This window comes from Lates calcarifer, unplaced genomic scaffold, assembly GCF_001640805.2.
Source record: "Lates calcarifer isolate ASB-BC8 unplaced genomic scaffold, TLL_Latcal_v3 _unitig_5489_quiver_634, whole genome shotgun sequence".
NCBI lineage: Eukaryota > Metazoa > Chordata > Actinopteri > Centropomidae > Lates > Lates calcarifer.
Genome location: NW_026117558.1, coordinates 1,698 through 105,588, shown reverse-complemented (window position 1 = coordinate 105,588; position 103,891 = coordinate 1,698). Strand labels below are relative to the sequence as shown.

Below are 103,891 nucleotides of genomic sequence, written 5' to 3'. Positions count from 1 at the left end.
CATGATATCGGAGAGTTTAAAACGGTGCCATTCATATGCCAAACAACAACTTGCGGATATTGATGACTCTCCAAGCGCGAGCCCGCAGAAAAAAATCATCCCGCTCTGAGCCGGAGCCCTCCAACGCTGTCCTGCTGGCGGCAATTAACAAGCTCATTGAGTCCCAGCTCGGTTTCAGGGAGAAGCTGGAATCCATAGAGAAGTCCATTGAGAATAATTTCAAGAGTTTTCAGACACTGTTTTCCTCAGTTCACGTAGCAGAAAAGAATGTAGGAGAGTTGGCGTCCAGAGTGGATCCCCTGGAGCTCCAGATTACAACCCTGACTGCTGAAAATAAGAAGCTGATGGACAGAGTGAACGACATGGATGCGTACTCCAGGCGCTGGAACTTAAAGATCTCCGGGATCCCCGAGTCCGAAGGCGAAAACGTGAAAATGACGGTGATTGACATCTTTTCTCGGGTCTCACCGGGTCCCGCCAACTCTCTTAAAAAACGGTGGATATCGCCCACAGACTGGGACCACGACCGAAGAAGGAAGATCAGCATCCACCACGCCGCATTATAGTTCGCTTTTCACAACGGGAACACCGTGACCAAGTCTGGGCGGACGCTAAAACCTCCCAGGTCCTCAAGCAGAAGAACGTGAAGATATCGGAGGACTTAACTCAGCAGGTGAGGGATGCAAGAGCGAAGCTGTGGCCGCTGGTAGAGGAGGAGGCAGAACAAGAGAGCAGACTTCAGCGGCCCTTTTGCTATCATTGCTGGTAAGAAGATATATGCCGAGGACTTGACATGAAGTATCTAATTGTGCAAAATGTGATTTTGATGTCGCCTTTGGCAGCTATACAATATGCTATTTTTAATTTTTTTTATAGTGCTAATTTCCCCTAGCCTTTTCTTCTAAATAGACAAGAGGGTATATGGAAACTGTTGGGTTTTTTTATTTGTTCTTTAGAGGATAGCTCCTGTCCTGAACTTGTTGGGATACTTGTTACATGGGTCATTTTCTAATTTGCTCACTCAATGTAAAGGTTTTGGTTTTTGAATTAAAGTTTTGAACATTTCTCAACTTCTTGCATACCGTAACTACTACTTCTACTGTTCAAGTAGTTTTGTTATTCTGTGTTTTGTGTACACGTTTGATATTCATTTGTCATGTTTTTCTCTAAATGTACGGGGAGTACGAGATTTAACTAAAAGAAAAGCTTTATTTTTATTTTGTAGTCATCAAAATAAGGATGTCTATTTTTTTCAGGAGACTCATTTCACTTCAAAAGATGAAGCATTTTGGCGCAATCAGTGGGGAGGGAAAGCTATTTTTTCTCATGGTACTAATTTCTCAAGAGGTGTTTTAGTTTTACTCCATCCTAAATTTAATGGTGAGATGATATATACAGAGGTTTCAGAAACTGGTAGATGGATTCTGTTAGTAATTCAATGTGGAGATAATATATTTATTTTGGTAAATGTTTATGGCTTTAATGCTAGGAATTTTAACATCACACTCCTTAACTTTTTGTCAGATAAAATTCTCCAAGAAATGAACAAATTTCCCTCAGCATCTGTGATTGTTGGCGGTGACTTTAATGAGGCTTCAAACTTATGTACAGAAAGATACCCTGCAAGAGGTAATCAAGACAATTTTAACCCTGTTATATCTGATTTCTGTGGTAGACTCTCATTATTAGACGCTATGAGAACTTTACACCCTCTGGAAACAAACCTCTTTACCTGGTTTAAAGCAGACCTATCACAAAAGTCTCGTATAGATTTGTGGCTTATCTCTGATAATTTGGCTCCCTGGGTCCGAACGTGTAATATTACTGCTGCTCCCTTAACTGATCATGCTGGAATAGATATTTCTTTATCAAATTTAAGTTCTACTCACCGCAACAAACCTGGATACTGGAAGTTAAACTCTTCCTTTCTACAACAATCAGCTTATTGTTTGGGTATTAAACAAATTATCACTAAATTCAACTCAATGTCTGAAATTACACCTATGCTAAAATGGGAGCTACTCAAATTTAAATGTCAAAGTTTTTCAATAGCAACAATCAAGAGATCAAGATAAGGCTTATGCTAATAATTTAAAAGAGTTGAATGATTTATTAAAAATACCTGTTCCAAGTAATGAAGATAAAGTGTATGTGCACTCATTAAGGGAAAAATTAGACCTTTTTTTCCAGACAAAAGCAAGGGGAGCATTCATAAGGTCTCGATGGTTGGAACATGGAGAAAAAAACTCATCCTTCTTTTTTAATCTGGAGAAGAAAACGTGGTGAGGCAAGAAAAATATCTGCCTTATATATCGATAACAGTCTCTCTGAAAATGATAAAGAAAGCTCTTCATTCATCTCTAACTTTTATCAGAAGTTATACTCTTCCTCATTTGCCCCTCAGGCTTGTTGTGTCTTTTTTGATAAAGTATCCCCATTCATTCCTAAAATTTCCAGGGAGAATTGTGAAAGTCCAATTACGCTAGAAGAATTGAAGAAGACTATTACAAAAATGCTAATAAAAAAGCTAATAAAAGTCCTGGTCCAGATGGATTGCCTTATGAATTTTATGTAACTTTTTGGGATGATTTAAAACATATGTTGTTGGAAGTGTTTGTGGATTGTGCCAAAAATAAGGAACGGTCTGTTTCTATGAAGCAAGGTTTAATATCACTAATCCCTAAACCTGGTAAAGATCTTCTTTATCTGGATAATTGGCGTCCTATAACGTTGCTAAATTCAGACTGCAAAATACTTGCAGCACTGTACACTAACAGATTAAAATTTTGCTTAGAGGTAATTATTTCTGTAACACAGTCAGGTTTTATGAAAGGTTGGCACATTGCTAATAATATTCGGCTTGTCCTAGCTATTTTAGATTATAGAGACCTGTTTGATCAAAAGTCACTGATTTAGTTTTTGGACTTTTACAAAGCTTTTGATACTGTGGAACACTCATTTATTTTTGAGGCTTTGCAACATTTTGGGTTCAAAGAAAACTTCAGGAACATCATAAGTACACTCTATACCAATATTAGCTGTGTATCCCTGGCACATGGTACTTCTCCTCGTTTTCATATAAACAGTGGGATAAGACAAGGGTGTCCAATTTCACCTTTCTTATTTTTGGTAGCTGCTGAACTTCTTAATCTGTTCATTGTTAACTGTGTGAATATAGAGGGTATTAAGATAGGTGACAATGTTCTAACCATTAGTCAGCTGGCTGATGACACCTGTCTGTTTCTCCAAAATGAACTCCAAGTCCCTGTTGTTTTAAAGGCCTTAAATATGTTTTCAAGTGCCTCTGGCCTCGTTGTTAATAAGAGTAAATGTGAAATAATGGCTGTACATGATTCTGACATTGTATCAATAGATGATATAAAGGTGAAAAAAAGAGGTAAAATACTTGGGTATCACAATAAGCAAATCTACTAGTAAGAGGATCTCTCAAAACTTTCTGCCAAAAATTGTAAAATCTAAATCTATCTTTAACTGCTGGTTACAGAGAGATCTTACTATTATAGGTTGAATTTTACTTTCTAAGGCAGAAGGTTTATCTAGATTAGTGTACCCAGCTTTACCTTTATATGTAGATCGCAAAACCTGTGCAGCTATTGATTCACTCTTATTTAAATTTATTTGGAAACACAAAAATGAGAATATAAAGAGGAAAACACTTATCAGACAATATTCAGAGGGTGGCCTTAATGTCTTAGATTTCCACACTATCAACAGTATATTCAAAATCAACTGGATAAAACATTGTCTAGCACATACTATTGCGCCATGGTTTTTTTATTCCCAATTTTTTGTTTAATAAATGTGGTGGTTTAAAGTTTTTGCTGTCATGTAACTTTACCTCAAGTAAATTGCCTGTTAAGCTTGCCGACTTCCATAAACAAGCCCTGGACACATGGAAAATTGCTTTTAAACATAACTTCTCTCCTCACACATGTATCTTATGGAATAATCAACATGTTGTTTACAAGAATAAGACCTTATTTTTTAAAGATTGCTACGATCAGGGGGTTATGTTTGTCTTTGATCTTGTGAATGATAAGGGGGACCTAGCTACATATGAAGAATTCACCCAACGAAAAGGATTAGACTTATCTCGCTCTTTGCACTCCAGAGTACTCAAAAGTATACCTACTAGTTTGTTGTCTCTTATTAGAGCATCTGTTCTGTACACACCTCTCTCAGGAATGGTTCCTGCTCTGTGGCTGGGTGGAAAGGTTCTTGAGGAACGTTCATGTAACAATGCTCATATTAGATCAGTTTTTACTTCTGTTCATAGTCAGTATCCAAACTCATTTCATCGTTGGAGATTGATGTTTCCTGGAATCAGTAACAACATCTGGACTGAATTTAATAGATTTTTTTGTCTCCAATAAAGTTAAAGAAATACATATTAAGATCTTACATAGATATTATCCCTGTAATGAATTCATTAACAGATTTAGACCTGATGTGTCCCCTTTATGTTCCTTCTAAAATTGCTGTGTCTCTTGGGTAAATTTCACATCCATAAGGCTAGATTTCTCCAGGCCAAGCCAAATGTAACTTTGTTTTATATGGAGTGCAATCTTTTAATGACTCTATATGTAAAATTGGTAAGAACAAGAAAGCTTTCAAGACATCCAATCTTTTGGAAAGTATTATAATAATTTTTAATTTTTTTTTCTCTGCTTTTTTGTGTGATATTCATTATGTACTCCTTGTGTCTCCCTGTATGTTTGTATGATGTCATGTTTGTTTGTTAGTGTTTTTAATATGATAATAAAGTTTGTTAAAAAAAAAAAAAAAAAAGATAATCGACATAGATCAATGAAGGTTCCAGTTTGGCTCCGTGACTCTGAGGTAACCGCCTCCTCACTGACCAATCAGTTTCTTCAAACGACGGAGTTGTTCACGGAGTGAAGGGAGACGCACCTGACAGACAAACATCAGGGCACAGTCACAGCCTCACGTTTACCGTGACGCAGGACGCCCTGATGTCACTTCCGCAAACAGAACATGGCGGCGGCCTTGCGGGGTGTGCGCAGCGGAGTCATCTGCAGGTTTTTACATTTCTTCTTGTTTTTACTGAAAGTTTTACAGCGAACAGTTCGGCGTGAGTAGGTCACGTGTTTCCTTTGCGGCTGCGTGGCTGAAACGTAACGACAGTGTAACGTATTTGTCGTGTTTGTGACGCTGTGGCGAGGAAACAGTTTGACCTGGGATCCACCAGACTGTGTTTATATTCATTCAAAGTTTATATTCATTTAATATTTAATGATGTCGACAGTCCAAACGTTGTGATACATGTGACGTCAGACAGGTAATGAGTGCGTGAGTCAGACCGATGAAAGATTCGGCTCTGGTAACTGAGCCAGGTGTGTGAGATGAACGCGTTATCACGGTGTGAACAGGTGAATGTTACCTATCTGTCAGGTTCAGAGATGATGACGAATGAGGAAGTGACGGAAGTCATCAGCTGATTCTGTTTACAGCTGATCAGTTGTTGATACTCTAACAACAACAACAATATCAGCAGTTACTTATCGTTGTTGTGTGAGTTAAAGACAGAAACAACGGCTAACCTGCTCCAGGTTCACTTCAGAGGATCAGATCAAACTACTGACCAATCAGATGACTGGAAAACTGTGGTCATCATTTCTGCAGGATCCTGACAGGAACAGAGTTTCCAATAAAGATCAATAGATGTTTTTATAGATCAGTGAATGGTTTTGTTCCAGTCTTTGTCCACAACAGAGCTTCTAACAAACAGAGAGTTTCTCCCACTGAATGATCACAGACTGACTGTTAGATCTTCATGTTGGATTTTCTCTTCACACTGTTGAAGATTTCTGCTGATTCTAAATGAACATTTCAGTCAGATGGAGCTCAGACATGAACTCTCTCCTCTCCTCTCTGCTTTGGCAGCAGAAACACTCTGACATTACTGTCACTGTTTATCTGCATCACATATTCACATTAACTCACAATAAACCACCATCACACTAAGGAGCACAAACACTCACTCACTGAAAACACTTGATGGAGTTATTTACAATAAATCCTCAGCCTGACTTTGATCACTGCTGATTATTTCTACTGTTTCTATTCTAGTCATGTGATCATATTGTTCACATTTCACCTTGTTAAATGTCATGTTAGGACGTGGCTGGAACTGAAACCACCTGCAGCTCTCAGCCTGACTTCTCATAGAATATTAGGTTCCTTAATCATGGTTCTGACAACGCTGCTTCAACTAACAACTCCACCTCTTTACCATGAACCATCAGGAAATCCTGGGTCACTGAACCCAGTGATAACCAGCTGATAACCAGCGTCTGACGCTCAGTCACTCTGTGGTTGTTAGATTTACTGAAGCCAGATAAAGATCCTGGATCAGTTCAACCTGCTTCATAGAACAGAGCTCAGGAGTTTAAAGATTTCCTGACTCACTGATAAACTCTGATTCTCTTCACTGTCAAACTGTGATAAATATAATCACACACTTTAATGTCTTAATAATAATGATAATAAATATAATCTCTTTTTTTTTTTTTCCTTTTCCTGTCGTTTGCAGAGTTTTTCCTCTGAGCTGCAGCTTCCAGCGAAGCCTCAACACAGGTCAGTCTCCTCTTCTTCCTCCTCCTCCTCTTCCTTCTCCTCCTCCTCCTCCTGATGACAGGTGGTGACAGGTGATCACTGATGACAGGTGTTGTCAGATCTCTGGATCAATCATCTCTCTCCCTTCAGGTCGTGGCCTCCTGCCCCGGCCCCGGCCCCTCCCCCTCTTGTTGTTGACAGGTGGTGGTTACCTTGGTTACCAACACTACAGAAAGAGGGGACAGGAGGATGGAGCTCCACCCCCTCTGGCCACGCCCACACAGGTAGGAGACAACATACCTGCTGTTTTCTCTCCTTTGTTTTTACCTCCTCTCCATCTCTCTGTTTTCTCCTCATTTAAAAAATCACACTGGTCTGCTGGGTGTGTTTTAGCATGACAAGGTCTGTAACACACCTGGTAACACACCTGGTAACAGGTAATGTACCTGGTAACACAGAGACAGAGCTGGACAATGTTATCTCGGTGTCTTTCACTCATTTGTCTCTTTCACTGATGCAACCACAGTGACAGCTGTTGGCAGGTGACCTGAACATCTGTGTGAACACCTGTGTGCTCAGGTACACCGCTGTCCCCAAGGTTTGTGTGGAGCAGCAAGGAGGCGATCTTAGTCCTGGATCAGTACAGCTCAGCTGGAGCAGAGATTCAGGACTGAGGTGGTCTGAGGTTTGCTCAGTGACATCACTCAGGTGTAAAACCTACTGATCAAATCAGGTGAAGCAGATTGTGACTGGTTAACTGGGTGAAAGGTGACAGTGATGTCACTCTGCCCGGTCATTCTGCTGTTCTGACACATCATCACTTCGCTCTGGCTCATTGGTCAATCAGTAACTGGCAGAGCAGAGGAAGGCTCTGATTGGACAGAAATAAATAAATAAACAAAACTTTGTTTATCAGTAAATAAAGTTTTATACATCTGAAGATGATTTATTATAAATAAAACTGTAAGAGATCAGTTTTATGTTATTGATTGAATTAAATTCACATTAATGTGATTTTCACGTTAAACTATTTCCTCATGTTAACGAGTTATTAGTTAAAAAAGTCAAACATTCAGATGTTTGTTGATATGAACATGTAGACGCTGATAGGAAAAGATAAATAATCAATAATCTGATCAGAATGAAACGTTTCTATTTCATCTTCTCTCTCTCTCTCTCTCTCTCTGTGTGTGTGTGTGTGTGTGTGTGTGTGTGTGTGTGTTTGTGTGGAGGGGGCGGGGCGGAGCTCCTCAGTATTAACTCCTCGCGCTCTCTCCTCCTCCCTCCTCCGTCACTTCTCCTCCTCTCCTCTCAGTGATCTCTCTCTCTGTTCTTCTTCTTCTTCTTCTCCTTCTCCTCCTCCTCCTCCTTCTTCGGGATTTAACGTTAAACCGTCCGGATGTGTCGGCGACCCTCTCCCGCTCCAGCGGCGGCGGACACGCGCTCATGGTGAGGTTCTTCTCTCGTCGCCGCGGCGGCGGCGGCGAGTGTCGGGAGCGCGACCTGCTGCGGCAGGTGAGGCGGCGGCGTCGCGCGACCGACGGAGAGAGAGAGAGCGAGAGAGATGGAGGAGGAAAGGGGGTGAGGACGAGAACGACAGCACGATTCAGGTGTGGGGGGGGGAGACATCTGAAGCAGAAAAATAATAATAGAGTAAATAAACAACAGAGGATTAGTGTGTGCGTGCGTGTGCGTGTACGTGCGCGCGTGTGCGTGCGTGCGTGTGTGTGTGGTCTCCATGACAACAGCTAGTTCAGCAGGTCAGCTATTTTAGCTTTAGCCTAGCTTAGCCTGCTTCCAGCTGATCCTGTGCTAACCTGCTAACCCAGTTAGCTGCTGGTCAGATTAACCTCTGAACCCCCCCCCCCCAATATCACAGTAACTCGTCCTCAGGTTTTCAGTCTCTTCATCACCCTTACACACACAACTCATCGATCCATCGATTGATTATCTGTCCTGTGACTCAGTTTGTTTCTGAAATGTTTTCAGGTCTTAGCATGTTACCATTACTAGCTAGCTTTACTGTAGCTTAGCTATGTTAGCATCTACGTGCTGTGTTAGAGTTCGCTCCTCCTCCTCCTCCACACACACATACACGTTTGTATTGCTACCTTTTGTGAGGACTGTGTGTTCTCTGCTCCAGAATGTCCTCACAGTGCATATGTGTCCTCAGTGAACTGGGTTAAACCTGAACTGAGTCCTCCAAAAAAAGTCCTCCTCACAAGCCCCACCCCCTTTAACACCTGTCCAGGTTTATAACTCCTCTCTGTTTTTATTTTTGTCCATAGAACTCAGGTCACATTCAGGTTCTGACTTCAGACTTTGATTTGAACGTTGATTCCTGATGTTTTGACTTTTGACGTGAAATTATGTCATAATAAAGTTTACAGCAGCAGGTAAACTGTGACTTAGTCTGACAGCAGCCAATCAGGTTACCGATCCAGATCCCAGCCAATCACAGCTCGTCTGTGACATGTTTTAATGTTGAGTTCTGAGCTGCAGGACCCGATGTGTCCAGCAGGGGGCCACAGTGAACACTGATGTTACAGATGTTAGCATCATTTTAACTTTACTGAACTGTGTTAAAATGTTTGTATTAAAATATCAAAATATTAAATTGATATGAAAATGACTGTGACTCGACTTCAAACTTTTATTTTCTTTGTTTTTTCGTTGTTTATTTTCGTTTCTTTTCACAGATTTTTATCCGTTTTTCTTTTGTTTTTCTTTTAGATTTCCTTCGTCCGTCTTTATTCCTCTTCTCTCTGTCTCATTAAATCTCGTTATGATCAGGCTTCAGGTGCCTCGTTTGGCTCTTCGTCAGCGTCTGAGCGTGCTCAGTGGCGGCGTATGTCGTCCTGCCCATTGGCGCCGTCGGCCAATCGCTTTCCTCTGCTACGTCCTGTCCGTCAGCACTCTGCGGCCACTGGCCAATCGGGTAAGAGCGGCTGCTGAATGGCTTCTGATTGGATGAAGGGAAATGGGGAGGAGGGGGAACACCCAAATATGTACATCTTCATGTAGTCTTTTCTTTTTCTTTCTCCTGTTTCACTCCTTCACCTCCTCTTTAAACCAGTGTCTTCAGAATAAAAGCTTTAAAATTGTTGTTGAACCAGGTGTTGATCCAGGTGTTGTGGTGGTTGTGTTGCTGTCAGGTCAAGTGACCTCTACATACAGGTGTGTTTTTCTGTCAGATGGTCAAACACATCTCTAAACCTTTTCTTTTATTCCTCATATCTCTCCTCTTCCTTTCTGCATTTCTCTTCCTCTTTAAACCCAGACAGGAAGCGTTAAACTTAGTTTCCTGTTTCCTCCTGCAGGTGGCATTGTACCGGTCTTTCCCGACTCGCCTCCTCTCTCGGGCCTGGGGTCGTCTGAACGGTGTGGAGCTCCCCACCTGGCTCCGAAAACCTGTCTACTCCCTCTACATCTGGACCTTTGGAGTCAACATGCAGGTGAGGATCAACCTGAGAAACGTCAGCTGTTCGCAGCCGTTACTACATTATTGTTATTTATTTTTCATATGTTATTGTTATTTATGGTTTATACATTATTGTTATATTTAATGTTTTGCAGCATTTGTGAATCACTCTGACTCTGAGTCTCTGTCTCTGTCCATCAGGAGGCGGCGGTGGAGGATTTACATCACTACAGGAATCTGGGAGAATTTTTCCGTCGACGTCTCAAACCTGCGGTCAGACCGATCTGTGCCTCCTCCTGCCTGGTAATGCTCCTCCTCCTCCCCCTCTTCCTCCTTTACCAGTTTTTACAGGGTAGTTTTACAGTGTAGTTTTATCATCAGATCTCTCCGGCCGATGGGAGAATCCTTCACTTCGGTCGGGTGAAGAACTCCGAGGTGGAGCAGGTGAAGGGGGTCACCTACAGTCTGGAGAACTTCCTGGGACCACAGAAGAGGCGGGGCAGCGGTAAGACCACGCCCACTCAGCCTCATGTCATGTGACCTGATGAACCAATCAAAAGTGTGTCAGACATGGAGGCATTCAAAACCCAAAACCCACGAGGATTATTCAACATTAAATATGATAATGACCTCACCTGTGTCTCTCTCTCTTTAGACTCCTCCTCCTCCTTCAGGGACCTCCTCCTGTCGTCTCCTGATAATGACCTGTTCCACGCCGTGGTCTACCTGGCTCCAGGTGACTATCACTGTTTCCATTCTCCCACAGACTGGAGGGTGGAGCTTCGACGTCACTTCCCAGGTGAGAGTCTGTTCACCTGTTCACCTGTGTGCTCTCTGCCGCCCACCCGGTCCTCACCTCACTCTCTGTGTTCAGGCTCATTAATGTCCGTTAACCCGGGTGTGGCTCGTTGGGTCAAAGAGCTCTTCTGTCTTAACGAGCGTGTGGTTCTAACCGGCCAATGGCAGCACGGCTTCTTCTCGTTAACGGCAGTCGGAGCCACAAACGTCGGATCCATCAGAGTTTACTTTGACCAGGTGAGAAGCAGCAGAGGAGTTTTTATTCTGTGGTTTAGTTTCTGGATCAGTTTATGTTTTTATTGTTGAATTTCTCCTTTATGATGTTTTATTTAAAACTCACGGGGTTTGGGTTCGATTCATTCATAGTCAGATTCATGTTGCTTTAGTATTAAATATACAACTTATAATTAATAAGTATACAATGTTTATGTAATATATTAAATATATGACTATATATTATATATATATTATTTTTTATATAGATCATGTGAATAATTCTGATGAGTTTTTTTTAAGTTATTTTTTTGGGGCTTTTTCGCCTTTATTGAACAGGACAGTGGAGATGAGATAGGAAACAGGGAGAGAGTGTGGGGGAATGACACACAGTGAGGGTGTCGATCCAGGGACCAGCTGCTCAGGGCACTTAGGCCCATGTGGTATGCGCCCCAGCCATTCGGCTATGGGGGCGCCCCAATATTTCTGATGAGTTTTAACAGTTTGTTTTCGTTGTCAGGAGCTTCAGACCAATGCCCCTCACTACAGTAAAGGCTCCTTCCATGACCGCAACTATGTTGCTGCCGACGACCAGGTGTTGAGAGTGGCAGGTGAAGGGGGGGCGGTGCCTGTAGATGGAGAGGGCGTGGCCTTACACAGGGGGGAGGCGGTGGGTGAGTTTAACCTCGGTTCCACCATTGTTCTGCTGTTCGAGGCTCCCAAAGACTTCAACTTCCACCTGCAGCCGGGACAGCGAATCAGAGTGGGGGAGGGGCTCGGCAGCTTCTGATTGGCTGAGCAGACTCAGAGGGAGGGGCCTAATGACAACACTGATTTTAGAGTTGAAAGCATTGTAGCTAATTTCCTGTGTAAGGACTACGCTGGAGGACGTGAAGAGGACATTTTGTTTTGTTATGACTCAAACTCCCAGAATGCCTTGTGCCTCATGACGGGGAAGATGCCAAACTTCTCTCTCTCTCTGTCTGTTTCTATTCTGTCTCTGTGTCACTCACCCAGAAACAACTAACTGTTCCTACAGACATTAATTTGTATTATTATTATTCTGTAACATGAAGCTAAAAGTCATCAAACATTCAGGTTCAAATTTACTCAAAGTGAAATAAAACCTCCATCCGTTGACACAATTGGAATGTTTGAAACTTTATTGTTCACCTGTTGTTAAGCAGCTGATTGGTGGAGCTCCATCAGGATTCTTAGGATTGGTCAAAAAGAAACAATATCAGTTAATTTCTGCTTTAATATTATTTTCTTCTTGTTTCCTCTGTGTTGTCAGAAATGTAATTATGAATAAATATTTTTTCTCAGATTTTACTCTTTGTGTTTGACACTGAATGATGAGTGTTTCACCTCTGATAATATCTGCGATATTAATCTACACAGATCAGCCACAGCATCATATATGTGTGTGTGTGTGTGTCCATCACATTACAGTTCATATTTCATATTTAGCTCTTCTGTCTTAACGAGCGTGTGGTTCTAACCGGCCAATGGCAGCACGGCTTCTTCTCGTTAACGGCAGTTGGAGCCACAAACGTCGGATCCATCAGAGTTTACTTTGACCAGGTGAGAAGCAGCAGAGGAGTTTTTATTCTGTGGTTTAGTTTCTGGATCAGTTTATGTTTTTATTGTTGAATTTCTCCTTTATGATGTTTTATTTAAAACTCACGGGGTTTGGGTTCGATTCATTCATAGTCAGATTCATGTTGCTTTAGTATTAAATATATGACTTATAATTAATAAATATGCAATGTTTATGTAATATATTAAATATATGACTATATATTATCTATATAATTTTTGTATTAAAAATTCTGCTGAGTTTTTTTTAAAGTATTTTTTTGGGCTTTTTCGCCTTATTGATTGGACAGTGAGAGAGACAGGAAACAGGGACATGCAGTGAAGGTCCAGCTGGATCGGGAGTCGAACCAGGGGTCCACCTCCTCGGACCACTAGGGCCCACATGGTACGTGCCCTTTTTGTTTTTAAGTCATAAAAGCTTTGTTAACTTCAGTGACGAGTTTATTAGATTTAAATCCTGTGATGTTTTTACATCAGTTAAAATCACATGAACAGAGAGCTAAAGCAACACACTCACTGGTCAGTCTTAGCCCTGCCCCCAGCAGCAGAACCAGCAGCACAGCCAATAGGACGGCGGTGGGCAGCAGTTGGCATAGCGGTGGAAACGTGGCTCGGCCAGGCCTCCGTGCGACCAGCCATCGTCTGCAACCTCCTTCCCCAGCCATGGCTTCCCGTCCGGGGCTGTATCTCTGGCCACCGTGCCCTCCTTGCGGCTGGAGCTCCAGGAGGAGGAGGAGGTGCAGGTCTGCTGGGCCTTCACTCCCAGGAAGGAGGCCAGGTCCAGGTCCAGACCTGCTGCTCCTCCTCTGGGCCGAGGCGTGTTCTGTCGACACTGAGGACACGGGATCCACACCTGGAGGAGAGTTACATGTCATCATGGTGATATAAGCCCCCGCCCCCTCAGCCAGGTTTAGTTGAACCAACTACACCACAGTCACATGACGTCAACGTCTCCACCACTAAGCTTCCAACTGGTCATTTCATTTAGCTCTGAGCTCTTCTACAAAAGCCTTTCTTCTTAGAAAGTTAGTGAGAGTTTGAAAGAGCGTGAGTAGAAACACAACGAGGCTGTAAAGGTGGACTGGTGAGTAGATGGGTTTTCATGTTAACGTCCCCGACAACCTCTGTAGTCTCATTTAGACACTCGTTAGCAACCGCCTTTTTTAAGACACGGAAAAGCTTCAAACATCAGGAGTGGGGGATTTACTGACCCATTTTATGTTGGAGAATAAAACCTGAAAATGTCTTGGAGGAAACAGGAAGTGATGTCGTTCCACCTGACTGAGAACATTCAGTTTGACCAGTTTCTTAATTAAAAACAGATGTAACTGATAACGACCTGTTCACCTGCAGGAGCTGAGCATAGGTGAGTTACCTGATGATGTCATTACTCACCTGTTCGTTGATGACCGTGTCCAGCCTCTTCAGACACGCCTGGCAGAAGGCGTGGCCGCAGTGCAGTCGCCGTGGCAACCGTGTCCCCAGGTCATAGCTGCCGAAACACACGATACACACCAGGTCCTGCCTCCTCAGTGACATCGTCGTCTCCATGGCAACAGAGGAGGGAGGAGGGGGGAGGGGCTGACAGGTCACTTCCTCCTCCTCCTCTTCTTTGTTTCTGTGGTCGGACATCTTGTTCTGATGAGAAGAAAAGAAAGAAGTAACTGACCAGGACCAGGACCAGACCAGGACCAGGACCAAACCAGACCAGGACCAGGACCAGGTCCAGAGCAGACCAGACCAGAACAGGACCAGGACCAGTCTACGTTCAGGACTCACCTGGTCTAGATCAGACTTCAGAGTTCACTGAAGGTAATGCTAAGCTAATGTTAGCTGCAGGAGTTTGTATTGATCAGCTGCTTAGTTTTCTCCTGTGTGATCAGAGATGTGTTTACAGTACACAGTTACCATGGTAATGTGTAAATTATAAAATAATAACAGCTGATCACACCTGCTGTGCTCTGATTGGTCGACACAGACTCACCTAGATTTTTTTCTTCTTCCTGTTTCTTTCTTTTCCTTCACATTTTCTTTTTGTTCTTGTTTATTCCTTCTCTCTGTTTGTTGTTGTTGTTTACTCCTCGTCTTTCTGTTTTATCCTCTGTTGTTTTTCCTCCTCTTCTCCTCTTCGTTCTCCTTTGGTTTTCTTCTTTTATTCCTCTCTTCTCTCTTTCTTTTTCTTCTCTCAGTCTTTTTGTTGTTTTTTTGCTTCCTCTCTCTCCGTCTTGTCGTTCTCTCTCTGTCTCTCTTCTTCTCTGTTCGTTCGTCTGCCTCAGAGAGAAAGAGAGTTACCTTCATCAATAATTCAGCCTCTCTCGCCCAACACTCTGTCTGAATCATTTTATCATTTAACAGTTCAATCAATCAATAATCAATCAGTCATCAAACTGATTCATTAGAATCTGCAAAAGAAACACTTTCATATGAATCCAATGTCTGTAGAAAACTGCAGTACAAATACTACAAATATACAAATACTACAAACAAAAATCAACAAATGTGAAGCTTTTCCTCTAAAATAAATAAAAAACATTAAATTCAGTTTTAAAATAAACACTAAAGTTAAATCAATAACTTATCAATAACTGATCAATAATCAGATTGAGAATAACAGAACCAATATTTAAAACAGTTTATTTGTATTTGATCAGAGAAACTTGACTTCAGGTGAACTGATCAATAATCTGACCTGTAACCTGATCAGCCAATAGAAAGTGGAGCTGTTCTCAGGTTTCTATTGGCTGTTGGAGTCGACCTATCAGGTTACAGCTCAGTGTGGCGAGAGGTCACCATGGCAACAACAGAGAGAGAGAGAGAGAGAGAGAGAGAGAGAGAGAGAGAGAGAGAGAGTTGCCTGTATACAAATAAAAATATCACATAAATGAATGTTGTTGTTGTCAGCCCCGAGTCACGTCTGCAGGCGTCAGGCGTTTTATCTCAGGTGTTTGAGTTCAGACATTAAAACCAGGTCAGTTTCCATCAAAGACTCAGATCAATTCTTTTACCTTCATGTTTTTATTTCAGGTTCATGAATCAGAAAAACTTTGAACATATAAACAATGATTCTGTAAAAACTCTTTCAACATGTTCTGAGAAAATATAAATACTTTATGGACATTTCAACACTTCTGACAGAAAAAAACTAAATCATAATCATTTCCTCTGACGAAGGAAAAACTGCAGAAAATTTCAAATTTATAGAAAAAACATCAAGTTGTTCGTTGGTAGAGTAAATAAAATAAGATTAATTTGCAGTTCACAGGTTTTTAATTTCATCCTGAACGGGAAAAATCAATGATCAATAAACATCAGTAATAATCTGTTTTTTTCCAGATGAAACTGGGATTTATTCTTAAAAAAAACAAAAACAGACTGGGACCAGGAGCGGGTCTGAGTCTCATGTTGTTTTTCAGTGAATTCATGTTTTATGTCTCGTTAACAATAAAATAAAAAACCAGTGAAACAAAGAATTTAATATGAATGGCGGCCATTTTGTGTCTTATTTGCTCCGATATCAGTAAATAAACATGTAAATGATTGTTTTCATATTGGATCTTCATCATCTTCATCATGGTCTTCATCATGGTCTTCCTCAGTGAGGAAGCAGCTGAATATTTTAGGAAGTGACTCTGATTGATTGTTTTTTAACGTTAGTTTAAGTTTACACAGTTTTTACTTGTTAGTTTAACTGACACAAAATGGCCGCCACAGAGGAAACAACTTCCTCAAGTTCAAGACCCTTCCCTCCTTCCTTCCCTCCTTCTTCTCCTCCTCAATTGTTTCCTTGTTTCCTTTCCTTCCTTCCTTCAACGGCTCCTCAGAGGAGAGATGGAAACATTGACCGGAGTATAAATAAATCTGAACCAATCACAATCCTCCTGGTGCTGTGACATTATGTCCTGTCGCTGTGACATCACATCCTGTCACAGTGACATCACTTCCTCCTCCTGCAGCGGTAGCAGCAGGCACGGCACCTCCCCCCCTCTTCATCCCCACCTCCATCCTCCTTCACCATGTACGGCGGTGGGGGGGCGGAGCTCGCAGTGCTGTACGGGTTCCCATCGCTCCCATTCAGAGCCACTGGATTGGCTATCACCATGGCGACATTATCGGAGGAGTGGAGCTTAGCCCGGGGGATGGTGACCTCACTGTACGGGTTGTCCAGGTTCACACTGAGCTTTGATGTCATGATGACACGTCAAAGGAAGGGGGCGGGGCTAAAACTGACCAAACAGACAGTCGTCCAATCAGAAGCCTCGAGGGAGTCAGGGGCGAGAGAGCTCTGTGGAGAGAAGAGAGAGAGAGAGAGAGGTGAGGAGGAGAGAGGAGAGGAGGAGGAAGAGAGAGGAGGAAGAGAGAGGAGGAGGAGGAGAGAGAGGAGGAGAGGAGGAGAGGAGAGGAGGAGGAGAGGAACAGGAGGAGAGAGGAGGAGAGGAGGAGAGGAGAGGAAGAGGAGGAGAGAGGAGGAGAGGAAGAGGAGGAGAGGAGAGGAAGAGGAGGAGAGAGGAGGAGGAGAGGAAGAGGAGGAGAGGAAGAGGAGGAGAGGAAGAGGAGGAGAGAGGAGGAGGAGAAGGTGTTCTCTCTGTTTCTTTATTTAGACTGAAGCTGGAATGTTTCTGATGAATTTGAATAAAGTTTCATCTTCAATAAAATCCTGTTTCACTGGACCAGTACATCAGAGTAACTGAGTACATTAAAGTAACTGAGTACATTAAATTTCTGGTTTCTTGAACATGTGAAGATGTTTTTATTAAAGATGAAAACAGAACAGAAATAAAACCAATCAATCAATGAATCGATGATTAGTGATTGGTTTTGTATTTTCTCTGTTTTATTGTGAAGTTTGTCTCATTGTGTCTTTATTCTTTCTGTTTCCTGTTTTATTTTGAAGGAATTGTTTCCTTCTGTGATCTGAACAGAGTTAATCAGCTGATTGATCAATAAGCAATAATCAGTAATCAGGAGGCGGAATCTTCATCTGTGACACTTTAAACTCAGGTTACTGCGGTTTTTACTGTATGAGTACTTTTACTCTGATTCCTCACAGTACTCATGTACTTTTACTTCAAAGTTTACCTAATACTACCCCTACGATACTGCAGTACTTCACTGTTGATACCTGAAGTACAGCTAGTGAACTTTTACTAGTAACAGAGTATTTTCACAGTAAAGGATGTGGGTAATACTGTAGTACTGTGACACAGTGTCAGAGTGGTATTTATACTTGTACTGCAGTAGTGATGTAGTACTGCGTTAGTAATGTAGTTTAGCAGAGTACTTGCACACTGTGGTACACTGTGGTAGTTTTACATGGTTTATAACAGGAGTACTTTTACTCTCGGTACTGTGTATTTTTGATACTGTGTGTGTACCTGTAGTATAGTATTAGTACCTCTAGTGTAGTACATTTGTAGTAGTACTTCAGAACAGTAACCTGCTGACAGAGGCAGAGATTCACTCACCTGTTCACAGGCCGCAGGTGTTTCCTCTTCTTCTTCTTCTTCTCTGTGAATCTGTTGTTTCTCTGAAGAAACAAACTTCTTTCTCCTCCTCTCTCTGTTTTTCTCCTCCCTCTGTTTTTCTCGTTTTTCTCCTCTCTCTGTTTTTCCTCTCTCTGTTTTTCTCCTCTCTCTGTTTTTCTCCTCCTCACTGAGACAGACTGACTCTCTCTCTCTCTCTCCTTTTCACTGAGTGAAGCTCTCTTGACCTGCCTCGCCCAAACTTGTTCTACCTGATGACACTCCCTCTCCCTCTCCTCTCTCTCTCTCTCTCTCTGTTTATTCTCTATGGAGCTCGACCTCTCTCTCCTCAGACGCCCCCCCCCATGTCTCAGTCTTTATTTTTCTTTCACTTGTTTTTCTTTTTGGTTTCAATCATTTTCTTTCAGTCATTTTTCTGTTTTTATTTCCGCAGGTGTTTTACCTGTAGTTTGTTTAATGTGACTCACCTGGAGGAGGAGGAGGAGGTGTGTAGTGTTGGGGGAAGGGGGGTGGGATGAACCGGTCTGACAGAAACTGGTTTTTCTCTCTGCTTCATTCCAGCACTAAGCCCCGCCCACCCTCTGCTCCTATTGGCTGTAGTTTGGTAGTTTGGCTGTAGTTTTTTTTTTAACAGATGACGTCATACATTCACCACGTTCACAAGGTAAATGTTATTTAAGTGACGTCACTAAAACATCAACCTATCATCAATAACTTCATGATACAGTTTCATTAATGCAGTCAAAGGTTAAAGGTTAAAATCAAAGTCTCCGATTCCTGGGTTTTGTCTCTCACCCAGGGAAAAAAAACTGCGTGAGGGTCTGACTGCTGCAGGTAAAGTTCACCTGTGAGCTCGGGATCAGTCCTGGTCCTGGATCAAGTCCTGTTGTTAATGTGCAGTTTTTGAGACCAGCAGGAACCAGGTCTACAGGTCTACAGAGTTCTGGACCTGAACCCACATGAAGGAGCCGTTCACATTTCAAGTCAGTGAAACATCTGGACCCAGAAAACCAGAGACCAGCTCCGGATAGGTGGTTCAAAACCGTTAGATCACCTGTGAACGTCAGGAGAGAGGTTGACGTCAGGTGAGGTGTGTACTGTTCATCTGTTTTCATTTTTTAATTAACATTAATGTTTTTCTCTTTAATGTGTTTTATTCTTGTCTAATGAAAACACAATAAGCCCCCCGCGCCACCCCCCCTTTCCGTTTCCCGCGGAAGCCCCTCCCTGTTAGCCGTTAGCCGCCTAGCTGTATTCCCGGACGACAGGAGGAGAAGCCGGGGAAGCGGAGGAGAAAAACTCGGACAGCAGGAGGAGATGGTCCCGGCGGAGGACGGCAGAGGACCGCGGTGACCGGACAGCGAGCCCGCCGAAGGAAACAGCAGCTTCCCGGTGAGTTAGAGCGGCTGAAAACGGCCGAGGAGAAGTGGAAAAACAGCGAGCCCCCTCCCGACTCTCCCACTCCTCCTCCTCCTCCTCCTCTTTCTTCATCTTTCATCCCTTCTTTATTTACCGGGAGAAACGAGTAGAAAACGACAGAAACGGAGAAGCGGGATTTTTCTGTTGCTGTGTAGTTGTTCGTTTGTGTTTAAACTGTTGTTAATAAAGTTTTACAGCCCGTTAGCCTGTTAGCCTGCTAGCTTCAGCTTCCCATTGGATTTAATGAGGAGTAGCGGCTAGCGTTAGCTTAGCTTCAGCTTCAGGAATGTGAAGTTTTTCAGTTTATAAACTGATAAAAACTAAACTTCAAACGGTTAAATGGTTAAAGGAGACTGTGAGCGAGTTGTTCTGTCAGTTTAAATAAAGTTGTTAAACGGTTTATTGGTTTTATTATTGATTTATTTTGATGTAAGAAGCGGTTTGAGTTAAAGCTGCAGGTTAAAGGCTGAACTCAGCTAAAGTTTCAGCAGATTTAAAACACATTTGTTTTAATGTAAAGTTAATATTATAACATGGAGGAGACTGAGGGTTCATTAAAAATCAGTTTGATCTGAGGCTAGAAAAGAAAAATCTGATTAATAATTATACGGTTACGTTTCAGACGGGCGGTAAGTATTGATCGACCATGTATTAATTATTGAAATGTAAAGAACTTTAACTGAAATACACACTGTGTATTAATACTCAATACTCCTCCTCTACACTATGTATTAATACACTAGTAGTAGTACAGTGTGTAGTACAGTGCAGTGTGTAGTGCAGTGTGTAGTACAGTGTGTAGTAGTACTGCAGTACAGAGTTGTGTTTTAATGTGACATGTTTTATTCTCTTTCTGCACAGACAACCATGAAATCACTCCTCGCTCGCTCTCGCCTTTAGTGTGTGTGTGTGTGTGTGTGTGTGTGTGTGTGTGTGTGTGAGAGATCCAGGATGGGGTTCGGTCGGGATCTGAGGAACTCCCACGAGGGATTACTGAAGCTGCAGGACTGGGAGTTAAAGGTAAAATCTGCTCAACACGGCCAGTCTCTGAAGAGAACCTGAGTCCTGGACCCTGAGTCCTGGAGGTCTGATCCAGTCTGAGCTGAGGTGTGAAGCTGTGGTTTCTGTTCTCAGCCTGAAAAACCACTTCACATCTCTAATGTGAGAATTAAACAAACACTGATCAGATATATTGATCAGATGTATTGATCGCTGTCATAGTCTGGAGAGAACTCGTCTGTTTCCAAACACAGAACAGTTTCTGTCAGTCAGACTGGACTCTGGACTCTGACAGTCTGGACTCTGGACTCTCAGTGAGAGGAAACAGTGAAGAATAAAAATGAGACTCTGTCTTTACTGTCTGACCTCTGACCTCTGACCCCCCAGCTGTTGGAGACGGTGAAGCGTTTCATGACTCTGCGGGTGAAGAGTGATAAGGAGTACGCTGCTCTGCTGCTCAGCATGACTCAGCAGACTGAGAAACAGGAAGCAGCCGATTACGTCAGCACTGTCAGTAAGGTGAGCTGACCCTCTGCCCGCTGCCTCCCCACGGCTCAGCCGGTCTCAGTCTGGGACCTGGTCTCAGTCTGGGACCTGGTCTGAGCCCGTCTCTCTGTGTGTCAGTCGTGGTCTCAGGTGATCCGTCAGACGGAGGCGTTGGGTCGAGTGATGAGGAGTCACGCGGATGACCTGAACTCGGGTCCCCTGCACCGCCTCGCCACGCTGATCCGAGACAAACAGCAGGTGAAGAAGAGCTACCAGAGTCTTCATCAGCAGCTGGAGAGCCACAACCACAAGGTCTGCTGGGAAATAAATTACCCGGGGGTGGGGGGGAGCAGTAGGTAGTAAATGAGTTTCTGTTTCTGCCAGTAAACGTGTAGTTGTTGTTTTTATCTTTTTATTTAAACATTTTACAAAACATTTCCTGACATAGTAAATAAGTAATAAAATGAATAGATAAATTAAAAGGGGAGAGAAGGAGGGGGGAAATTAAAATAAGAATAAATAATAAGAGTAGAAATGGATAAAAAAAATAAATTAATAAAATGATTAACTAGATTAAAAAAAAAAAGGTAATAAGACACACATACATCATCCTATACATTCATGTATACACATACCTTCAAACACATGTATACACATATGTATACTTAGATTAAGGTAAAGAGGTATATTAATGCGTAAAAATAATATATTAAAACAGGATAAGTAAATATAGCTCATACTAGCAGACAAAAATGTACACAGTTATGATATCAACAATAGTAAAAGCACTGACAATGACAGGTAGAAGAGCAAATATCTATAGATGGTAGCTGAGCAGAATTTTCCAAACAACAGTACTCCATCACATCGTCCCATCTATTGTACACCCAGGTACCTTGAAATACAAGTCCATCTTTGCATGAAAGTGTCCATTGCACACTGCACAGCTGCACACTAACCGTCATTTGTTCCATCATATATACATTTTTCAGTCTCTAGATCCATTGACCTATAGTTGGTGGTTTTACCTCTCTCCAGTTCACAGTAATCATTTTCTTCGCTACTAGTAAGAGAATCTTCAGTGCATATTGTTGATCTGTATTATATATATCTTTGGGTACTCCCAACAAAAACAACATTGATGATGATTAATATCATCCCAGAATCTTTGCAGTACTGGACAGTCCCAGAAGATGTGTGTGGTGTCGCCAATACCTCTGCATTTTCGCCAACATAGTGCCACATTGGGGTTTTTCACATATGAAGAGATAATAAAGGGAGTACTAAAAAATCTGATCTTTACCTTCCAGTCAAACTCTTTCCACAGTTGACTACTTATTCCCTTATGGCAGCCTGTCCATATGTCCTTCCATGTAGAGTCTTCAATTATAACATTCATTTCTAATTCCCATTTTGCAACCAGGACCATGTACTCTGTGTTTTGTGAAGTGCCCATTGCTAACGATTTATATATATTAGATAATAGATAGATAGATTTGTCATTAGTTTGTTGTATGATTCTTTTGTTTATTATATATTGTACAGTGTCCTTGGGTGTCAGAAAGGCGCTTATAAATAAAATGTATTATTATTATTATTATTATTATTATTATTATTATAAACACGTTATTGTTGTTTGTTGTCAGGTGACCAGGAGCGACCTGGAGAAGTTGAAGGCGACATATCGTCAGTTGAGCCGTGACGCAAACAACGCCAAAGAGAAATACAGAGAGGCTCTGGCTAAAGGTTTCCACTGGTTTCTACTGCTCAGTCTGTTTCAGGATGAAGAACAAACTTCTGAAGTTAAATCTTCTCCTACTCTGTGGAGAGTTTGACATGTCTTGAAATTAAATAGATTTAAATATGTATTTTAGGCCGGGAGGCGGAGCGTGCACGAGAACGTTACGACAAAGCAACAGCAAAGCTCCACAACCTTCACAACCAGTACGTATTGGCGTTGTGTGGCGCCCGAACGCAGCAGGACGAACACCGACGCCGTGCGGCACCAGCGCTGCTCGACGCCCTGCAGAGGATGCAGGAGGACATGACGCTCGCACTGTGAGTGACTGACAAGCTAACTGAGACTTACAGGGCCACACTCAGCCGTCTGATTGATGTGTATCTCTGTGTATTTTGGTGTGTATTACTGCAGTAGGAGTATCCTGGAGGAGTACTGTGAGATCAGCAGTCTGCTGACCGAGGAGATCGTTAAAGTTCATCAGGAGATCTCAGCGGCGGTTCAGCAGATCGACCCTCTGGCAGAGTACCAACACTTCATCGACGCCTACAGGTCTGAGGACCGCACCCGCCGTGATCGCCATGGTGACAGTGTCTTAGTCCTGGTTACCATGGTAACAGTGTGACTCTCTCTCAGGTCACCGGAGGCTCCGGAGCCGAGCGTGGAGTTTGACACATCGCTGTTGGAGGAGACAGATAACCTGCCGGCCAATGAGATCCTGTGGAACACGCTGACGGCCGACAGCCTGCAGGCCATGTGAGCTTCTTCAAAATAAAACTCTCTGTTTCCTGTTTTAAATCTGTTTTCCTGTGGTTGGTGGCGTTTCCTCCTCATCTGCTTTATTTGTTTATAATTCTGTTTGTTTGTTTGTCAGGTTGTCGTCTGCAACTGAGGAGCTATCGCTGACTCAGCAGAACCTGAGGACGAAGGAGGCGCTGGCCGACGACCTGGACTCTAAGATCCAGACGAGTCAGCAGAGCGCCGAGAGGAGGAGCGAGTGAGTCGAGTGTCTGATGATTCCTCTCTCTCTCTCTCTCTCTCTCTCTCTGTGCTGAGTCTGTGTCTCTCGCCCTCAGCTGCGTCCTGCTGCTGAGTCAGAAACTCTCTCTCCTCGAGCTGCGTCACGCTGTCCAATCGCTGCGCGGCTCCGAGGCCCGCCTCGCCTCCCAGAAGGCCCTGCTTGATGCCAAGATGGCCGCCGCCGCCTCCTCCCCTCCCCCACCACCGCCTCCCCCTGCGCTGCCGTATGAGGACGACGCCCGCTCTGTCGGATCTACTGTAAATATTCAGTTACTTTTTTATTTATTTATTTATTTATTCGGTTCCGTTTCCTTTTTAAACAGAAAGAAACAATTAAAAAAGAAAACATAATTTCCATTTCCAAAGCAAAACGGAAAGGGTGTAGGCTGAAGCTGAAGCTTTTTAAACACCTTCCCCTCTTACCTTACTGATTAATGATTCATCAGTGATCAGATCTGCACAGGAAGTACTCTGTGGACTTTCAAAATAATGTGTGTGTGTGTTCAGGATAAGATGAAGGAGAGGAGCTCTCGGTTCGACACTCTGCGTCACTCTCTGGCCGGGATGATTCGATCTCCTAAAGCCATGCTGGGCTCCTCCACCTCGGTGAGACTCACCTGGTGAAACACCTGAGTCTGTTCTGCTCTTTGTTTCTCATCAATAAAGTTTATTCAATCCAAACCGATTCAGTCAATGCCGCTCTCCTCCTCCCTCCTCCTCCCCCTGCAGCAGTTCTTTGATGTGATCCCGACGTCGGAGCGCCCCCTGGCGGACCAGGAGTGGTATCACGGCGCCATCCCTCGCACCGAGGCTCAGGAGTTACTACGGCAACAGGGGGACTTCCTGGTGAGGGAGAGTCATGGTAAACCGGGGGAGTACGTCCTGTCGGTGTTTTCAGACGAGCAGAGACGGCACTTCATCATCCAGTACGCCGACGTACGTAACACCCCCCCCCCCGACCACAGCTGCCACCCCCCCACCACCCACCTGCTGTACAGTAGATAACTGAACACCCCCCCCCTTCCCCTCTCTCTCTGCGGCAGAGTCAGTACCGGTTTGAAGGCACCGGCTTCTCCACCATCCCTCAGCTCATCGAGCATCATTTCTCCACCAAGCAAGTCATCACCAAGAAGTCTGGAGTCGTGCTGCTCAACCCCGTCGTCAAGGCAACAAATGCACACACCTGACCGTACGTCATTGAGCTCCGGTTCAGCGACACAAGTTTAATGAGTCTGTTTTTCTGTCCAGGATAAGAAGTGGATCCTGAACCACGAGGATGTGACGCTGGGAGACCTGCTGGGAAAGGTGACGACCTCACACTTCACTGAGTTTCCTCTGTTGTCTGTTGCCTGTCTAACCTCTGTCTGCCTCCTCCTCCCATCATGCCTCGCTGTCTGCGGGTCTCCAGGGCAACTTCGGCGAGGTGTTCAAAGGAACGCTGCAGCGCGACAAAACGCCGGTCGCCGTCAAAACCTGTAAAGAAGATTTACCTCCAGAGCTGAAGATCCGGTTCCTGTCTGAGGCCAGGTCCGCAGCTCACAGTACAACAACGACAACATTAACAACAACAATTAATGTTAAAAAATAAAGTGAATCAACAACAGGAAGTTCGGGTCACACACACACACACACACACACACACACATATATATATATATATATATATATATATATATATATATATTAGTAAATAATAAACAAGTAAATTTATATAAAATTAATTAAAAATTTGATTGATAAACAATAAAACAACAGACAGGAAATGCATTTGCTAAATCAAGTGAAATACAAAATCAGAACACACAAGTATTATTGTGAAATTATTAAAGTTCTATGTTTCAGATGAATAATTATATTTTATAACTGAACTGTTCTCACATCAGCTCCTTTTGCACAGAGATAAAGTTATTTTACCCTCGTCACTCCTGTTTACTCTGAACCAATCACAGCCAATGTTACCTCTCTGTGATTGGCTGGTGTTTAATGCTGCCTCTCTGTGATTGGCTGCAGGATACTGAAGCAGTACGATCATCCGAACATTGTGAAGCTGATCGGTGTTTGTACGCAGCGACAGCCGATCTACATCGTCATGGAGCTGGTTCCTGGTGGGTAGAGCTTCACTTACCCTCTGCTGTTTCCTGATTGGTCAGTCTGTAACAACTGTGTTTGTGTGACCTTTCGCTGTGTCTGTCAGGTGGAGACTTCCTGTCTTTTCTGAGGAAGAAGAAGGACGAGTTGAAGACGAAGCAGCTCGTTCGCTTCGCAGTCGATGCTGCTGCTGGTATGGCGTACCTAGAGAGCAAAAACTGCATCCACAGGTAAACACCTCATACCTGACAGCTGGAGCGCTGTGGTTTCCTACAGACTGTGAACACATCTTCTGTTCAGGTTTCAGCAGCTGAAAAATGTCGTTCACACATTGTTAATGTCTCATATTGACTGCTTCAGGTCAGAGAGTCAAGACTAACCTGTCTGTCTGTCTCCACCTGTCTGTCTCTCAGGGACCTGGCGGCGAGGAACTGTCTGGTGGGGGAGGGCAGTGTGTTGAAGATCAGTGATTTTGGGATGAGTCGTCAGGAAGACGACGGAGTTTATTCTTCATCTGGACTGAAACAGATTCCAATCAAATGGACCGCACCTGAGGCCCTCAACTATGGTAGCACCTGACAAACACCTGACACACACCTGAGGCCCTCAGTGCCACTGTACCCAGTGACTGTGTCCTGCTCTGTGATTGGTCTCTGACTGTGTCCTGCTCTGCGATTGGCTTCTGCAGGTCGTTACAGCTCAGAGAGTGACGTGTGGAGTTACGGGATCCTGTTGTGGGAAACCTTCAGTCTGGGGGTGTGTCCTTATCCTGGGATGACCAATCAGCAGGCCCGAGAGCAGGTGGAGAAAGGTAACGGTCCGGAGAGGGAGCAGCTCAGACATGTAGAGACATGACTGTTTCTTATTCACGTGAATGTAAACATAGTTCAGTCAGTTTCCATAGAAACCCCCTTCTTCTCCTCCTGATTGCTAGGTTATAGGATGGCATGTCCTCAGCGTTGCCCTGACGACGTGTACAAAGTGATGCAGCGTTGTTGGCAGTACAACCCTGAAGACCGACCCAAGTTCTCCGAGCTGCAGCGAGACCTCGCCGCCATCAAGAAGAAATGATGACATCATCAGTGACAGGAGGAAAACACAGTCCCATCATCAAGACAAGTCACTTTTTAATCAACGGCGAGTGGGCGTGGTCAGGAGGTGGAGGTGGTTCAGTCTTTTCAGAATCACAAGATGTAAAAAACAGTTTTGTAAAAACACTAAAAACGACAGTTGAACTTTGTCCGTTAGCAAAACACTACGTTTAAACTCAGTCTGTTAGCATTTAGCATTTAGCTGATGTCTGAACACACATTAAACTAGTCAGGTGGTGATGCCGAGAGGTTAGTATGGATGTAGCTAGCTGTTTTAGCACGTTAAACACGCTAAAATCAGACCTGAGTCTTGATGGATTTGATGATCAGCTGATCAGAATCATTAAGTTTAGCCTGGAGCTAATGGAGCTAACAGCTTAGCATGAATGTAGCTACACAGGAAGATGTTTTCTGATGATACTGAATTCAGTTTGAATCTAGATTATCTAGATTATCCGATCTAGATTATTACGATTTCCACTGTGACCTCTTTATTTGAAAAACACTCGCTGCCCTGACACACGTTTTAATGTTTACATCAGCCGGTCACGGCTCTCAGGTCACATGACTCTGAGCTTTAACATGGACTGAAAAATAAATGAAAATAACCAAAACCTGAAGCCGCTGCTAAAACCTCTGATGATTTTATTTATTGTGAAAAACATGTTTCCAACGTGTTGAAAAACCAAAAAACTTTCAATAAGCTACAGATGTGTGATCAAACAGGTGACAGTCACACGTTAAGCCATGCCCCCATCACTACTGTAACCATGGAAACAGATTGAACATTAAACACATTCCACTGCTGAGGACCAATCAGCTGTCAGCACTAACATAAACATCTTCACTGTTTCTATTTTTATTTATTGTTTTTATTAATTTTATTTCTTTAAATGTCTCGTGTTTTATTTTGACAACAGTTTCACTGAAAAAACTATTTACAGTCAGACGTTTATTCTGAAAAACCTGCAGTCTTCACACAGACCACGCCCACCCCGACTTCATTTTTTTCTTCTTTTTTTTTCAGGTTTTCTTCAAAGTGTGATTCCAGGAAATGTTTCTGACCAATCAGTGATTTCCAGCTTCTTGTTGTCAAGTGATAAATACCAAAAATTCCATAAGCTAAAAAATTGATTTATTTGCTTTTGTCTTATTTTGAGAAAATCAGGAAAAATTTTACTGAAAATTTTTTTTAACATTTCTCCAAGTAAGATTTTATCCAAATTCTAAAAGTTCTTTTAGTTTAAATCTATTTATAAAAATGTCAATCAAATTAAAAACTTCTCGTTATAAAGTCGTCAGCACTTACTCAGTGTATTTCCTGGTTGCCATGGCAACTAAAATCAGTTACAATTATGTGTCAGTTACAATAAAAGATAATTGTATGAGGAAATTAATCGAGAGTCCTGATTGGTCGGCATCATTTCCTGGACTGCGTGAGGGCGGAGCCTAAATATTGTGATGTCAGAGCTACTGACTGTTAATGTAAATAAATTACAAATGTTTTTACAGTTTTTTTCTTTGAGTTTTTATTTTCCAACACTAATCAGTTTGTCTTTTATATTTGTTTAAACTCTCTATAAAAAATATTATTGTAGCATTTATTATGAAAATAAAACAAATATGAACACAGTTGATGTCTGATGTCGTTCCTAACAAACACCTCAGATATTAAATATAAAAATATCTCATTTCTGCTTGGTTTTTGTTTTCCTGTTCTCCGAGCTGAAACAAACAAACATGATTTTTTCCTGTTTAAACATTCTTTTTTATTGTTTTTATTAAAACTGTAAACTTCCAAATAAGGTCGGCAGCGTGGCCGGTTTGGGGTGGGGCTTGTAGCCAATTCGCTCGTTGATGAGCTCCGCCCTCGACGCCACCGTAGACGAAGATGCTGAGGCTCCACTCCCGATGATATCAACACTGATCACAGAGGCCCCGCCCACTCCGCCTCCTGACTCCGCCTCCTCACGCTGACGCTTCCTGGCCTACCAAAAAAAAAAAAAAAAAAAAAAACATCAGCTGGCTGTATTGATTGGTATTGATAGTACTGATTGGTATCAGTGATCTAAACCTCAAGCTCCTTCTTGACGCTCTCGAACTCCTCGGTGTCGTCGATCTTCAGCTCCAGACGAGTCGGTTTCCTCCTCAACATCTTCTGAGTCTGAGACAAACACACAAACATCATCATCATCATCATCTCCATCATCAAAAATCACCTGGTTTAATCTCTTAAACCAGCGGCTGCTAACAGGCTAAGATGCTACGCTAACAGTCTGAACAGAAACCAAACAACAACAACAACAACATCTGTCTGAACTGGATCTGGTTCCACTGTACTGCAGTACACACAGTACTGTAGTACACGCACACGGTGTCTGATCAGGTGTGTGTGACGCACAGTACTGCAGTACATCTGATGAATGACAGTGTGATTTGCCTGATTCTGAATTCTCAGGAGAAAACGTGGATCTGGATCCGAGGATCTGAGTCTGAACAGGTTGAACCTGAACATTAAACTACGGCAATAAAACAGGTTCAGATTCTGCATCAGGATCGACCTTAGACATGAATCTTTATTCACAATGGTCACGTGACTGAACAAAGAGCTCAGGTCGTTACAATCTAGTTAGTAACGTGAGTAGTAAACAGGAGCTAAGCTAAGAAGCTAACAGGCTAACGTCTGTGTAAAAGTCTAAAGACGGCGAATCAAACCGGAAACAGATGAACGATCCTCGCGCGCCTTTACAGCGCGGTTTCTACACCTATGACAAAACTGTGTAAGGTTACCTGACAGGTGAGCTGTTGTCTTCCCGGGTTTTCTCCTTCTTACTGTTTGTTTGCTGCCACTGTACCCATCAGAAGAACAACCTTTGACCCGGAAGCAGATGAGGTGTTTACATCCGGGGCACTGCGCTGGAAGACGCCGTCGTTGCTTCGTTTGTCTTCAGCTGTAAGTTCACAAAAATCAAAGTATCTGGGCTTTAACTTCATGAACGGACCGTTTTACACCTGTCGGTCACACCTGCCGTGTGTCTGATCAGGTGTGTGTGACGCAGTGTGACGCTGGATAAGTTGCTGTTTGAATGCTAATCGCTAATGCTAACATTGTCGGCCCCATTTTCTCCAATGTTAAATGATTTTTCTCCTTTCTCTCTTCTTTCTCTCTTTCCTCTCCTCCTCAGGAGGAACATCCTAATCGGACTCCATTGATAAATCATGTCATTTTAGTCTGTTGGAAATGTCAGAAATATAAACCAGATATAAAACTTTGAGATGAATGATTCTAGTTTTTATCGTCTCTGTTGGTTTTCACTGATTTACAGTTTATTAATCAGTAAACGTTGAAGCTTGAAAGTGTTTTATTTGCCAGGTAAACACGATCACTTGTCGTTCTTCTGCTCAGAAACTTTCACTGTTCTATTTTCTTCTTCATGTTATTTCCTGTGGTGTAGTTTTCCCATTAGCCTCTGGGGCCTCAGCAGCAGCAGCAGTAAAAGAAGAAGAAGACGACGTGAGTTAAAATGTCCGACGAGGAGGACATGGCTCCGGCCGTGAAGAAGAGTCGTGTTTTCTACGGAAGCCTGGAGGAGAAAGAGCGGGAACGTCTGAGCTCAGAGATGTTGAGTGGTGCCACGACAGGAAGTGATGGGGTGAAGGCGGGCATTGAGGCAGGAAACATCAACATCTCCTCAGGTGGGTCCTGTGTCGTAAACTACAGGTCTGTTTTTAATGTGTGCGGTGAAACTAAGACTCTGCTTCCCATGATGCCGCGCAGGAGAGACTCTGGAGATGGAGGAGCGGGTCAGCGAGCGCCAGCAGGAAGCGCTCGCCGAGTTTGAACGGCGGAGGCGAGCGCGACAGATCACCGTCTCCACCGACGACGCCGAGGTGAAGGCTGGCCTCCGGGCGCTCGGAGAACCAATCACGTTGTTTGGAGAGGGACCAGCTGATCGCCGAGAGAGGTGGGAAAAAAACCTTCCTTCAATTTAAACTTTATTTAAATCACTAAAGAACCTGAACAGGTAGTGACACCTGAACAGGTACAATAAACTTCTGCAGCTGCTTCAGACAGAAACATGAGCCTCTGAAGGTTTTATCTGAAATCCTGAACCTGTTCCCTCTGGTCCTCAGAACCTGTCAGGGTTCTGATCCAGTCCGGTTTCACTCTGTTGAAGTTTTATTCTAAAGCTTTTCCGTTGCGTGTTTGTGTTCAGACTGCGCAGTGTTCTGTCTGTGGTCGGTCCAGATGCTCTGAAGAAGTCCAGGAAGGACGAGGAGAGAGCCAAGAGGTCCCAGGACGAGGTCAGTACACGCAAGTACACACATGTACACACAGAAGTACACAGTGAATTAAATTAAAAACAGTTTGTGTTGAATAAAACTGTTAAAGTGCACAGTTTCTCTCTGACCAATCACAGTGCCAGCAGACGTGGTACCATGAAGGCTCTGCCTCCCTGAGGGACGCTCGGCTCTGGTTGGCTAAATACTCTCTGCCACGGTGAGTCAGCAACAAACAGACCAATCAGAGACAGAAGAGCTCTCAGCTCTTTTAACAAACATCATCAGTTACAAAACTGTTCAGCTCACCTGCTCACCTGGTGAGTCCAGCGCCACCTGCAGGTGTAGACAGGTAAATACTCCACCAAGCAGTGAGTCTGGTCTTTCTGTCCAGACCAGGTGAACGTGGACTCTGCTGTTCACTAACAATCCCACAATGCACTGCTCCACATTTGAGTGTTGATGACCAGGAACTGTGACTGAAAGCTGAACTGACTGATGAGTGAATGAGTGAAGGAGTCAATAGATGTAGAAGAACTCCAACATTTGTTTGAAACATCAGAGGGATCCAATTGGCTGTCAGTCTAAAGCTCCTGCTGTGATTGGTCCGTCAGGGCGATGAGGCGTCTGGAAGCTGCTCGTGCTCAGAAGGACGTTGCTGAGGCAACCAGGACGATCCGACAACAAGAGCTGCACAAGAGCCTGAGGGTGAGTCTGAGTACTAATATATCCCCTGAGTACTAGTACACACATCTGAGTACTAATACACACCCCGAGTACTAAAGTGGTGATGTGGTCAAATTTCCTTCTTCAGAATCTGAACAACTTCTGCAGTCAGATTGGAGATGATCGACCAATCAGCTTCTGCCACTTCAGCCCCGACTCCAAGATGCTCGCCACTGCCTCATGGTAACGTGCCCCGCCCACAGCTGAATCAGCAGAGCACTAGCATTAGCAGAGAATTGTGTTAGTATTTTTACTACTGAACCTCTAACCATTGAACCACAAATGATGTCATGATGACACTGTGACACTGATGCTAACCTGCCAACGCCCCCCCCCCCCAGGAGCGGTCTGTGTAAGCTGTGGTCCGTCCCCGACTGTAACCTGATCCGAACACTCAGAGGTGGGCAGAGCTGTTTGTGTTTACCTCAGTTTATTAGGAACACTGATCAATAACAAACTCACAGGTTTCATTTTTGATTCCACTGAATCAATCAGCTGTTACATTTTTATAATGACCTGTATATCTGAGGCTCCGCCCCGTCTGTGCTTGCTCTCTGATTGGCTGAAGGACACAACACCAATGTGGGCGCCGTCGTCTTCCGCCCGCAGGCCGGAGTCTCTCTTGACCAATCAGACGTCAGCTTGGCTTCGTGTGCTGCCGACGGGTCAGTGAAGCTGTGGAACCTGGAGAGGTGAGTGGGGGGGGGCACAAGAGGGGAGGGGGGAGAGCAGAACTTCCTGGTCCTTATATGGTCATTGGTTCCTGTGTGTGTGTGTTGTTGCTGTAGCGATGAGCCGGTGGCTGACATCGAGGGTCACAGTGAGCGAGTGTCTCGAGTTTCCTGGCACCCGTCAGGAAGATTCCTGGGAACGACCTGGTAAATACACACACAAATAAACACACTCTGTGTACTAATACACACTCCGAGTACTAATACACACACCTGAGTACTAATACACACACTCTCTCTCTCTGTCTCTCTCTCTCTTTCTCTCTGCCTCTCTCTCTCTGCCTCTCTGTAGTTATGATAACTCGTGGCGTCTCTGGGATCTGGAGGTTCAGGAGGAAATCCTCCATCAGGAAGGTCACAGCAAAGGAGTCCACGACCTCCACTTCCACCCTGACGGATCACTGGCTGCTACTGGGTAAAATACTACACTCTACTATTCACGGTACTACACTGTACTACACAGTAGTACACAGTATAGCTCACAGACACTTTCTATATGAAGACGTAGAGAAATGTGTCCTCTCTCACCCAGTGTGACTCCCATTGTCACATGACTCACAGTTTGTGAATAAATCTCCTCCAAACACAGAGAGCGCTGACCCACAGTCCCATAGACTGCCATGTTAAACTGAGCTCTGAAGCTCTGTTTTAAAACTGTGACGGAGCCTAAACCGTAAACAGTACGTCCACATATAAAACATCAAAGTCTTCACTGAAGCTCCCATCAGCAAAAATAACAAAAATACAGAAAAGTAACACAAAAAGTCCAAGTCCCATCAGCAGAGTGAAGACACTCTGCTGATGGGACTTGGACTTTTTGAGCTATGAGGGTTTGTTTGATGGAAAGTTTTAGTTTATGAGCTGGTCCACCTTTGGGGGCCCCAGTCACCATAGCAACCAGTTACTCAGCAGTTTCTTGGCGGAGCTGGAATAAGCTGACTCTGATTGGCTGATTAGACTGATTAACTCTCACCAAGCAGCAGGAACATTCAACATTTCTACAGGGATCAACTACTATAGTATTTCTCTTCTGTGATCAAGCTTTAATCAAATTAAAATGACTCTGTCTGTGGCCCCACCCCCTCTGCTGTCGTCCAATCAGAGGGCTGGATGCATTTGGCCGTGTCTGGGACCTTCGGACCGGCCGCTGCGTTGTCTTCCTGGAGGGACACCTGAAGGAGATCTACAGCCTGCACTTCTCCCCCAACGGGTCAGCCAATCAGAGGAGAGAGATTTAATCAAATAGCCAATCAGTGACGAGCAGAGTGAAAGAACAAAAATTAAAAACAGATCAGCTGTATTCATGTGAACATTTTTACAGTGAATATGAGTGTTTATTTATATATGTATTTTTGTCTGTTCTCTCAGGTATCACCTTGCGACAGGAAGTGGTGATAACACCTGTAAAGTTTGGGACCTGAGAAACAGGAAGTGTCTGTACACTGTCCCTGCCCACCAGAACCTGCTCTCAGCTGTTCGCTTCCAGCGTAAAAACTCTCCCCTTTTCATTCATTCATTCTGTTTTATTGTTGTTTTGTTAAGTTTGGTTCTGTTTGCTACATTTTGTATTTTATTTTATTCTATTGGTTTTATTTGATCTTATTTACTTATTATTATGAATGTATTTTTGTTTAATCTTTTCTCTGTTTTAATAATTTGGTTGTCTGTCTTCCTGTTTGTGTGTTTTTTTTGTAGCTACAGATGGTCACTTCCTGTTGACAGGAGCATATGACAATACGGCAAAGGTTTGGAGTCACCCCGGCTGGACGCCACTGAAGACGCTTGCTGGACATGAGGGGAAGGTACAAAGTCACTCTGACTGTTGCATTCAGACGCTGCTGCTGATTGGTGGAGACGACTCAGATGTGTTAACGAGTCACACCTGTTTGTGTTTTCAGGTGATGGGCGTTGATGTGTCACCTGACGGGAAACTGATCGCAACTAGTTCCTATGATCGAACCTTCAAACTCTGGCTGTCTGAGTGATGTCACCAGTGATGTCATGATGATGTCACAGCAGTTAAACACAAGAATGGATTTTTTTCTGGAAAATGAATTTTTGTTGTTGTTGTTGTTTTTTCAATAAAAATTAAAGTTTACATTTCTGAATTTTGTTTCAAAAAATGTATTTTATTTAATGTTTATGATTTAACGTTAAAATCTTTATTGATCATTGTAATAACTGACTCAGGGGAAGCTTCGGCCATATTTAAGTTAAGAAGCTGCCCAGTGGAGTGGACGAGATTTGCCCTGAGATGCTAAATCTGTGGGGCTGTCGTGGCTGACACGCTTCTGCAATGTCACATGGAGGTCGGAGACAGTACCTGGGGAGTGGCAGACAGGGGTGGTGGTCCCCATTTTTAAAAAGGGGGACCAGAGGGTGTGCTCCTAATTATCAGGGCATCACACTACTCAGCCTCCCTGGGAATGTTTATTCCAGGGGTCTGGAAAGGAGGCTCACACTGATTGTTGAACCTTGGATTCAAGAGGAACAATGTGGATTTCGTCCTGGCCGTGGAACAGCGGACAAGCTTTTTCACTCTTGCATGATTGTTGAGGGAGTCACGGGAATTTGACCAGCCAGTCTATATGTGTTTTGTAGACTTGGAAAAGGCCTATGACCGTGTCCCCTAAGGGATCCTGTGGAGGGTACTGCGGGAGTATGGGGTACCAGGGCCGCTAATGCGAGCCATCCAGTCCTTGTACAACCAAAGTAAGAGCTGTGTACGCATTCTCGGCACAAAGTCGAACACGTTTCCGATGGGTGTTGGACTGCGCCAAGGCTGTCCCTTGTCTCCGGTCCTGTTCGTGGTATTCATGGACAGGATCTCAAGGCGCAGCCGAGGTGACGACTGTGTCCAGTTTGGGAACCTCAGAATGGCGCCTCTGCTTTTTGCAGATGATGTGGTTTTGTTGGCCTCAGACTGTGGTGGTTTGCAGCTAAGTGTGAAGCAGTGGAGATGAGGGTCAGCACCTCCAAATCTGAGGCCATGGTTCTTAGCCGGAAAATGGTGGATTGTTCCCTCTGGGTGGGGGGAGAGTTGCTGCCTCAAGCAAAGGAGTTTAAGTATCTTGGGGTCTGCTTCACGAAGTGGTGGGAGGACGGAGCGTGAGATTGACAGACGGATTGGTGTGGTGTCAGCAGTAATGCGGTCACTATACTGGACCATTGTGGTGAAGAGGGAGCTGAATCAAAAGGCAAAGCTTTCAATTTACCAGTCGATCTACATTCCGACTCTCACCTATGGTCACGAGAACTGGGTAGAAACTGAAAGAATGAGATCGTGGATACAGGCGTCTGAAATTAGTTTCCTCTGGAGGGTGTCTGGGCTCAGCCTTAGAGAGAGGGTGAGAAGTCTGGACATCCGGAGGGAGCTCGGAGTAGAGCCCCTGCTCCTTCACGTTGAAAAGAGTCAGTTGAGGTGGTCTGGGCATCTGGTTAGGATGCCTCCTAGGAGATTCCCTTTGGAGATCTTCCGGGCACAACCAACTGGGAGGAGACCCTGGGGTAGACCCAGGACGCTTTGGAGAGATTATGTGTCTCTTCTGCTGGACGCCTTGGAATCCCCCAGGAGGAGCTGGAAAACGTTGCCGGGGAGAGGGACGTCTGGAATGCCCCGATTCCGGAATAAGCGGGAGATACTGAACTGAACTGAACAATACAAATAGAAAAATAGATTAAATAGAAACATTTAAATAAAAATAAAAAAAACTCACATTTAAATAGACAAAAAAAAAAAAAACCAAAAACAAAAAAAACACAACACACATGATGTTTACTCTCCATCACAGTTCACAGGTTCATAGATCAATTAAGATTTCTTCAGTCTGCTCACACCTTCATCTTTTTGTTTTAACTCCGCCCTCTCTAACACTGCAGGTGGAGTTCAGTCTGCAACTCAGGAGGTGTTCAGGGACACCCACTGCAGCAGAAGCTGTGATTATATTCAAATTCTTCAAAGGAATTATTTAATTTGGGAAGAAGTCATTTGACAGTGTGAAAAGAAATTTAAGAGTTTGTTTTTCTGATGGATGGAGAAAACAGGCTAACAGCAGCTAGCTAACAGCAGCCAGCTGAGGACAGATCGGTCCATTCGCAGTGAGTCAGTTATGTGTTGTAAGTTAATGTCTCTAAACTCATCATCACACATTATATTTTTCTTTGATCGGTTTTACTGTTTACTACTTTGGAATTTTCAACTTAAAACAAAAACAATAAAATCACATTAATGTTTATTATTCAGAATATTTTTATCTTGTTTTTACTTTGACTGCAGTAAACAGTGACGTCAGATTAATAAATACGTTTTTAATGTTTTTAATTGTTTGTTTATAAACAACAGTCCTGCAGCGTCTCACGAAAAGTTTGTAAGGTTTTGTTTTGAAAATCCTGTACAGGAAGTAGATCGTATTGACTCGGAGCAGCCTCTGTGCGGTGTCATACCGGAAGTCCACGTCAGTCCTGAGACCAGAACTACACACAAACTGAAACCCGGACTGAACCAGTCTGGATTAAAACCCGTGTTCAGACACAACTTTTATTTTGTTTTCGACGCAATATGGCGGACGAGGCCACGCGCAGGGCTGTGTCGCAGATCCCGCTGCTGAAGACGCACGCGGGTCCGCGAGACCGCGCGCTGTGGCCACAGCGGCTAAAGGAGGAGTACCAGGCGCTGATCCGGTTCGTGGAGCAGAACAAGGCCGCGGACAACGACTGGTTCCGCCTGGAGTCTAACGCGGACGGCACCCGATGGACCGGCACGTGCTGGTTCATCCACGAACTGCTGCGCTATGAGTTCCGGCTGGAGTTCGACATCCCAGTGACGTACCCCGACACCGCGCCCGAGGTGGCGGTCCCGGAGCTGGACGGGAAGACCGCCAAGATGTATCGCGGCGGGAAGATCTGCCTGACCGAACACTTCGCGCCGCTTTGGGCCCGGAACGCGCCGCGCTTCGGCCTCGCGCACCTGATGGCGCTGGGACTCGGACCGTGGCTCGCCGTGGAGATACCGGACCTGATCGGAAAGGGGCTCGTGATCCACAAGGAGCGGCAGCGTGATGCGGCTGCGGAGTAACGTTAAATAAAAAAAGAAACTGAGCGAGAAGAAAAATCTGTCAGAAAGTGATGATTGATGAGTTTCTTGATAAAAACGAGGTGAAGATGAATGAAATGTTGATGATGAGGAGGTCACTGAGACCTGACTGAGGTTCTCAGTTTGGATCAGAATAAAAATGGTGTAAATATGAACAAAGTTTGGTGGAGACTGAGACGCAGACCGACGGTTCACCTGCTGTTTGTGATGCTCTGACTTCAGATTTCTCAGGTGTGTTTGTTCCTGTTTGATATTCAGGTGAGGTCAGTTAAATTCATCACTCATTAAAAGATACATTTTGAGATAAAAACCTGACTTTTTTTCTGCCATTAAAAAAAAAAAAAAAAAAAAAAAAAATTTAAAAACACCGAGTTGATTTATTCTGACTTTAACTAGAGAGATTCATCATCATTAAATATTTTAAATCTAATACAACTTTAATGAAGTCGTACAGTTTGAAATCTGTAACAATAAAATTATATGTAAGGAAATTATTAAAGTTAAATGGAACACTGCAGAAAACATCATTATTATCATCATTATTATTATTATTATTATTATTAGTAAATAAGGTCATCTGAACTTTCCAAATTCTAACATGGGAAAAAAATCTGTTTAATTTGTTTCACTTTGTGTTTATTTGTAGTTTCACTGTCGACTTTATTTTCTGTTTCCTCTCAGTAAACTTGGATAAGCGCCGCCCACTCCGCCACAGGCCACGCCCCGTTTTCCTGCACGTTGCTCGGCGATGACTTCCAGTCCCAGGTCCTCACCGGGACGCTCCAGGAGGTTCCGTAATTTGCCGTCACATAGTCGAGCGTTTCGCATGGAACGCGAACTTTGAGCTCGAGAAGCTCCGCCCAGCAGAGCGAGAAACGAGGGAAGACGTACCTGACGAAAAAAAAAAAACCACAAAAACGACAAAATCAGAGGTCAGGTCATCAGCTGTTAGTAACAAAATCTGTATTTTTATACACTGACGAGTTTGTACAAACATTAAATTTAAGCAAAAAAAGAATTTACTTGAACTTCTTGCCGCTTTTAGCCTGAGTTCCTCCGTTCCAGACGACGTCTCCGTCTTCGTAGAAAAAGAAAATGTCCAGTTTGACATCGTCACTCAAAAACGACAGCTCCAGACTGTCCTCCACCTGCACTTCAAAATAAAAGACAAGGTTTCATAATAAAATACATACCAGTCTCAGCAGAAAGTGAACCGCGTAGTTTCAAAATAAAATTCACCTGTCACAGACTCAAATACTAACAACCCTTCAAAATAAAACTCACCTGTTTCACTAAAAATACAGTTTTCAAAACATTTGACAAACTAAATAAAATAAAGTTTTGACCTTTCCAAACTTGTGTTTAAGCGACAGGCCAGCATCTCTGAACGCTGTGATGATGTCCGACCTGAAGTCTACAATGTAAATTCCGATGTCGACGTCACGGCTGTACGAGATAATACTGCACTGCCTGAACCAACCTGCAGGGGGCGACAGATATTCACAGACACAGAGAGAGACAAATGTTACTATACTGTGATGTCAGTGTGTTAGCATGTTAGCGTGTTAGCATATTACCCAGACAGGTGCCGCTGCTGAGCCAGAAGGGGATGTCAAGGTGAGCGAGCGTTTGAGCAGCTAAATGAAGCAACGACTTCGCTTTCCTGCGAAAATCGATGGCGGCCGGAGACGAGTCGTCAGGGTAGAGCTACATTCACACACAGTGAGGAGAGAGAGAACAGATCTGTGTTGTTTCTCTAACTTTAAAACCTTTATTATTTTATTAACCTATTAAACTTATTGAAATTTCTCAGAAATTTATGTTATGATAAAACCTTTTTCTCCTTAATTATAAATGTAAAATGTAACAATTTCAGAGTTGCTTTTTTTCCCAACATCATTTTCACTTTATTTAAAAAATATATTTTTCTTCCTCTTCACGTTCACTTCCTGTTTCCTGTCCATCCTTTCCCCTGACCTGCAGGAAGTTGCGGGCGTCACGGTAACGGCACTCCAGGAAGCGAGCATGTCGCTGCTCAGTCAGGAAGCGGGAAACGTTTCTTGGAACTAGAATGTCGATGCCGTCGAGGACAGTCAGGACCAGCTCCGGCCTGCAGGGGCCAACCACACCCACACACACACACACACACACAGGAAGTTCATTAACGTGTCATCATGACGACCACATGTCCGTCAGAAACACCACGCTGGCGACTGACATTGCTCTGCACAATGATGATTAGTTGGATGATGTTTTATTGAAGCTGAGAGCTGTCGCTCCCTCAGTGATGTCGTTCTGACTCCTGTTCTCAGGTGTCAGCAGAGCGTCATCGTACCTGTCATAAGCTCCGGCGTGGCGTCCGTAGTCGAGCAGTTTAAACTGGAGCGAAACTTTGGTCCATGTTTGCTCTGAGACGCAGCACTCCGTGCCACAGGTAGTTCCCGCTGCGCTCGTACAGGAACACCACCTGGGACAAAATTAATCAACTGTCAGATTCTGATCTGTGGTTGCTACATGTCACCACGCGATGTGGCCCCACCCACCTGGATGATGTAACCGTGGAGATGGAACAGCAAGTGCAGCGGGATCTGCTCCCCTGAGAGTGTGTCCAGACTGGCCAATCGTGGGTCTTCTCCTCGCAGCTCCAGCAGCTCGAAGCCTTTCTGCTCAGCAGCCAATAGGAAGCCAGGCTGATGCAGAGAAACACAAACTTTTTACTGAAGCTAATTTAAAACATGTGACATCACAGACTTTATACAAAGATAAAAGGATTGAAGATAATTAATAGAATGAGAACACATCATATAAATATAAAGTTTTTTAATGACATTGCTTCTGTTATTTCCCATCGTCTCTCTGGGCCATAAACACATCATACTCACATCATACTTCCACAGGTTGGCGTGCAGCGCAAATGACGTGATTGGGCGGCCAGTGCATAGGAAGCTGCAGTGTGGCTCACGCATTTGCCGATCGCGCTGCTGCAAAGCATCCTGGGAGAGCAACGCAAGCGCTGAGGTGTCAACGAGAAAAATAGGCAGCCTGAAATGCTGCGCTAACGCCACAAACTTCTTCACCGTCTGCTGCAGGGACAAACCTCAAAACGGTTACCATGGAAACAACGACCACGTCAGGACAGTGACGGAGATGTAAACATGTAAACATTATAAAACAGTGAAGCTAACAGCTAACTATGAGGCTAACAGCTAACTGTGGGGCTAACAGCTAACTATGAGGCTAATAGCTAACTGTGATGAGAACAGTGGTGCTGATTTACCCATTGGACGTCACTGGCGGTCAGGTGACCCGTTCGGCTCAGGATGTGAAGACCAGACTGCAAAAGAAGGGCATGATGGGTAATAAAAGGAAAACTACAGTGTACATGATATTGTCATTAGTTGTTTACAGTATGTCGTTGTTGTTTACAGTCCTGAGTTTTTTGTCTGCCGTGACGCCGCGTCTCACCTTGCTGACGTACTTCCGGTAGTAATATAGCTGGAAGAGCAGGAACACGGAGCTGCTGACAATGAGCAGCAATAACACGGCCGTCCGGTTTACACGAGGCATCCGGTAACACTGCACGGTGACCCGATCCTCATGACTTAAGCACCGGAGCTTTCCGTCCGGGTTTAAAGCCGGCAAAACCTCACAAAAAACACCGAGCTAGCCGCGGCGTTAAGAACCGCCGCCATCTTTAAAGAAAAACGGAGGAGAGCGACCGCTTCCTGATGAGACCTTCACAATAAAAGCCCAAAGCAGTCGTTAACTGACCGTTTGTTGAAACTTTAGTTTGGAATCCAAAGCAGCACACATACAAGACAACCGCGCCACCGAGCGATGATGAGAGGAAATTTAAACAGGCAGGAATAAGTAAATGACAGAAATAAATAGCTGAAAGAATAAAACTGAATAAAAATGTGGTTGACAATGACTGAATGATGTTGGCTATTGTTTTCAGTAGGATCATTTTGTGTCATTATAATATTGAAATTCCTTTAATTACACATCGAAACAAGTTTTATTAGTCAATGAAAATTCTCAGCACATTCGTCAGTAAGTGCGTTTATTTTGTTAATCTAATTTTACTTGTCTGTTTTCCTGCTTTCTTCTGCTTGTTGTGCTAACATGTTTTTATAAACTTTAAGATGCTACTTGTTTAAATGACCTGTGCTTTAATTCTCAGAGCACAGTCCTTCTTTACTTCATCATGTCTGTGAAAAACTAATCATGTTGAGAGAAATCAATTATTATGTCTTTGAATAAAATCGTTTTAATTATACATGCCATCACATTATTATGAATTTTAAACCATAAACTCTCACAGGGTAAAAATCATGAATTTCTTTTCAGAATGAAACCTGCGCAGAGATGTACACAGAAAAAAACAGGTTTATATAGTCTCTGTGTGTTTTTCATGTTTTATTTCATAATATAACAGAAACACATTCACCTGAGATCACCTGTGTACTATTACTGCAGAAAACTACATAAATCTGATAATACTTTAAATACGTGACCCTTATTTGTAATGAAGTACGGTACATGGTGGTATTTTTACTTCTGTACTTCTACACGCAGTAACTGTAATAGAGTACTTTCCATTGTGGTACATTTACTTCTACACGCAGTGACACACAGAAACAAGATGGCGGACCGCAGCGGCAGTTTGTCCACAACAAAAAGACTGAGCTAAAACTTATCCCGGACTTTGTTAAACTCCACTTTTCCCGTTTTAACCGGAGACATGAGAAGCACTCGCCGCCTCTAACGGCTCGTTTACCGGCGATGTGCGTTTCCCCGGTGATGTTCCCGTGAAGCTGCCGCTGTCTCAAGCGGACTTTGGTCGTTTTCTCCAAACCGGGAAGGTAAGAACGGCCGCGCTATTAGCTTAGCTCCGCGCTAACCATTTGTTTTGGTCGGATGTTGGTGTTTAGACGGGTCTTTGGACAAACTGGTGACGGTTACCGGGTTCAACGGGGCCGGGCAAAAGAAGGGGGGGTGAAACAAGTTGAGGTAAAGCGGGTGTTCTGGATTTATTCCCGGGAAAGAAACAGTAAAGCAGCGGGTCACTGGAAACCGGGCTGTTCAGCTAACTGTTAGCTTAGCTAACAGCAGCTACTACTACTACTGCAGTACTGCTGCTTCTCTTTATTATCATAATACTGCTGATCAGCACTGGTTACTGGTACTGCAGTTGTAGTAGTGGTCCTTTAGATTTACTACCTGTACTGTGTCGGATTAAACAATACCTGCTGGTACTGTACGAGTACAGATATGTCCTGTTCTTGTAGTAGTACCTAATGTTACTGCAATTGATGATAGTAGTATTGCTGGGTGTTACCACCAGCACTACAGAGACTTGGTGAAACACTTGTGGTACTACAGAGTGTTTGTGTTGGAAGTACTGCAGTGTCAGTGGTACTCCTCAGTTCAGATCTGAAACACGACCAGGTCAGCAGAGATGCCAAAGGTCAAAGTTCAGAGCGCCCCTGAGACTGTGACAGGTCAATACGACTCAATACTGCAGTTCCTTAGGAGTGGACCGTACTAGTAGTAGTTAGTCCTTTGTACTGTGTGTGTGTATAATGATGGAAGTTGATGTTTCAGATTTAAAACACGTAAAATAATTTGATGAATGATCAATGAACAGACAAATAATTTCAGCTCTGACATTAAATCACCAGTTTACACATCTGTCATCCAGGTGAGGTCACCTGACAGATTCAGTCTCAGACTCAGTCTGAGTCTAGTTTTTATTTTAAACAGGATCAGAACTAAACTCAGTTTCTGCTGCAGAGTCAAAACAAACTGAAAGTCTCAGTGAAATAAATAGTCTGACCTCTGACCTCTGCTGCTGTCTGTTATTGTGTGTGTGTGTGTGTGTGTGTGTGTGTGTGTGTGCGCGCGCGTGCTGGTATCTCAGTAACCCGGTCAGTCTGCCTGCAGCAGCGGCTGCAAAGCATGCTGGGAGCAGGGGAAGGGGGGCACCCCTCCCTCCTGTCTCCCCCTCCCCCCTCTGTGTGTGTCTGGCTCCTGATTGGCCGCTTGCTCGCCCAGCTGACTGTGCTGTGTCAGACAGAGAGAGAGAGAGAGGGAGGGAGATGGAGGCGACAGCGATGGGGTGAGCTGCCATTTTCTCTTTATCCAACATCTATCCATCCTTCATCCATTCATCTGCTCGCTGCTCTCACTCTGTGATGGACAGATCAGAGAGGAGAGAGGAGGAGAGGGGGAGGAGGAGAGGGAGGATTTTCTCCCCTTATTGTTCTCTGCATGTTCTTCTTCTTTGGATTTAATTTATTCTGTTTTCTGTGATGGAGGGAGAGAAAGAGAGAGGGAGAGGAGGAGGGGGGAGAAAAAGGGAGAGAGGGATAGAGGAAGGATGCATGGATGGAGAGACGGGGAGGTGGGGGAGGCAGGGATGATGGAGGGAGGAGAGAAGAGGGACAGAAAATGGCCGACCGGTGATGGAGGAGGAGGAGGAGGAGGAGGAGGAGGAGAGGCTGATTCTGCTCTTGCTCTGTTTATCTGTTTATCTTTGTGTATTGTTTGCTGTTTGTTGTTTGTTGGACAGACGGTGCACTTTGAGCTGACCCAGGATCAGACTGTTATCATTGATCAGAATGTAATTAATTATTGATGAAGCAAAAACTGAGTCAACATCTGACATCTGCAGTATTACTACAGTGTAGTAGTACTGCAGTACAGTGTGTACTGTGTCACAGTGATGTCATCAGGGTACTCTGTGATTGGGCGATGTACGTTTTTACCCAGAAGGCTGTACGTTGTGTTTTCCTTGATCCATTTTGTAAAACGTCAGGAGACTGAGTCCTGAGGTCTGACCTACAAAGAGAGTCGAACCTCCTCAGGTTCAACTCAGGTTCTCCAGGTAAAGTCGGGGTTGACAAACCCTGACTGCCTGGATCTGTGTTAAACGGTACGATGGTGGTTCAGATGTGGGTAAGTTGAGTCGGTGTTAACTTAATCAGAATTAGTGTGTGTTCATTAAAGGGGCGTGCACCGTATCTCTCAGATGAAGAACGCACGTTAATTCTGTGGGTTTAGAGGAATTTAAAGAGACTCTAACGACACAATGTCAAACCAACAAAGACAGAGAGACTGGTCACATGTTCTCTGGATTCTTCATCTGTAATATGAGATGTAAGGACATGGAACATATGTGATCATTTCTCAGATACTTGGATTGCCTGGAACACTCAGGCTGTATATGTATGAATGTAATGCTGTTATGTTCAGTATGAACTTCATGTTAACAGTATTTCAGCCTCAGTGGAAACTGAACCTGGAATAAATAGAAACATCCTATAAAGTGGTTCACATTCATATTTCCATCATTAATGCTGCATGTTTTGGTCTGTAGTCTACAATTACAACAGCCTGTCGCATTATATTGTCTTTCAATGAGGCTGAGGCTGACTCTCGTCCTGCAGAGTCAGAGTCCGCCTCTCTCAGTCGTCGTGCCAATATCGATTGAGCTTAGGTAGAAGTAACACTGGTAACACCGAGTTAATCACCAGCATAAACTGCTCGGAGCAGTTTAGACTCTCTACTAGTTCACCTTTCATAGTACAGGTTAATCAGGAAGTTACACCTGATGTCACCAAGTTACTCCTAAAGTTACTCTGATAAGACAGTTTCCGTACTTCATAGTACTGTGGTAGTATTGTACTGCAGTATTACACTGTAGTATTACACTGTGTTATTACACTGCAGTATTACCCTAGTTTTGTTCTGTAGTATTGTACTGTAGTACTGTAGTTAATAAACTATCTTTACACACAGATAAAAAGGTATAATATTTGGAAACCGGGCACCAAACGCACATAGGAAGATTAAAATAGATGAAGTTGAAATCGACACAGTGCTTGAAACTAAATTTTTAGGTGTAATAATTGACAGTAAATAAAGCTGGAAATCACACATAAATCACATCAAAGCAAAAATGTCAAAATCTATTGCAATACTGAATAAAGCACAAGATCTTGAAAGTAAAATATCATTCTACACACTATACTATTCACTCATAGTCCCATACATGACTTATTGTGTAGAGGTATGGGGGAATACATATAAAACCAATACAGATGCTATTTTTCTACTGCAAAAAAGGCCATATGAGTTGTAAGCAAAAAACCCTATCAAGAACCAACACATCCACTTTTTATTCAACTAAATATACTGAACTTTAGAGACTTAGTAGATTACAACACAATGCAAATCATGTACAAACCTAAAAATGGACAGTTACCACAAATTATTCAGAAGCAGTTTAAAATGAGAAATGGCAAATATAATCTGAGAGGAACATTCATATTCAAAAAACCTAAGACACGAACAACTGTAAAAAATCATTGTCTGTCTGTCAGGGGTGTGAAACTATGGAATGATTGCTCTGAAGAAATTAAAACATGTAGTACTCCCAGTAGATTCAAAAAACTTTATAAGAATAGTTTAATCACGAAATAATATTATGAAAATATAGACAGTACTAATGATGATATTAAAAACTTGTGCCTATGGATGTCTTTAACCTGATGAGTGACTTATCTAACTGTAAGGGAAGAGGGGTAGGTATTTTTAAAAAAAGCTTCAGCTTCAGCCTACACCCTTTCGGTTTTGTTTTGGAAATTGAAATTACACACACACACACACACACACACACAGACTAATGTATCAGAGCTGTATCATTCACAGTTTTATCAATAATTTGACCTCAGTTTTATTCAAAAATAAATCTATACTTGCTCTGATTACTCTGCAGTACTACAGTACTAAGTACCATAGTATAAAAGTATTACAGTACATTACTAAAGTATCACAGTATTAGAATATATGTTGTGTGTTGCAGGTCAGCCGTGAGGCGTCCATCATGGCGGCAGCGTCGTACGATCAGCTGCTGAGACAGGTGGAGGTTTTAAAGATGGAGAACTCCAACCTGAGACAGGAGCTGCAGGACAACTCCAACCACCTGACCAAGCTGGAGACCGAGGCCTCCAACATGAAGGTCAGTACTACTACCAACACTACTGCTGCTGCTACTGCTGCTCAGATACTACTACTACTACTGTCAGTGCTACAAACATTACTACTATAAACTAAATATAAACTCAGTGTCTCTCCCTCTCTCTCTCTCTCCCTCCCTCTCTCTCCTCTCTCTCCTCTCTCTCTCTCTCTCTCTCTCTCTCCTCTCTCTCTCTCTCTCCTCTCTCTCTCTCTCTTTCTCCCCCCCCCCCCCTCTCTCTCTCCCCTTCTCTCCTTCGCTTTATTGTCATGACATTTGACATAAAACATGTTGCCAAAGCATAAAATGACATATGAACATTAGAACATCAGTAAATACAACGATAAGTATATACAATAAGATAATAATAAAGAATGAGATAAGAAATAATGAAATAAAACAAAACAAAACAACACATCACATTTACAATGTGAACAAATTCTGTTTGATCTTTGGAGCCATTGTCTTTTTTGGCGTCCGGTTTCAATTGTGAGTTTATGGTCACTAAGTCTATATTTAGTTATTGTTTGTCTTTTTATAGGATGTTTTATTTGGCTTAAATATTGGGCTAATTGGAATTCTCTGTCTAGTAAATTATAGCATTCTAATTTATTAATTGATTGGATTTCTGTTTTCCACTGTTTGGAATATCGAAGTTTATTATCTTTATCTATTTTTACTTTCTAGTTTTACTTGTGAATTTGGAGTTCTTCTCATAGTGTCACCTTTATATAGAAATGTTATTTTCTCATTTGTTCCATTCCAGGTAATGTGATCTGGGTTCATACAGCTTTGTTGTTCTAAGAATGATCTGTGATGATATGAATCTGTGTCTGATTCTATCAGATGGTTCCCAAATGTGATTGTTCTTTTTTTAATTTTAATTAAGAGGGGGAACTGGCCCAGCTCTGCTCTGTAGCCGTGGTTAGGACAGTTTCTGTGGACTCTCAGTATGTTTCTACAGAACTCAAGATGAACCTTTTCAACTGGGTTTGAGTCCCATTGCTCCTGTTTGATCAGTGAGCCCCAAACTTCACTTCCATATAGAAGAATTGGCTCAATAACACTTTGGAAAATTTTCAGCCAAATGATTATTGGGAGCTTTAGTTTGAATAGGGATTTCCTTATGCTGTAATAAGCTCTACGAGCTTTATCTGCCAGGGCACTTACAGCCTTAACAAAATGTCCTGAAGCAGTGATCAGCAGGCCGAGGTCAGTATATTCTGTTGTGTGACTCAATGTTGTCTCTCCCAAAAAAATTGATGTTTTTTTAGATTGTAATCTTGCCTTTTTTTAAATATCATAATTTTATCTAGATTTTATCTAGATTTACTCTGATTTCCCAGTTTTCACAGTAATCATGGAGTATGTTCAAATAGTATTGCATTCCTTGTTCTGTTTGTGATAACAGTAAAAGGTCATCTGCGTAAAGTAAACACTTTTAAGTCCAGTCCTGGGGCTGTGGAGTTTTCAAGTAGTTTTGATAATTGGTCAATGTATATGTTGAAGAGAGTTGGGGATATGGTGCAACCTTGATGGACCCCGCGACATTGTTTGAAAAATTCTGTTCTTTTTTTCTTTTCTTTTTTGGTCTCTCTCTCTCTCATATAAACTCAGTGTCTCTCTCTCTCTGTCATATAAACTCAGTCTCTCTCTCTCTCTCTCTCTCTCTCTCTCTCTCTCTCATAAACTCAGTCTCTCTCTCTGTCATATAAACGCAGTGTCTCTCTCTCTTCAGCTCAGAATAGCTCTGGTATTTTCGACCAATCATGCGCTGTTCTGCTCTGAGCCTCAGAATTGGTTCTTTGTTGTTGTTTAGAGTGAGACCTCTGTCTGTGTGAGGATCTTTGAGGACTCAGGAAACTTGTCAGAGTGAGCAGTCTGTCATCTCTCATCGTCTCTGCTCACTCCTTCTCTGTCTTTCTTTTCTCTCCTGTTTCTATTGTTGTTAATTTTCTTCTTGTTTTTTCATCTCCTGTTTTCCTCCTGATTTTATTGTAAATATTTTCCTTTGTTTTTATCTTAAATTCCTCCTGTCATTGTTTTTATTTATCTCTCTTCAGTTTTTCTCTGTTTTTACTTTAATGTCGTCGTGTTTTTCAGTTGTAGTTTTGTTTTCCTTTGTTGTCCCGTCCTTCCTCTCCAAACACACACTCACTTCCCATTTCCTGTTTCCTGTTTCCTGTTTTCTGTGGATGAACAGCAAACAGTCTGAGTGTTGTTAGTTTCATCATGTCGCTGTTTGAACGCTGCCGTTTCATCGTGGTGAGTGCTCTGATTTTATTCTGAAAAACTGGGCGAGAGACAGAGAGAGAGAGCGCGAGAGAGAGAGTGTTTAATGTTTTTATTAATGACTCTTTGTCTGAATCTGACTCACATGCTCTGTGGTCACATGAGGAAATACAGCAGTGCACTGTGATGTCATTGTGATGTCACTCTGTACAACTTTTATTTTGTCTTTCTTTAAACAGGAAGTGCTGAAGCAGTTGCAGGGCACCATTGAAGAAGAGTCTGGAGAGGCATCTGGATCTCAGCTGGAGCTCATCGAAAGACTGAAAGGTGAACGAAACAAACACGCTTCAGGGCGTACATGTAGTACACATACTGTGCTACTCATATGTGTAGTACATATATTGTATACTTTACACATATTCATAGTATTCATCATGTAGTACTCGTAGATGTAGTAACAATATTCGGTGTGTTTCTGTCTCCTCCAGAGATGAGCTTGGACTCTGGAGGTTTTAAGCCCAGATTGAGGCCTCCTCTGCCCCCTTCCTCCTCCTCCAGCTCGGCCTCCTCTGGCTCTGGAGCTCCTGGAGGAGCAGCAGGAGGCCCCGGAGCTCCTGGCACCTCTGCATCCACCGCCTTCCCCAGGAGAGGACTGCCGTCAGCGGGCAGAGATGGCCACGACCGCTGCCTGGAGGAGCTGGAGAAGGAGAGGTACTGTACACAGTACTGAGAGTACTACCACTACTGTACAAGTACTGCTACATATACTGTTACTGTGTAGTACTGTTACATGTAGAATACCTGAGAGAGGTACTATTGGTACTACTCTGCTGACACTTTAGATACTGCTGTTCCTCATACAGCTGGTACTGCTACTAATACTGGTACTACAGTTAGAACTTCCCCTGCTACAAATAATACTAGTACTGTAATTCAACAAATACTACAATAAATACTGTGAGTTTGGTCAAATTACTTCTCCGTCTGTGTGCTGCTCTGTGATTGGCTGATTGTCTCTGACAGGTCTCTTCTATTGGCTGAGCTGGAGAAGGAGGAGAAGGAGAAGGACTGGTACTACGCTCAGCTACAGGATCTGACCAAGAGGATCGACAGTCTGCCGCTCACTGAGAACGTAAGACAATCACACCCATCATTACCCATGATAGATAGATAGATGACTTTATTCATCCCCGAAGGGAAATTTGGTTGTCATAGTAGTCCGTATGTGGATGCAATAAAAATACAATAGTATAAAATAAATACTAAGGTAGGAAATAGAACAAAAATAAAAATAGAATAAAAATACAGTATGAGACAATGATCCTCTGCTCCTGTCTGTGACTCCCAGGATGCATTTCACTGACACACTGTCTGTGGTTGTAGTTTACTCTGCAGACGGACATGAGCCGCCGTCAGCTGGAGTTTGAGGCTCGTCACATCCGGTCGGCGATGGAGGAGCAGCTGGGCTCCTGTCAGGAGATGGAGAGGAGAGCTCAGGTAGGAGCACACCTGGAGGTCACCTGGAGGTAACTCGTCAGCAGGTTGAGATGAACATGGACTGTGTGTGTGTGTGTGTGTGTTTTCAGGCTCGTGTGTCTCGTATCCAGCAGATAGAGAAGGACATCCTGAGGCTGGGAGCTCGGCTGCAGGTAACCTCACCTGTTCCCTCCCAGAGGAGAAGTCTGTCTCACCTGGAGTGTCAGTAACATGCGTTCTCTCTCTCTCTCTGTAGGTGGAGGGAGCGCAGGGGGTGAGCGACAGCAGCGGATTGGCCGGAGCTCAGGTGAGCATCCTCGTTTTATTCTCCTTCGTCGTCTTTGATGTGAATAAAGTTTTGATCTTTGAATTGTGTTTTTTCCTCCAGACCTCCAGCAGCCGATTGGACCACGAACCGACCAATGAGACGAGCTATTCTGTGCCTCGACGAATCACCAGCCACTTGGGAACCAAGGTCAGTGATTCTGTCCGGCAACAGTCAGCCAGTGAGTCAGTGAGTGTAGAGCTGACGGCCTGTGTCGCTGCCTGCAGGTGGAGATGGTGTACAGCCTTCTGTCCATGCTGGGGACTCACGACAAAGACGACATGTCGCGGACACTCCTTGCCATGTCGAGCTCGCAGGACTCCTGCATCGCCATGCGTCAGTCTGGCTGTCTGCCGCTGCTCATCCAGCTGCTGCACGGCAACGACAAGGACTCTTTGTTGCTAGGTAACCACGTTGTTTTTCTCTCACAGGTAACTTCCTTATCTCTTTATGTAACAATAAGTCATATTTACACAAGTCTTCCTGTCGGCTAGGTAACTCCCGCGGCAGTAAAGAGGCTCGTGCTCGGGCATCAGCGGCGCTGCACAACATCGTCCACAGTCAGCCAGACGACAAGCGAGGGCGGCGTGAGATCAGAGTGCTCCACCTACTGGAGCAGGTGCGTCATTACTGCGAGGCCTGCTGGAGCTGGCAGGAAAACCACGAGAGGGGCGTTGACCAGGAGGACAACCCCAGTGAGTGATGTCACACACCCATCAGCCAATCAGAGGAGGTCACGTGATCCAAACTTTTCTGACGTCAAATCAAATGAGAGGAAACAAAAAAACATTTTCTTCTTTATTTAAAAAACAGACAAAGATTTATTCATTTGTATCAGACGTGTTGTGAGTGTTAGTACTGCAGGCTGATACTAATACTGTGTATACATATTACTATTGTGTACACATACTAATACTGTGTGCAGTGTGTAACAGAGTGTAGTAGTTAATACTCAGTGTTGTGTGTTCAGTGCCGTCTCCAGTTGAACATCAGATCTGTCCGGCCGTCTGTGTCCTCATGAAACTTTCCTTTGATGAAGAACATCGACACGCCATGAACGAACTGGGTTAGTCTCACACCAGCTGTTTACTGACTGTTTATTGTTTGATTATTGACTGTTCACCGGTTACTGACTGTTTGTTTGTTTACTGACTGTTTATGGTTTACTGTGTTCACTGACTGTTTGCTGCCTGTTTCCTAACCCTGTTGTTGACTGTCGTGGGTTATTTCGCCCCGCAGGTGGTCTGCAGGCGGTGGCCGAGCTGCTGCAGGTCGACTGTGAGATGTTCGGTCTCAGCAGCGATCATTACAGCGTCACTCTGCGGCGATACGCCGGCATGGCGCTCACCAACCTCACCTTCGGAGACGTGGCCAATAAGGTAAAGACAGACTGTGTTTCTGAGTGGTTCGTATAAACACAGGTGTTCAGATCAGCAGATCACAGCATTATGTTGTCACATTTTTCCCATCAGGCCACGCTGTGCTCCATGAAGGGCTGCATGAGGGCAATGGTCGCTCAGCTAAAATCAGAGAGCGAGGACCTACAGCAGGTATGTTGGCCTGTTACCACAGCAACCATTGCTCTGTCCCACGCCTCCCTCTGCGTTTCCTCCTCTGAACGTTGTTTGTGTTTTCAGGTAATCGCCAGCGTTCTCAGGAACCTGTCGTGGCGCGCTGATGTCAACAGTAAGAAGACGCTGCGTGAGGTCGGCAGCGTGCGAGCGCTGATGGGCTGCGCCCTCGAGGTCCAGAAGGTAAATAAAGCTGTTTGTTTGTTGATTTTGACGTAAACGTCAGACATGTTTAATGTGAGCTCAGGGTTAAACACACAGAGACCCTACTGAGTTCTACTTGTTTCTGTTGGTCGTGGACACTGAATCTCCTCCCTGTGTTTCTCCCTCGTCAGGAGTCTACTCTGAAGTCCGTACTGAGCGCACTCTGGAACCTGTCAGCTCACTGCACAGAGAACAAGGCCGACATCTGTGCTGTTGATGGCGCTCTTGCCTTTCTTGTGGGAACTCTGACTCATCGCAGCCACACCAACACGCTCGCCATCATCGAGAGTGGTGGTGGCATCCTGCGCAACGTGTCCAGCCTCATCGCCACCAACGAGGCGCACAGGTAAACAACTGCGATAAATTACCTTCATTACCCAGAATCCCCGCCGCAGACTTGTCATCCTCTCTGCTCCCTCTGTGTTGTCTTACAGGCAGATCCTGCGTGAACACGGCTGCCTGCCGACGCTTCTGCAGCACCTGAAGTCTCACAGTCTGACTATCGTGTCCAACGCCTGCGGGACGCTCTGGAACCTCTCGGCTCGAGACGCCAAGGACCAGGAGGCATTATGGGAGCTGGGTGCTGTGGGCATGCTGCGTAACCTCATCCACTCCCGCCACAAGATGATCGCCATGGGCAGTGCCGCGGCCCTGCGCAACCTGATGGCCAACCGCCCAGCACGCTACAAGGACACGAGCGTGGTGTCGCCGGGTGCTGGTGCCCCGTCGCTGCACGCCCGCAAACAGAAGGCGTTATTTGAGGAGCTGGATGCGCAGCAGCTGTCAGAGACTTTCGACAACATTGACAACCTTAGCCCTAAGGCGGCACACAGGAAGGGGCGGGGCTGTAACGGCACTGGGGGAGGAGGGAGCACGACACGCTCCTATGCCAACACGCCAGTGCTGTCGAGTCCAAAGAATGGAGATGGATCAAAGAGGACGGGGGAGGAAGCGACATACCCTCGGCCAGTGTTCCCGCCCAGTGTCCGAGCATCCAGCGACAGCCTCAACAGCGTGACGAGCGCCGACGGTTACGGCAACCGCGGCAAGAACAAACCATCATCGGAGCCGTTTTATTCGTCAGATGAGAGTGGAGCGAACAAGTGCTGTGTCTACAGGAAATACCCGGCCGACCTGGCTCATAAGATCCGCAGCGCCAACCACATGGCGGACGACGACGGCGCGGAGCTGGATACGCCCATCAACTACAGCCTGAAGTACTCTGATGAACAGCTGAACTCTGGGAGACAGAGCCCGAGTCACCGCGGCGGCATCGAGAGCGATGACGATGACGGACAGGATGCCAGGCTCAGGAGGAGGAACGATGGCGGCGAATCAACAACGAGCAGCAGCCGCATGACATCTGTCCCCCCGTCACGCTATGTTGTCGTCACAGCAACGTCAAACTACGGCAGCGACTCAACAAACGAACAGCCAATAGACTACAGCCTAAAGTACGGCGCTGATGCTGCCCGCAAACCGCTGTTCAAGCCAGAAGAGGCCGCTGCCCCCTCCCTTCCCCCTCCTCCGTCCACCTCCACCAGTAAGCTCCGCCCCCCTCCACAAGCCAATCGTGCGCCAAAGAGCAACCAAGAGTCGACACAGACATACTGCGTGGAGGACACGCCCATCTGCTTCTCCAGAGGCAGCTCGCTGTCGTCGCTGTCATCAGAGGAGGAGGAGGAGGACAGTGATGTCATTGGGAGAAAGAGGAGGGGCGGGAGCGTTATCAGCGGCGGCGACAGCAACGATTATCCGACACTTCCTGTCAGTGAGAAAGACTCACATGAGCAGCAGCAGCGGCAGCAGAAAGAAGCAGAGAGTCAGACCGCCACCGCTCCCTCCACACGGGGTCGACGAGGTCACCACCACCACCACGGCCACGCCCACCACCACCATCACCACCACCACGTGACAACATCATCTGGCGCCAGGACTCCTAAAAGTCCACCAGAGCAGCCATACGCTCAGGAGACGCCACTGATGTTCAGCCGCTGCACCTCCGTCAGCTCCCTGGACAGCTTCTCCACCTCCTCTATCGCCAGCTCTGTGCGCTCCAGTGAGCCATGCAGCGGCGTGCCAAGTGGTGTGGTCAGCCCAAGCGACCTGCCTGACAGTCCGGGGCAGACCATGCCACCGAGCCGTGCTAAGACCCCGCCACTGCCCCCGCCAACTCAGACGACCAAGGAGGAGGTAACAGCCAAGAAGAAAGATGAGGAGGAGAGCAGCGCCGACGTCCTGCTGCACTTCGCCACTGAGAGCACGCCGCACGGCTTCTCCCGAGCCTCGAGTCTGAGCGCGCTCAGTCTGGACGAGCCATACATCGCAGCAGAGATGAAGAAGAAGGAGGAGAAGGAGGAGGGAGGGAATGAGGAGAGGAAGGAGGAGGCGGCGGCAAAACCGATCCTCGATGAATCAGACGATGACGACGACATCGAGATCTTGGAGGCCTGCATCAACATGGCTATGCCCAAGTCATCACGGAAACCAAAGAAACAGCAACAAGTGGCACCACGGAAACCTAGCCAGCTTCCTGTCTACAAGCTCCTCCCACCTCAAAGCCGCACTCAGTCACAGCAGAGAAAGGATGTGCTGCCTCCACCGCCACCAGAGGAGGTGCCAAGAGTTTACTGCGTGGAGGGAACGCCACTCAACTTCTCCACAGCCACCTCGCTCAGTGACCTCACCATCGACTCTCCACCCAATGAGGAGGCAGCAGTAGCCGTCATACCTGTGCTTCCACCCCCCTCCACCCAGAGGAGGCGAGCTGGACTTCCTGAGGGCGAGAACGGTGATGACATCCTTGCCGAGTGCATCAGTGCCGCCATGCCCAAAGCCAAACCCAGGAAACCAATCAGAGCGTCAGCAAATGGCGAGCACCTCCAAGCCCCGCCTCTCCCTCCTCCTCTTCCTCCCCCAGCCCCGCCTCCTCTCGGCCCTCAACAGCAGAAGAAGAAGCCGACATCTCCAGTGAAGCCAATGCCTCAGCGCCCGGCATATGGCGTCCGCCACGGCAACAGCCACCAAAGCTAAACCAGGGTTTGCCTTTGACTCGCCACGACACTACACGCCCATCGAGGGAACGCCGTGCTGCTTCTCTCGCAATGACTCGCTGAGCTCGCTCGACTTTGACGAAGAAGATGGCGGTGGTGAGAAGGATGATGAGGAAAAGAAAACGAAAGAAGAAGAAGGCAAAAAGAAGAAGCAGCAGACGGCGGCTATTTTCCCTCGAACCAAACCTGCGACCAATCAGACGGCAACGGATGAGAAGCAGAAGTTTGCCATTGAGGACACGCCCGTCTGCTTCTCCAGGAACTCGTCGCTGAGCTCGCTCAGCGACATCGACCAGGAGAACAACAACAAAGAGTTCGCCCCACCGCCGCCAGAGCAACAAGGTGGAGCCAAACCGGGAACAAAGTCTCCTCCTCCTGCACAGGTGGAGTCCAAGCCCCGCCCCCCAGCAGCAAGCGGCTATGCCCCCAAAGCGTTTCATGTGGAGGACACACCTGTCTGCTTCTCGAGGAACTCGTCTCTCAGCTCGCTCAGCATCGACTCTGAGGATGACCTGCTGCAGGAGTGCATCAGCTCCGCCATGCCCAAGAAAAAGAAGAAGGCCGCTGCTGCTGCTGCTTCCGTCACCACGCAGCTTTCTGTTCCCAAAGCTGACGACAGCTTTCTGGCCGAGGAGGAGCCTTCAGAGGCGCCGAGAAGCCCCGCCTCCCCTGACTCAGAGTCATTCGACTGGAAGGCAATCCAAGAAGGCGCCAACTCTGTGGTGAGCAGCCTGAATGCTGCCGCTGCCACGTCGCTGTCCCGCCAGCCATCATCAGACTCAGACTCTGTCCTCTCTCTGAAGTCCGTTGGCTCACCGTTCCATCTCCCGACATCCAATAACAACGCAGAAGAGGAAGAGGAGGTGGAGGAGAAGGAGGAGGTGAAGCAAAGAGCTAGGATCCTGAAGCCGGGAGAGTGCAGCACATTGGAGGCCAAGAAGAAGAAGGAGGAGGAAGAGGAGGAGGAGGCGAAGGCAGTGAGAGGCGGGAAGAAGGTGTACAGAAGTCTGATCACAGGTAAGCCGAGGGCAGAACCATCAGCCAAGGGGGCGGAGCAAACCTAGAGCAGCACCTGTGGCCAAAGCTCCAGGTAGCAGCGATGACAGAGGAGGTGGGTCATCCCGGGACTCCACACCGTCTCGCTCGTCCATGGCGGCCAGCCAGAAAGGAGGGAAGCTGTCGCAGCTGCCGCGCACTGCCTCTCCAGGAAGTGTGTCATCGTCGGTCTCCAAGTCAGGCAAACAGAGCGTGGTGGCGAGGAGTGGTGGCGGGATCCCTAGGAGTGAATCGGCATCAAGAGTTGGTGGCTCCACGACAGCAAAGAAGCAAAGGGCGGAGCCTGAAAAGCCGACGCTTGTCCGCCAGTCGACCTTCATCAAAGAAACTCCGAGTCCGACCCTGAAGAGGAAGCTGGAGGAGTCCGCTGCTGCTGCCGCTATGGTGGCATTGGAGTCACCGTCTAGCCCTGACACACCGCTACCACCAACAACCAGGAGACATGATGTCAACCGCTCCCACTCTGAGAGCCCCTCAAGGCCACAGGAAGTGACATCATCACGCTTTAGCCGCGCTGGCACTTGGAAGAGGGAAAATGGCAGTGGTGGAGGTGGAGGGGGTGGCGGGAAACACTCAACATCGTTGCCACGCGTGGGGACGTGGAAACGGACAGGAAGCTCATCATCTGTTTTGTCAGCATCATCAGAGTCCAGTGAGAAGGGGCGGAGCGAGGAGGACAGCGCCGTGAGGTCAAAGGGAACTTGGAGGAAGGCGAAGAGTGGTGGTGGCTCATTGACCGGCCGCAGCTTTGCCGACCAATCGGAAGACGTGTGGGTTCGTCTGGAGGACTGTCCCGTCAACAACCCACGCTCCTCCTCTTCCTGTTCGGCCCGCTCTCCCACCGCGGCCAACGCCCCGCCAGTCATCGACAGCCCCTGTCCCCTCCAAAATCCCATCCTCCTCCTCTTCCTCCTCCTCCAATCTCAACCTGCGCCGCAGCTGCGAAAGCCTCGACTGAGAAGCCGCCGCCGCCCGACCGCCAACAACCGCAGCAGCGAGGTCAACAGCGCAGTGGCGCCGTGGCGGCTCGAGTCAGCCCCTTCAACTACACCCCGAGCCCAAGGAAGAGCAATGCTGATGTCACCACTGCTACCACAGCAACCACCACGACATCATCATCATCAACGACCCCCACACGACCTTCACTCATCCCCACCCCTGTCACCAAAAAACGAGAGCCGAAGGGCGGGGAGGGAAGTGGTGGCAGCGGCGGTGGTGAGCGCGGCTCATACATCGTGACTTCAGTTTGAAGAGTCTGGACAAAAAATGGCTGCCACAGTTGGGACAGCTGACAAAATGGAGAGTGTAAATATGGAGAGAGAAAAGTGTTGTGAACTGTACAGGAAGTGAGTCTGTATATAAGTGCTAGCCCCGCCCCTCACCTTCCTCCTTTCCCCTTATTGGCTCCTTTCACCTGTCAGTCAAGCTTGTTAATTCAATGAGAGAAACTTTAAAAATGAACTTTTTATGTTTTTATACCACTAAAATGATGTGTAGCGCTTAGCTCCGCCCCCTCTGCCTGTGTCCCTGCATGGCCCCGCCCCCACCCTTAACAATAGCAATTACCATGGTGACATAATGGTGATGATAACGATGTGTCTGCTAGCTGTAGCGTCTGAGCTGATTCTGGTCTTTAGAAAGTTTTCATGTTTTTTTGAACAGAGTTTGGTTCTGAAAAAAAAAGTTTTTTCTTGGGTGGAGAAAAGGTCAAAGGTCAAAGTCTGAAACTGACGAGTTGAAGTTAAATTCAGTTTGTTCAGAAAAAAAACAAACCAGAGTTTTTAGCTTCAGTTTCTGACCTTCAGTAGTTTAATGGACGTTTTCAGGACAGAAGTTGTTTTTGAAAACTTTCAGATTAAAAGTTGTTTTTTTTTTTTTTCAGAACTTCACTCTTCACTCACACAAACTGCTTTTATTCCAGAGAGGGAAGTTTGCTGCCGACCGAACTGTAAATGCTCTGAAAAGCTCAGCAGCTCGTCTGATTCCTGTATTTCCTGCTGATTTTGTTTCCTGAGAAATCGTTTGTCGGCTGAAAACTTCCTGTTCTGTGTCGCCTTGGAAACAAATAATACTGTAAAACGTAAGTTATTGCTGTAAAACCTTTTAACTTTGAAGCACATAATGTAAAACTAAATGATTTTTGCCAAAAAGTTGCCACAGTTTTATTCATGGCTGTAAGTTGATTTTCACTGTTTTTATGTTGCTGGAGAAAAAAGGCAGAAACCTTTTGGCGAAATGTTCAATCGATAACGAAATAAAACATTTTAGGTGCAAATAGAGCTTGTTGGTTGTTTCGTGTTTGTGATGAACTAACAAGGTTTGTTTGTACAGAGGCCCCGAGAAAAAAAAAAACTGTTCCCACAGGGCCTCCGATCAATTGACTGGTTAATTGATTGATTGATTGATTGATTGATTGATTGATTAGTTGGTCAGTGTGGTAAGACAGTCATCGTCCTGTCAACAGTTTCAAGGTTTGATCCATTATCTTCGGCAGTGGGATGAATAGATTTGACGGAGACTGTCATCTACTGAAGGTTTACCAAATGCTTACCAAATGTTTAATTGTAGTTGGTTCCAAACTGATCAACCATGAGAAAGAAGTGGTTGTACTTTGTTAAAATGAACCAATCAATAGTTTAAACAACATGAACTTGTCTGTTGACTCGTCCTGAGTTTCTGAAAGTGAACAAATCAGAACTGGTCGATTTGAATCTGAGTGTGGTTTTTTTTTGGTATGTATTTATTTTTCTTTTCGGCTTCTCAGCACTCTCTGGCCAACTCAGTTTATCAAGCAACAACATGCAGATTTTATTTCTCCAAGCCAATCGATAGTAGAAACTGATTTCAGTTTCATTTTCTTTGGTCGTCTGCAGAACAATAACAACAACTTTTGACATTTAATATTTTCATATTACAACAATTATTTTGAAAATGTCTTTATTTAAGGTTTCTTGTGAATCATTTTATTTTTAAAAGTTCTCCTTCCTTCCTCACTGGCTTTTGATGACACCAAAGGAAATATATTCCCTCATTAATTAGAATTTATTTTGAAAATCCCTCTGGAAGGTCCAGGACGTCGTTATTCGTTACATTTTCCAGCTCTTTGATCTTTTATTATCATCACCTGAACATCACCCGTGACATGTAAAGCAATAAAGCTGCTTTTCTTTTAATCAACTTCATGGACACTCTTACTCCTCCCATATCCCAGGATTCTTTGCAGTTTAATATTTGACTTTACTGAGTGTCAGAGTTTGTGATGAAAATAAATGTTTTATTTACGTCTTCAGTAAAAATCTAAATGTTCAGTTAAACAGATTGTTGAATATTTACTGTAAAAACATTAATTGTTTTAACCTGATAGCTTCAGTGTTTTTTCTGCAGGGCATCTTCAGACTCTTATTTTGACAGTGCAGACAGGACGTGAGGCCGTGATGTGTGTGACTTCACTTCCTTTCAGTGCCCTGTCCTCCCCCTCTCCTCTCTCTCTCTCTCTCTCTGTCTCTCTCTGTCTTTCTCTCTCTCCCCCTGTCTCTCTCAGGTAATGGACACTCAGAAGGTAAGAATTTAATTGATCAGTGATCAGTAACATTGATAATTTTGCAGTGGGTGAGTTAGACAACACATGGACAGGGAGAGAGGGAGAGAGAGGATTAGCTAGCTGTTAGCTGTTAGCTCTCTCTCCCATTCAGTCTCCCGACCTCACACACACACACACACACACACACACACACACACACACACACACACACCCCCGGTTGAGTGAGCATTGCTCTGAATGAGAGATTTACAGATCAGACTCTCTCTCTGGTCGAGTCAGTATCAGATTGAATGTATTGATTAGCAGGTTATTGATAATTTTTTTCTCTTCAGGTGTTTGTTTTTCTCCTCAGGTAACTACACCTCCTTTACTCCAGGTGTAACTCAACCTCCCCACCTCCCCACCCCCATAACTGTACTCTGACCTCCAGCTGTTTCATTTGTTCATAGAGAACAGTAGAGAGCAGTAAAGCTTCTTCACATTAAATAGTTAAATACAGTGACAACAGTTCTGAAACAAAAAATAAACCAAACTAAAAACTGAATTACAAAAAATGAAATGTATCAAGAAGAAAACCATGATCAGTCGAATCAAAAGCTCTGGTTAAATTAATAAAAACTAAAAGCTGTTCTAGTAAACTGACAAATGTAAATTTACATTAAACAGAAGAAAAAACACTGAGATCAATAAGTGATAACTGGTTAAAACTGAAACTAATTTATTTCCTCTGTAATCGATCAGTAATCAATAAAGGGGTCAGCTGATTGTCAGAAAACACTTCTGAAACTTCTTTTTGTTTGTCTGGAAACAGGAAGCTCTGCGCAGGATCATCACCACATTAACCAATAAAAACGAAGAGCTCCAAAACTTCCTGGAGACGGTCGACAACACGCTGACGGGACTGCAGGTCAGCAGTTGATTGGCTGAGAGGGAGGGGTTTAGATAGGCAGAAACCAACTTAAGTAAAACATAGTAAAAACTATTGAAAGTGAACTTTGTCCAATCAGGAGGAGTCATGTAAGGTGATGTCAGACCTGGAGGCGGAGCTTGGTCAGCTAAGCTCCACCCTGGAGGAGAAGGGTGCGGAGCTCCGTGGCATCATCAAAGAGGAGAAATGCAGGAAGGAAGCGGAGCTTCAGGTGGAGAATTTGTTTTTTCTTTCTCTTGAGCGTGACTTCATCAGTGAAATCATCTGTCACGTCTCAATTCAAAAGAAAAAATGGTTACCATGGTGACAGCATTCTCCGATTGTCAGCAACACCGCCGACATGTTTGAAGAGAATCTGATCAAACGACAGGAAAACCTTTAACAATTTCAAACTCAGTGTTTATTTTTTTAACATTGATGATTTTAAAATGAAATATATTTTCTTACTTTGTTTGGTGAAATCTTTTTTTTTTTTTTTTTTAACATTTTATTTGTTTCACCAAACATTGAAATTGTGTCTGACAAAAACATTTTTTACTTCCAAATACTTTTTGTCTCCATTCTTTACCTCAGTTTGATTAAAATGTTGATTTTTTAAAATATTATATATATTTTTGCAAAGTTTGTATAAAAATGTTCTCATTTTGTCTGATGTTTTTAATTTTCTCTTTGCTGTTGTTTCCTCACAGAGTTTGTTTGTGGTTTTTCAGAAACAGTTGTCAGATGGAAAATTTGCGCTGCTTTCATGTGAAGAACTCCTTGAGTTTGCAAATCAAACACTGACCATCACCAGCGAAGAAGAATTCCTGAAGGTAGGATGGGAGGAAGAAATAAAATCTTTAAAGAAACATTGTGAAATCATCTGGAAGTTCTTTTTTCCTCATGAATTAAAACAGCTGTGATAATACATATTTAAAATTTGTTTTTTCTGTTTTATTTACAGGCTGCAAAACAAATCAAAGAAAGGTTTGTTCAGATTCATTTTAATATGAATATGAAATCATGTTTACATTTTATTTTGATGAAATTTTGTCATTTTTTCTGTTTGTTGAGTTGTCATCATGTTTTAATGGTTTCAACCATAATTCTTTTGTTTCCTCTCATTGTCTTCCATCTTGTCTTGGCTTCCATCACTTGTTTTTGTTTATAACATCTTTCATTTATTTTTCTCACATTCTTTTGGTTTCATTTCTTCTTAAACATTAACATTTACACTAATAGATAAAAGTTTAATCTTAGAAATAAATCTCAGCTCCACAATCACTCATACTCAACCTACTAACCACCCTCCAACTATTAACCCCACTCCGCCCCCTGGAACCCTGCCCCTTCCTGTTCCCAGGGTAACGATGGCTCCGGCATTTCGGCTGACGACTCGTCCGGTGGTGTCGGAGAACATGTCCCAGTTCACTGCTGACTTCAGCGCAGAGAGAGTGGTGCTTCAACGACTTCACTTCCTGCCAGGTGAGTCATCAGGTCCCTGTTTCTTCAGGTAAAAACAGTTTTGCCCGTTTACAGGAAATTAACTCTCCAGGGTTTTTTCTTGTTTCTGTTTGTGCATTAAAATTGCGGTCAAACTCCACACGTTTTGAAACTGTTTACAACATTACATGGTCTCAGTTAAGACAACTGAGAAAACGGTGTCTGCTGAAGTGCAGATTTTGATTCAGAGCTGTTTTCAGTTTTATTTACATTCAAACATCAGTAGTTTCCATGACAACGGAGCAAATTTCATCTGCTGAAGACTGAGACAGTTGAAAGCTCCAGAACAAGCCAAGAGATTTTAACATTTTGTTTTGACTATGTATTTTTTACAGTGCCCAAAGCTCCAGAGATCAACATCTCCCGCTGCATTGTCCACGACAACAACATCACGGTCACCTGGCGACCAGCCAGTGAGGTTGACGGTGAGGGCGGACCAACTGAACACTACGAACTTGAATACAGAAAAACGAACCGCGACAGCTCGCTGAGAGCTGCTGGGGATGCATGCTGGGAAAAAATCTGTGATATCACAGAGACTCAGGTCACAATCTCAGGTGAGAGGTCAGAGGTCAGAGCAGACAGGTGACAGGTGTCAGGATCAGTCTGACGGTCATGGTCCCCTCAGGATGAACTTAAATAACCCCGACGATCCTCAGACTCTGTCAGCAGCTTTCCTGCATGCTGTATTTACTGCTAACTAGCTAATGTTAGCATGCTAACATGCTAAACGTAAAACCTGCTGAACGCTAATATGTTGCATTGTTGTTGTTGGCATGTTAGCATGGTAAGTAAGTAAAGTTTATTTGTATAGCACTATTCAAGACAGGGCAGCCACAATTTACAGTATGATGTTAGCATTAGCATGGTGGTAGACTCTGACTCTGTTCATTTTAAATTGAATGAACTTAATATAAAATGTAAAATGTTAACTGACAAGATGAAGCTAAAACTATGCTAAGCTACGCTAACTCAGTTAATTGTAGTTTTGTTTTCATGTTTCAGGTCTAAAGTTTGATTCCCGCTTCATCGTCAGTTCGAGTTCGAGCAAAAAACAAAACTGCTGCAGGAGAGTTCTCTGAGTCCGTTACCATAGAGACCAGAGGTGAACACATGAATGGATCGATGAATGAACTGTGCACTGTAAAAAATGTGAAGTTGAATTATTACTGAAATGTTCTTTGTCTTCCTCTTCGATCGCAGCGTATAACTTTGGCTTCGATGCGTCTACGGCTCACGCTGAGCTGAAGGTTCAAGGCGACACGGTGACCTGGGAGCCTCAGGGGGTCAAAGGTCACGACCTTCGACTCCGAGGCAAAGAGAGTAAAAGCAGGTGAGGAAACGTGTCTCTAATGATGTCATCAGGTGTTATTTCTTCAAACTTTATTTATATATGTGTGTAGACAGAGTTTACTGCAGGTCACACTGAACTGATCAATACTGAAATCAATCAGGCTCATTGTTATCCCTAGTTTATTGATCAGCCACAGCGTAATCAGTGTTTTATACATTTATTGAGATTTATTTCAAAGTTACAGAATAAACTTTTCACCAACACAAACAGGAAATAAACTTCATGTTGTTGTTTTCTGTCCAAACTAAATAATGTTTCTGTTTTTATTTTGAAACAAACTTTGTTTACAGCTAATATAAAAACATTCTGCTCTGTGACGTATCAATGTTTTAATCTTCAATATTTTCTCTGCTGCTCTGTTTGTGTTTAACATTTTTGTCCTTCTTCAGTCTCCGTACTGTGTCCTCTCCGACCTTCTCAGGTAGAAACTGTCAACGCTGACTGGTTGCTTAGCAACCATTGTGTCACCAATCACCTTCTTCATTTGCCATTTCTCCTTTCATGCAGCAAATCACTTCACTGCTGACATCACTGCTGACATCACATCAGCATTTATTTTACAATTTTTAATAAAATCTTTCTGTTTGTGTTTTTAATCTCTGTCATGGTTTTAAATCTGTTTTTGTATATTTTGTTTTAATTTTTTAGAAAAAAGTTCAACCACAATTTTATAAATTTACTAATGAGTGAAGTGCTAATGATATTTTACTAATTTAGAAAAATTACATTAAAAATGTAATTAATTTATAATAATATTTTTAATTTATGAATTTAAAATGAAACTGTTTTGAGTAAAAGTTTTATTGCTTTAACCACATTTCATTGTATTTAATGAAAATTATCTTGTGTACTTAATTTTTAAATAGAATATTAATGTAAAACTTATATATTTTGTCAAATTAGTCCAAGTTTATTGTCATGAGTGAAACTGAACATTCTGTGTTTTCATATTGTTTCATCTCTTTGTTTCTGCTGCGTCATCACTCCGATTCAACCTTCATTGGCTATTTCACCTTTTACACTACGGCAGTTTTAATTCTTTTCACATGTTTTTATTTTATTCTGGGCTTTTTTAGCAGCAGAAGCGCCACACCGTCACCCAATAAGGTGGCAGGAAGTCGAGCTGGACGAGACAGGTTCGCTGGAGAGTCGTACACAGTACTTGGTGCAGTAATACACTACACTTATTACATATAGATACTCCTGCCAGTGAATGACTATTAAAATATAAACTGTGGATAAAATTAATTCATTAAAATATGTTGCGTAATATGTATAACAAGAATCATTGCAGACTTTTATTTTGAAGGTTACAATGGAATAAAATGGTTCCTCTTTGGCATTTATTTTGAAAATGTATTTTCAAGTATTTAACTTTTTCTTTGCACTGTAAAAAATCTGATATCTTTTTAAACATTTTGAAATATTTTTTGTTCCTCTGTCTCCTAGGCGACCAGGAGATGATTGGTGGCTGCTACTATTGGGAGCTCTGCCCCCTGGCTGACTGGAAGTCCTTCAGTGTGGGCGTGGCCTATCGGGCCAGCCTGGGTCGCTTCGACCAATTAGGGAAGAGCACTGGTTCGTGGTGTCTCCATGCCAGCCAATGGTTGCAGAGCTCGCTCGCTGCTAAACACAACAACCGTGCGAAAGCACTTGATTGGCCACTGCCTCAGCGAATCGGAATCTACTGCGATTACGACAACGGTGTGGGGAAAATATTTTACTTGAATTTTTCTGATTCTCTGTGCAGTTATTTTTCTTTTAAAAGTGATTTTCTGATGTTGAGATTTTATTTAGAATTTATTTTTATATTCTTCAACTTTACCAAGACTTCAACTGTTTGCAGATGACACTCTTTAGTTTCTCACTGATTTTTAACTGTTTTCCTCAGCTGTAAGGACTTTTAGCTTAGTTTACTGAATCACACCAGTTTTTTATCAGTTTGTCTTGGTCTTCAGATTGATCTGACGTGTCTCTGTCTTTCAGGTGATTTATCTTTTATTGATGTTGATCGACTTCGTCTTCTTCACTGCTTTAAAACTAAGTTCAGTCAGCCCCTCATCCCCGCATTCACTGTGAGTATTGCAGTAATACTACAGTAATACTTTGTGTGTACAGTAAACATTCAGGAATCAGTTTTCTTCTTAAACATTAGAAAAATAAACTGTGCAGTTTGATGAAGTACAGATGAAGATGTTTTGGCAGTGTAATACTTGTTGTCATAGTGTTGCAGTAATAACAGTACTAACAGCAGTAAAACTGTCTTGCAGGTTTGGTGTGGTGGTATCACCATAACAACAGGTCTGCAGGTGCCGAGTTTCATGGAAAATTTCCTCTCCACCAATCGGAGCCTGAGTAACCTGTCACAGTAAATCCACTTTAATTATCTGTTTCTATTTTATTTTATATTTCATAATGTCAGAACTTGATTTGTTATATTTTTATTTATTAATTTAAAATTAATAAATTATATTGGGTATAGAATGAACTGTTGTGCTTATAGAATATTATAGTGTAAAACAAATAATCATATATGTACATAATTATAAGGCCTATAATGATTTCTAAAAACTATTATTGATTATTCTTGCCTGCTCTTATTTTGAAAGTCTTGACCTGAAGCCATAGTTGGATAGTATGTGTGCTTTTATTTTGAAGAAATACTACTGTTGTCCATTAACTAGGGCTTTTCTTTTGAGTGTTGTATCTCAGTAGAAACAGGAACATTCCCTTTGACTTTCAATGCTGCACGCTGTAACCAGATGTCATTTATTGTTAAAGTTCAGGAGGAAGTTGTTATTTTGAAGGGTAAATTTGAATATTAGAAAACACTTTTGTTTGTTTTTTCAGTGGATGAAAATTTATTAAAAATGTGAACTTTAGATTCAGAAAATATGAGGTAATATCAGAGATGATGTTTGTTATTGATTCTTCTCATGTATCAATCACCCAAAATCAGTTTTTTTAATATCAGAAATGTTTTGATAAATTGGAAAATAAAAAATGTTGATGAAGTAAACTTATTTACAAAACATCCCTGGGATTTTATTCTGAAATAACTGACCCCAATCCAGACCCAGACCTACAGACCAAGCACAGACATCTCAGATTGAACCAGTTTTTTCAGCAGTTTTATTTCACTGACTTTAGAGGATTTTTCTCTTTAATTTCCCAAAAATAAAAATAAAAACTTAAAATCTTAGATCTGTCACCTCCCTCTCTGCAGGTGAGTACAGGTGAGAGTACAACAACTTTGATGTCAGGACTAAGACTACAAGACTGAAACTACAGGACTGGACCAACAGGACTGAGACTTCAGGACTGGACCAACAGGACTGAACCAGTGGTGCACAGATTGTGAAGCCCCTTTCACTCAGTCAGTCACAATGATCCTGTGAGTGATGGGATCAAACTCTGAAGATCTGGACCTAAATAAAACCCTGATCAGGGATCACCACTGAGCTGATGGAGTATCCCAGAGATCAGTTCAGGTTCAGATCTCTGGAGGTTTTAGTCCTCAGGGTGGAGGTTTGTAGCTACAGTTAAAGGTTTTTTATTCAGGACTGAGGGGAGTCATGACCCTGACGAGGTCTGAAACCTTTTGACTTGAACTGGTCCAGGATCATAAAACACAACAGAGTCTGTAGATGTCAGAGTTTTTTTAACACTCATTGTTAATATATCAATATTTTAATCAATACAATTAATATTAATGCTAATGTTTGAGGTAAACATGTGTCAGTGTTAATGCTAAATGCTAATGCTAACAGAGTGACAGGTGGTTACCTTGGCGATGCAGTAAAGTCCAAAACAGATGAGAGCGATCAGAGACAGAATCTGAACGCAGACAGGGGGACGAGAATCCTGAGACATGATTGGTCCTTTTCATAAAACCTCACCAGCCCATCAGGATGCTCCTCTCCAACAGTGATGTCACCATCTTTGAAGTTTAATTAAAATATTTAAATAAAATAATTATTATATGTGTAGGTAAATATTAAAAAGATGTGACCAGGCTGAAGAAGAACAGATGAGTAAAGACGAGTAAAGTTGACGTTTATACCTGCACCTTTAATCCTACATTGTAAAAATGCTAATCTGACTCCATTAGCTGATAAAATATTCTGTCAAAAACACTAAAGGGAATGATTTTGATTTTACAGAGAAATTAACCACAAACTGAATTTAATATTTTTAAAGATTTTTATGATCAACTTATTTCAGTAAACTTTTCTCAGTAAAGTAAATATTAATTTCAATGTTTACTCAGAAATAAACTGAAAAAAATGCATCTGTTTTTAAATTTAATAACAGAAAATGTATATATTTAATATAATTGTTAACTGAAAGAAAACAGTGAAATTATTGATTTTTCAAATTTTTCTTTTTTTTCACTTTCATCTGTTTGTGTTTAATTCAGTAAAGAAACTTTTATCAGTTTGTTTAATTTTCACTAAGATGTTTTTCTGTTTACGCTGCATTGACTTTGGATTTAGAGCTTCAGAGAAAATCCTCCAGTTTAATCGGACTGAGAGAGTCATTAAAACGACAGAGAAACATCAATAAACAAAGATTATTTATTATTGATCCACAGATGGATGAAGAACATCAACGACATTTGAATCATTAATAATTCAACACTGTGAGTGAAAACATGTTAATATTTAACTTAAACACAAATAATCTGATAAATTTACTGAAGTTTTATATTTAATTCTATATAGTGTTGATTTAAAGTTTAAATAAAAATAATGTAAATAATGTAAACAGTTTTTATTATTTAATAATTTCTTCAGTTTTGTCAAAGTGAAAAATTATTTTTTCAGAGTTTGAGTTGAAACATAACAGGTTTTTATATAAAAACAAAAACAAGTGAAGATGTAAATTAGAGTGGTGGTGGTGGGGTGTCTCCATGGCAACAAATCAACATGACAATGAGAAAGAGGAAGAGAGGGAGGGAGGGGAGGAGGGAGGAGGTCGTTTCCACAGCAACATAACAACAGAACAAGAAGAAAACAGGAGAGAGGAGAGAACGACTGTGAAAGAGAAGAAAAAGAAAAGAAAGTAAATCACCAGAGAAAAATAGAAAGAAGGAAAAGAAAGAGAGAAGGAGAAAGAAGAATAAAAAAAGAAGAAGTGAAAGAGTGGATCTGCAGCAGCAGGTGAGGAGGAAACACTGCTGACTTCATTTCCCATGATGCATCTGTAGTTTTAATCTGCTGTTTGAGTAGCTTTTGGTTTTAAAGTGAAATATTCCTTTAAAAGTTAGAATATTATTTCTTTCCATAGCTGAAGTTGCATACACATGTTAAGTGTAAGCTGTTCGATCGATGTTCAGGATGGTGTCATTTGCTCTCTTTGTTCATCTCATTCTATTAAATAAAGTGAAAAAAAAAATAATTTAAAAAAGTTAGAATATTATTTCTCCTTAAATAAAGAAGTTTAAGTTTAAATGTTTCTTCACAGAATTTATCTTCAGTGTTTTTTTTTCCAGATCAATGAAACGTTCAGGTCTGTCAGTGTTTCTACAGCTTTACTGTAAATTTATTCATTTGGATAAAAACTCAGTGAAACATTTTTTCCTGCTGAATTTTAACCTGATGTCATTTTAACTCAGCTCCTGATTGGTTGATTCTTAGGTGTTTCTGCTCCAGGTAACATCTCTAATCCTGTCCCTGTCCTTAGGGAAGATGGCCTGTTTCCGTGGCAACCAAGAGAAGTTTTATGGAGAAGTTCTCCTATTGGACGAGACAAAGATCTCGCTAACGGCTGAGCGAGGCATCAAGGTGAGCGAGAACTTCTTGTTTATGATTTCTTCTGATGAAACGTCACTGATCTCTCTTGTCTCCGAAGTAAAATCAGTTTTGTCCTCAGAAATCCTCAAAGGCGGCGGCCATCTTGAACCAGGTGTATTCTCACCTGAACCTGGTTGAAGTTGAATTCTTCGGTTTGAGATTCTGTGACAACAAACATCAGACGGTGATAACATGAAACTGACCTGAAATAGCTTCACTGAATTTTATAGAAACGTTAATAATGAATTTGTTTTTGTTTCAGCTCTGGTTGAATCCTTCAAAAACTCTGTCACAACATCGAGAGCTCAGCAAGTTTTTTTTTTACTCTGTAGCATTTTGAGATTTCTTTCGAAGTGTGAAAAGTGTGTTAGAAATAAAATGTATTATTATTATCATTATTATTAAGTTTTTAGTCTCAACAAAAATATTTATTTTTTTTATATTCAGTTTTAATTTTAAAAATCTGTTTTCCCTCTGTTTTATCTCAGTCGGGCCTCCGTATATTTTTTATTTTGGAGTCAGATTTTACGCTGAAGATCCATCGAAGCTGAAAGAGGAAACACGGTAAAAATCCTCAAAACAAAAACTTTCTGAATAAAACCGTTTTTATTTCAGATCTAAACTGCAAAGATAAAAAACTGTATTTAAACAGACGATGATTCTGTTTTTTCTTGAACCTTTTTAAATCACATAAAACTGACGACTAGAGGTTTTTCCTTTTATTTAAAACATTAATAACTAAAGCTGAAGAACATCTGAATGTTTGAACTAATATTAGGGTGGATTTTTATCTCTGTGTTAAAACACTTTTCTGTTTTTTGTCTTTATTTCTTGTTTCTGGATTCAGAAAATTAAAAGAGCAACTGTTTGTTTTCAGGTTCCAGTTTTACCTGCAGGTTTGTCAGGATGTCCGCCGAGGTCGCCTGCTGTGCCCCCCCCACCTCAAACCTCGACTCTTCGCTCTGATGCTGCAGGGTCAGAAAAACTTTAAACATCAGAAATTAATCAATCAGCATTAAATCAACACTTAAAAAAAAAAATCAGTGTTTAATTGAAGAAAATGAATGGATTCACATTTATCCTGGTTTTTAATTTATTACATTTTAAAAAGCAGTTTATTTTAAACATATTATCTCTAATGTGATGAAGGAAAAATGTTTGTATTCAATAGAAACTATCCTCTGTCAGACATTTCCTGTTTTATTTTGAAAATCCCTCCCTGTGGTCCCACTCACCTGGTCCCTACTCACCTGCAGCTCATTCTGTTTCTCCTGATTCTGATTCTTACTTTATTTTCTCTCGCTTTATTTCCTGTGAACCTGCTGCTCTTTGTTCTTGTCTCTAAAACTTATCATTTGCGTCTGAAATCCTGAGACAATAATTTAAACTGAGGAAAAACCTGAATGTACAAACTGTGAAAATGTTGTTCAATGTTTATTTACAATAAGCTAAGTTACAGTTCAGTTTTAAATTTAATCTGAGCTCAGGTTCAGGTTTCTTCAGTCTGTGACGACAGAAACAGAAAAATAATGAACACAGAGAATCAGCTGATGTCATTAACCAATCACAATCCAGATATAAACTGACGTCATTATTGATTGTTTTTGTTTTTGTGTTAGCTGATCGAGGTGACCACGGTGGACCGGAGATGATGGACTCAGAGGAAAACCAGGAAATACAAAACCTCTACAGATCATTCAGGTAGACAGGAAGTACGGGGGGTGGGGGGTTTGACTGAATCAACACATTCACTAACAACCCCCCCCTTCTCTGCAGTGGTGTCTCTCGTCCTCAGGCTCAGAGCCTCTTCCTGTCTCTCTGCAGTTCTCTGCAGATGTACGGAGTGTCTCTGTTCAACGCCTACGTAAGATCAATAATCACTGATCAATTATCACTGATCAACAATCGCTGATCAATAATCACTGATCAAGTTTCATTTAGCTCATTTTACTTACTATTCCTGTCAGTCACATTCATTGATCGTGTTGTTCAATCATGCTGATCGGTTATGTTGATTGATCTCACAGTGACATGGGGAGAAAAGTTCAGTTAAACTGAAAAATGTATTTTTTGTGTTTAGTTATTGATCCATCTTTACTCCCATGATTCCTTGCCAGGGGGAGAACCAGTCTGACTACTTCCTGGGTCCAACCCCAGTAGGCGTGGTCATCTACAAGAACAAAGTGCTGGTGGGAAAATATTTCTGGTAGGAGTGAGACATCACCAATATCTTTGATCACCTGTTAAATACATCACTACAGAGTGAGACCTCCTGTACCAACATATTCAATTTTTGGTGATGGGATTTATGAAGGACACTTGTTAAAACATTTGTAAAACAAACAACATAAACAACATGAACTAATATTTGAAAAAAAAACAGCACAAACATGTTTCCATTAAACTGAATAATTCATATTAATATAAATGAACAATGTAAATAAATGTTTTCATTTTCTGCATAACTTTGATAAACCATATTAACAATTTAAAGAAATAATTTTAATGTATATTCATATTCATAATAACAATAACAATTCTATTCATACAGGAGATCAGTAAATCTCCACAAAATAACGTCTGTAATAAACAAAATAAATGAAGATATAAATATCAGTTAAAATGTTTTCTTGTGTTTAAAAAGTTTTCTGTGATCATGTGACCTGTTGTGAATTTTCCTCAGGCAGAGAATCACCAAACTTCACTTTAAAGACGAGACGTTTGAGCTCAGAGTTGTTGGAAAAAATGTGAGTTCCTGTCAGCTGGCGTGCTAATGCTAATGCTAATGAAGCGTTTATAAACTCAAATCAAGTTTATTCATTGTTCACAGAAAAACAACTTTAACATGAAGGAAAACAGGAATTTACAGAGTTCACTGATTTAGAGAAAAGAGCTGAAATATTCACTATTCATATTTGTAATATATTAATATATAGGAAAAGGTGACTCTGATTATTGGTTTGTAAAAACTGCTGAGAGGCTGGGGTGGGGGGGTGCGGGGGTCTTCTCCCTGTCTTCACTGATGTTTTTGTGTGTGTGTGTGTGTGTGTGTGTGTGTTTGTTTCAGGGCTCAGAGACGTCGTTCTTCTTTCAAATGTCTGATCGATATGAGTGTAAACGTCTGTGGAGATGTTGTGTCGACCATCACATCTTCTTCAGGTGATGACATTCACTGATTGTTTTCTACCTGACAGAATAACCAACCAGAGTGTTACTGCAGTAAATGTAGTGATGAGGTTGATTGTTCAATCTGAGGTCTGAGATTAATTAAGTAACTTCAGGTGTAACTTTTCAGGGTTCAGGTATATCACCATGGTAACTGATGCTGAACACCTGACCTGCTCCAGGTCAGATCAATAGATATAGATCAATAGATGGTTTTTCGGTGTGTGTCCGCTCATTTATCAGAGATTCTTGAATCTGACAGAAAGAGTGTTGATGATTTGATTCACTGCAGCTCAGAATAATATGAGGAGAAATAAAAACTAAACCCTCTGATGTCTCTGATTCACACACTGATCAATATTACCATCATCATTCATTAGAAATGATTGATCTGATCAGACATGAACTCTCCTCTCTCAGTCTGACGTTACTTTACCTTTTATCTGCATCACCTGTTCAATTTGTTGATCATCAGATGAGAGAACAAAACTTCAGAATAATTCCTGAATTTATTTACAGTTTATGCTCAGTCTGACGTTTATTCATTGGAAATTATTTCCATTTTTTTTCTTTGGGGTTAGGGTTAGGGTTAGGATTAGATCTGATCATCTTGTTTATATTTCACCTGTGAATGTTGCTGTACCTGGATTTACCTGCAGGTGTCAGCAATCATGTATCAATTCTTTATTCATGGTTCTGACAATGTTAATTTTAATTAAAAACCACCTCTGTCATGTGACTGTGTTCGTAGCCTGTAGAAAACCCAGAGTTACCTGAGCCAGGTGATAACCAGCTTCATGATGGAGGTGATCCAGGACAGCTGAAGTTAGTCTCAGTGAAGCCAGATAAGGAACAGATGTCCAGGATTGAATTAGCTTCGTAGCACAGAAGACTCGTCAGATTCAAACGAGTCACAGAGTTACTATATAATCAATACAGAGCTGCAGGACTGATCCTGAAACCAGGAAATCAATTAACATGTTAGCATGTTAGCACTTCCTGTTCCCTCGTCCCAAAGTCAGTGTGTTTCTGGTTAAATGTCTGAAATAAGGTCGGTGGTTTTAACACAAGCTCAAGACATTTTCAGGTTTTATTCTCCAACATTAAATCCGTCAGTAAACCCCCCACCCCCCATATGATGAACTAAACCTGGAAGGATAAGAAACTTTAGCTGCTCACAGTTTATTTTCTGGAATAATCCAAAACATAATGAAAAAAAATTCCACTGGCTTGGTGGAGGGAACCAGGCTAATGCAAACTTCAGGGATGGACTACAGAAACACATCATCACTGCAGGACTGTATCGGTGCAAAGGAAAAGAGAACAGAACGACAGAACTGAGGAAAATTGTCATAAAGAAATACTTCCTTCAGCGTTTTGTTTGTCTCTGTGGCAGAAACAGAAACATTCACTGATTTGTCAGAAATGTTAATCTTATTTATTGTTTATTGTTTTCAGGATGTCAGAGTCAAATCCTTTGACAAACAAAATGAAACACAACAGGTAAACACACACACACAAACACACATCATTAATCAAGTTAAATAATTTTTTATTCTTAAATTTTAATTCAATTTCTGTTATTTCTGATTTTTTTTATTGTATCATTCGTGTATTGTATCATTATTTGTTTTCGTCATTGAAGGTAAAATCTTAAAGTTGAATGTTTAAATAAGAAAGTTTGTTCTCTCTCTCTCTGTTGTGTGAAGCACTGCTCGCTCACCCAGTTTGTCTTTTCCTCGGCTGAATGGCAGCATGAGAAACAAAACTTTCTGTATGAGACCAAAACACCACAGTATGTCCACTTTAGTGTCATCATCATGATCACTTCAGAGAGAATGATCACATTTCCAATCATTTCTAAATTTATCATCTATAATAAAAAAACTGAAAAGAAAATATTTTATTCAAATAGAATTTTTACTATTGATTATTAATTCTTTCACAGATGAGTTTACTCATTTAACTGTCTCCGCCCACCTCTTCTCCAGCCAATCAGACAGCAGAGAATGTTTGCAGTGAACCATGTGACAACGCAGGCAGCACCACCTGCTGTTCAAAGGTGAGAGACAGAACTGTGTAGTTAACAGAGATTTCAGACACGACGCTGATCAAACTTGATTTGAAATGTTTTTGAGTAATCAGTCATGTGATCATGTGATCGTAGGCTTGTTGGAGATGAACTGCTCCTCACCTGTTGATCAGGTGGCAGTTTCCAACAGAAATGCTCACACTATGTCAGATGATTAGATCAATATCTGAATCAGGTGATCAGTGTTCAGCAGTCACCACAGAAACTGGTTTACCTGCAGCTGATTCCTGAATGCTGCAAGAGCTCATATCTAACAGATGTTCATTTCTTTACCAACTAAAACAGAACTAAACAGTTCATATAAAACCTCATGTTACTGATGCAACATCTGAACCAATCAGCTCAGTCAGATCAGGTGAGAGCCAGGTGTTTCCCACCATGCTATGCAGCACCTGGCTCCTCGATGTGGTGAGGTTAGTGTTGCTTTGATGCCTCATCAGTCGTCTCCAACGAGCCTAATGTCATGATCATGTGATGATGTCATGTGATGAAGTTTGTCTTGTTCCTGCAGGTCTGAGGGCAGGGTAGAGGAGGACCATGCGAAGCCCAGTGTACCATGGGAAAGCAGCGGCCCTCTGAGGTAGAATAAAATAACATGAAATAAAATCTAACATGTGAACATGTATGTAAATTACATGATCAAAACATTAAACAACAACAATAATAATTAGATAATTATGTAATTAAATTACTGTTCAAATATAATCAATTGACTGTGTGGCTGTAATCTGATTACAGTGGACTCTTCAACCCAAAGTTTCCTCCAAGCACCAAAGAAAAAGAACGAAAGGGAAGAGGACAGCAGAGGTAAAGAAGGAAAGAAAAGAAGGACAAAGAAATAAATTAGTTGACTGACGTGTTTCCTGTTTGTGTTTCAGACGCAGCAGAAGTCTGGATGGTGATCGACCAATCAGACAACAGAGGAGGAGGTGAGGAGGCATGGCTAACATTTTATTTTCTCTGTTTTAATTTAGAAAAAAAATAATCAGAGAATTTTATGAGAAACAAAATTACAAATTTTTAAAAATGAGTTTGGAAAGTTTAAGTCCAGTTTTTAAAGCTTCTGTAATCTTTGTTCTGCAGGTCGCATTCCCATGGCAACATGAGTAGCGGCAACGAATCAGAGAAGACGGCCAGTGAGCAATGCAGAAGAACAAAGACCCGGTAATAACAGATGTCTTTGTACCTTAAATTTCTCTGGACCTCCTTGTCCATAGTTTGCTAATCTATTTCCTGTTTTCACTTAGTGGTTGCCATGGTAACCAGAAATCCAACTCTCACTTTCGGTTCCGGGGCAGATCGTACGTATGAATACTTTGTAGTAGAAACTAATACTAATGCTAATGCTAACAGTTCCAGTCTTTGGCTAATGCTATAATTCCAAAGCTGAAGTTCAGTTTTACTAAATGTAGCATCTGTTTCAGTGACTAATGTTAATGTTTTCTTTGTAGACGAAGCCCTGATGCCCTGACATGGAAACACATCCAGTGAGTGTGTGTGTGTGTGTGTGTGTGTGCTGAGTTCCTTTGGCTGTGCTGAATGAATGAATCTGCAGAGTCAGTAGTGAATCAGTAAAGATTGTATCTGATGCTCCCCCTACGGGAGACTCTGTAATCCTGCATGGATTTTGGATGGATTGGTCATTAGATAGAAATACATTTGATTAAATATGAAAAAATACTGTAGATGAACAGTAAAAAAAAACATTTTCTGATTAACATTGAATGCATTTATTAATTCAGTTATGTATTTAATAATGTATTTTTATTCATTATTTGAATCATATTTACTCTGACTTTGTGTAAACAGGAAACAGCTGGTGGAGCCCAACGCTTTGATTGTCAGACAGATGGAGGAAATACCTTACACAGAAGTGAGGTAAGGATGGAAGAAAGGAAAGAAGGGAATAAGAAAGGAAAGAAAGGAATTAAGGAAACTTGTTTGTGTCCTACAGAGTGTCAGGGGAGCCAATGAGAGCATGTCGTTCTCTGAGGGAGCGACGTCATTGCCGGTGGGCATCAGCTTCCGACCTCCAGTAGGTGTCAATCAGGTGTTTCAATCAGTGATGTCATTAATAAGTGATTACTGATTGGTGTTTGTGTTTTAGTTCAAAGACAGAGCTAGTTCCTCCACTTCCTGTTACCAAGGCAACTGACACTTCCTGTCAATTACCCACAAGTCCCTGAGGCTGCTGCTGACTCATATTACGTCCACCCCTATAAAGAGTTTCTCCAGTTTTATAAACATACTACAATGTGTACTGTGTTTTTACACAAAATAGTTGTTAAAACATTAATTTAAAGTGCATGTTATACACACACACACACACACACACACGTATATATATGTATATATATATATATATATATATATATAAAGAGATAGCTCTGTGTGTGTGTATATATAAGATAACTCTGTGTGTGTGTGTGTGTATATATATATATATATATGATAAAAACTTTAATCATGTAAGCAGATGATTCTGTTAGTGTTTGTTTCATGTTTACATATTAAACTGAAATTAAAAATCAACAGAAGTCTGATGTTTAAAGAATCTGTTGCTAACATGCCCTTGTTTACTGTATAATTTATTAATGTAATTTACAGTATTGTACACTAATGTAGTGTAATGTAGTGTAGTGTAGTGTAGTAGTGTAGTAGTTGTTGTGACAGGGTGGGCAGCCATCTGCTTTAACCAGTTGGGTTTAGACAGAGACAGAGAGAGAGAGGGGGGGGGGGGGGGGGGGTACTAGAAAATAGCGACAGGAGAACATAACATAATGCAGAGTCCATGTAAAGATGTAAATTGTTATCAATAATACAAAAGAAGTAATAATAGTTAAGACAATTTAAGTCATAAATGCAATAGTAGCAGTAATACAAGAAGCAGCACTAATAATTTTAGATAAAACAGCAGGAGTTGAGTGGGGTTGTAGGAGCAGCAGGAGGCTTGTTTTATGTGGGAGCTAAAGGACATATCCTAATCAAAGATAACTCCAAGGTTCTTTACAGTGTAGCTGGGGCAATATTGTCTAATGTAACTACATCATTAGAAAATGTATTTCTGACGTGTTCGGGACTGAGAACAATAACGTTGGTTTTGTCTGAGTTCAATAGTAGGACATTGCTGGTCATCCAAGTCTTAATGTCCCTAAGGCCTGAAGTTTAGCTAACTGATTTGTTTCATCAGACTTCAATGACAAATATAGTTGTGTATCATCTGCATAACAATGGAAACTAGATAATTTGCATTTTCTGCAGGAAATGCATGTGAATGCTTCCAGCATCCACACTATTGCGCTCTTTATTCATATTAGTAATACTATTTTTTTAAAAACTATAACCACCTGTCCGTTGCTGGACTCAAACCGGCAATCTCATGATTCATAGGCAACTGCATTACACTATAATTATAGAGTTATTAATCAGGGTGGTTTTAAAGTAACTCAGGACATACTGTACACTGATATCACACATACAAGCATAAACCAACTAAACTAACTTTGACATTAAAAACTCAATGTACACAAACAGTTGATTGTGATTCAGATTTTTAATTTCACTACATTAAATGTTTGAAATTAGGTTTTCTCAGTAAACATGACCCTCAGTGATAAAGGAGGGAAAAACTGAATTTGATGTTGCAGCTAATCACTGATCCAGATGTCCTGTTGTTGTTGTTGATGAGGACACTCAGTCCTGACACCTGGTGTTTACTGTCAAAGTCAGACAGAAAAACTCTGAAACTGTCACTGCTGCAGGTTTAAGAGCTTTCAGGAAACAAGATTCACAGACTTGTGTTGAATTTAGAGACTCTGTGTGATTACTGCTTTGTTCCACCTCAGTCCTGCTTTTACCACTTCAACATACCTCAAACACTGAATCATTTACACACTATTTTAATTAGAAAAGTCAGATGTAACAAGGATGTTTAGGGCAAATCAGCCCCCCCACCCCCCAACACCCTCCAGTCAAAAGCGCTGAGCCCAGGCAACAGTCACTGATATCAGTTAGAGCTGAGAGAGAGGTCCAGACAGTGAGCTTGTTTCTGACCGAAACTCAGAGCAGCAGCTGAATTTCACCAAAGAAGAAGAGGAAGAAGCAGCAGACAGTAGAAGAGGACGTGTTTAAATGGAGGATCTGTGCAGTGTGAACGGTCTAGATCCTCTCTGGGTGAGTTTCACATTAAAGATCTGTTTAAAATTGATTAATGATTTTGTCCTTTGGTGCTACAAGCTGTGTTTTTAGTGGCATCTATCCATGGAAGGGTGTCTCATGATGAATTGAAGGGTGTCCAGTGGCTGAACCTTTAACTATAGAGTTTGGTTGGCCACAGCCTGAAAAAAGTTAATGGTGATTCTCCTGTGTACTTGGTGTGCACTTAGTCACCAGCCCCCGGCTGCTGTGATTGAGTTCTCCCTGGACAGAGGGTGTCGCCTCTATGCCAGTATAGGGCATCGAGAGAAAGCTGATTGTTAAGTATCCAGGCCTCTTGGAGACTGTGGGTGGGATCCTAGAAAGATTAACCACCATGGAGTTCTGATGGGAGGTTTGAATGCATGGATGTGAGGAATAATCTGACTGATCTGAACCTGAGTGTTGTTTTGTTGTTAGACCTCTGTGCTAGTCGTGGATTGGCCATTACAAACACCATGTTTGAGTGTTGGATGCTTCATAAGTGCACATGCTGAAGAAGAAGGTCTTTGGGTTTGGCTGGCCCAGAAGCTGTGGGGGTTGCAGGGGTGAAGGAGGTGTTTGAAGAGGAGAAATACTTTTGGTTGGCCTGAAAGAAACAGTTTCCCTCAGGAAGGGAAACTAGGGCTTAGTTCAGACTGTCAGCAGGGGAGATCTGCTGATCCGGGCTGGGGAATTTGTCAGACAATTTAAAGAACTCTTAAACCCGACCAACACATCCTCTGTAGAAGAGGCAGAGTTGGATTGATCAACCAGATCCCTGGTTTGTGAGGTAGTAAAGAAGCTCCTCAGCATCAAGACTCCAGGTGTGGAAGAGATTCACCTAATGTGTGAAGGTTTTGGTCTTGGCTGATAAATTCACATGTATGTTTAGAGATAAACTGATGTGTTTGAACGTCTTTACTTCAAACCTCCAGTCACAGGTGACCAGGACTTTTGGGTAACATGCTCCATAAATCATCAGATCAGTCTTTAACTGTGAGGTGTGAACACTGTGTTTTCTGGTTTCAGGACTGGAACCTCACCTGGTATACCTCCAGGCCGGACCTGACTCAGTGTTTTCAGCACACTGTCCTGGTGTGGTTCCCCTGTGTTTACCTGTGGACCTGTTCTCCTCTTTACCTGCTCTACCTGCAGCTCCGCCCCCATCGAGGCGTCATCCCACTGTCCAAACTCTGCTGCAGCAAGACGGTAAGAAAAAACTGGTCTGGGATCAGGATTCACAGGTCACCCACTAAACCTGGCATGTAGTCTAATCCTGGTCTCTCTTGTCTGTCGTCTGACCTGGAACTTTGGGGTCTAACTTGAGTCTCTCTTGTCTCATTGGTCTCCGTGGACCCCCCTGGCTCTCTGTGGTCTCTGTTACAGCTCCTCGGTCTCAGTCTGGCCTCCTTCGGTCTCCTGGAGATGTTTTACTTTGTGGTGAAGAAGAATGAGGAGATCCAGAACCACCTGCTGATCCTGCTGGGTCCACTGATCCGGAGCTTCACTCTGGTACGTCATGATTCTTCATACTGGTACTGGTTTCCAAAGGCAACAAGTCAAATCCACCAGTGGTTCCTCAGGATCAATCAATCAGTCATCAATCAGCCAACCAACCACACCAAATCTGTTTCTCATTTGCTGTTTAATACACTCCTCCTCTCTCTCTCTCCTCTCTCTCTCTCCTCTCTCCCTCCTCTCTTTCTCTCCTCTCTCTGTCCTCTCTCCCTCCTCTCCTTCTTCTCTCTCCTCCTCCTCCTCAGGTTCTGGCTGTTGTTATAATCCAGGTAGAGAGGATGAAGGGCAGTCGTTCGTCCGTCCTCCTCTTTCTCTTCTGGACTCTTTTGGTTATTTGCTCTGTTGTTCCTTTGAAGGTCGACATTGAGCAGATTATTGATCAGGTATCAGTGATTTATTATTTATAATTAATAAATTTTCTACTGTGGTGGAGAATGGATCACGAGGTTCAGAAATGAACCCTACTCTCTCAGTCTGACGTTACTTTGCCTTTTTATCTGCATCACTTGTTTGTTCATCATCAGACAAGAGAACAGAAATACTCAGAATAACTTCAGAATAATTCCTGAACTTTTTTTTACTTTTTTTTATCTTCAGCCTGACTTTCTATTGTCGACTTGACTTTGACTTTTTCTCTTTTGTGTCTATTTCTGTTTCTGAGTTACAGAAGTTCTGGTTTATTGTGAGGAACCAAAGTCCTCATGCATTTATTCAGAAATCATATCACATGATGATATGTGTGTAAATGTGTCCAATTAGACAGAAAGATCCTTTCAGTTTGTCTTTTAGGTGCAGTATTTCACAGCTCTGTCAACATGTCTCTAAATTTACTTTCTTCTGTGAACACTCATGTTCATTATTTCTTAGAAAGTTCATATGTAGCTGCTAATTACACTGAAGGTTTCCTGGAAACAACAGAAGGTTTTTCTCTACTGACTGTGAAAATGAATGATTGAGTTCTTCTGTCTTTTTATTCTTTGACATTGCATTTTTTTCCTGTTTATTTTCTCCTCCTGAACAAAACCAAACAGAGAGTGAGCCTGACCTTTGACCCCTGACCCTTAACCTTTAACCTCTGCTCTCTGCTGTTTCAGGGTTTTTCATCTGATGCTATTCGTTTTGTGGCGTTCTTCATCTGTTTTTCCATCCAACTCATTGAACTGGTCCTCAGCTGCTTCTCAGACCACCGACCACACTCTGACAAACACACTTACGTCCAGGTAACAAACACGCTTAAGTCCAGGTAACAAACACATCTACATTCAGGTAACAAACATGTATACGTCCAGGTAACAAACATGTTTATGTCCAGGTAACTGCTATCAGCTGATGTACTGTATTGTGCTGATTTTTTTAAACTGCAAACTTTAATTTTAAATTTCTCTGTAAACTGAACTGAAACTGAGCTGAAAGAATAATTTCATTTCATAAATCTTATTTTAACTGATCTGATCAAACTGTTGTTTGTTAAAACCAACTTTCTGTAACTAAAACATTTTCCTCTTATTAGAAACAATGTCCAGAGGAAGACGCCTCATTTCTTTCAAAGTTTTTCTTCTTCTGGTTCAGCAGGTACAAACTCACCAAACATCAGCAGCAATATTATTGTTATCATCTATTATTAGCATGCTTGTATCAATGACAACAACTGGATGGTTGTCATAGAGACAACAGCTGTTTAACCTTTAACTCAGTTTGACAAAGAAGAGATTTAACTTCTGTGTTCAACCGGTGATAGGCTTTTATTCTGAAAGACAGTGTCATGCTGTTTGGCTTTCAGTGTAATGCAACTGTTTCTTTTATGAAGATAAATATCACAGACACACCTGAGTTGTTTTCTGTGAGAACAGGACAAATGAAATCATAAAGAGACGTAGTTTATTTTTATGGCTTCATGTTGAAAATATGAATGAAATGTCAAGAGAATGACTCAGGTTCAGAAGGAATCAGCACGTTAAACTGCAGCATCATTCACAGTGACATGTTTTGTCCTCCTGTCAGCTTGGTGCTCCAGGGTTACCGGTGCCCCCTGCAGGCTGTAGATCTGTGGTCTCTGCGGGACCAGGACTCATCGATCCGGATCATGACAGATTTAGAGAAGTTCTGGACTGAGTCCCAGAAACAGCTGCAGTATGAATGTTTTATTTTTTTAATTATTAAATATTATTTATTTTTACTTTTTTACAGTAAAACAAACATACACATGTTGGACATAAAGCACCCAGTGCTGATGCACTACTCAGTGGCAGAGAAGAAGATAAAAAGAGAAACAGGGGACACACACAGCTCCCAGCATCAGTCCAACTTTATCAGTCAAAAGCAATGTTAGTATAATGGGAGACTGTCCCTTTCATCAAGAAGGCCCTGGGTGCTAACTAAGAAAAAATAAACAAACAGACAAGCAAAACTGAACTCAAACATATGAGAGGGGGGACTACCAGAAAATCAATCAATGTACAGAGTAGGGCAGAGTTTACACAAAAATAAAGTACAACGCGTCAGGTAAGATTGTAAATTGTACAATTAGGTTTCATTGCACGACACTAAAAAAGGCTTCCATACTGTCTGGAAGTGACTTTATGAGTAGGATTTACAAATCTGTTCTATCTTGATAATTAAGAGCATTTAATTGAGCCATCTCTTAAAGCAGGGGGGCAGTGGGGATTTACCATTTAAAAGTATTTTAAACATATATTTTTAAACTGCCAACATGCCTGTTTTAAGGGCCTGTTTTTGATGGGAAGAGAGGGCCGTGGTCAGAGGAGCCAGATATTGCCAGTTTACAGTCTGGTTGAATGTTTATTCCATATTGGTTAGAAAACCAATTGAATATATCACACAAATAATTACTCAATATTGGACATTGCCAGAATAAATGCGACAGTGATCATTCAGCAGTGCCACATCTATCACACATAGGAGACACTGAATCAAACAATTTGCTGAGTTTAGTTTTTTAGTAGTATAATCTGTGTATGATTTTAAATTGAATTAGTTTAGATCTAGAATTGATAGAACAGCTATGTATACGGGACAGGCTTTCTTTCCACAATTTGCCTGCGAATCTTTTATTTTTAATATTTAAAATAAAGTCAGATATATGTTGTGATGTAACAGTGATGTTACAGTGATGTCACACTCCAGCTGAGTCCTTGGTGATGGCTGGGAAAGATTATTTTGACAATTGGACCAAAGCCCTGGTCTTCGTGGTTGTGACTCAGGTAGTTGCTGTCTTTATAATATTGTCCAGATTGTCCAAACTGATTATCTACTCATGACAGCTACTTCCTGTCTGTCCGTCCTGAAGATTCATCCTGTGGAACCTGTGGAACGGCCTCTGCCAATGACCAAACTGTACAAACATTATTTCCAATACAATATTAATTCAGTAGATTATTGATTGCATGAGGGTTTTTTTCTTTCATGTTGAACACTTTGGGGTTTCAGATGTAAAGACTTGTTGATTGTACAGGTGAATAGTGGCCACGCCCCCAGGCTTCACCATACCTGTGTACTGGTTTTGATGTTCTGCAGAGAGGAGCCTGCAGGTTCTGGACTGTCCCAGTCTTGGTCCAGGTCCTGGTCCTGGACAGTTGGTTCAGCTGGACCAACAGAAAAAACTCACCTGTTGAAGAAGGACAGGAAAGGGCGGGGCTATAGATTCATCCTCATACATGCTCTGGGGCAGAGCTTTGGACCGTACTTCCTGTGTGGGATACTGTGTCTCCTCTTCCATGACGCCTTCATGTTTGCTGTGCCACAGGTGCTCAGGTGAGTCAGAGATATGTTTACTGATGTCTCAGTGAAATTGGCTGGCTTTATCAAGTGTGAACATTTAGCCAGTCTGAGAATATTTTCCCAGAATTTATCTTGACAGGTTTTTCAGGTTTTAACAGGTTTAATCTTCTGTATGTAAGATTATCAAGCAGTTTAAATGCCTGAATGGATGGTAATCCATTCATTATCTATACTGCTGATCTGCGTGAGTTGTGACACTCACATTCACACCTACAGGTAATTTAGAGTCGCCAGTTAACCTGCATTTCTCTGGACTGTGGGAGGAACCGGAGAACCTGGAGCAAACCCACACAGGAACAGGGAGAAGGAGTTCTGACCCAGAACCTTCTTTTCTTTAGTTTTATCTATTGAAGTCAGAAACGTGACAACATCTGCAGGGCATTCGATTCATGGACCTTCATTAGTCAGCTGTTATTCACGTTATTTTGGAGATGGGAAGAAAAAACTTTATTAATAGTTTATGTCTTTGTTATTGTTCCTAGTATATATTGTTGTTTATTGTTGTTGTATGTGAAGCTCATTTCATAGTTGTTTTATAGTGTATGTAGTTGTTTGTTTGTTTGTTGTTGTCAGCGCACTCCTCGGCTTCATGCGGGATAAAGACGCTGCGACGTGGAAAGGCTACCTGTTCGCCTCTCTGCTCTTCCTGCTCTCCTGTCTCCAGTCCGTCCTCCATCATCAGTTCATGTTCCACTGTTTCACTGTAGGAATGAGGCTGAAGACAGCCGTGACAGGCCTTGTCTACAGGAAGGTAACAGAGAGAGAGACAGTTTACAAACAGAGAGAGAAACAGGTAACACAGAGAAAGAGGGACAGGTAACAGAGAGAAAGATTTTTGATTTTTAGCTTTCAAATCCTGCAGCATTTCTTGTTCCTCTGCCCTTAGTCTTTTACTCCATGCATTCAGAATGTCCCTGGTGTGGACATTCTGAATGAAAGAAAGAAAAGATAGAAACACACACTCCAACAACTCTCACCGACTGCTCAGCACACTCACTCCTTCTACTCAGAGAGAGAGAAAGAGACAGGTAACACAGAGAGAGAGAGACAGGTAACACACACAGACAGACAGACAGACAGACAGACAAGTAACAGATGGTCAGACAGACAGGCAGACAGACAGACAGACAGAGACTCAGTTGAAAGTCATCAGTAAACCTCAGACTCTCTCAGACTGATCTCAGATCGTCGGTGTTGTGATGGTGAATAAAGTTGTTAATAAAGTTTTCTGGATTGAATCCTCAGAGTTTGCTGATGAGCAGTTCAGCTCGGCGTCACTTCACTTTGGGAGAAATCGTTAACCTGGTTTCAGCCGACACCCAGAAGCTGATGGACTTTGTGGTTTATTTTAACAGTGTCTGGATCGCTCCCATCGAGATCGCACTCTGCTTCTACTTCCTGTGGCAGGTAAACCAACAACCTGACATCATCACAAACAAACACATGGTCACCTGTACAGGTGACAACTGTCACCGCTTTGGTCTCCATCACACCTGAAGCAGTTGATGAAACACAATCATTATGTTGGTGATTCTTTTAGTTCCTGATCAACAAAAACATTTAAGAAAAGCCCAGATTTCCTGTTTCAGGGCAGGAAATCAACTGAGAGAAAGGTACATAGATTCATCTCTGTGTGATTGATTGATTGATTGATTGACTGACAGCTCCTCGGTCCTCCTGCTCTCGCTGGGATCACTGCTGTTGTTTTCATCTTCCCCCTGAATGGACTTATTGCTAAAATGAGAAGCAAACTGCAGGTGAGGAAACTGTTTCAGAGAAAATGGAGTTTGTTGTTTTGTTTTGTGAGTTGAATATTTCTTTTGCCAGTGAGTTATAATCCGATCATCACCTCTCCTATCTGCTGCTGTTCTTTATCAGGAGGTTCAGATGAAGTTTATGGATGGTCGGATCAAACTTATGAATGAGATCCTGAGTGGTGTGAAAATTCTCAAGTTTTATGCCTGGGAGGAAGCTTTCCTGAGACGAGTTGGTGTCCAGAGAGACGGAGAACTGAATGCTCTGAAGAAATCTCAGATCCTTTACTCTGTCTCTCTGGCTTCATTCAACTCCTCCTCCTTCCTGGTGAGTATCACACCTGCCCGGCCAGGTGACCTGAATCTGACATGTGACCCCAGAACTCTGAGGGGTTTAGGATGCCTCAGGGTTGGTCACAGAGTTTGTTGTTTCAGGTCTCTCTGAACTTGCAGATGTTTTTTTTCTTCCCTGTCACCTCAGATCGCCCTGTCAGTGTTTGGAGTCTACGTGTTGATTGATGAGCAGAACGTTCTGGATGCTCAGAAAATCTTTGTTTCTGTTGCTCTCATCAACATCCTGAAAACTCCTCTGAGTCAGCTTCCGTTCGCCATGAGCACCACCATGCAGGCATGTCCCAGCCAATAAGAGACACCCTAGCTTCAACATCCACCAATCAGTGTTCACTCTTAAATCTTCATTGTCCACTTAGAGGCCTGTGGAGGAAATCGTTTCTTAGTCAAATAGAAAAACACAGTACAGGTGGACGTAACTCACCTGAAAGTACTGCTAGCTCTGATTGACTAGCAGATGTTCCCTCAGATCAGTCTGGATATTTATTGGTTAGACAGTGTAAGTAGGTGTTGGCTTCTCAGCCAATGAATGAAGACCATTGAAATTTGACCGAAAGTCATACATTTGAGTGCAGCTTCTACAAACAGGATGTTATCTTCATACACCAATCAGAAACCAGTTACCTGTTTTAATGTCTGTTGTCAGATCATTTATCTGTTTTTAATATTTCTGTTATTTTTCTTTTCCGCTGTAACCAGGCCGTCGTCTCGCTCAGACGTCTGACAAACTTCCTGTGTCAAGATGAACTTAAATCTGACAACGTGGAGAGACTTCCTCATAGCACAGGTGTGACATCACACACACCTGTACACTCCTGACGACAGAAATCTGTGTCTGTGCCCAGCACAGAAATTGTTACCCTAGCTTAGCACAAAGCCTGGAAGCAGTGAAAAACTGTTAGCTTAGCTCCAGACTGACAGAGAAAACAGATTTGCCTTTTTAAAAAAAAAAAAAAAAAAAAAAAAAACCCTGTTTGGAGTGTATTTTGACTATTTGTCCTTTTATTGTTTTTGATTAACTTAAAGAAATCTTGTGATTAATACAGAAATGTAGTGACACGGCAATCTAATGATCTACCAAGTAGTACCATGTTGCTCAATTTATAGCCATGTGGAAACATACAGAGCAATGAGAAATTATATATAACTGTGGAAACATGGTGGAACCACATAGAACTATATGTTAGAGACACATAGAACAGTGTGGAACCATGTGTTGGAGCCATGTTTGACCACATAAAAATGTGTAGTAATGGTAGATATGGTGAACCCACACAGCTCCCTCTTTCCTCATGTGTAATTGTGTTATATGTAGAAAAATATTTCTCCCCATGTTTTCCCATGTTTACCCACGTGGTGAACTGTGTAGTGGAAACTTGTTTAAACAAATAGAAACAAAACAGAACCACCACAACTATGTCAAAACATGTTGTGGAACAAATGTCATGTTTCCTCATGTTTTGCCCCCAGATGGAGACAGTGTTGTCATTGAAGGCGGGTTGTTTTCCTGGTCCCATGATGATTCTCCCTGTCTGCAGAGGATCAATGTGAAAGTGAGAACGGGTTCTCTGGTGGCTGTGGTCGGCCACATTGGCTCAGGGAAGTCATCTCTCCTGTCAGCCATGTTGGGAGAGATGGAGAGGAGGCGTGGCTTTGTCTCCATCAACGTAACGTCTTTTATTTATCGTTTATTATTTCTTGTTTCTTAATTTTTAAACCCTGGAGGTTTTTATTTATAATGTTATATTCATAATTGATCATTAACATTTATATGCTATTCAGCATTTATCAAGTTTTTTTTACTGGGTATAATGTAATGAGTGAGTCACATATAACACCTTTATGGACACAACATTACATTTGCTGTTACGCAAAAACTAATTGTAACATCAGAGTCAGACCAAAATATCAGTCTAGCTCTGTTAAGCTATGCTAGCAGTATTAGCAGCCATAAAAAAAAGTTATTGACAACTGTTGATAAGTAACACTAATGAAGATTATGTTGACTATGGGGGTCCAGGGTTCAGTGGGCTACGTCCCCCAGCAGGCCTGGATCCAGAACGCCTCTCTGAAGGACAACATTTTGTTTGGTGGGGAGAGGAAGGAGAGCTGGTACCATCGTGTGCTGGAGGCCTGCGCTCTGCTGCCAGACCTGGACTTATTGCCTGCTGGAGATAGCACCGAGATTGGGGAGAAGGTACCAGCACTGGCTAACTCCCACACCATCCACTAAAAGTTAAGGTTTGGCTGCAGGAACCTGTCAACAGGAACCTGAACCCTCATCCCCTCAGGGGTAAGGGTCTGTCTCCAACAAGGCTCATCTGATCCTCTGACTGTTCATAGTTACCTGTTTGACTTGATATAGTTCTTATGGTAAACTGATTATGCATTTACTGACTGCAGGGTCTGAACCTGTCTGGAGGTCAGAAACAGAGGGTGAGTCTGGCTCGGGCCGTCTACAGGAAGTCAGATGTGTACTTGTTGGATGACCCGCTGTCAGCTGTTGATGCTCATGTGGGACAACACATTTTTGATCGAGTGATTGGACCAAGAGGACTCCTCAAAGACAAGGTGAGGCTGTGCAGTCTGGATCATTTTTACTTTCAGGCTGATGCAGCTTCTCCATAAGCAACAAAGTAATAAATGGGCTGGTTGTGAGGAGGTGTTTGAGCAGGTGATCCTGTGGGAGGCCCAGAGGACACACAGACTTGTTATGAGCAGCTGGCACAATGCAGAGATGTCCAGTCAGACCAAAAAGTGCTTTTTCTCTGTCCTTCCTCCAACAACAAGCTGCTGTGGCCTAAACACGCCTCACAACTCCTTCAGGTCTTCCAGGAAACACCATTAGTATTCACTGTTAGATCAGACAGAACAACATCCAGAGCATGATATTCACCTGAAGGATGACCAGCCAATCCTCCAACATCCCCATTATATTCCACTGCATCTGGTTGGAAAACTTTTGCAGAGGGTGGAGACCATGGTGGTGTTAGTACTGATTAAGTCATACATCTCTGAGGGGTGAAGGCCAGTCATCGTCTTAGAGACAAATGGTTCCGTCCAGTACACTTAATTCTATATCAACGGTTGATGCATAACCTGACAACTTGCTCAAGAAGATGGGGTCCACCATGTGCATTTTGACTCTCAACGTGTTTAAGGGATTCCAGCAAGTGCCTCTTGAGTCATCAGGTAGACTTTAAACAGTGTTTTGCACATCATGCTGGATCCTTCTTGTTCGCTGTGATGGGGAGGAAGGGGGGATAGCGAGAGAAGAACATAGCATAACATGGGTTCCATATAAGATATAAGGTGATGCCAATAATACAGTAATAGTAATGATAATAGTAATAATTAATGTATTAACTGCTGACGTGGCAATAAAACTAATAGCAGAATAAATAGTTTCTAATTCTAGCAGCAGGTGTTGAGTGGAGTTGTAGGAGCAGCAGGAGACTTGTCATCACAGATCAGATTCTACACCTCCAGACGCATAAATACCTGCAGAAAGAGACAGAAGAGGAGAGAGAGACGGGAGAGCACAATACTATAGGAAAGGGAAGATACTGAGTTAGTAACATGTATTTATGGGATATGAATCCATACACATGGAGAGAGAAAGAGAGAGAGAGAGAGAGAGAGAGAGAGAGAGAGAGAGAGAGAGAGAGAGAGAGAGAAGCTCAGTGCATCATGGGAGATCTCCCGGCAGTCTAGGCCTATAGCTTTATCAAAAAGGAAAGTTAGTGGGAATCATTTCCTTGAATTTATCTACTGTACTATCGGAAATATTTCTAGTCAGGATGTTTTTTGCTGAGTATATAATTTAGCAATATGAATTCATAAGTGATTTATAAAATATACAGAAAATTACAGAATATTACACTATTAACATTGTATTGCTGTATCTAGCAATACACAGGATATTTCTCGTGTGCTGATATCTGTCGACAATATTGCACATATTGCACCATTAATATTGCTACTCCAGGTTATTGGATATTAAAAAGCCTGATGACTGCTGGCACGAAGGACTACCTGCTACCTGCTACGTTCAGTCCTGCACTGAGGAGGTATCAGTCTGTGGCTGAGGGTGCTCTCCCCAAACACCTTAAGGTCGTGTAGCCAATGAGAATTATTGTCCAGGATGCTCTTCGGTTTCCTGAGCATCCTTATCTCAGCCACCTGCTGAACTGAATCCAACTCAGCCCCAATGGCGGAGCTTGCTCTTTTAATCAGTTTGTTCAGTCTATTTCTGTCCCTAGAGTCCCCTCCCCCCATCACACCACACCAAGGAAGAGTGCACTGGCCACCACAGACTGGTAAAAGATGCACAGAAGATGTCTGCAGATGTTCAAGGATTTTAACTTTCTCAGAAAGTGCAGTCTACTTTGCCCCTTTTTGTACACCACCTCCATTTGGCTGGACCAGTCCAGCTTGTTGTCCATCTGCACTCCCAGGTAACTGTGGCTGGAAACAACCTCCACCTCCGTGCCTCTGATGGTGACAGGAGCCGGAGTGGATCTCTTCTTACGGAAATCAATCACCATTTCCTTTGTTTTGGAGATATTCAGCTGGAGGTGATTGAGGTTGCACCAGTCCACAAAGTCTGCGATCATGCCCCTGTACTCCTCCTCATGTCTTCCTCTGATACAACTGACAACCACTGAGTCATCAGAAAACTTCTGAAAAAAGCAGGTGTCTGAGTTGTACCGGAAGTCTGATGTGTAAATCGTGAAGAGGAAAGGGGACAGGACAGTTCCTTGAGGGGCCCCTGTGCTGCTCAGGAGCTTGTTGGACGTGTGGTTCTTCAAAAGCATCCTACCTTCACAATATGTTGATTTTCACAAACACATGCCGGACCATGTCCAGCATCTGAGGTCAAGTTTAGAAAGACCTAGAACTCTAGATTGAACCTCATCATTTCCAAATGTGAATGGGTAAGGCAGGAGACAGCGTACTTGGACTACTAGCTAGAAAAGGGAAAGATGAAACTTTACATGGTTGAGGTAGAAACTCCCCTACGCTTCCTTCCTCCTTGGACTAAAGAGGAGGTATAATCCTCTCTGAGGAGTGTACCACCCTCTGATCCATAAAATCCTGAATGTCTTCTTCTGTGGAGCAGGAGACACCTGGTTCAGGTGGATCTGCCCACTGTTGGTCCTGAACGAAGTCTTGTTTGAACCCTTGTTTCAACTTTGTAATGTGTGTTGTGTTTTTTTTTTTCAGACTCGGGTGCTGGTTACTCATGGCCTCAATTTCTTGTCTAAGGCAGACCTGGTCCTGGTGATGGAGGAGGGTCAGATCTCTGAGATGGGCTCCTACATGGAGCTGATGGACAGAAAGGGGGCCTTTGCCAAATTAATCCAAACCTTCAGTGGAAACCAGCGCAGAGAGAGTGCCACTCTCCGAGACAAGAGTAAGAAATGAGAGAAATAGCAGAATAAAACTACAAGAACCAAGGAAGCAGAGGATAGAAGCCATCTTTGAGACTTTGTGTGTCTGTATTTTCTCTGTGTATTTGTGTGTGTAGGCAGCAGGAAGTCGGTGTCTCGTCTCAGTATGACTGATTTCTCTATCGATCTCTCTCAGGAGCAGCTGATTGGGTAAAAATACAAACAGATATTTCAAAATAAATTCAAATTAAATAAAAAATTACCAAAGAATGTAAAAACACGATAATCTGTTTGAGTGACGCTGATGTTTTATCAGTAGTTCAGACTCTGATCAAACTTAACATCATAAGATATTCATAACCACTGTTATCACAGTGTTAATATATGTGTGTGTTTCTGTTTGTGTGTGCATTCCAGCTGTGACATGAGCAGTGCCAGTGTTCAGCTGATGGAGGCTGTTGATCAGGATTTAGATGTTGAGAATGTTGGTAAACTGACGGAGGCTGATGAGGCTCAAACAGGGAGGGTGGGTTCTTCTTTTCATCTATATCAATAATGTTTGTATTAAATATCATTTCCTATCACAGAGCAGTCAAACATCCCCCACATAGTCACATCAGCTGTAGTAAGAGCACAATAAAAAGACAAAGAGACAAAAAAAGAGCAAACACTGAAAAATCTAAATTGAGCTGAAGAAACTTTGAACTAAACAAAGTTTAGTTTTTCTTGTTTGTCTGTTTGTTTTTGCTGAGATTCAGTGTGTTGGATTAACAGGGCTCTTCTTCTGTTGTCAGGTGAAGCTGAAGATGTACAGAGAATACTTCAGGACCATCGGCCTCACCTTCATTATGACCATCATCTTCCTCTGTGCCTTCCAGCAGGCGGCCTCGCTGGCCTACAACTACTGGCTGAGCATCTGGGCTGACGAGACGCCAGTAAATGGCACCATGGGAAACCATGTACTGAAACTGAGTGTGTTTGCAGCACTTGGCTTTACTCAGGGTGAGGAGGGGAGGGTGATGGAGGATATATATATATATATATATATATACACACACACATTTTCACTTCTCTGTATTTTTATCTTTGTAACCAAGTTTATTTTTTTCTATTTTATTAGTTGTTTTTTTTTTTACTGTTATGGAAATTTCTCGGTCTGCTTGTGGAGAGTCAAAAAACAAGACTGGAAAGGTAGCATGCACCAAAATTTTTAATCTCTATAGAGAGGAAACAACACACAGAACCACACGGCAGTAAGCAGTTCAGAGGTGTGCCCCCTGACCAAAAGCTTCACCTCCTTTTTATAGTTTGTGATATACTTCTGGCCCTCTGAATGAACCTTCACAGAACATTCCTCTACAGCTGAAAAAAACAATTGGGGTACGATAAAAGGCAGTGACCAATCTCCGAAATTTGCAACTGGATGTAATCTCCTGTGATGATGAAGATACCACCTGCCATCTTCCTCTTCAGGAAGGTATTTACGGTGGAATATGACAGTAGATTCACCAGGTCATTCTTGTAGTACAAGTACAACTAAGGCTACAAACTAATTACATCAAGTATAAGATGAAATCATTGTTACTACAAAGCATGCAAAAATTCCATCACATTACTTATTTGTGAATATTTATATTTCTAACATTTTAATCACAATTCTTCTGTTGTTGTACATTGTTTTTTTTGTCAGTTTGTCTCACACTTGTTTTGACAATGTAAATGTCTGTGTCCATGACAACAGAAGCTGCATTGAATTGATTAGAAGATATCTATCGATCAATAGATAGTTAATCAATGGGGCAGCACAGTGGTGTCAGTGGTAGTGAAACTGTTTCCTCACAGCAAGAAAGTTCTGGGTTCGAGGCCTACTTCGAGTATAGATAATGGATGGATGGATGCTGTCTATGTGTGACTGTGTCAGTGATAAACTGCTAAAATGTCAGCTCTGTGATGTCATTACATTTGATTTTCAGACATTTTTGTCCAAAATGATTTACATTCAAATATACAGGAGCTAAATATCCTGGTTACTTCATCATCTGTGTTTCAGGGGCGGCCATGTTTGGGACGACGCTCGCCATCGCTCTGGCTGGGCTTGTAGCGTCACATCACCTTCACGCTGATCTTCTCCACAGTGTGCTGCATTCAACCATGTCTTTTTTTGAGGTGACACCCAGCGGAAACCTCCTAAATCGCTTCTCCAAAGAGATCGACGCCATCGACTGCATGATTCCTGATGGGTTGAAGATGATGCTGGGCTACCTGTTCAAGCTCCTGGAGGTCTGCATCATTGTGTTGTTGGCCACGCCTTTCACAGGGCTGGTGCTCCTCCCACTCACCTGTGTCTACATCTTCATACAGGTAAAGTTGTCTCTTGAATGTCAGGTTCTGTGAGCTGAACTCTTTCTACATGATTTTCTGTACCTTTGGTCTCCAGAGTTTCTATGTGGCCTCGTCGTGTCAGCTACGACGGCTGGAGGCAGTGAGTCGCTCGCCGATCTACAGCCACTTCAATGAGACGGTGCAGGGCGCCGCCGTCATCCGAGCCTTCGGCGAACAGCAGCGCTTTGTCCTGCAAGCCAACTGTCGCATCGACAGCAACCAGGAAGCATACTTCCCTCGCTTCGTTGCCACCAGGTTTATATAAACTACATCAAATATGCTTTAATAGAAGTGTTAGCATTTGTTCTGTGTTCAACATAAAAATATTTCTGATATTTAACTGTATTTTAAAGAGATTATTTTGTATCTGTCAGGTGGCTGGCAGTGAATCTGGAGTTTTTGGGGAATCTACTGGTCTTGGCTGCAGCCATCTTGTCGGTGCGAGGTCGGGATGAACTAAGTCCTGGCATCGTGGGATTGGCAGTTACACACTCTCTCCAGGTTTTATAGTTTGTTTAGGGTCATGCAAACTGATTACATCAATATACCTGAAAATATCTGAAACTGTATCAGTCACTGGACATCTGGAGGGTGACACTAAATATCTGCAGCTACAGGCAGAACTATCAAACGATACAGGTTTAATGTGTATCAGCCTCGGGAAAGACCCTGAACACCACATTCTGACTTTTCTTGTCTAAAAACTTAAAACCATGTCAGAGCAGGTGAGACAGATGATGCAGAATTAGTTTTTGGCCCAGACCAAAAAGAAGGAGTTGATTCTGTTTTATCAGATAGAAACAGTGAAGAGAGGCAGGAAGTGGAGAGAAAGGGAGGAGTGAAGGGCCTGGTCTGGATTTTACTCCTGAAAGACAAACAAATAAAAGCTTTGATCACAGAAACATCTATGTTTGTGGTTCTGCAGGTGACAGGAATCCTGAGCTGGATCGTTCGATCCTGGACTGACGTGGAGAACAACATTGTGTCGGTGGAGCGAGTGAAAGAGTATGACAACACACCCAAAGAGGTTTGCTGCTTTACAGCAGGACAGGGTTTACATGGAAACTATTATCTGTGATTCACAGTCCAACATCTGAACAAAACAGAATTTCTCCCTCATGCCTGCTCTTAAGATGTTACAGGTGCTTTTTTAATATCACAGTGTCTTAATCTCATCTGTGAAGTAATTATACATAATACGACTCCTAGGCTGCTGTGGTTCTCCATATTTGACAAGGTGAATATAGAACATTTATCACTGCTCAGTGTGTGAAATTGTGTGTTAAATACACATTTTCTTGTTTGTACGGACAGTTCTTTGCACAACAGTAGATCTTCTCACGTTTTGATCAATGAGGCCTCACAAACTGGTAACAATGTTTACTTAACTAAAGCTGAGGGAAATGTTTTATTATTGACTTTCTACAGTGTCTTTAGTTTTTCTCATTGATGTGTTTGATTGTGTTGATCATACACGCCCCCTGACCTGATGTGTCTCCCCAGGCACCGTGGATCCTGGAGGGCAGTGTGCTGCCAGCTGCCTGGCCGACCATAGGAACCATCCAGTTTGAGGATTATGGATTGCAGTACCGTAAAGGTCTAGACTGGGCCTTAAAGGACATTTCCATCAACATCCAGAACAGAGAGAAGGTCAGCAGAGATCAGAGTCATAAAAACTATTAGCCATCACAAAGCAACAGAAATATGTCAGGAATGAAATAAACACTCAGAGTTAAAAACAAAAAAGAAAAGCATTAAAATTAATACTTCTACTGTAGTCAGTTACAGTTTTATGACAGTAATAAATACTGGTTTTCTTTTGACTATTTATTGATGAAATTTCTGAATTTTAAGGTGGGGATTGTTGGAAGAACAGGAGCTGGAAAATCTTCTCTTGCTTTGGGAATGTTCAGGATCCTGGAGGCAGCAAAGGGACAGATTTTTATAGATGGGATCAACATTGCTCAGATCGGCCTTCATGATCTCAGATCCAGAATCACCATCATTCCTCAGGTCAGTACTCCAAATATTACAGTACATGTAGTGCACTTCTCTTTACATACTGACACTATGCATTGTGTACTTAATACAGTTATTACAGTATGCAGTGAGTACTTTACACAGACAGTGTCATGAACATGTGCAGTAGGAAGCAAGATTTCATTAAAAATCTGTCAGTGCTAAATAAACACATTTTACTGAATGAACAGACACCATCTCACAGTTAATCCAACTCTCAGCAGGTATCAATGGACACAAACATTCATCTAGTTTTATATTTAGAACTTAGTTTCACCATCATGGCTGATGGACAGGTGAATGCTGTGGCCAGGTGTCCAGTTGACTAATGACGTGGACTGTTCTGTGTTTTGTTTGTTTTATTGTACCAGTGAAAGGCTTTAAAGTGACCGCTGACCTTTCATGTCTAGGACCCGGTGCTGTTTTCTGGTTCTCTGAGGATGAACCTAGACCCCTTCGATGCCTTTTCAGATGAGGACCTGTGGAAAGCCCTGGATCTGGCTCACCTCGGCAGCTTCGTGTCAGCACTGCCACAAAAACTAAACCATCAGTGCTGTGAAGGAGGAGAGAACCTCAGGTAGACTCACCTACAGCACATTTATTTGATCAATCCCAGGGAGTGATTTATAATTATTACCCAACACCAGGAGGTAATGTGGAACATGAACGCACCACAATATGTCCTCAGGACATGTATCAGACTTCACACAGCTCAGTCTGCTGATAATAAAGGCTTTACAATACTATCAAACCTACTGACTAAACATCACACCACATGTGTTGTGAGATTTTTCATTGGGAGAATCAGCATATGGAAGTCCTAACCCTAACCCTGATAAGTACAGGTGTGCAGTGACAGTACAGGTGAGTTATCAGGCACACAGCAAAATCAGCAGTGTTAATTGAACACCTATTCAGTTAAATTCAACACTTTGAAAGTGTCTATATTGGTCCACACTACATAAAGTTAAAGCTACACTTCTGGAAGTGTTAAATACTTCACACTATGACAGAGTTGCAGCAACTCTCTCAATAGTTAAAATTTCACAGTACTCAACACAGGTGAGTGTTAAATTTATACAACACTAGTGTGTGTGTGTCACAAGTCAACACTATCCATATATTCTTTCTAACGCTGAACAGAGTCACTGCTGTATTAACACTGTAGAGGGTGTAAAATTGAACTCAATATTTAACTCTTTGTAGAGTTGATCTGTATTTTAAAAGTACCATCCATCCATTATCTATACTGCTTATCCATTAAGGGTCGTGGGGAGGCTGGAGCCTATCCCATCTGTCATTGGGCGAGAGGCGGGGTACACCCTGTACAGATCGCCAGTCCATCACAGGACCAACACATAGAGACAAACAACCATTCACATTGTAATTCACACCTATGGGCAATTTAGAGTCACCAGTTAACCTCCATGTGTTTGGGCTGTGGGAGGAAGCTGGAGAACCTGGAAAGAACAGAGAGAACATGCAAACTCCACACAGAAAAGCCCGGGTTTGTTACCTCACAGTTCTGTTGCCGTAAGGGACCAGTAGACTGCTAACTGCTATTTTCCCCATGAGCAAAATGTTACTAGATCCATTAATTCACTTAGCAACACATGTGATAGAGGTTTATTCTTTTCAATTAATTAGGCGGTACATGACGAGTTGATTAGCTTATGCTATGTAAGCAACCAGGGTATTTAGCATAAACCACCAGCTACAATAAATAGTACTGGGTAGGTAATTTAAGATTAGATGTACACACATCAATGCTCCTGGTCACAATTGGAGTGTTTTCTGGTCATGTCCAGTCAAAAATAAGGACAATAGCTGGCTGGTCTCCCACTTCCATGCTGGAAAAAACTGATACGTTGGACCTCTGGCAATAACAATGGCTATCTAGTGAAATCAACTCTGTAGAGTTGTTAGCAGAGTATGTCATTTAACTGTCTGTATCAACACTGACACTGTCTGAGGATTAGCTATCTTGTAGTTGAATTAGAATTTAACAAGAATTGAAATTACTCTATATTTTTACTTTCAACTCTAACACTGAAAATCTTGATTTTGCTGTGCAGGAGGAGCTGATCATGGGTTAGGGTTAGGGTGGATCAGATGTCATTATGATTGCTGAGCAGATATATTGATCATACCATGAAACATAATATTTGCTCCAATCCCCTGTGACCGGATAATGGATGGATGAAACTTTGTGGAGAACATGTTGTAGGAGCTGCTTCAGGTTAAGAGTTAGAGATCAGAAGTCATGAAGCTCCGATGTGTTTTCTGTAGTCTCGGTCAGCGACAGCTGCTGTGTTTGGCCAGAGCTCTGCTGAGGAAGACCAGGATCTTGGTTCTGGATGAAGCCACAGCAGCTGTTGACTTGGAGACAGACCAGCTGATCCAGTCCACCATTCGTACTCAGTTTGATGATTGTACAGTCCTCACCATTGCGCACCGCCTCAACACCATCATGGACTACAGCAGGTAGCACCTGTGCTGTCAGCAGGATCACACCTGCAGCTGTCATGTCATTGTTTAGGGTCAGTTATTTATGTCCAGTCTTCACTTGAATTTATTCCTTTTTCTTGTTGTCAGATGTGTGTAGATTTCATTTCCTGCATATTGAGGTCTATGCAGGACTATATAGGATGATATTAACAGTAGAGTCTTATCAGTAATCTAGTGTCAGGCAGAACTATCAACAGAAATGTTCTGTCATTAGACTATTCACAATCTAAAGTTGATGTCTCATGAAATACCTGCAGCAGGTGAGTTCAGCACTGTAAAAATCCACGAGGGACTTTGTGGATTTAAAGGGAACTGATCCCCGAGTTTATACAGTAAGTCATTCTTAGGATAGCAGATGTTTTTACTGAGCTCCATCAAAGTTTATTTTTCTCTGTCACAATTCTCTGTGGAGACAGACTTCTGACTTGTCTTTCTGACTTGTCTGACTGGTCTTTTTTCTCTCTGTGTTGTCAGGGTCATGGTGATGGACCGAGGCACCGTTATAGAGATGGACTCTCCCTCTCAGCTCATGTGTCTGCAGGGTCACTTCTATCAGATGTGTGTTGAGGCTGGTTTGGTTTAATTTCACTGGTAAAAACAGTGAAATGAACAGATCATTAGTTTCCTCTTCTCTACTTTACCAGACAATAGTACAGGACTGTACAAGCTGCATCTTTTGGTTGCACGTGGACTGAACATGTTGTTGGGTGTTAGTCATAACTGATAACCACACTACCTGCTGAAATCCTTTCCATTAGCTGAGTGTGTTATTATGGATTATAGATCGTATCTTCAGTGTTCCTCAGCAAAGACTGTCTGTCTTACAAACTCAAATACAGAGTGTACGTTAATTTGTCATGAATTATTTACTGTCACATCTGTGTTTTTTATCAGAAATAAAATTAATTTGAAATGAGTGTGAACAATTTTTCAATTCAATTTTATTTAAATAACAGTGAATAATACCATACATTATCTCAAGGCACTTTAGAGAGTAAACCTTATAATATCATAAAGATTGTTCAGGTAAAGTTTATGTATGTTGATATGTTCAAGCTGCTGAATGATGAGATGAGACACAGCAGACTGATTTCCACTTGAGTTCTTATATACATCAAAATTTCAGGTTGTATTCTTACTTATATTCTGAAGGCGTATACTGAGGGGTTTGTTCATATTTTATTCACAGCGTGATTTATACAACTTTTTATTCCTGTATGATGAAAATTAATTGTTTTATGGCTGTTGCTCTGATTTATAAAGTCATAAAAGAGATTAAAAATCCTCTGTAAAAACTTCTGGCTCTGTCAACAAAATGAAACAAGAAGTTTAAACCTGCCTTTTTAATGTTCTCATTTCTTTATATAAATTAGTGCTTGTTTAATTAGATAATACTCAATTAACATATGTAAACATGAAATTTCAGAAAACTTGAAATATAAAAAATAATTGTCTTAATGTCAGTAATCAGGTGGGGACATTTCATGGTGATATATGTTAAAGTTTTTATCCTGTTCATCTGTAGTGTTTGGTGTTTCTGAACTGGGAATCAAAATGTCAGCTGGGTTTCTGGAAACCATGTTTGATGTAGAAGTTGAGTAAACTGGGTTCTGTTGAAAAATGTAAAAGATGTGATTTGGTCCAGAAAGCAGAACCTGACAACATCCAGACATTAATATCAATGAGACAGTGAGGGATAATGTGATTTATTGTGAACCTGTTAAGAACCCAGGACTGAGCCTGCAGAAAAAGTTCCAGTTCTATAAACACAGGAAAAGCACCGAGTTTCTGTACCAGAAATCTAAAAGACAAACTGGAGAAGAATATTATTTTACACTCAGATCAGTGAGTCTATGAAAGGACAACCAATGAGGAGGAAAGGTTAGAGTCAGTTTACAAAGCTGTTTACAGAAAATACACATCTGAGAAAATTTTGAAGTAAATAAATCTGATTCTCTCTGAGTTTCACCAAATATTTCTGTTAGAGGAAAGTTTTGGTTTTTCCGACCCTCCCGTGGTCCTTGAATGCATCACCGCATGCGCACTCCAGCTTTAAGAGTGACATCAGACGCCGTAAATTGCACACCTTTGCGCGCTTAACGGTCAGTGCAGGTTGCGTGATGGCGGGTCTGAATAGAGAAACTGGTTCAGAGACACCGGGACGATCGGTCCAACAACAGAAGGAGCTGGAAACACACCTGGACAAATGAGTGATGTCTATCAGCTAGATCATGGCGCTGCCGTCAGGTGTGTGGGCGCGTGTCGGGCTCGTTGTGCTTGTTTAGAGTCAGGTGTGTATCTGTGCTGCGGTGTGTTGTAATGTCGTGTTGTTTAAATTCAGGTTGACAAAATTTAACAGAGGAACAGTCGGAGTATGTGGTCGGTTACACACAGGATTAACTCACTGAGCTGGAAACACTCATTAGTTCAGACTGGATTCAATTCAGGAGGAAACGCGCGGGAAAGTCATTTTCACTCCAATTTAAGTCAAAGAGCGTTTTCAAGCTGCTCAGTGTGGTTAAAGTCAGAGTTGAGGAGCCACAGAATCTAAACTGATGCGTTTGTCTAAAGTGAATATAAAGTGACAGGGTGTGGTGGTTAATGAATTCAATCACGTTATTGATCAGTAAACTGTGAAACTGCTGAGATGGTCAAACATGTAGAGAGAGGCCTCTGCAGGTAACAGCTGCTGTTATTTCATCCACCTGAGTATCCGTCCACTAAAGCTGTTTGTGTCTCTGACACTCAGACTGTTCTTCAACATCATGGACAGGATTCCTACAGAGACAGAGCTTTTTATTAACAAGTTTAACGTCAAATATCTCTATATATCGCTACCAGACTCCACTGACAAACAGTGATTTTACTGGGAGCTGCTGGTTACTGTGTGAGTTTCAGAGGAGGAATAAGTTTTCATTAAAACACAAACTAACAAATGGAGGAGCAGACTGATGTCAGGACACAACCTGGATTTAATGAGTCTGTTCTCAGACAAACTCAGTGTGGATTCTCATTCAATTTTGCGCCTGATGGTCTCTCTCTCCCCCCCCCCCCCCCCCCCCCCAAAAAAAAGGGGAAAAAGGGAAAAGAGGAAAAGACTCCTGGAGAACCTGGTCCTGTAAAACTTGGTGAGTGATGCCTGTAAAGGAGCTGAGTTAGCCATGAGTTAGCTTAGCATTAGCATTGATGTCATTGCTGTCAGGTGTGTTGGTTCCTGTCAGGCTGTTTTTTCACAGCATATAATGTTCTGTTTTTATCAAGTTTCCATGTTTAAATTGAAGTTCAAAGAATTAAACGAGAACAGTCTTTATGTATTATATCTACAAAACCACACCCCAGAGTGAAGGTCAGGAAATGATCAAACTGTCAGCGACTTTATTCAGACATGTTTCTTTTCTTTTGTCTTCCAGGCAGATCTACGAACTAGTAAGTCTCATTTTTTACTTTTTATTCTGTGTTGTGTCATGGCTGCTGTGAATCTCTCACACATCTGTCTGTTGTGTATTGAATGAGTCTTATCATGGCCGCCGTGTCATGACTTGTGTTGTTGAATTGTGTTGGAGGGATGTCTTTAACACAATCAGAATATTTAGTGATATTTTGTTGTTTGGATAGTAAGGTTATTTAGAGACTGCAGAATGATTGGATCTACCCATTTCCTCGTTCATCCAACATGACCAAGTTTGTTCCCTGTTCATGTGAGACAGGGAGGAGATCCAGTGTAAACGATTTGAGGGAGCTGCAGCTAATGATGACAGGAATGTTTTAGTGATGTGGTGTAAATGAAGGTTGTATTAACAGTCAGTCTCATCAGTCTGTGGTCAGTTGTGTATTGAAGGTGTTTTTGCTGTAACAAAGCCTGAACTCATCTTTCTCCATCTCTTGTTTATCCATCTTTTTTCTGGCTGCCATCACTCACAGCAACACCTGTCTGCCTCTGTTTGTTTCATCTTTATCTGTGGCTACAAACAGTTTCTTTCTTAATGGGTTTACTACTAATAAGTGAAAAAGTGTTTTACAGTAACAAACTAAAGAAACTGGCAGTGTTTTTATTTGTGCTGTGGGTTTTCATTGTTCCCTGATTATCCATCCAAGTTCAATGTTGTGTTTCTGTGTTCAAGGCTTTAGCTCTATGTACCAGCTAACATTCATATTCAGCCCATCAGATTATTAAAGTAGTTTTTCTCCTTGTTCACGTTGTGCTCTGAAAGTTAGGTAATGCCCAGATCACATCAGTTATCATTCATATTTGGTAAAAGCTTTTAATCTAAAGGTAGCTGCCATTTGTCATTGCTCCTGGTTGATAAATGTGGTGTTTGCTTTGATTTGTGCAACATAGTTTCTGTTGCAGGATAAATTAACTTGATGTGAGATTCTAAATTCATTATAAAGCCTCAAAAAGATCAGCCCTGTTTTCTCACCATAGATCAATCAGTCCAGAGAGTTGGCAGCATTGTCCTCAGGTCTCATTTTCTCTCCAGGTTTCCTTTCAACATTGACTGCTGCTGTTGACACATATGCAAAGGAGCTGTTTCCTGATTCCACGTTTGGATGTGTTTGGTGAGATTTGGTTGTAGACCATTGACAAAGCAGATGACTTGAGATGTTTTACTTTGATTTGTCCAAGTGCTTCAACAGACACGTCTTCACTCTGTCCACAAGTCAACAAGTTACTGTTGACACATTTAGCCTTTGATGTGGTCGACAGGACATCTGAAGAAGTAGTTCAGAGACACAGTAACCTGGTAATGTCAGATTCAGATCTTAGGTTCTGACAGAATCAGTGATATTTGGACCAAACCTTTGCACATTTTTCTAATGTGGTGAATCAGAACCAGGATTCAATGAACCAGGACTTGTTAACATGACAGAGAATGAGGTCAAATGAGTCGACTCGTACCATAAGAAGGCAAGGCT

General features: G+C 42.4%; 11 protein-coding genes across 20 annotated transcripts; 8 read left to right on the top strand and 3 right to left on the bottom strand.

Moving 5' to 3' along the window:
• Window positions 1-4,951: 4,951 nt before the first annotated feature.
• pisd (phosphatidylserine decarboxylase) lies at window positions 4,952-12,361 on the top strand. Of its 4 annotated transcripts, none has more exons than XM_018663118.2 (9): window positions 4,952-5,060; window positions 6,575-6,618; window positions 6,748-6,881; window positions 9,918-10,052; window positions 10,220-10,321; window positions 10,400-10,523; window positions 10,674-10,817; window positions 10,893-11,053; window positions 11,550-12,361. In XM_018663118.2, the coding sequence occupies exons 1-9, from the start codon at window positions 5,017-5,019 to the stop codon at window positions 11,817-11,819; spliced, it is 1,158 nt and encodes a 385-aa protein (XP_018518634.1). In that variant the 5' UTR covers window positions 4,952-5,016; the 3' UTR covers window positions 11,820-12,361. The 4 variants fall into 4 exon arrangements, with proteins under 4 accessions (XP_018518634.1, XP_018518636.1, XP_018518635.1 ...); XM_018663120.2 differs by lacking the exon at window positions 4,952-5,060 and adding an exon at window positions 9,391-9,535; XM_018663119.2 differs by lacking the exons at window positions 4,952-5,060; window positions 6,575-6,618; window positions 6,748-6,881 and adding exons at window positions 7,878-8,046; window positions 9,391-9,535.
• Window positions 12,362-12,493: 132 nt separating this feature from the next.
• On the bottom strand, window positions 12,494-19,195 carry rnf224 (ring finger protein 224). Of its 2 annotated transcripts, XM_051068941.1 has the most exons (4): window positions 18,091-19,195; window positions 14,613-16,910; window positions 14,024-14,266; window positions 12,494-13,481 (listed from the first exon to the last, which is right to left on the bottom strand). In XM_051068941.1, exons 3-4 carry the CDS (start codon window positions 14,258-14,260, stop codon window positions 13,155-13,157), a joined length of 564 nt encoding a protein of 187 aa, XP_050924898.1. In that variant the 5' UTR covers window positions 14,261-14,266; window positions 14,613-16,910; window positions 18,091-19,195; the 3' UTR covers window positions 12,494-13,154. The 2 variants fall into 2 exon arrangements, with proteins under 2 accessions (XP_050924898.1, XP_050924897.1); XM_051068940.1 differs by having other exon boundaries at window positions 14,024-16,910.
• Window positions 19,196-19,336: 141 nt separating this feature from the next.
• On the top strand, window positions 19,337-27,399 carry fer (fer (fps/fes related) tyrosine kinase). 2 transcript variants are annotated; one of them, XM_018663113.2, is made up of 20 exons: window positions 19,337-19,500; window positions 20,389-20,547; window positions 20,914-21,045; window positions 21,151-21,324; window positions 22,659-22,758; window positions 22,887-23,070; window positions 23,165-23,302; window positions 23,387-23,506; window positions 23,625-23,747; window positions 23,827-24,028; window positions 24,278-24,376; window positions 24,503-24,706; window positions 24,814-24,936; window positions 25,019-25,075; window positions 25,179-25,297; window positions 25,781-25,875; window positions 25,965-26,088; window positions 26,272-26,426; window positions 26,547-26,669; window positions 26,793-27,399. In XM_018663113.2, exons 2-20 carry the CDS (start codon window positions 20,479-20,481, stop codon window positions 26,927-26,929), a joined length of 2,478 nt encoding a protein of 825 aa, XP_018518629.1. In that variant the 5' UTR covers window positions 19,337-19,500; window positions 20,389-20,478; the 3' UTR covers window positions 26,930-27,399. The 2 variants fall into 2 exon arrangements, with proteins under 2 accessions (XP_018518629.1, XP_018518628.1); XM_018663112.2 differs by having other exon boundaries at window positions 24,500-24,706.
• Window positions 27,400-27,577: 178 nt separating this feature from the next.
• On the bottom strand, window positions 27,578-29,884 carry cdc26 (cell division cycle 26 homolog). Its single transcript, XM_018663116.2, has 3 exons — window positions 29,740-29,884; window positions 29,024-29,113; window positions 27,578-28,937 (listed from the first exon to the last, which is right to left on the bottom strand). Exons 2-3 carry the CDS (start codon window positions 29,102-29,104, stop codon window positions 28,731-28,733), a joined length of 288 nt encoding a protein of 95 aa, XP_018518632.1. The 5' UTR covers window positions 29,105-29,113; window positions 29,740-29,884; the 3' UTR covers window positions 27,578-28,730.
• prpf4 (PRP4 pre-mRNA processing factor 4 homolog (yeast)) lies at window positions 29,764-34,795 on the top strand. Of its 2 annotated transcripts, none has more exons than XM_018663114.2 (15): window positions 29,764-29,902; window positions 30,405-30,645; window positions 30,728-30,914; window positions 31,167-31,254; window positions 31,371-31,450; window positions 31,845-31,938; window positions 32,045-32,139; window positions 32,298-32,356; window positions 32,525-32,648; window positions 32,745-32,834; window positions 32,980-33,102; window positions 33,790-33,897; window positions 34,056-34,174; window positions 34,383-34,489; window positions 34,586-34,795. In XM_018663114.2, exons 2-15 carry the CDS (start codon window positions 30,474-30,476, stop codon window positions 34,670-34,672), a joined length of 1,533 nt encoding a protein of 510 aa, XP_018518630.1. In that variant the 5' UTR covers window positions 29,764-29,902; window positions 30,405-30,473; the 3' UTR covers window positions 34,673-34,795. The 2 variants fall into 2 exon arrangements, with proteins under 2 accessions (XP_018518630.1, XP_018518631.1); XM_018663115.2 differs by having other exon boundaries at window positions 29,864-29,993.
• A 2,305-nt stretch (window positions 34,796-37,100) lies between these two features.
• On the top strand, window positions 37,101-38,089 carry ufc1 (ubiquitin-fold modifier conjugating enzyme 1). Its single transcript, XM_018663152.2, has one exon. The coding sequence runs from the start codon at window positions 37,246-37,248 to the stop codon at window positions 37,759-37,761; it is 516 nt and encodes a 171-aa protein (XP_018518668.1). The 5' UTR covers window positions 37,101-37,245; the 3' UTR covers window positions 37,762-38,089.
• A 108-nt stretch (window positions 38,090-38,197) lies between these two features.
• Window positions 38,198-41,708, bottom strand: fktn (fukutin). Its single transcript, XM_018663151.2, is given in 11 exon segments — window positions 38,198-38,670; window positions 38,803-38,927; window positions 39,126-39,259; window positions 39,357-39,486; window positions 39,757-39,889; window positions 40,115-40,158; window positions 40,160-40,246; window positions 40,323-40,469; window positions 40,662-40,772; window positions 41,057-41,113; window positions 41,245-41,708. Coding segments are annotated over 11 exon segments (1,284 nt in total). The 5' UTR covers window positions 41,347-41,708; the 3' UTR covers window positions 38,198-38,456.
• A 2,062-nt stretch (window positions 41,709-43,770) lies between these two features.
• apc (APC regulator of WNT signaling pathway) lies at window positions 43,771-58,997 on the top strand. The gene is given in 21 exon segments (XM_051068937.1): window positions 43,771-43,900; window positions 46,649-46,804; window positions 49,273-49,360; window positions 49,522-49,744; window positions 50,057-50,165; window positions 50,417-50,530; window positions 50,620-50,682; window positions 50,766-50,816; window positions 50,898-50,984; window positions 51,062-51,239; window positions 51,329-51,529; window positions 51,805-51,900; window positions 52,074-52,213; window positions 52,307-52,384; window positions 52,472-52,588; window positions 52,741-52,955; window positions 53,044-55,614; window positions 55,616-56,705; window positions 56,707-57,588; window positions 57,590-57,681; window positions 57,683-58,997. Coding segments are annotated over 20 exon segments (6,816 nt in total). The 5' UTR covers window positions 43,771-43,900; window positions 46,649-46,669; the 3' UTR covers window positions 57,969-58,997.
• Window positions 58,998-60,012: 1,015 nt separating this feature from the next.
• Window positions 60,013-67,046, top strand: fsd1l (fibronectin type III and SPRY domain containing 1-like). The gene is given in 14 exon segments (XM_051068938.1): window positions 60,013-60,277; window positions 61,071-61,166; window positions 61,267-61,398; window positions 61,877-61,999; window positions 62,131-62,153; window positions 62,530-62,651; window positions 63,005-63,226; window positions 63,675-63,700; window positions 63,702-63,774; window positions 63,873-64,002; window positions 65,100-65,188; window positions 65,473-65,727; window positions 66,010-66,098; window positions 66,294-67,046. Coding segments are annotated over 14 exon segments (1,497 nt in total). The 5' UTR covers window positions 60,013-60,262; the 3' UTR covers window positions 66,396-67,046.
• Window positions 67,047-68,845: 1,799 nt separating this feature from the next.
• On the top strand, window positions 68,846-77,546 carry LOC108874604 (band 4.1-like protein 4). Of its 4 annotated transcripts, XR_007811467.1 has the most exons (15): window positions 68,850-69,185; window positions 69,709-69,809; window positions 69,898-70,002; window positions 70,081-70,382; window positions 70,696-70,793; window positions 71,438-71,519; window positions 71,595-71,682; window positions 71,936-72,024; window positions 72,502-72,565; window positions 72,886-72,977; window positions 74,442-74,486; window positions 74,693-74,778; window positions 74,975-75,045; window positions 75,587-75,655; window positions 75,814-75,878. XR_007811467.1 is itself a non-coding variant. In XM_051068950.1 (13 exons), the coding sequence occupies exons 4-12, from the start codon at window positions 70,784-70,786 to the stop codon at window positions 75,003-75,005; spliced, it is 630 nt and encodes a 209-aa protein (XP_050924907.1). In that variant the 5' UTR covers window positions 68,846-69,185; window positions 69,709-69,809; window positions 69,898-70,382; window positions 70,696-70,783; the 3' UTR covers window positions 75,006-75,045; window positions 75,587-75,655. The 4 variants fall into 4 exon arrangements, 3 of the variants coding, with proteins under 3 accessions (XP_050924907.1, XP_050924905.1, XP_050924906.1); XM_051068950.1 differs by lacking the exon at window positions 75,814-75,878 and having other exon boundaries at window positions 68,846-69,185; window positions 69,898-70,382; window positions 74,932-75,045; XM_051068948.1 differs by lacking the exons at window positions 68,850-69,185; window positions 69,709-69,809; window positions 69,898-70,002; ... (5 more) ...; window positions 72,502-72,565; window positions 72,886-72,977 and adding exons at window positions 75,954-76,004; window positions 76,159-76,239; window positions 76,323-76,376; ... (2 more) ...; window positions 77,030-77,110; window positions 77,183-77,546 and having other exon boundaries at window positions 74,469-74,486; window positions 75,814-75,882.
• Window positions 77,547-78,869: 1,323 nt separating this feature from the next.
• On the top strand, window positions 78,870-99,890 carry LOC108874634 (multidrug resistance-associated protein 1). The gene is made up of 30 exons (XM_018663153.2): window positions 78,870-79,248; window positions 80,281-80,460; window positions 80,638-80,763; window positions 81,015-81,152; window positions 81,864-81,989; window positions 82,280-82,341; window positions 82,771-82,899; window positions 84,304-84,540; window positions 85,141-85,318; window positions 85,813-85,974; window positions 86,232-86,324; window positions 86,446-86,649; window positions 86,803-86,949; window positions 87,372-87,459; window positions 88,143-88,339; window positions 88,693-88,869; window positions 89,076-89,243; window positions 91,899-92,088; window positions 92,203-92,275; window positions 92,483-92,591; window positions 92,860-93,067; window positions 94,116-94,426; window positions 94,503-94,702; window positions 94,822-94,948; window positions 95,373-95,474; window positions 95,951-96,097; window positions 96,302-96,460; window positions 96,877-97,043; window positions 98,756-98,950; window positions 99,449-99,890. Exons 1-30 carry the CDS (start codon window positions 79,207-79,209, stop codon window positions 99,555-99,557), a joined length of 4,551 nt encoding a protein of 1,516 aa, XP_018518669.1. The 5' UTR covers window positions 78,870-79,206; the 3' UTR covers window positions 99,558-99,890.
• Window positions 99,891-103,891: the final 4,001 nt, after the last annotated feature.

What these genes read in the sequence shown, in the direction of transcription:
- pisd (XM_018663118.2), top strand. Translation starts at nt 5,017, where the DNA reads ATGGCGGCGGCCTTGCGGGGTGTGCGCAGCGGAGTCATCTGCAG. An exon ending in CTCTGGCCACGCCCACACAG is followed by an intron (nt 6,882 to 9,917) that starts GTAGGAGACAAC and finishes TTCCTCCTGCAG; the next exon opens with GTGGCATTGTACCGGTCTTT. An exon ending in CCTTTGGAGTCAACATGCAG is followed by an intron (nt 10,053 to 10,219) that starts GTGAGGATCAAC and finishes TCTGTCCATCAG; the next exon opens with GAGGCGGCGGTGGAGGATTT.
- rnf224 (XM_051068940.1), bottom strand. Translation starts at nt 14,260, where the DNA reads ATGTCCGACCACAGAAACAAAGAAGAGGAGGAGGAGGAAGTGACCTGT. An exon ending in ACACGGTCATCAACGAACAG is followed by an intron (nt 13,482 to 14,023) that starts GTGAGTAATGAC and finishes ACTCTCCTCCAG; the next exon opens with GTGTGGATCCCGTGTCCTCA.
- fer (XM_018663112.2), top strand. Translation starts at nt 20,479, where the DNA reads ATGGGGTTCGGTCGGGATCTGAGGAACTCCCACGAGGGATTACTGAAG. An exon ending in CACTTCATCGACGCCTACAG is followed by an intron (nt 23,303 to 23,386) that starts GTCTGAGGACCG and finishes ACTCTCTCTCAG; the next exon opens with GTCACCGGAGGCTCCGGAGC. An exon ending in TGCTGGGCTCCTCCACCTCG is followed by an intron (nt 24,377 to 24,499) that starts GTGAGACTCACC and finishes CTCCCCCTGCAG; the next exon opens with CAGTTCTTTGATGTGATCCC.
- cdc26 (XM_018663116.2), bottom strand. Translation starts at nt 29,104, where the DNA reads ATGTTGAGGAGGAAACCGACTCGTCTGGAGCTGAAGATCGACGACACC. An exon ending in GCGTCAAGAAGGAGCTTGAG is followed by an intron (nt 28,938 to 29,023) that starts GTTTAGATCACT and finishes TTTTTTTGGTAG; the next exon opens with GCCAGGAAGCGTCAGCGTGA.
- prpf4 (XM_018663114.2), top strand. Translation starts at nt 30,474, where the DNA reads ATGTCCGACGAGGAGGACATGGCTCCGGCCGTGAAGAAGAGTCGTGTT. An exon ending in AAGCTGTGGAACCTGGAGAG is followed by an intron (nt 32,649 to 32,744) that starts GTGAGTGGGGGG and finishes TTGTTGCTGTAG; the next exon opens with CGATGAGCCGGTGGCTGACA. An exon ending in CTCAGCTGTTCGCTTCCAGC is followed by an intron (nt 34,175 to 34,382) that starts GTAAAAACTCTC and finishes TTTTTTTTGTAG; the next exon opens with CTACAGATGGTCACTTCCTG.
- ufc1 (XM_018663152.2), top strand. Translation starts at nt 37,246, where the DNA reads ATGGCGGACGAGGCCACGCGCAGGGCTGTGTCGCAGATCCCGCTGCTG.
- LOC108874604 (XM_051068948.1), top strand. Translation starts at nt 74,993, where the DNA reads ATGTTTGCAGTGAACCATGTGACAACGCAGGCAGCACCACCTGCTGTT. An exon ending in GAAAGCAGCGGCCCTCTGAG is followed by an intron (nt 75,656 to 75,813) that starts GTAGAATAAAAT and finishes ATCTGATTACAG; the next exon opens with TGGACTCTTCAACCCAAAGT. An exon ending in ATCAGACAACAGAGGAGGAG is followed by an intron (nt 76,005 to 76,158) that starts GTGAGGAGGCAT and finishes TTTGTTCTGCAG; the next exon opens with GTCGCATTCCCATGGCAACA.
- LOC108874634 (XM_018663153.2), top strand. Translation starts at nt 79,207, where the DNA reads ATGGAGGATCTGTGCAGTGTGAACGGTCTAGATCCTCTCTGG. An exon ending in AAATGAGAAGCAAACTGCAG is followed by an intron (nt 86,325 to 86,445) that starts GTGAGGAAACTG and finishes GTTCTTTATCAG; the next exon opens with GAGGTTCAGATGAAGTTTAT. An exon ending in CCTCGCTTCGTTGCCACCAG is followed by an intron (nt 94,703 to 94,821) that starts GTTTATATAAAC and finishes TGTATCTGTCAG; the next exon opens with GTGGCTGGCAGTGAATCTGG.